This window comes from Astyanax mexicanus, chromosome 15, assembly GCF_023375975.1.
Source record: "Astyanax mexicanus isolate ESR-SI-001 chromosome 15, AstMex3_surface, whole genome shotgun sequence".
Classification (NCBI taxonomy): Eukaryota; Metazoa; Chordata; class Actinopteri; order Characiformes; family Acestrorhamphidae; genus Astyanax; species Astyanax mexicanus.
In genome coordinates this window covers 16,446,848-16,583,530 of record NC_064422.1, presented here as the reverse complement: position 1 = coordinate 16,583,530, position 136,683 = coordinate 16,446,848, and the positions used below count along the sequence as shown (strand labels likewise).

The 136,683-nt window shown below is 38.3% G+C and overlaps 11 protein-coding genes and 1 long non-coding RNA gene across 25 annotated transcripts; 9 read left to right on the top strand and 3 right to left on the bottom strand.

Moving 5' to 3' along the window:
* Positions 1-5,209: 5,209 nt before the first annotated feature.
* On the bottom strand, positions 5,210-13,062 carry LOC103032943 (acyl-CoA desaturase). The gene is made up of 7 exons (XM_007260931.3): positions 12,926-13,062; positions 9,230-9,434; positions 8,553-8,683; positions 8,079-8,284; positions 6,776-7,008; positions 6,414-6,631; positions 5,210-6,280 (listed from the first exon to the last, which is right to left on the bottom strand). Exons 2-6 carry the CDS (start codon positions 9,420-9,422, stop codon positions 6,417-6,419), a joined length of 978 nt encoding a protein of 325 aa, XP_007260993.3. The 5' UTR covers positions 9,423-9,434; positions 12,926-13,062; the 3' UTR covers positions 5,210-6,280; positions 6,414-6,416.
* Positions 13,063-22,504: 9,442 nt separating this feature from the next.
* Positions 22,505-27,389, top strand: LOC103046545 (uncharacterized). 2 transcript variants are annotated; one of them, XM_007243293.4, is made up of 4 exons: positions 22,505-22,548; positions 23,138-23,236; positions 23,372-23,458; positions 24,766-27,389. In XM_007243293.4, the coding sequence occupies exons 2-4, from the start codon at positions 23,167-23,169 to the stop codon at positions 26,133-26,135; spliced, it is 1,527 nt and encodes a 508-aa protein (XP_007243355.3). In that variant the 5' UTR covers positions 22,505-22,548; positions 23,138-23,166; the 3' UTR covers positions 26,136-27,389. The 2 variants fall into 2 exon arrangements, with proteins under 2 accessions (XP_007243355.3, XP_049321032.1); XM_049465075.1 differs by lacking the exon at positions 22,505-22,548 and adding an exon at positions 22,603-22,693.
* A 5,911-nt stretch (positions 27,390-33,300) lies between these two features.
* On the top strand, positions 33,301-49,453 carry LOC111188213 (uncharacterized). The gene is made up of 3 exons (XR_002649451.2): positions 33,301-33,842; positions 40,418-45,755; positions 48,113-49,453. It is a non-coding gene; the product is annotated as an uncharacterized LOC111188213 (long non-coding RNA).
* Positions 49,454-55,107: 5,654 nt separating this feature from the next.
* Positions 55,108-61,334, bottom strand: LOC103037798 (gastrula zinc finger protein XlCGF26.1). The gene is made up of 2 exons (XM_022666071.2): positions 61,028-61,334; positions 55,108-58,399 (listed from the first exon to the last, which is right to left on the bottom strand). The coding sequence occupies exons 1-2, from the start codon at positions 61,197-61,199 to the stop codon at positions 57,126-57,128; spliced, it is 1,446 nt and encodes a 481-aa protein (XP_022521792.2). The 5' UTR covers positions 61,200-61,334; the 3' UTR covers positions 55,108-57,125.
* Positions 61,335-64,216: 2,882 nt separating this feature from the next.
* LOC103037462 (zinc finger protein 239-like) lies at positions 64,217-71,420 on the bottom strand. Its single transcript, XM_049465080.1, has 2 exons — positions 71,291-71,420; positions 64,217-67,314 (listed from the first exon to the last, which is right to left on the bottom strand). The coding sequence occupies exon 2, from the start codon at positions 67,229-67,231 to the stop codon at positions 66,047-66,049; it is 1,185 nt and encodes a 394-aa protein (XP_049321037.1). The 5' UTR covers positions 67,232-67,314; positions 71,291-71,420; the 3' UTR covers positions 64,217-66,046.
* Positions 71,421-78,175: 6,755 nt separating this feature from the next.
* On the top strand, positions 78,176-81,658 carry LOC103031679 (zinc finger protein 239-like). The gene is made up of 2 exons (XM_049465081.1): positions 78,176-78,262; positions 78,861-81,658. Exon 2 carries the CDS (start codon positions 78,943-78,945, stop codon positions 79,894-79,896), a length of 954 nt encoding a protein of 317 aa, XP_049321038.1. The 5' UTR covers positions 78,176-78,262; positions 78,861-78,942; the 3' UTR covers positions 79,897-81,658.
* A 2,223-nt stretch (positions 81,659-83,881) lies between these two features.
* Positions 83,882-96,901, top strand: LOC125781323 (gastrula zinc finger protein XlCGF7.1-like). The gene is made up of 2 exons (XM_049465082.1): positions 83,882-83,896; positions 95,092-96,901. The coding sequence occupies exon 2, from the start codon at positions 95,134-95,136 to the stop codon at positions 96,040-96,042; it is 909 nt and encodes a 302-aa protein (XP_049321039.1). The 5' UTR covers positions 83,882-83,896; positions 95,092-95,133; the 3' UTR covers positions 96,043-96,901.
* Positions 89,001-114,426, top strand: LOC103036338 (zinc finger protein 658B). Its single transcript, XM_049465077.1, has 2 exons — positions 89,001-89,133; positions 110,870-114,426. Exon 2 carries the CDS (start codon positions 110,945-110,947, stop codon positions 112,496-112,498), a length of 1,554 nt encoding a protein of 517 aa, XP_049321034.1. The 5' UTR covers positions 89,001-89,133; positions 110,870-110,944; the 3' UTR covers positions 112,499-114,426.
* On the top strand, positions 89,045-106,351 carry LOC125780410 (zinc finger protein OZF-like). The gene is made up of 2 exons (XM_049465078.1): positions 89,045-89,133; positions 104,557-106,351. Exon 2 carries the CDS (start codon positions 104,624-104,626, stop codon positions 106,136-106,138), a length of 1,515 nt encoding a protein of 504 aa, XP_049321035.1. The 5' UTR covers positions 89,045-89,133; positions 104,557-104,623; the 3' UTR covers positions 106,139-106,351.
* On the top strand, positions 94,041-134,975 carry LOC103034975 (zinc finger protein 239). Of its 11 annotated transcripts, none has more exons than XM_022666076.2 (3): positions 115,482-115,680; positions 117,000-117,051; positions 117,155-118,243. In XM_022666076.2, the coding sequence occupies exon 3, from the start codon at positions 117,212-117,214 to the stop codon at positions 118,091-118,093; it is 882 nt and encodes a 293-aa protein (XP_022521797.2). In that variant the 5' UTR covers positions 115,482-115,680; positions 117,000-117,051; positions 117,155-117,211; the 3' UTR covers positions 118,094-118,243. The 11 variants fall into 11 exon arrangements, 8 of the variants coding, with proteins under 8 accessions (XP_049321043.1, XP_049321040.1, XP_049321041.1 ...); XM_022666073.2 differs by lacking the exon at positions 115,482-115,680 and adding an exon at positions 115,687-115,825; XM_049465086.1 differs by lacking the exons at positions 115,482-115,680; positions 117,000-117,051 and adding an exon at positions 94,041-94,243.
* On the top strand, positions 97,766-101,287 carry LOC103035809 (zinc finger protein 184). Of its 2 annotated transcripts, none has more exons than XM_022666068.2 (2): positions 97,766-98,182; positions 99,365-101,287. In XM_022666068.2, the coding sequence occupies exon 2, from the start codon at positions 99,433-99,435 to the stop codon at positions 100,762-100,764; it is 1,332 nt and encodes a 443-aa protein (XP_022521789.2). In that variant the 5' UTR covers positions 97,766-98,182; positions 99,365-99,432; the 3' UTR covers positions 100,765-101,287. The 2 variants fall into 2 exon arrangements, with proteins under 2 accessions (XP_022521789.2, XP_022521788.2); XM_022666067.2 differs by having other exon boundaries at positions 97,766-98,254.
* LOC103034432 (zinc finger protein OZF) lies at positions 119,955-124,475 on the top strand. 2 transcript variants are annotated; one of them, XM_007260935.4, is made up of 2 exons: positions 119,955-120,427; positions 121,480-124,475. In XM_007260935.4, exon 2 carries the CDS (start codon positions 121,570-121,572, stop codon positions 123,022-123,024), a length of 1,455 nt encoding a protein of 484 aa, XP_007260997.3. In that variant the 5' UTR covers positions 119,955-120,427; positions 121,480-121,569; the 3' UTR covers positions 123,025-124,475. The 2 variants fall into 2 exon arrangements, with proteins under 2 accessions (XP_007260997.3, XP_007260998.3); XM_007260936.4 differs by having other exon boundaries at positions 119,955-120,502.
* Positions 134,976-136,683: the final 1,708 nt, after the last annotated feature.

Here is a 136,683-nt window from a genome sequence, read left to right as displayed (position 1 = left end):
ACCATTCTTAGTAAAGTTTAAACCCATAGAACTGTATAGAACAAATTTGCAGTATTGCATAAAACAACTTGTCAGTAGAGTATAAAATAAATTGTCAGTGCTGTATAACACTGTGTATGATTGCATATGAATACTGCATGACGTAGGAAGTGCGAAAAGCTGAGATGTGTGTTCCTGATACTGGAAGATAAAGGGGATTTATATGTTTATTATATGTTTATAATCGTTGTTTATTACAGTTGTGATAAACTGTAGTGACCTGCTGAGGAGTGATGTCATTACTCTGAATGTGGGTTGTAGGTCACTGCAGGTTAAATCATGAACTTTTGTAACATAGATTAGTGATGCATTTGTGTGTGTGTGTGTGTGTGTGTGTGTGTGGCATGATATATCATGGGTGTGTGAAGGAGTGGAAAGTTGATTGGCTGTAGGCTGAATGGAAGATGATAGTTAGTTGAGGTTATCGATGACAGTATAGTATGTGTGTGTGTGTGTGTGTGTGTGTGTGCGTGTGTGTTCTCACGGCACAGATGGGTTAAAGGCGGAGCCCACATTCCATCTTTGCCCAACACAATTACAGTGAATATGCCTGTCGAACTTCGTCTTTTACAGATCACTCAGAACACACCCTCAGCTCAAGGCTGGAATACAGAAAATACCCCAAGATCAGATACTATTTTATATTAAAGTCAGTCAGTTACATTTATTAATCTGACTACTGCAGTTTTCTGATTATTCAAGTAGCCATGTAAACAGTGTAGCTAATATTTTAGCTCAGTAATGGAACCTTAAAACCAGAGTATTCTTGGGATTCTCAGCCTGTGCATGCATGAAAACAGGCCGCGGTTCCAGAAATAAGTGAGCAACATTTAATACAGCACCTGCAAGATTACATCCAAACCATAGACTGTATATAAATATGGACAGGACGTCCCCTTTCACTCTCATTACGGCGTTTGAAGCCAAATAGATGGCCGAAATGGAAGTTGCCATCTTGCGTGCGCCTGCACAGTAGAGGCAAAGTGGAGCCAAAACAGGGAACAGTAGCAGCAGAGGTGGGAGGCGTAGCCGTATAACTGCCTAAACCCCGCCAACATGTCTGAGACCCTCTCCACCCATATCGGGGACAGCCAGAGCGTCAATCACCACATCGCCACACGCCTTTAAATATCACAAAATAACTTCTATAAAACGCGTTAACTTTAAGAAAATACACTGGGGGTTATTAACATAGAAGGGGGCCTTGCAGAATGTACAGAACCCAACTGTGTAATGTTAGATTAAAACATTTGTGAATAGAAATAATAGAAATTAATAGAAATAGGCGGGGTTAAAAGTTATACTGGAGCCAGCCACCAGAGGGCTTAAGAGACTTAGTAGCTTCACTTTTCCTTCACTTGTCCATACTATGGTACTGTCTATGTTCCAAACCCAATGTTTCTCAAATTCAATATGTTAAAGGTGTCATTGCATATATTTTTCATTCATCTCTAGTATGAATAAATGCCATGTGAGCTGTTTTTTGTGAAAAAAATAGCTCTCAAGTGATCCGGTATAACGGTGCTTTAGTCCGGTGGAAGAGTGGACAGGATAAAAAAACATAGGATTTCAGCTCTTGCTCATAAATATTCATACATGCAAACATATTGCCTCTGATTGGTTAACTGCACTGCAACCCCGGGTTGATACGTGATATGACAACAGTTAGAAATGTTTTTAAATAAATATATTTTTAGACTAATAACAGTTTTTGCAATGTAATATGTTACTTTACAACATGTGTATTGCCCCGCTAAGTGCAGTTCAGCCACTGGCCTAGTCTTAGAGTCTCTGTAAAATGCGAAATCCACCAGAGATCCTATGTAAACCTAGTTACTTAGACACAAAGGTGGGTAGTCCAGGTTCAGAAAGTAAAAATCCACCCGGGGTTTTGTTGGCTGAGCAGCAGCAGAGCTGCCCAGGCAGTTGGAACAAAACCCTGGTGTGGATTTTTACTTTTAACTAGTGTAAACAAATTTGTTCTAAACATACACCTACTAATCTTAATTGTACTTCGCTGGTGGTGTTCCATAGACACATTCTAGCAATTTGTTCCTTAGCTCTAAATTACTGGGCAAAGCATATAACACTGATGTGTTATTTTCACAAATAATACAGGAACAAACTGCCATGTTGCTCCTAGCTCTGTTAGCTCCTATCTGGCGAGCCGGTGTTGCTGCCCGGCTTCAGCTCTGCCAAGGTGGGCGGAGCCATGAATACTAATTCATGAGTTGACGTAGACACGGGTGCTTTTCCTGATCGACTCATTTTTCTGAGGCTTTTTTTTTTACTAGATACTGCAGACAATGGAGGTTGAGGAACAGTTTCATGTGCAGCATGCATATATAACTCAGAGATACCTATTGTATTTCACAAAGATTTGCATGTCTGGACATCAGAAAGGTACCTGCATGAGTTGCTTGTGGTGGTGTGCTTTATGCCTTTCATATGCAGAAGTTGGAGAAATGGACATGCATTAACTTGCCCTTTAGTTTCCCTGACAAGTTGTAGTTTAGAACTTTACCATTGCAGCAGGCAAACTCAACCCCAAAAGAGGTGCTATAGTGCTATACACTGTATTTATGACTGCCTAACTGTGCAGAGAGAAATGCGACATCCTTAACTAAGAAGTGACTGGTGGAAACATGTCGTTTCTCACTCTGTCACAGTGGTAAGGAAACAGACGTCAGCTGTCAAAATGGTGTTGTGGTTTGTGGCTTTCATATGCAGAAGTTGGAGAAATGGACATGCATCAACTTGCCCTTCAATCAGTCGCCCTGTCAGGTTGCGATTTAGAACTTTACCACTGCAACAGGCAAATTCAGCACCAAAAGAGGTGCATGGAATGAGCTAGCATGCCTCACTTGGTAATCCGACTGACCGAGTGGACACCTGTCATCTTAATGTCATCAAGTGCACAGTCAAAGTCAAAGTCAAAGTCAAAGTGTTTTTTATTGTCATTTCAGCTATATACAGAGTACACAGTGAAACGAAACAACGTTCCTCCAAGGACCATGGTGCACATAAACACAGTGTAGACAGAACAATAGTGCAACAGTACAAAAGTGCAGACAGACAATACAACACCATACAGACAAAGAATAATAAATAACAAGACAGTGTGCAAATTTTGCAGTGTGCAAAAAGGACCAGGTGAGGTAGTAACAGCTGTTCCATTTGCAATAAAACTTTGGTTAGTCTGGTTTTACAAGTACACTAGTCCAAAGTCCGTACACTATATTGAACAGCGGTTCAATGACAAAGGGTGATTGCCTTTTTTTAAATACATTGCAGAGCATTCAAATCACCTCTAAATGTGATTTCACGGATTTCATTTGGTTTCTGGCTGCCCAGAGAACCAAAATCTATCCAGACACAATCTGGATATGCCAAAACTCATGCTTTCCATACTGCACTTCACCCGAGAACCACACTAAGACATGAGTACATGTCCCAGGCCTTTAATAAAAGTTTTTAGAGATTTAAGAGGTGGATCTTTAGTCAAGTGTTTGAAGACAGTGAGCAGATATGCCGTTTCATACACACAGGAGAAGTTTGTTTTACCACTTTGGTTCCAGGACAGAAACATGTCTGTCCTCTATGTGTCCTGAGGTATGGTGGGTCAAGCCAAGCCGTACTTGAAGTGTGATGGACTACAAAAAGGCTGGTCTTGGTCAGCTTCTGTAGATCAGGGTTACCTTGAGGGTTTTATTGGATGAGCTGAGCCCTCTGCTCGGTTGCCCTGGCAAACTCAATGGTGTGCAAGGTGTGATGCCAAGCCTTAAAGTGCCCTTATAAGTGACAAAAAATTAGTCAAGGTGCTCTATTGACTGCATTTCTTGTAGGAAAAACTAATTTTCTCTCTCTTCTTCTCTTCTTTTTATTTCATATTTTTTCCCATTTTCTCCCAATGTAACTAAATTTTCCGTGAAGTATTTTAGAAATACAATGAAAGTTGTCCCGCTGTTAAGCAGGTTTTTATAATGTGAGATTCAAAGTTTGAACCCTAGGTGTCAAAAACGGGCCAAAGTGTCTAAAAGCGGAGAGGGTGCACATTTCTAGCGCAGAAAAACGTGCAAAAGAGTCTAAAAGCGGAGAGGGTGCGCAGTTGTAGCGCAAAAAAACAGGCCAAAGAGTCTAAAAGCGTAGAGGGTGGGCAATTGTAGTGCAGCGAAACGGGCCAAAGAGTCTAAAAGCAGAGAGGGTGCGCAGTTGTAGGACAGAAAAATGGGCCAAAGAGTCTAAAAGCGGAGAGAGGGCTCAGTTGTAGTGACGAGTGTTCAGTTGTAGCGCAGAAAAAGGGCAAAAGATTCTAAAGGTTGCCGTAATTAAGGAGAATAATATTAAGAGATATCATGGAATGAAACATCAATTTGAAAAATCTTAGTTTACACAACACTGTCAAAGATAGATAAAGATAGTAAGTCAAGTAAAATGGTGTGTAAATGAACACATAAGCTTTCCCAGCCTAATCAGCAATAGCAACATTTGTTGTGATCTTTTCACAAATATCCTTAGTTCATGCAATTATACACTTCCACAAACATGTGGTCTGAATATCAGACCAAAAACAGGCTCTGCCCACTCACACCTGATTGTCCTCCTGTTGACTTGAAATTCACCTTCAAATGATCTGCTAATCCTAAAGGTCCATATACTGTGGCCACTCTAAGGTGCAATTTCTATGTATTTTTTCCCCATTAATAAATGATGGGTCATGCACCAAGACAATGACCCTAAGCAGTCCTGACCTTAATCTAAACAAATTGTTGTAGAAGGACCTGAAACGAGCAGTTAATGTGAATAAACCCACCAAGCACGCCAGAGTTGAAGCTATTCTGTATGGAGGAATGAGCTAAAATTCCTTCAAGCTGGTGTGTAGGACTGATCAACAGTTGCCAGAAACATTTAGTTGCAGTTATTGCTGCAAAGATACTGAAGCAAAGGTTAACACACTTGCCACTCACAAATATGTAATATTAGATTTTTTTCCTCAATAAATAAATGATCAAATATAGTATTTTTGTCTCAATCGTTTAACTGTGGTCTCTTGATCTACTTTTAGGACTTTTAGGTGTGAAAATCTGAAATTGTTTTAGGTCATATTTATGTAGGAATATCAGTATCAAATATTTTATCTGTTGTGAACAGAAAAGCAAAGAGAAACAGATCTGGGTTCAGAGTTTATTACAAAAAAAGATTCATCACATGCTGAATTGAACATAGTGAACAATAATACAAAATTATTAAATTAAAGTGTTGGATAGAAAACAAACTGTAATAAGAGGCAAATATTTATTACATGCTGAATTTAACATGTATCATCTCATAGTGAACAATAACACTAAGGTATTGAATTACAGTATTGAATAGAAAATTGTAAACAGAAGCTCACAAATGACTCTTCAGAGTCGCTTTAGACACAGAAACTGATCCACATCACTCTCACAGCCTCAAGCCCCCAATATTAACCACAATAACAACTCTAACCATAAGCTAGTTTTAATTCCGAAAACAACAGTTTTTACCATCTTCTCCCAAAAACATTTAAATATAATTAACAATCAATCAATCAATCAATAAATCAATCCTGTATCAAAACAAAGTGCTTAGGAAAGTTTTTTTTTCTGCAGAAATACAAACAGCACCTGGTTCTGATACAGAGTCTGTTTAATTGTGTGTGACTGTGTTCACACTGCATTCAATCCGATTCATTTCATAACTAATTTTCTTGAACGATAACACTGCTACAGTAAATTCCGAAGTGCTGAAATGTGTATCAGGCTTTAATTTAGAATGTAAACAATACAAGCAAAACAGGATTTAGACCGTGCTGAAAAGGTTCCTCTAGTGGAACCATTTTTAGTGCTAGCTAGAACCTCAACAAATGGAGAAAATGCATTTAAACATTCAAATGGATTGAGTTCTTTTTTTTTCCTGAAGATTTGTTGGTTAGTTCTTCTAAGTGCTTTGGGAACACAGTATGTTCCATCCTGAGAGAAGAACCGTGGCAGGCCAAAGGTTTTTATATAATCTTTATCATTATAAATATCATCATTATTATGAATCAGATCACAGATCCAGCAGAGTCCAGTGAGGTCGTGGGGCACGGGCTTGTCTGCTGGATTTGAACCCTTCTGGCTCCTGCGCTGAAGAACTTGGAGCTTCAGCCTCCAGAACAAAGGGGGCGCCAGAGACAGAGAACATCTCTGTCAACTTTACTGCTGCAGTTGAGAAAAACCTAAAAAACAACAAACAACACAATTAGACTAAATTGAAAATAAAAGGGGCTGCAAACTACGGCCTGGACCAAAGGACCAAATCCAGTGGTCCAGCATTAGCAATGTTAGTAACACTGATTGCTTTGTTTGTACCTTTTAGCCGCTCCTTTGGATGCCAGGCTTTTTGCTGCCGTCTCCGGTGCGCTGGGCCCGGGCCTGAACCACTGATCGGGCTGCCCGCTTGCAGTCGCTGGCCAGACCCAGGAAACACATGGTGTCTATGAAGCAGGAGGTGAAATTAAGCTTCCAGCCGAACTCACTGGTGGAGTAGTCATAGGGGAAGGTGTGGTGGTAGTTATGGAATCCCTCACCTGGAAATAAAAACAACACGTCTGAGAAACGCCTAGCATTACATTCCAGTACTTTACATCATATTCAAGGATCCAGCTTCAGAAAGTCAAAACCCATCTCAAGCTTTTTTTCCAACCGCCTGAGCAGCTTTACTGTTGACGTACCTATAGCACCCAAAGTCACGAATCTGTTCTCTCGGGGGTTGATGTTGGCATCGTAGGGTCGGTTTCCCCACATGTGTGCGGCACTGTTGACCAGCCAGGAGGCGTTCAGCACCACAGCGTATCTCAGCAAGGCGGGGACGAAGTACGAGACCCACAGAGACTCGCCCCAAAACAACCACGGCACCACCGTTGGGACTGCGAAGCACATCAGCAGCACAGACGACTTGTAGAACCTGAAAAGAAATTATGAGGAGACGTTAAGACTGTTCAGGCTGGTGGGACATCAACCAACTTCCTGACATCAGTAATGAAAATCTAGTAGCTGAATGCAATAAGATCCTCACATCAATGCTAAAACACAAGTAGAAGCTCTTCCCTGGAAAGAGCGTCCTGAACGTGGACAGTGTATGTGCCCATGACTTATCCACCAGCTATAAAAAAAGCTCAACACCCAACATCCAAAATTGGCCTACTAAAATGCTTATCATCTATTTACCAAATATTTAACCAAGCTTTCTTGGCAAAAGTGTTTAGCAACCCTGGTCCTGGAAGCATAACGCCCTACACATGATTTACCCCACCAACTACAGCTCTGAAAGGGATTGTTAATTGATTAATTTCATAGACTGTGTATAGCGGACAGAGCACCGTCCCTCAAAAGTGAAGCCACCACAGGTCCGGCGCCCCCTGCTGTTCGGTTGCAGAAAGCTGTGTAACTCCACCCATCCCCACCCCAGGTTTCAATAACAAAACAGACAACTTTCAATCACATTTTTTTCCAATATACTGTAATTCTACCTCCATTATTTAATTGCAACAGCTAGTGTAACCTCTGCTTATATTGTCAAATTTTTATATCCCCACAGAATACAGAAAAACAGCTCTATTTAAAAAGGTGTGGTTATTGTAAAAGGGCTGGGTTACACCTAGCCAGGGTGGGACCAATGACTGTATGGGTGGGACCATAGACTGTGTATAGCTCTGTGGAGGCAGCCCTCAGGGGCAGGATTATTTAATGAGTAGGCTGTCTCTCCACAGTATTTCTCCCTCCTCTGGTCTCTACTGCGCTCTACAGACTCGGGTGTCAAGATCGCCAACATGGCGGAAGATTTTGCCTTCATTTCACTAAATGAATGGGAATGGCGACTAGGCGTCCATCTTTTTTAAAGTCTCAAGTGCCTCCAGGACCAGGGTGCCTGTCCTGTCATTCTTTTGCATCAGACTTTAGATCAGTTCCTAAACTATAATGTGAAGTCCACTGCCAAAACTGATGTACAGACAATTTGCAGTTCGGTCAGCTTACCTTCTTTGAAACATGACCACCTTGTCGGCCTTCAGGTCACTGAGCTCCAACTTGCTTCCCTTCTCAATGACGTCTGGGTGTTTTCGGACCAGCAACCAGCCAACGTGAGAGAAGAAAAACCCTCGAGTGGCATTGTGAGGGTCGGCATCGGTCTCTGAGAATTTATGATGAACTCTGTGGTCCCGAGCCCACTCGTAGATGTCGTTCTGGAACAGAGAGAAAATCAGAGCAATGCTGATTAACTTAATAATAACAACAATTGTTCAGTAAACCACTGAAACCACTGCACTAATCACTAAATGATGGGGTACTTATCAGGAACATCTGCAGAGGTCTTATGGAATTCTGGCTTCATCAATTTGGCAGAGCTATTGGGACTATTGGGGCTCACCATTTTAGGCAGGAGGAACTATTGTAGCTGATACAAACTGGATGTTTCTGATCTTTCACTTTAGAAAAACAGGTTGCCTTTACCTGGAAGGCCATTGAGTTGCCCAAGGCAAGGAAGAGACGGAGGGGAAGGGTGGCTTTATAAGAACGATGACTCCACAATCTATGGACTCCAGCTGTTATGCCCAAAGCACTGAAGAGAAAACACGCCCATGCTGCAGAGAGATAGAGAGAGAGAGAGAGAGAGAGAGAGATTGCTGAATGCACAGAAACACACACCCTCAGGACACTGACCACAGGATGCTTTGACTGGAATATTCTTGGTCCAACAGTGACAATGGGATGTTTAAAACCTCCAGCAGCACTGCTGTGTCTGAACCACTCATTCCAAAAAAAAACATACACTACTGTAATTACAGAACTACATAGTGTGCTAAATGATCAGTGGAGCTAAACACATGGATAATGGGCATTGATGGACAAAAATGTGGTCAAAATAATATGCTTGATCTGTGTAATATATTCAATATATATAATATAAAGGTCCCACATAATGGAAATAAAAGAAAGGCTATATATTAATTATTATATACACCACCTGACAGAAAATAGTGGTTTTCTTTTAATGGCTAACTAAAGCAGTTTTAATAAGACAGCTAAACAGCTGCGATGTGAACATCTGGACCACATGTCTAAAAGCTATTTTTCTGCAGGGTTTTAAAATCAACAGATAAAAAATAAATAAAAGAAGCAGAACCTACTCCATAGCAGGGTGAGTGGGGAGGCGGAGGGGACGAGCAGAATTCCGTACAGAGCTCCGATATGCAGGAGGGCCATCAACACCACGTTCCTCCACACGATCCTCATTGGGGGCTTGGGTCCAGCCTTTTCTTTGTAGGAGTCATCAAACTCATCGTCCACCATGGTGTGCCCCAGGGAGGTTGTCTCAGTCATCCTACAGATGTTCTAATAACACAGAACACAGAGTCCTGCTGTGAAATGAGCACGTTCAGCTCGAGTTTGAGCAGTATTGGGTATGTTTTAGGTTGGACAGTTTAGCTGGTCTACAAGCACAACCAACTTGACCAATCTAGATAACAAGTGCAAACAAGCTGGTTGACTAGCCTGACCAAGTTGATTGACTTGAAAGACCCAGCTGTTTGACTAGAATTACCTGCATGACCAAGCTGGTTGACTAGCATGTCCAGCATGATCAAGCTGGCTGAGTAGAAAGACTAGGCTAATTAACTAGTTAACCAGCATGATCAAGCTTGTTGACCAGTAAGACCAAGCTGGTTGACCAAATTGAGCTGGTTGGCCAGTATGATGGAGCTGGTTGACTAGCATGACCAGTAAGACCAATCTGGTTCACCAAATTGAGCTGGTTGACAAGTATGACCAAGCTAGCTGAATAGCATAACGAGCAAGACCAAGCTGGTTATCAAAATTAAGCTGGTTGACAACAAGTATGATCAAGCTGGTTGACCAGTAGAACCAAGCTGGTTGACCAGTATGATGGAGCTGGTTAAAAAGTATGGCCAATCTGGTTGACTAGCATGACCAGTAAGACCAAGCTGGTTCACCAAATTGAGCTGGTTGACAAGTATGACCAAGCTAGCTGACTAGCGTAACGAGCAAGACCAAGCTGGTTATCAAAATTAAGCTGGTTGACAACAAGTATGATCAAGCTGGTTGACCAGTAGAACTAAGCTGGTTGACCAGTATGATGGAGCTGGTTAAAAAGTATGGCCAATCTGGTTGACCAACATATCCAGTAAGACCAAGCTGGTTAGCAAAATTGAGCTGATTAACTAGTATGGTGGAGGTGTTTGACCAGTTATACCAAGCTAATGAATTAAGTGAAGTGGTTAACCCATAAAACCAAGCTGATTGACCAGTATTATTGAGCTGGTTGAGCAGATAGACCAAGCTGGTTGACCAGTAAGACCAAGCTGGTTGACCAGTAAGACCAAGCTGGTTGGCTAGCATATCTAGCAAGACCAAGCTGGTTAACCAAATTGAGCTGGTTAATCAGTAGGGGAGAGCGGGGTAATGTGAGCCATTTTTTACATTTGCCCCTTGCTAGCTGAGCTACAAAGATATATAAGTAAAATGTAAAATTTTCCAATTAATTCAGGATGTTTCCTAGCTATTAAAGTTATCAGAATGTCTTCAAGACAAAGGGCAATGAAAATATGTTTGTTTTAAAAAAAGTGGTCTTGTGTCTCACTTTACCCCAACTCAGGGGTAAACTAAGACAGACCAGAGAAATTAAGGGGGTAAAGTGAACCAGTTGGGGGGATGCTGTTCCACTTATGTTTTCCACTTTTAAACTACCATTAACATTACATGTTGTAACAAATGCGTGTCTATTAAAGATGAGAGACAAGGGAAGAACCTTATTGAAATCAAAGCCAAAAATTACAGGTAAAGTTGGAGACTTTAAAACTTATGCAGCTAAAGAATTGATTCGGTCACCAGTCCATTACTACAGTGAGATTTTCGAAGAACTCCCTCACTGTTGTTTTATTGAAAGTTGTAGCCCTTCGCAGGGATGTTGCCTCAGGAGTTCATACAGAGAGATGTTGACGTGCTAAGAATCTGCCAAACCACTCTTTTCCTAAAAAGTACAGTATTCATTAGTATAGATTTTGCTTTTGGAAAGTTAACTTACAGAATCATATAGTCATGTAATCTCTTATCTATGTAATCACACTCTAGCCTACCTGCACAATGTTTCTAAGTCCAGTTGGCTGGGACGGTGTTTCACTTTACCCCACAGCATTTGTCTCACTTAACCCCACGGCTACAATTTTAGAAAAAACATAATCTCTAGTGTGGAAAATCTTACGAAGAAACCTTGTTTTACCTTGAATATATTGACAAGTATCTCACAATCATGATTACTTATCTTGGTATCTAAAATTACATAATCATCTGTGAAACCTTGTATTTTATATGCATTAACCAATACTTACACCACATTTGATCATTTTATTATTCACAGTATATCTTACACACATTTATTTAGAAGACTAACCATTAACCACCATATATTCCTCACGTACATAGTGAAACATTGTTTTGTACGAGCATGTGACTAACACAGGCCTTAGTCTGACAAACTAACCCACATGATACATAAGGGGGTTTACTAACATATAGACCTATTGTATGGCAGACGAATCACGCGCCACTGACACCTCACTGAAACTCATTGTGTGATTGCATGTTTTTCTCACTAACAGCTACAAATCATCAGATAGTGCATTCTGCATGACCTGACTTAATACAAAGGAGGCTTTTGGGCAAACAGTGCAGTCTTTCTCTCTCTGTGCGCGTAAAGTCCTTCACCTGTCAAATTAAGGAGGACATGCGCACAGGGAGTGCAACACTGTCTAATTACTGAACAATGCCGTACTGTCTGGCTGCACACACTCAAGGCCAACACTAGCGAATCTTGAGCACTAATACGTAACACCATGCATGCTGACATAAGATGATTTTAGCAACGCCTCATCGGCAGATATCACGTCATTTTTGGTATATACATGGAGTCAGATCATTAGGGGGGTCAGAGCATATGCTGCACGGTGAAGAACCGTACTTGTATGTTCTCCTGGATCCAGTACTTTGCAATAAATACTGTGCTTGCTTTCAACTTCACTCCATCTGTCTTGACTCTCTATTCAACGAACACGTAGGGGAGTTGTACCCCAGGCGAGAGGTGGGTGCGGACCCACCTTTCATTTTCATTTCTACAACACTAGCAAATCAGGCTAATCTTCAACTAGCATCAATCACATGGTTTGATATGTTGAAAGTTCATAAGCATGCATGATATTAGTTTTTCTACCTGAATCAATTTACTTTGATAAAATAGTTGATTAAGTTCAAAGCAAGAAAATTTACTTTTAAATGCATAAAACACCTTTAAAAAAAAAAAAAAAAAACTTAACAGCACCAGCAACAACTTCCTCTTCCTAGTAGTGGGAAATGGGAGGGACTTGACAACATAATGGTCACATGACCCCAATTGTGTTCAGTTGCCATGATACAAGGGGTGTCTCACATTACCCGATGTCTCACATTACCCCGCTCTCCCCTATAAGAGCTGGTTGACCAGTATGATGGAGTTGGGTAAACAGTATGCCAAGCTGGTTGACTAGCATAATAAGTAAGACCAAGCTGGTTAACCAAATTGAGCTGGTTGACCAGGAAGATGGAGCTGGTTGACCAGTATTACCAGCAAGACCAAGTTGGTTGACCAGTTAGACAAGCATGACCAAAATCAAATGAAAGAGGCTCCATAACTTACTGGTCAGAAACTGGTTAACTAGCTAGTTTACCAATACAGAGTATATAGTGTTTTTAGTTTTAGTTTAGAAACAGAAGCAGCAGCAGCAGCGGAGCTTCTAACTGAAGCAGAACCAAACTAAACTCAGAGAGTCACTTACCTGCAGCGTTTCTCTCAGCGACTGTAGAAACAGAACCGGTTAGAACTGTCTGTTAGAACTGGAAGAACTGCGCTACAACTCTTTCAGACTCGCTGGAGTTTCTGAAGCTTCTGTCTCGCGGAGATGCGGCTTTATCCCGCAGCTTCCTGCGCTCCGATTGGCCAACAGGATTGATGCCACCTCAGCAGCGCCTCTGATTGGCTGGCGCTCATGGGGTGTTCTCTCTGCCTCTTTTCTTGCTCAATTCCCGTCCAGCGTGTAGCGGAACTCAGAACCTTTGGATTGATGAAACCAAAATTTCACAAAATTGGGATATTATTCAGAGAGTGGGAGTAACCAGAAACAATAAAACACCATACATCCAGAGCTATGACGCGCAGCACATCTCTCAAACTCAGCTAATCAATCAGGATGATAAGAGAAATCCGGCTGATTAGACTGATAAGACTTAGTTCCTCTCTTCTTTATCCCTCCGGTTCAGTTTATTTCAGAATAAATAAAATAAAGTTCACAGCTGAAGACGAGCAGGCTATTACAGCTGTTAGATTTAATGAAATATGTAATATTATACTGCACAAATATTAACAACAGATTCTGCATAATGCAGTGGAGTTAAATTAAGATATTTGAGTTTAAAATGTAAAGGAGTTCAAGTAAAAAATAAATAAATAAATAATATGGTAATGCTTCAGTATACTGATACACAAATAACTTAGAAAGCAATAACATTTACTTATTTATTTGTCCAAAATCAGTGAAGATTATCTTTACAGATAAAATAAAAGTGGTTTGAGTTGAAGAGATACTAAATTTTCTGTTGTGTTCATTTCAGTTTAACTAGTTTCTTGTTCCAAAAAATACCACCTCATTTAGCTAAAAAAAGGTTCCTCATAGGTTTTTTTTAGTAAAGGCTGTTGGTCAAATAATGATGCTTTGCACCCGCTTCAAATGGCAAATCCTTGTATTTAAATTGAAATATGTTTAGAATTAAAAAGACCAATATGATCAGATAATTTTTCGAGTGAAGATGTAAGTCAATCTTAGATGATTGCTGTTGCATATTGTTGCTGTCTTCGTTTTTTGTCATTTTCAGTTTAGCCCACCACAATAATAAAAAAAAAAGCTGTCCCTTTTACCTTGTCCATTTTATTCGAAATTGCCTGAAACACACTATTTTTACTTTGACATACATTGAAAATTGGGATTTTATCTCTTTCCTGTAAAGTTGCTGTTGCTGGAGATTGCGTGTTTTTCATTGGACAGCGACAAAATGCTTTAAATGGATATTCAAATTATATTCTTCAAATAACCTTTGGTTCCTATGGCAAACCTATATTGAAATATGTTTAAAATCTAATTGACAAGGATGATCAGACGATGTTTCAAGTTAAGATGTAAATTAAGCTCTCAATGAAGGACCTTTATCATTTTAAAACCTGTTAAACTTTTAAAAAATCTACACTATTAAAAGGTTTTGTTCATGGGTTCTTTAGCAAAGGCTGCTGACGTGCGTGCAGTGAAAAAATACGCAGTGGGAAGTTTCTCCACATACAAACTAGTACTATATTTAACAAAAAGTTCAAGTAAATATTACTCACGATCCTTGGTGGATTTATTATTTAAACTTTCTACAGTAAAAGTTACTTTAAATAGGCTCACTAAAGTATATTTCAGTTACTGAATTTTAGTTGATTGTACTTCGACAATGAAGCACCATATTAACCCATGCATCTTCCCTATTGGTTCCTGGCATGTGTGTCTCCTCACCACTAACTCACCATCAGAGTGTAGTCCTGTCAAGAAGGGGTATTTAGATAAGACATAAAGAAAATAATACAAAATGATTAGTATATTTATTATTAGCCGCTAGGGGTTGGCGATATGTCCCTAAAATAATATCATGAAATTTCGTGGTATTTTCGCGATAACAATACTCTTGGCAATAAGACAAAACACTGAATTTAAAAAAATATATATTTTAAGAATTGTTACTACAACAAAATGAATATTTAATTGTAATATTGCAAACAATATGACATGGCACACCCCTAACATAGACATAAAAAAATGAAAGAATTTTATCAGATTTGTAACAGAAGTCAATGATCCAGAATGTCATAATACTAATAATGCACTACATATATTTCCATATATCCAAGATTAAAGTAAAATAAATGATACTGGACAGATATAATCTGTCTCTGGTATATATATATATATATATATATATATATATATATATATATATATAATGGGAAATGAGAACAATGTGAATTTTTCTTTTGCTAAAAACAGCAAAAAAGTTGTACTCTGATGTGATAATTAGTGGTGGGTGGTATGGCACAATATTTCAGGGTAAATTATCGTTTGTGATATTCAAAATGTTGGCAATATAAATGCGTAAGATACGATTTGGCGCACCCCTATTAGCCCATTAGATAATAAAATTAATACAGCTCAGATTTTCTACTTTGCAGTTATTAGCCAGACTTCACAGTAAACAAAATGTTAACTTGCTATTATTGCCTACAGGGAAAATACCACCCAAGGGAAAGCACACACTGATGGTGAGTAATGGTGGGGGACATGCCCATTATGCAAAGAAATGATGCCAGCAACCAATAAGGGAAGATGCATGATATGGTATGGTGTTAGATTTTACATTTAAGTAAATTAACTGTTAAGATACTCTAACTAAAATCTACTTCAGCAGTGAGCATGTTACAAATTAACTCTTATTTAAGAAATGCTAAATTAATCCAACAAGAATTGTGAGCAACATTTACTTGAATATATGATCTGTTAAAGCTGTTAAGCACCTCTTTAGATTAAAATTTAGGAAGCTTTGCATGTGGTAGATTTAACTTACTTCATTTTTAATACAAAAGGTGAAACAAGGTTTAGAAACATTTAATGGCCTTCCTGAAGCGTGTTTTATTGATGAAAACTAGATAACAGTGTGGATTTTACTCAACAGTCCACATGCAGTTGCTTACTCAATTATTTGATACATGTTACACAATCAACTTGTGTAATATTTGCTAAACCCATGAAACATTTTTTACATTTGGCTCTGAATCGAATGAAGAACCTGTAGTGCTGCAGAGAATACTTTCTAAATAGGAAAATCATTTAAATGTACAGTAAGAAAAATAAAGTATAAGTAAAAACTATTCAAAGGATTTCCTTCTATCAGAGATCATTTATAAGGATTTCAGATGTTTCTCTAATCTCTAATTAGTCTATATAGGAATAAACAATATTTTTAAAAAAGAGAAAACCATAAAGGAGGCTTTACATTTTAATTTACATACAAACATTTAAAGGATCAAGTGTTTTTGGGGTGAAAATATTTAAAAATATATATATTATTAATATAGTATCTACAGGGTATTACAAAATATTTTCTCTCATTAAATATACTCTTATAAAACAGATGTACAACAATAAAACCATTAAGCTAAAAAAGATTCTTAATGGGTTGTTTGTTAAAAGCTATGATTGTATATGGTTTTAATGGTTCTACATTTGTGCTATTTGGAATATATACAACAGGACAAATACCTGTAAAACAAGGTGCCAGATAATTACCAAACACTTACAGATATTATCTGGCATCCTTTCTGCAAACTATTACCTTTTTTAATGTATGCATTTCTTCCATATTTTCAGAATATGACAGTGATTTGTGCATAACAACAGTGATTTTGTAAAATCATACATTTTAATTGAAATGTGTCTAAAACTGAAGAGGATTATCAGTATTGTGTGTTTTAGGGGAAGATATAGTGAAGCCTGCACTGTAATAAAAATAAAAATGATAAGAATATTTTTATTTTATATATATTTTTTATTTTTTATTAGCTTTTATATGGCAAACATCCAACTGTAAAATTTAATTATTCTTGAATATCAAAAAGTACCAATATGTTTAGTAATTTTACAAAAAGTTACTGTTGTTACGCAGATATATAACTGTTAAAAACAGTTTATGACTGTAAGACAAAAAAATAAAATAAAAAAAGGTAAAATTTGGCAGCAGCATTTGACCAGACAATATCTGGAAACATTCAAAGTACACATGGTCAAATAACATTTGGTGCTATGAAGCACATATTCTTAAATGAAATTAAATGTTTAACATGTCTAAAACATACAGTCTAAATGAAAGCAGTTCATAAAAGCAGTTCATGGTTCTGTGTACTAAAGAACAATTTGTCTAACAACAGTAAAGATGAAAGTGGTTTTAGCTTCAGATTGGACGGAACCATAATCCATAAAATGACATAAATCAGGAGATAAGAGCTGGAATTTAGTGCAGTAGGAACTCCCACACATTTAATATGCTGATCTGATCGATAAGGATGATCAAAATCAGATGACTTGATTCTGAATTCTGAATTAATCTATTTATTTAGACTTATTTATACAGGATCTTTACAGGTTCTTTAGTGGGGAAATGTTGTGTATATGGTTTACAACCACTGGTGCTATGGAAAATCCATTTCAAAGGCAAAAAAATATATATATTTTTATAAAATATGTTTGTGATCTAAAAAATGATAAAAGAAAAAAGGCTTTTTTGGCTTATTATTTCAGTAGAACATTTTTGGTGCTACACAAAGACAATGTTAAATCATGACTATAAAGAAAAACCTGCAATATTATGTGATGAACCACTGAAGTATTTCGATGATTTTTGTTTTTTTCAATAAATATTTACATTATTCTGAATTTTTTAATTTTTATATTAAAATGAAAAGAACACATTGTTTATTAAAATGTGTTGTGTGCTTTTACAATAAATAAATAAATGGAAAACATGAATTATCTGTTTTTGCATCTGCGTTTTCAGCAAAACTATCCATATAATATATATTTTTTAATAAGAATAGGTTCCAATGTTTTCTTTAATTGTATTTGAAAAGACTTTTATTATGTTAAATTGCAACAAAGGACTTTTAGTATTTTTAATATATCTTTTAACAGTGTATAAACTAAGAACATGTAATGACCTTCATAAATCACAATTAATAAATCACAGTTCACAATTGCTCTACTGGTTTATTTAGATGAGTTCTATTCACATAAGGAAAATTAATCATATATATATATATATATATATATATATATATATATACATATATATATATACATAGAGAGAGAGAGAGAGAGAGAGAGGGAGAGAGAGATCATACAGGTGCGGTGAGAGTGACAATTTAATGTGATTTATATTATATAATGCAGAAAAATAAATAAAACACAACAACTGAAAGACATATATAAAATAAAATAAAGCATTAATACATTCCTAATATCTAACACTTTAAATAGGCTTTATAAGATTAGCTATAATTTTTAAGCTACCAAAAAATGTAAAGACAGCAGCAATTGATGCACAGAATTTTATTTCAAAATTCTACCGGCCTCTAAGATGTTAATTTGTCCTCGGTATATCTGTGCTACAAAAAAAATAGGATAGCCTTTATGAATCAAAAAAGATAAAATAATTAAACACAAAAAATGGACAAAAGCATATTTTTAAAAACATACTTACAAGATAAAGGTGTTTAAAGTAAAGTCACATTTCAAAAATAGAATGTACATTATAAAGCTCATTCATAGGAAAACCCGGATTATATATCCAGATTATAAATGTCTAGGATATTCTGATAGTTTGTTTCAGGTGTAAGCGGTGTAAAAACGAAATGCTTATCCACCGAGTTCAGTTTTGTCTGGACTTTGATTTCCACTTGCTGATCCAAGTCCATGGATCTAACATGACGACCTATTTTTAATTTTTTGAAGATTAATTTTATGCATGTATACAGTACCAGTTAAATGGTTGGACACACCTCTTCACATTTAATGAGTTTATCTACTTTTTATGATTTTTTACAATGCAAATTTAATATTGAAAACTATATTAAAACAATACAGGAACACATGCTGAATTATTTTTAAACAAAAAGAGTTAAACAAAGCAGAATATTAACGTTTTATACTTTAGGTTCTTCTAAGTATCTCATTTATCTTTGAGGACAGATCTGCACACTCTTGGTATTTTAATATCAGTCTCTTCAGGAGGGAGAGTCACCTGGAACAGTTTTCTCAGCATCTTGAAGGAGTTCCTAGAGGTGCTGAACAATAGTTTTTGCTTGTCCTTTACGCTGTGAAGCTCCAGCTCATCCCAAATCACCATCTCAGTTGATCAGGTTTACGTCAGGGGATTGTGGAGGAAAAACACTTTTGTACTGTTTACTAATGATTCTTTCTATTTTGGTTCCATGAAGAACTGCAGTACATTTATAAAGAGAATTAAGAATTGTGCTTCAGCAGACTCAGGCACTGTCACTATGATCCAAGGATCGCTGGTGTGAAACTTTGATCATGCTGCTTCTCCATCAGCAGCCAGAGTCTGAGAGAGTACAACAGGCCATGCTCTTTCTTGGTGTGTAGGTGGTGCTCTCCCTCATTAATATCTTTGTGAAGCTCTCCAGCACAGGTGTATGCTGTTGCATCAGAGATGGGGATCCTGCATTTTCCTCTGAGCATGCTGGCTACCCCATGATGCTCCTGGCTTTGGAAGCATTGCAAGTTCTAGGGCGGGTTCTAACTACCCTGGGTGGGGTAATTATTATTATCCCATTTTCCCTCGAATTACGGAGAAAATACAATAAAATAAAAAAAATGTTTTTTTTAAATGTGTACGTTTTTTTTTATTTAAATGGGATAAATGTGAGTGTAAAAAACCTTTATAAAATGTCCAGTTTCCTATGATTGGGAGATCGCTGGTTCGAATCGTGTTCATGTAGCTTGCCATCAGCTGCCGGAGCCCTGAGGGAGCACAATTGGCTTTGCTATCTCTGTGTGGGTAGATGGCGCTCTCTCTCCACATTACTCCAAAGAGTGATGTTGATCAGCACAAGGCTGTGTCTGTGAGCTGATGTATCGGAACCGAGTCGCTGAGCTTTCTCAGCAATGCTGCATCAGCAGAAAAGCAGAAAAGAGGCGGAGTCTGACTTCACATGTATCAGAGATTACATTTACCTGATTGGTTGTTTCCTGATCACTTATACTCTATACACTATTTTTGCATTCTAAAAAAACATTTACACACAGGGGTCTCGAAAGTTCTGCCTACTGACTTCATCCTACAGACAGCAGTTCTGGGCTAAGAGTGTCTCGTCACGCTGGTGTGGAATTCCTCACACTACTGTCCTCACACCATCTGCCCCAGCACGCCCAGTCTGACCAGTTCGGTTCCACCACATGCATTACAGTAAAACAGAACAGAACCAGACTGAAAAGTCCAGCATCTCTCCAAATATCAAATTATGTCCTGGACCTGAATTTGCCCCCAAAAAAATGATAAAAAAAAACATGGATTATGAAGAATACCCTGATAGATTTTGTTTTATGTATATTTATTTCATTCGTGGTGGAGGGATACATGCAGAACATTTAGAGAAAATGTTCCACCAAGAAAACTTTTTCCATCATCATCATCATCATCATCATCGTATATTTGCCATTTAGGTCCACCGGTTTGTGTATAGTAAATAAAATGGTTATATTTACATTTGTGTTTATTTGCGTGTCTCTCTTTTTTTTGTGAAATACTAATGAAAACCAAACTGTCTGGTTTCCAGCAGGCAGAGACAGTGTGGAACTGTGGCTCCATCTGGTGCTTAAACAGCAAAATTTCAGATCCTGTATCCATTACAGTGGACATTGTGTGTTTTCTTTTTTTTATGTTTTGTTGCACACAACATTAATTGAGACTTGTTGTCTATCACAATAGACCATCAGCCAGCTAATAAAAAAGGTTACAAGTAAATGAAACATTAGCTTAGCTCTGCCCACTGCAATGAAACAAAAAAAAAAACAGCAACTCTAACATTAGGGCATGGCAGCACTAGAGCCAGGTAAGAGTATATGTTTACTAATTTCATGTAATATGTTTGTGAGATAAAAAGGTCTATATAAAATATAAAATAAAATCTTACACCCCGCACAACAGTCTATCTTTATGCCTCGTGCCTGTGTCCTTTCAATAGCAAAGGCACTTATATAAAATATCTACACCAATGGGCATGGTGGTCTTGAAATAAGGTGTTTATGTATCTTGCTATCAGCTGCCGGAGCCCTGAGAGAGCACAATTGGCTTTGCTTTCTTTGAGTGGGTAGATGGTGCTCTCTCCCCACATCACTTCTAGGGTGATATCGCTAGGCACAAGGCTTCTGTGAGATGATGTATTGAAACTGAGTCGCTGCGCTTTTCTCCGAAGCCTCCAGAAGCGCTGGCTACTCAGCAATGATGCATTAGCAGCAGTTCGAAAAGTGTCTGACTTCACATGTATCAGAGGAGGCATGTGCTAGTCTTCACCCTCCTGGTGTTGGGGCATTGCTAGTAATATGGGAAGTCCTACTGAGGGGGTTTGGGTAATTGGCCTTGTAAATTAAGGGGGGAAAATGGGATAAATAATTTAAATATATTTACTAAAAAATTCTACATGCTTTCTACATGCTGTGTTTTCATTTGTGATGATGTCAGGGCCCTGAGCAGATCACCACCTGCTCAAAACACCTTGGAGCACAAAACATAGACATTGATAAGACTGACACCTGGTTATCTGGTTCCTTTAGAAATGGGAGCCTGCGAGCCACTCAGGTTTTTGAGGTCTAGGTAAAGACCAAGGGCCATCCTGGGGCAGGGGGGCTGGGGTACCTGTGTGGGGAAAAAGAAAAAAACAACATAAAAAGATCCTAACAATGAATAACATATACTTATACATACCGTATACTAGACATCCTTTTGAATACATTTACATTAATGGGCCAGGTGGTCTTGAAATGAGCTGTGTTCAGATAAATGTCTGGCATATTGCTATCTTGGCAACGTAAAACACAGGTGCACACTTGGTATACGCTCATGGACAAACAGCAGTGTACAAACCCAAAACACTGCCTTTGACAGCTATGCAACTTTATTTAGTGTAAACAAGCAGCTCAGTTTCCTCTACTGAGAAGCACCAAAGGTTAAAGCCCAGGTAGATGCGCCCCAGAAATAGCAATGCGTTAAATTCAGAGCACACCTAAGTCTTAAAGGGAATGGCAAGTGACACACTGATTGGTTTATTTCATGTTATGCCCCAAAAAACATCTATGATTAATTAAGAGAATTAATACAGGCCTTTTGCATGTTATGAGCAGCATACGGAGTACTTCCCATTGTCACGATTGCAAAGTCACACTGACACGCCCTAAATCCAGCTGCATTGTGCACAGTTAATGGCTCACCTATAGATCGCTAAAACGTTAAACACAGGATTTCAATGCAATGGGCCTTACAACAGCTTTTTATTTTAGTTAACTGGATTTAATGTTTAGATTAAATATATTAGAGTCCTTTTTTGTGTGCACTATTGTCCATCACTGGAATATAATTCAGGTCTGAAAGGGTTAATCTCACTTCTTGATTTCTACTTGTTTGCACAACACTGCTAAGTTTCATTTTCACTGAAATGAAGGTGGAGCAGGTGGTGAGGACACACCTACAGATCTTTTGTACTACTTCTACTACACACATCTCAACTGCACTCTCGCTTTCTGAATCTCAGGTAAGTTTCTGATTTTTAATGAATGTAAATGGAGAAAATAAAATCAGTAACTTTCATGGTTTATATTTATAATCTGAATCAGATCAAACCCCTTCTGATCGAACTGAGCTCATCATGATTACTACTAAAAGGACAGTCTACATCGGTATGTGATTCATTACTGTTGTTTGCTTGTGATTATTACAAAATAATCTTTCAAAAGTCAAAACATTTAAAATGGTCAGGTTAAAAAAAGTGTCCACAGCTTATTTATATTATTATTTTTATTTTATTTCATTAAACCAGAAAACTCAAAAAACGCTAAAATTGACATTATGTTACAACATAATTAAGATCAGGATTTACAGCAGCAACTATAGTGTAACACTTTTACTATGAGTACCACTGCAAACCTTTATTCTTTTTAGAGGGTTCTATTGTAAACGCAGTGGTTCTGCCCAAATACTAATTTAGATTTTAAATGGTTCTTTGTCTGATTGAAGCCTGATTCTTGCCATGATGTCACCTTTTGTAGGTGATTCTATATATCACCAAAATGTGATTATGTTTATGGTGTATCAAATAATTAATTTATATCTTAAATATGCAGAGAAGACCCGGGCCACACAGAGTCAGAGCATGGACCTGAGGCAGAAGCTGGGCCAAAAAAAGGATGGCCTGGCTAAACGAAAGAGATCACCAGAGACAGGTAAAGAGCTGAGAAGAAAAGAGTGAAAGTGAAACATGTTACTTACACATTTCATGCTAAATCCAGAAGTCCAGGGTGTGTTCTGTGTACTGATTCCTTCTAACACACTGCTGCATTTGTCTGACTTTTTACCAGCACATGATATGGATCTTAGGAAAAAGCTGGGGAAAAGAAGCCGGCTCTTTGAGGAAGAACCCACGAGACAACCTGCAACATCTAAAGGTACAAAATCTCCAGCAAAGTAATTATGAATTGTGTGGAATACAACCACTTTGCCACGTTCTACTTGGAACTGATTCTCCACAGTGAGATACTCAGAAAATGGGTGGAAAATAAATGAGGTGTAGAAAAAAAGGCGGGAAAGAGAACAAAGGAAATGCCACTCTTGGCAAATACAAACAAGAGGCCGTCTCAACAAGAAACCAAAAAACACAAAACAGGCTGAGCACAGCTCATATATCTTTCTCTTTCTTCACTTTGCTTCAAGTAAAATAAATTATATTACTCTATTTTTGCTTTCTGCTGAGATCTTTTCAGATCTCTTTGCTTCTTTTGTGAGCCTTTTGCTTTCTTTTAAGGTCTCCTTTTTTCTTTTCTTTCTTTCTTTCTTTCTTTCTTTCTTTCTTTCTTTCTTTCTTTTCTTTAATTATGCCTTCTGTTACTGGTCACCCCTCTACAAAGGTGCGACGGGAATGTGTGGTTTGATTGGGGTTTATATAGAGTGCTGCACAAGTGTGGCTGGTTGCCACTGATTATGGGAATTGGAGTTTCGGGACCCAACACTGAATTTTTCCCTCCGTTGCCCAGCACTCCTGCTGGTGGCCAGTGGTGCAGCACTGCTTATCACAAGTCCAGGCTCTCATGATTTCCTGGCCTGTTTGCCAAATCATCAATAAAACTCAGTTGTCCTTCAGTTGAGTCACATTTCATTTATCTGTCAGTGCCCTGGCTCTTGCAGCTTGGCAAGATTATCTTCATTAGGCATACAGTATCTTCTATCTTCTATTTATCCAAAAATACAGTACACAGAAATCGCTGCAGGACTCAAATCATTAGTAAATAATTTTTAAGAAAGAAAACTAAATAAAAGTAACTTTTTGGGGGGCGCCGAGTGGACCAGCGGTCTAAAGCGCTGCCACTATGAGCGGGAGGTCATGCAGCTTTGCCATCAAGCTGCCGGCGCTCAGAGGGAGCAAAATTGGCCCTGCTCCCTCCAGGTTGGTAGATGATGCTCTCTCCCCATGTACTGGAGCTGATGTACTGGAACCGAGCTGCTGCGCTTTCCTCTAAGCGCGCTGTGATGCTGCATCAGCAGCAGCTCGAAAAGAAGTGGTGGCTGACTTCACACGTATCTGAGGAAGCATGTGTTAATCTTCACCCTCCTGGTGTGTTGGGGCATTTCTAGTGATAGGGGGACTCATAATAAGTGGGTTGGGTGATTGGCTGTGCTAAATTGGGGAGAAAATGGGAAAAAATTGAAGTAAAATTATAAAAAATAAAAAAATAACTTTTTGTGGTCTTTTTCTCAGATCTTAAACCGTCCCCTTGGCTGAACATGATTATCACTGACCTACACCCTCCCACTTTTGTAGAAGAGAAGGGCTTCTTGAATCTTCTTAGATCTTTGGGTCTAGGCAGTGAAACTCCCCCGAATTCTGCAGACCTTCATTCAGAGCTTGTTCAGCTCTATGACCAAACAAAGGAGAGTGTGAAGAAAGCTTTACAAACTGCAGAAACGGTCTCTTTAGCATGCGACTTCTGGAACTCTGGGGCTGGGCAATACCTGATGACGGTGACCTCTCACTTCATCAGTGAACAATGGAAGCGGGAATCATTTGTTTTGGAGACCACGCTGATACCTGAGCATTGGACCTCTTATGATACCATCAACCAGTTAAAAAAAATTGCTCACACATGGGGTATTGAGAAGAAGGTGCAAGTGGTGGTAACCAATGCAAACAATCTGGAAATCGTTGCGAACGATGTTGGGTGGGAGCATTTGTCTTGTTTTGCCAAAACTCTCAACAGTGTGTTCAGGCAGGTCGCAAAAAGTGACAATGTTAAGAAGGTGTTAGAGAAATGTTCTAAAGTTGATATGTTGTTCTGCCACAACATGGAAGAAATGAAGAAACTCAGGGAGACTCAGATCGAGCTAGATTTGCCTCAACACAGTCTAACCTCAGCTAATGAGGTCTCATGGCTTTCGACACTGATCATGCTGGAGAGAATCTCAGAGCAGCAGGAAGCTTTAGACAAGTTTCTGCTTGACATGAACAAGTTCAAACTTCTGCTGAAGAAAGACGATAAACGTGTTATGCGGAGCCTGATAAAAGCCCTCCAGCCCTTCAGGGAAGTCACAGAAGGAATGATGAAAGATCAACACTGCTCGATTTCCAACATCATACCATGTGTAGAAGAACTGAAAATGAAGCTGAAGCAGCAAACTGAGAACAGAGTGGCCCAGTCACTGGTTAAACATCTGAGTTCTGATCAATTTAAACCCACAGCTCATATGACCATGAGCACAGCACTCGACCCAAGATATAAACACATTGTTCTGTCTGAAGCTGGAACCACTGAAGAATTCGAGACATGGCTCGTTTCTGAGTTAAATCTGAAATCTGAAGCCTTTTTGCTTTCACAGAAAAAAAAATTAGAAGAATACATAAAAGCAAAACCCCTTCCAAAAATGGGGAATCCACTGAGCTTCTGGAGATTCAATTACAAAAAACTGAACAGCGTTGCCCACAAGCACCTCAACATCGTTGCCACAGCCCTCCCTCTTGACCGCGCTTTTAACGTGCAGAAATCACAACTAATGTCCAGACGGCGAAGCTTCCTGCAGCCAGAAGTTTTAAACATGATGCTCTTCCTAAATGGGAACTGTTCTACGGAGTAGAACAAGCACATGGTCTTTCCATTTCACGTAAGATTTTAAACAAATCTATTTCTTCTTGAATTTAAAATGATTATTATTATAGAAAATACATAGCTTACTCTATAATCTACTGAGAAAGGACCATTTCTACAAAATATAGGAAAATAATAGATAAATCAAGGCACAGGAACCTGTCCAGAGACCCAAAAATTAAAAAAAATGTCCAATGTTTTAAAGAGGGTCAACTCATGCATCCGTTCCAGCCGTCGGCAAACCACAGTTCTCTACAGCATGTGAAGGAAAACAGACACAGCACTGCATAAAACAGGTGAAAAATGAGGAACACAAAGTCGTTAGAGCAGAGATATTTTCAACATGTTCGTTTTTTTATATAATTAATTTCTCCAAAGAATATTTTAATTTTTCTGACCAGTCGGCTCATTTAAGGAATTTCTGTTTGTTTACTATCATTTTTAAACTTTAAGGAACATTCATTTGAGTGTTTTTTTTTTTCATTTAATTAAAGAATATGACTTTATTAACTGTATTTAATTATGGATCTATGAGTTTAGTTGAATATGGGATGTGTTTAGAGAGTAACAGCCTGCATGAAAATGAAATAGTCATATCGAATTGCTGTAAAAATGTTTTGAGTTGAGCTGAAGAGCAAAGTCATAATATTACGAAATTAAAGTAGTAATTTTATGAGATTAAAGTCTTGGGCTGCCAGTTTAAAAAGCATGGAGGAAAAGCACTAAAGTATTGATGCACTAAAGTAAAGCAGCAGAAAACCTGCTCTACAGGAGGCATCTCGCGGCCAGGGTGCAGATGGCGAAGAGCAATGTAGACTTGGCTACCAGTAGCGATGCCACCATGGCAAAATCTGGACACTTTATTAGTCAACTGTGCCAATAGAGCAACAATAAGCAGCAGATTAGAAATGTAGATAACTGATCATAATCACAGCAGCCCTGTAAAAGATCATGAGCGAAAATGCTCATTTGTGTCTGTGCCTTATAAAGTGGCAGGACAAGCAGTTAACCTTCATTTCCCTCGTAATATTGTGACATTATTCTCGTAAAATTATGACAATATTCTCGTAATATTACGATTTTATTCAACTTTTGAGTCAACTTTTTTTTCCTAGAAGTGGAATTTGTTATGAAGTTGAAAATGTAACGGTTCATTCTGTGATGTTTTATTTAAATCTTAAGACTGACAATACCTCAATAAGTCTGAGATATTTTAATAAAACAGAAGCTTTCTGTGTGAAATAGGTATTTTGTTGTGTTATACAACATGTGTCCAAATATTTGTGCACACCACTTCTAATGTATGCTTTTACATACTTTGAATTGTTCCCATTACTGACACAAATATGCAAAATCTCTCTCTCTTACACACCCACGCGCACACACACACACAGCTTGTCTAGTACAGGTTGTCCTGCTCTGGTCTTGGTTTTCTTAGGCAAATTTGGTTTGGTCTCTGATAGATGCTGTACCTTGATTTCTGGAGTTCCCTTTGACGTTACAATGGATCAACTTAAGAAGAATCTGACTGGTGGTACTGTTATTGAAGCAATTAGACTAAAGGGGTTTAGGGATGGTGCTCAATTAGAGAGCATGTCAGTTATGATTCATTTTGATGGCACCTCTATGCCTGATAGAGTGTATTTGGGATGCATTAGTTTTCCCGTGAGAGTATATGTACCTCCACCAGTACGGTGTTATAATTGTCAGAGGTATGGCCATGTAGCTTCAGTTTGTAGGGCAAGGAAGAGATGTGGAGTCTGTGGGGGAGAACATGAGTATGGGCAATGTGGAGAGGGTGTAAAACCAAAGTGCTGCAATTGTGGAGGGGACCATAAGGCTGCCTATGGGGGTTGTGAGATAAGGAAAAAGGCAATGGAAATACAGACAGTGAGAGCAGTTCGAGGGTTAACCTATGCCGAGGCACTGAAAGAAGTGGAGAAGACTAGGCCTCCGGAACCTAGGCCTTCAAGGCCGGAAGGAGGAGGGAGTGCTGGTTGTGGGGTGGGTCCTACCACTCGGGTTCCTAATGTCATGTCACCGAACACTCTGCTTGTTGAGAAAACTAAGTTTATAATGTTTATAGCTGATGTGGTTAACTGCACAGCCCAGACAGGGAGTAGAACAGAGAAAATAAAGATCATTGTGAGGTCTGCAGAAAAGTTCTTGGACATAAAAGGCATTACATGGGAATCAATTAGTGGAGGCCTAGGTGGGAAAGTAGTTTCCTCCCAGGCAGGGGATGGTCAATTGTAGTTTTGTTATATTGCAGTGGAATGCTCGGAGTTTAATTGCCAATGGCCAAGATTTTAAAAAGTATGTGATTAGCAGATCTGGAGTGTGTAGTTGTGGAGATATGGGGTACATGTGGGAAGTTTAGGTTAGTTCATTTTTATAACCCATGTAACAAAATATTATTGGAAGAGTTGCATAGTATTGGTGGTCCTGACCAGTGCAAGGTTGTCTGGTGTGGGGATTTTAATGCACACAATTCACTATGGGGTAGTGCATTCACGGATAGCAATGGTATGGTTGTTGAAGAATATATGTTGGACAAGGATCTAGTCTGTATTAATGATGGTAGAGGCACAAGGCTAAGTATCTCAACTAATAAAATGACTGTATTGGACTTAACGTTAGCTTCACCTGCATTAGCAGGGATATGTTCATGGGAAGTGTGTCAATCTACATCCCTGGGAAGTGATCATTTTCCTAATGTCTGTGAATTTGGAGTAGGATTTAATAGGACGGAAGATGGTTTCCTGCAGAGGTGGAACTTTGGTAAAGCAAATTGGGATAAATTTTCTACACTCTGTGAATTGAGGATGGAGCAGTGGAAGATATCTGAGGATGTTGACTCGTGTAATAAGGTTTTATGTGACATTTGTGAATCAACTAAAGAGTCTGTTCCGGTTAAAAAGCCTTTTAAGAAGAAAGGAGCTGTCCCTTGGTGGACGGAGGAGTGCTCTGAGGCTGTGAAGGCTCGTAATAAAGCTCTCCGTAGAGTTAGGAACACTCTTCTGCCATGTGATTTGCTTAATTATAAAAGGGCTCAGGCTGTGGTGAGGAGAACAGTTAAACAGACCAAAAGAGATTACTGGAGATCATTTTGCAGCAGGATCGGGCCTGACATTCCGGTGGGTGACGTATGGCACATAATTAAAAAAAATGAAGGGAATAAGAAAAGGGAATATTATTCCGGTACTTCATGGTGGGGGAAAGGAGGCAGTATCAGACAGTGATAAGGCGGAGATGTTAGCTCAGGAGTTTGTTAAGATTCATAGCTCAGCGAACTTAAATGATGGGATGCTGGAGCGCAGAAATGAGGTTCGGAGGCGATATCCTGGGGCATTGCTCCGACGTGAGGGTTGTGATAGTGCTTTGGACATTGAATTAACTTTGTTGGAATTGAAATCTGCTATAGCTGCATCAGGTCAGTCTTCTCCCGGGAAAGATGATGTTTGTTATGGAATGTTTAAACACTTATCAGAATACTGTCTTAGTAAGGTGCTGGAATTTTTTAATATAGTTTGGTGTACGGGTAAACTTCCTTCAGCTTGGAAATTGGCAATGGTAGTGCCAATAGGGAAACCAGGAAAGGCTCTTTCTTGTGCAGCAGGGTATAGGCCTATCTCTCTGACATCCCATGTGAGTAAACTGATGGAGCGCATAGTGACCAATAGGCTGACTCACTATTTAGAAAGCCAACATTTTTTGTCCCCTTATCAAAGTGGATTTCGTAGGGGTAAGATGACTATGGATCCAGTACTATGTCTGGAGTCAGATGTGAGGAAAGCACAGTCTTACAAGGAAGCGGTAGTGGCTGTGTTTTTAGACATTGAAAAAGCGTATGATATGCTGTGGACAGAAGGTTTGTTAATCAAATTAGATAAGTTAGGTATTGGGGGAAGGATGTTTAATTGGATCATGGATTTTTTAAGAGCTAGGGTAATTCAGGTCAGGGTAGGTATTACATTGTCTAGAATATACGAGATAGAGAATGGAACACCTCAGGGTAGTGTATGTAGCCCTCTTCTTTTTAATATTATGATTAATGATATTTTTTCTAATGTCTGCATTGGTGTCTCTAAGTCTCTGTATGCAGATGATGGGGCTCTGTGGAAGAGAAGCAGAAATGTACCTTTTGCTGTTAAGAAAATGCAGGAGGCATTAGTGGTGGTGGAGAGCTGGGCTAATGACTGGGGTTTTAAATTGTCAGTCTCTAAGTCACAGGTTATCTGTTTTTCTAAACGATATAAAGCACCCTCTATTGGACTTAAGCTGTATGGCCAGGAGTTGGAACAAGTGAAGGTGATTAGATTCCTTGGCATGTGGATGGATTCTAAGCTGACGTGGAAATCACATATTGGTAAAATTGTGGATAAGTGCAAAAGTGGAATTAATGTGCTCAAATGTCTGGCTGTCAGTGACTGGGGGGCTGATCGCACCTCCTTACTGTGTCTTTATAGAGCCTTAATAAGATCGGTCTTTGATTACGGGTGTATGGCGTATAAGTCAGCAGCAGCTTCCATTCTTAAAGGTCTGGATGTTGTCCAGGCTCAGGCTTTACGATTGTGTAGTGGGGCAGTTAAGTCATCTCCTGTTGCATCATTACAGGTAGAGCTGGGAGAAAAGCCTTTAAATTTGAGACGGTTAGCTCTGTCAGCTGTCTATTGGGTCAACATTAAAGGGCATGAAAGAACTCATCCTGTGTCTCCTCTTATTTCTGACAATACTGACCACTCTCCCAATAATGTCCAGAGTTTTGGATGTCAGAGTGCTGGAGAAGCTGAGAAAATAGGGCTGCAAAGCTTGACCTTCTGTGAAACCGTCCCAAAGTCAGTAATTCCACCATGGATGTTTCCAGATCCGAATGTGGATCTTAGCCTTCATGATCAGCTAGCCTCAGAACAACAGTATATATCTAAATCTGCTATGGTTGAACGCTACATAACACAGTGCTATTATAGGGTTTTACAGATTTATACGGACAGTTCTAAACACCCCACTGTAGGCATTTCAGCAGCAGCCTATTACATCCCTGAGTTGAATGTGTCTATTGGGAAGAGATTGTCTGATAATGTGTCAGTGTTTACTGCAGAACTGGTGGCTATTCTGCTAGCACTGCAGTGGGCTGAGGATGTTTGTCCATTAAACATTGTTATCTGTTCCGATTCGTTAGCTGCTCTACAAAGCCTTCGAACTGGGCGGTCTTCTTGTAGGCCAGATTTAATTCTGGAAATCTTCCAGACACTGTTTAGACTCAGGATGCAGAGAGTCTGTGTGCGATTCTTGTGGGTTCCAGCCCATATTGGAGTAGAGGGGAATGAAACAGTCGATGTGCTGGCTAAACAGTGTTTGAGGCATCAGGACTGTGATTTTATCATACCCCTGAGTAAAGCAGAGGCAAAAATTATCATTAAGAGGCATGTTCGTGCCCTCTGGCAGAGTGAGTGGGAACAGGGGACAAAAGGCAGACATCTTTTTAACATTCAGCCTACAGCAGGTTCAAGTCCAGGTGGCAGATATTCACGGAGGTCTGAAGTAGTGATTACTCGACTTCGCATAGGTCACACATCACTGAACTCTACGTTACATCTCATTCACAAACACGACACAGGGCTTTATTGGTACTGCACACATAGGGAGACACCAGAACATATACTATTGCACTGTATAAAACATTCTCCACAAAGACAAATTTTACTTGATACATTAACATCAAAGGGACATAAAGATATTTCTTTAAAGGGTTTGCTATCTTATGGCTCTGGGATGGGTTTAGTACACAAGCAGGTGCTGCTGTTTTTAAAGAGTGTTGGGATGTTTAATTTAATTTAATATATTAATTATCATTATTTTTTTTTTATTTTGTTTGTTTGTTTGTTTTTGTTTTTTTTGCCCCTCCCCATAAATGTATAAATACTGCAGGTCATTATCCTAAAGTCTTGCTTCACACTCCAGCTCAGTAGGTGGCGGTAATGCACCTGTAGTTGGTCTGCCAACCGCCATAAAAAACAAAAGAAGAAGAAGAAGAAGAAGAAGAAGAAGATTATGGCTGCATAATTTATGGGACTGCCTGTAAAACATCCCTCATGAAACTCGAAAGAGTACAATCAAGGGCCCTGAGAATAGCCCTGGGTGCCATTAAGACAACCCCTATTAGTGCCCTGCAAGTGGAGGCAGAGGAAACTCCTATTCAGCTGCGTTTTACAAAATTAGCACTGACCTACTGGGTCAGACTACAGTGTAGCTCTTACAGCCCAGCCATGTCAGTGCTCAAAGATTGTTGGGAATATTATAAAGAAGGAAAGGGATTTGGATGGATCATTGAAGAGGCTGCTAGCGTGTTTGGTTTAAAAAGCCTTAAATTTAACCCTGCATTGGTAATGAGTAATGTACCCCCATGGATCCTTCCTGCCCCAGATGTTAACACAGAGCTTCTGAAAGTGAAGGAAGACCACCCTTGTGATAATGGATTTGCAATACATTGTAAAACTTATTTGAATTCTGTTTTTTTATGGGTACCTACAGATATTTACAGATGGCTCAAAAAACCCTCAAACTGGCCAGTGTAGCATTGGAATCTATATACCTGAATTCCAAAGGACGTACGGATACCGACTGAATAATTTCCTATCCATATATTCAGTAGAACTAACTGCTATAATTACTGCATTGAGATGGATTGAAGAAGTCAAACCTTTTAAATCAGTCGTATGCACAGATTCACTCTCAGTATTGCAAAGCTTTATCTCTGGAAATGCAGTAAGAGATGACTTGGTTATTGAAACGAGACAGCTTTTGGCTCAACTCCGTAATCTGGGGCTCATTGCCCAATTGTGCGGGGTGCCAGCTCATAAGGGCCTCAAGGGTAACGAAATTGCAGATAGAGCTGCCAAGGATGCATTAGGCCACCAATATGTACAAATCCATGTTCCATTAGGTAAAGGGGAAGCTAAATCTTATATTAAGACAGAAGTTCTGAAGATGTGGCAGGATGAATGGGAGTCAGACACGAAGGGCAGGAAATACTTTAATGTGCAACAGCAGGTGGGGGGGAAAGAGAATAACATCAGTGGGGCTTGGAAGAAGGGAGGAAGTTGCATACACAAGATTGAGACTTGGGCACACTGGCATAAATGCCTCGTTACATATGTTGGGCAAAACTGATGGGCTTTGCACTGAATGCCAAGTCAAAGAAGATATAGAGCACATTCTTTTTCACTGCAGGAAATACACTGATCACAGAGCATACTGGAGAGAACAGGGAGGAGATGATAATTTTCGAAACATCTTGAAGGAAGAGGGAATGCAGAGCATTAGAATTAAAGGCCTTATGAAGTACTTAAATGACACAGACCTGATGAGCAGAATATAGACTGTTTCACTTTTTTTTTTTTTTTTTTTTTTGCCACGCCATGATTTACCATGATCATATCACACACTCCTGTGCAGTAGGTGGCGATATACAAGCTATATTGTGAACCGCCATTACTTAAAAGAAGAAGAAGACCAGGGTTGAAAATATGATGATAAAGAATGAGTTAAGGAAGCGCATTATATCAGAGTTTCCTTACTTATTCTTCTACAGTTCTCCAGAAAGCTCACTGTTTTAGATTAAAGCCTGCAATGCAGAGTTGGATTTTTCAGTAGAGGACTGGAAAGCAGCCCGTATTAATGCGGTTCACACTCAGTAAGTACAGCCTCGGATTCACACTGTATAACTGCTTACTGCGAATTAACTCATAACCCATTATATTATGTTATTCTGAGTTATACAGGTTTACAAACACAGAGCAGACATATGCACTAGATTAGAGACTATAGCGGCACTGTTTCACTGTGTCTGGCAGTGTAGGGGGATTAAATTATCCTGGGATAAGATAAGAGCTAAAAAACAGAAGACTAAGACCCTTGTTTACATTAGGTAACGTTAGGTAATAACGTTATATCCAGAAGATCATAATTATAATCGGTCCTTGACAGTCACGTGTGTTCACTATGCGCTGTGCCATTAAAATGACATGTGTAAGGTAACTGTTAGTGTTAATGTGAGCACTGCAGCAGAAATACTAAATTAATTTATATAGATAATTTTTAGTAATAAAACTAGAGAAACAGACGTAGAGTGATAAAATAGCCCTCTGACTCTTTTTTGGATTAATTATCATCTGTTTACTCTTGGGGGTGTTCTGCCGAGTTGTGCCACCTTGACAAACCGTGCTACCTTAGTGTTACCTAAGTTATATTTAACTGTAAAAATACAAAAGAAGCACCATATTAGAGCCTGTTCCCAGTAGAAGCCAAAGTAGATGTAGGTTAGTATATTTAGATAGCATAAATCTCTGTATTATTTTTTAAATATAAATATAGGGCAATGTATGGTCATAAACTACTTTTAATTAGGGGTTCGAGCACGTAGTGCTAGAAACCCTATTGTAATTGTTCTGATTATTATTATAGTTCTTATTCTTTTTCTGCCATAGAAGTGATTGGGCAGAAGAAACCGTAAGGCCTACAGGGCTGAGACTTGGTCATATGGTAGTACTTCTCACCGCTACTCAAATTCAAAAGATGAGCCTGATCGGCCTCAAGGGGGCGCTATGGCGAAGGTCAACGCGTTTGGCCCCGTAACTCCTACGCCCTGATAGCTAGAGCAAAAATTCTTGCATTATATGATTCCTTGGTTAATGGCAAATCAAAAAGGTCAATAGAACCACTAAGCTCCGCCCACTTAGATTTTTTGCTATTTAGCATAATATGCAAAACCTACTTTTGAGAACTTGTCCTAAACTCATTGACCAATCCTGACATGTTTGGTGTCAAACAACTCAGGAGAGTCCCAACCTCAATAATTATTTAAAAAATCTTGAAATTTGCAAAAAATATGGCCGCCATATGCAAATTAATCTTACCGTGGCACACCCAAATTTACTCTAACAGCTGTAACTTTTGAATGCTTAAACCGACACTAATGCCACTTTACAATTTTGATGCCAACATGATTCTGAGTTAGCCCGTCAGTCTGTGTAGACATACGCCCCCAGGGGGCGGAGCCAAAGCTAAAAATCTGTTTCTCAGGAACCGTACAAGCTATGAAGCTCTCCTTTGGCATGTATCCTCTATGGCCTATGTCCTAATGTTTTACAGAAGGAAAATTTGATATGCAAATTTTTGCGATCGTTATTAGCCAATCAGATTCCAGCAAGCTTTTGACAGGCTAAACAATGACCAATCAGGACGATACTTATACCCTACATGTATCTCAGGGCCTTCTATCATCCCAAATATGGAGTTGATTGGCCTCAAGGGGGCGCTATAGCAGAAAATCAGTTATATCTAAAGGTACAAGTGGCCTAGGCTTGTTATTCTTTTTTAGTTGTATACATTGCTGTAGCCTTTACAACTTTGTAATTACATATGTTTACCAAAAATGCAAAGATTTTCATCAGTGGCCAAAAGAGTAAAAATTGCTCTTTTCGAACTTGTCTTTAAGTCCTTAATCAATCAAAACAAATTTGGTCTTGATGCAATCTTGAGACCCTGTAGGTAAATAATTATCAAAAGAATCTTGACATTTTAACTATTTGAGGCCCATAAACCTTGATCAAACATGTACGTGAAAGCCTTTTCAGAGTTATTTGGCCAAAACTCTGTCAAAGTTTAAAACATGCCAAAACTGTTGAAGCTACTAATTAACAATGACATTTGAAGTACATGTGCCAAGTATGAGCCAAATAAGTCTTCAGTAGGCTCTACAGTGAAAAAATAACTATTTTCAATTTATTCTATTTATCGCTATTTTCCAACCTAAATGGACAGAAGACTGGAACCTTTCACCCTATCAACACACAAATTTATACACATATATAGACTGATAATCTGATCTTGATTGCAAATTTTCCAAATCGGACATGTTTTGCCTCTACAACGGCTGGAAAACTACAGCGATTTTGTAGGCCTCAAGCCTGTATTATCGCTTTTTTCAAATCTAAATGGACAGAAGTCAGGAACCTTTGACCCTATTGACACAGAAATTGACATACATATATAGACTGATATTGTGATCCTGATTGCAAATTTTGAGCCAAATCAGATATTTTTTGCCTCTAATATGGCCAAAGAGCAACAGCCATTTTGTAGGCCATAAGCCTGTATTATCACTTTTTTCAAACCTAAATGGTCAGAAGTCAGGAACCTTTGACCCTATCAACACACAAATTTACATACATGTATATACAGACCACTTGATCATGAGTACCAATTTGGAGCCCAATCGGACTTTTCTTCTCTTTTTAATAAATAGAAACACACTGATAGGGAATGTTCTGTCTTTCTGATAGAGTGATAGATTTCCAGCAGGTTATATGTGGTCTCTTGCTGCGCTCTGGTGGTCATTTGGTGAAACAGCTACAGGTGAATTATTCTAAATTAAAGCTCTGCTGAACTTATTCAATCTTGCTTGTCTTGCTTAATTGAACATATTTATCCTTCTTGTTCATGCTGGTCAGCCGCCTGGGTCATTCTTGTTTATGCTCCACCCACTTAATTTTTTTTAAAATTTGCATAATATGCAAAACCTACTTTTGAGATCTTGTCCTTGGATCCTTGACCAATCATGACATGTTTGGTGTCAAACAGTTCAGCAGAGCTTACTCCTCAATAATTATTAAAAAAATCTTTACATTTATTTACAATATGGCCGCCATATGCAAATGAGTTCTACCATGGTGCAGTAAAATGTCTTTAACACTTATAACTTTTGAATGCTTAACCTGACACTAATACCACTTCAGTCCTTTGATCATTACATGATTCTCAGATACCCCGTCAGTTTAAGTAGACATACACCCCCAGGGGGCGGAGCCAATGCTCGATAGCTGTTTCTCTAGAACCATACAAGCTATCAAGCTCAGCCCTGGCAATTATCATCTATTGTCCATGCACTAATGGTACACCAAATGAAAATTTGATATGTACACTTTTTGGTCACTATTAGCCAATCACATTCCAGCAAGCTTTTAACAGGCGGAATGTTAATCAGGTCAAAACTTATATACTATATACGGGTTATTTATATGCCCTTTTTATGCCTTGTGTTTTTTCAATTTAAGAACTGAATTTGTTTCACCAAATGCGCACTAGAGTGCAGTAAGACACCACATAAAACCTGATGAACACTACAGCTCAATTTATCAATGCTTTTCAACTAGTTTACTCACACCACTCATCTAGCATTGCCATTATGGTCTTTATGGTCACGCTGGTCACCCAGCTTGGTTATGCTGGCCATCCAGCTTGGTCATGCTGGCCATTCACATTGGTCATTATGGTCCTGCTGGTCATTCAGCTTTGTCCTCATAGTAATGGTGGTCTTCCAGCTTGGTCATACTGGCCAACCACCTTTGCCATGCTGGTCATCCAGTTTGGTCATTATGGTCTTCCAGCTTGGTCAATATGGTCAACAAGTTTGTCATCCAGATTAGTCATGCTGGTAATCTAGCTTGGTCTTCACGGTCATGCTGGTCATCCTCATCCAGTTTGGCGATGCCGGTCAACCGGCAACATGTTTTAAGCCTAACTGGCCTCCAGGGGTCTCTTTGCCTGTGACGCTCGAACCCCGTAAATCGCCGCTTGCGGCTATATTTATTATTATTATTATTATTATTATTATTATTATTATTATTATTATTGTATTTATTATTATTAATTTTCATTTACACTTTTGTGCAGTGACCGTGAGTCCAGGTTGTTTAATGCACAGAAACTGCAAAAAAACAGATTTATAAAAAAAAACTAAAAATGATTGAAAAGTGTAGGCCAGGCTACTAGCGCCACTATATTGACACAGAGGGAAAGGCAATGGCCTAAAACTGTAACCATGAGACCACTTAAAATGATGAGTCTCTTTGATTTTACCAAATTGAAAACCTCTGGAATATTATCAAGAGAAAGATGGATGATCACAAGCCATCAAACCAAGCTGAACTGCTTGAATTTTTGCACCAGAAGTAAAGGCATAAAGTTATCCAAAAGCAGTGTGTAAGACTGTTGGAGGAGGAAACATGCCAATATGCATGAAAACTGTGATTAAAAGCAGGGTTATTCCACCAAATATTAATTTCTGAACTTTATGAATAAGAACTTGTTTTCTTTGCATTATTTGAGGTCTGAAAGCTCTGTATCTTTTTTGTTATTTTACCCATTTCTCATTTTCTGCAAATAAATGATGTAAATGACAATATTTTTATTTGGAATTTGGGAATTTGGGCTGAATGACCAAGCACCTAATTACACAGCCCCACATCATGATGGAACCACCACCAAATTTTACTGTGGTTAGCAAGTGTTTGCCTTGGAATGCTGTGTTCTTTTTCAGCCATGCATACCGCCCTCCAAATAACAAAATTTTAGTTTCATCAGTCCACAGTACCTTATTCCTGGCTTGTCCAAATGTGCTTAAGCATACCTCAAGTGACTGTTTGTGGCGTGTGCTCAGAAAAGGCTTCTTCTGCATTACTCTCCCATAAAGCCTCTCTTTGTGCAAAGTGCGCTAAATAGTTGAATGATGCACAGTGACTCCATCTGCAGCAAGATGATGTTGTAGGTCTTTGGAGGTGGTCTGGGGTTGACTATGACTGTTCTCACCTAGCTGACTCTTTACCCAGGTTTCTTGGACCAGCTCTTGTGTTGTCTTCCTTGGGATGCTGGATTGCATTTGTTGTAGTTGGGCCTGTGGGCACGGACATAGATCTCTCCTGGCCAAGCGTACAGTGAGTGCAGCATTGCACAAAGAGCACCACATGGCAGCTCCACCCCAGCCAGTAGAATCCCTGTTTCAGCTATTTCAATGTTTTTGCCACCATATCTCAGCCATGCACTGCACTGACCATTCAGCAGACCGGCATGTTCCAGCAGACTGTCCCATTGCACATAAAGTGCTTTGGATTTATGGGGTGAGATTAACATTGCGCAGATCTGCCATCCACCCGGTCCTGTGTGAGACAATACTCAGATCACACTAGGGCTACGTTCACATTACCAGGCTGAAGTGACTCAAATCTGATTTTTTGCGCAATTTGGCTTAGTTTATCACAGTGCCATATGTACCCCTGGATCTGCTTTCTGCCTGACGTCTTTAGATAAAGAGTAACATAAGTTACCAAAAGTTAAACTAAACAATCAGGTTTTCAATATAGATTTAAAGAATGCCTGAGTCTTTGACATTATTTGTAAGGTTATTACAGAATTATGGGGATTTATGGGAAAATAACACCAATCTTCCTCAGCAAGTCAGATATTGCATGACCAGAACTAGTTGTTTTATGAACAGAGATTATGATAATTATAATAGCAATTTTTAACAGCAGTTCAAATGTTAAAAATGGATTTGGTCCAAAAGCTTATTTTTGAGAATTCCGTCATTACAATGTACAGGGAAACAGCACATTAATTAATTAACAAATTAAGTCTCAACAAATTAATTAACATTAAGTCTCAACAAATAAACAGTTGTTTGCAACTTGAATAGTGTTGCTTTGTCTGCCTTTGTCACATGTTTGTCTTGTTCTGCATCTCTCTGTTCTGTCACTGTTTTTCCTGCCCTCTTATTTGTTTATTTTACCCTGTGTTCCTCTGTGTCTCTGTCTTAGTGTTTTCACCTGTGTTCATTTGTAGCTCTGCCCCTCATTACCTGTCCCCAGGTGTTTCCTGTTACATCCGTGTGTATATATATATATATATCTTTTCGGTCCTTATGTGTGTTTAATGTCTATTAGGTTGTAGATTTATTTTTCTATCTGAGTGTATTCTGTGTTTCTCCTGGTTACCCTGTCTGTTTATTTATCCAGTTTTGTGTTTACTTTGGTTTATTTCTGTTAATAATTATACTCGCATTTGTGTCTCCCGTGCTCCAACACTGACAGACGTTGAACACGCACATGAACCGACATGGAACATTGAAACAAAGGGAGAATATATACCGAAGTAACAGGAAACACAGGTAACGAGGGGGCGGAACTACAAATAACAACAAGTGAAAACACTAAGGTGGAGACAGGAAGAACACACAGGGCTATGTGCAGGGGAAAGGTAAATAAACAAACAGAAGGGCAGGAAAAACACAGAGACAGACAGGAGACACAGAACAGGACGAGAACATTACAGCCTTGAAGATATTTATTGGCTTTTGGTTCATTTTGTGCAGATGCCAACAGCATTGACATATTGTTAAACTCAATTAAACATGTTTTGTTTTGTCTTCTTCAGGAATGAGTGACATCCTGTTCCCAGCCATCTCCTGATCCAAGGTTGGCAGCACAGTTTAAATTTACCTCCATAGGCTTGTGGAGGTAAATTTGTGGAAACACCACTGAGAAGAATCTGACACAGTTCTGAAATCAGACGAGACGAGAATCAGAGAATATGGACTCCAACACTCAGCAGGAATCTTCTGATAGTCTCCACCCAGACACATCTTCCAATCTCCCAATGACTCTCGAATGTCTCCCAAAGACACGTCCACCAAGAAAGAGACCCTACCACTGCTCAGAGTGTGGGAAGAGTTTTGTTGAACGCTGCCATCTCCGCACACACCAACGTATTCATACCGGAGAGAGGCCGTTCCAGTGCTCCGAGTGCGGGAAGAGCTTTTCTCAGCGAGGCCATTTCCACACCCACCTGCGCATTCACACTGGAGAGAAGCCTTTTCAGTGTTTTGTGTGCGAGAAGAGATTTAATGAAGTCGGCACTCTCCAAGCACACCATCGTGTCCACACTGGGGAAAGGCCGTACCAGTGCTCCGAGTGTGGAAGGAGATTTACTATACTGGGCCATCTCCAGCGACATCATCGCATTCACACAGGAGAGAAACCACATCACTGCTCGGACTGTGGCCGGAGCTTCAGGCATTCAAACACTCTAAAGATGCACAAATGCATTAAGAAATGAAAACTTGTGACAGTATGTGAGCAAAACAAATGAAAAATGTATATTTGATATCCTGGGTTTTCTGGAAAAGAAAAATGTCCAACATGCTGCCTTTATATTTACCTTGAATGTCGTAGGTGGTAAGGACATCACACCTGAGTGGATGGGTCATTCCACTGAATCTGTGCCATTTCTGTCCCCAGGAAATTACATTTATAAATGTGCCCACAAAATATCTTTAAAATACATTTTATTATTAAGTATAGTGTCTTGTACATTGACTTAATTGCAAAAGTAATTAGTAATTAATAAATTACTAAAACTACTTAGAATACTAAAAATAGCACTTGTTACCTGTCCCCACTCTCTAACTATAAACATTACCATGAAATATATTAATTAAAATCTCTCAGAGATGTTTTTTTTTTGTTAAAATACACATTTTAGTTGTGTCCCTGGGTTATAACTCAGTCCAGTTACTGTAACACATTTCCCCATCTAGAACATTCTATAAGTCACATCTACAACAGAAAGTTACATCAGTAGGTTCATCTGAAGACCAGGCGAAGACCAAAATTAGGTTTCTCTTTTTTTTTTTTTTTGTATATTCGATTTCATGTTTTTGCTAATTCTGTGCTAAAACCCATTCTTGTTACTGTCATTCCTGTTACTCAAAACATAAAAAAGTAACAGGAATGAGTGATTTTTGGTCATAAAATATCTATTATTTGAACATGCAGTCAACCATTTCTTTAAAATAAAGACTTTCTTGAGAGAAAATCTAAGTAATTAGTGGACTTGCTTTTAAACATGCTTTTTCATGAGTTTTGAATTAAAAACCTTGTAACAAAATTAAACAAAAAAAAAATAATTCACACTCAGAATTTTAAGAATCAAAAAGAAAAAATGTATGTTACTGTAAATGTAAAATAGGAAATATATATTTTTAAATATACTTGGTTACTTTATTATTCTTTGCAGTTATTCGAAAATTATTTCTGTTTGAATTTTGCCAGTCTTTGCCTTTATGTTTGTGTTTTTTTTCTGTGGATGTTTTTGGATTTTGCTGTTAAAGGAATCTCCCGTTTGCTTCTGCTTTATTATTTTGCTTGCGATTTTTTGCACAGTTTTTACAGGTGGGCGGGGCTTAGAAGAAGGTGTTCCCCTTAAATCTTCCTTGGTCACCTGATTTTGGACTGACAGGTATCCTGAACATTTGTTTGAGACCTGCCACGCCCACCCCGCCAGCTTCAAGTGTTCCTCCAAACCTGGTAGAGCGAACTGGTTCCAGTGCACAGCAGCAGCAGATACTTTTCCAATTAAATTTCATACAAAAGTTATGTTTAATGTTATACTTCTTCTTAAGTATGTTTTTCACTTCATTACAAAGCTCACGTTAGTGAGGTGTGCTACAAAACGTTTTAAGTTATTTATGCCTTGTTTTGAATGTCAGGGCTCTTCGGATACTACCAAGAAGATGTGGAGTTACTTTGAGCCTGGAAAACAGTTTAGAAAGCGATTTATTGTGGCAAAACATGAACCCGATACTTTTTATCATGTTTCACTACACCAAAAGTCAATTTTACACCAGAGTTCTCCTTGCTAGCTAGTATGCTAGCTAGTTACCTAGTCAGTGAGCTAGTGATTTAGCTAGTTATTATGCCTTTAGGTAAAGCCAAGTAGGTACTGGTACCTTAAGTATAAACATTGAAGTGTATGAACTGTTAGCTATAGTAATAAAAAAAGGCTAATCAAATAATGCTAACTATTACCTACTTGACTTTACCTACAGGCATAATAAATAGCCCACTAACTCAATAACTCACTAGCTCACTGACTAGGTAACTAGCATTAATATTTAGCACACCTCGCTAACGTGAGCTTTTTAATGGAGTGAAACACTTACAGAAGAAATATAACATTAAACATAATGTTTGTTTGAAATTTAATTGAAAAAAGTATCTGCTGCAGTTGTGCACTGGAACCCATTGGCTCTGCCAGGTCTGGAGGAACACTTGAAGCTGGCGGGGTGGGCGTGGCAGGTCTCAGAGAGGGTTTCAGGTCCAAAATCAGCTGACCAATGGAGATTCAAGAGGAACGCCTTCTTCTAAGCCCCGCCCACCCGTGAAAACTGTGCCAAACTCAAGAGGTAAAAAAATAATAAAGTAAAAGCACCCCAGAGATTCCAGAAAAAGAAATAGATTTCAAATACCTGCAAAGAATAATAAAGTAACCAAGTATATTTAAAAATACATATTGGCTATATTTTGTTTTGCTTTTAAATTTGTCACATACACAAAAATTTTGATTGCGGATTATATTTCTTTGCGTAACACTTTAGACACAAAATTCACTCCATAAAAAAAACTTTTTAAAAATATTTAAGGAATATTTTATCTTTAGATCTGACATGTAATCTTTTACTCTATGAAGTACTCACACTAACAGATATTTAGAGCCTTTTCCATGCTGTTGTACATTAGATAAATCATCTATAAATAGCAAAACTAACTAACTGTATAAACAGCTGAGCTGCAGGTTTATGAATACAAAGCAGTTCATTTTTTCCTTTAGAAATGAAAGCTGAAGTAAATCATGGCATTATAATTGATTTGTAATAAAAATTGTGGTAATCTGGCTGAGATAAGAAAAAACTGCATGTTGCTTTAAGTAGCTATGTGAAATAGCTATTTAGAATATGTGTATATGTCTTTAATCATAGCAGTTTTTTTTATTTTTAGCTAAATCTGCATCTGCGTCATATTCTGAAATGAATAATTTAACAACTATATGTAAAGTATAATATTTTATTCTGCCTTTTGCTGTTTTTTATTTTTCATTCCAATCTGTGTTTATTAGCTGATAGGACTTTTTAAATTATATACGTTAATTCATTTTTACATTTTTATTTTAATGGAAATTCTACATTCAGAATTCTGTGTAGTCAAAGACTAGCCTAAATCAATGTCTGAAAATTGCCCCATAGGTTTCAGTCCTCAGATCTGGCCTGATTCTGGTCAAATTAAAGCTAATTGTGCTGCATATGAGCTTTGCTGATTATCAGTGAAATTACTGATACTCTTTGATTGTATAGACTTCTCTTGTGTGATTTGTTTCTGAACTTGAACAAGTCACTACACCTGATTCAGTACACACAAGTCACTACACCTGATTCACCACACACAATTCACTACACCTGATTCACCACGCACAATTCACTACACCTGATTCAGCACACACAATTCACTACACCTGATTCAGCACACACAATTCACTACACCTGATTCAGCACACACAATTCACTACACCTGATTCAGCATGAACAATTCAGCACACAAAATTTATTACACCTGATTCAGAGACCCTGATTCACCACCCTGAGCCTTTTTTTCCTAAACTATAGTGTTAAGCGTTAAGTGTTACTAGAGAGAGTTCAGTGTGATCTTGTTTTACCAAATAATCAATGTGCTTAGGTCATTACCCTTATCGTCGTCATTTTAGCGACTTAGTCCGAATCAGGAGTGCAGTGATAATATTGTGAGCAGAGAAGCTCAGCCGTCCCTGTCCCCAAAGCATTCTACCAGCTCCTGCTGGCAGATCTCCAGGCAGTGCTAGGCCAGCTGGGTCATATAACTCCTCCAAGGCCCAAGGAATTCCTCTGGGTCTCTTCTCAGTTGGTCGTACCCTTATTAGATACACGAACCGCCTCAGTTGACTCCCCTGAATGTGAAGGAGCAGAAGCTCCTTACTATAGCAGAAAGAGTGAGCCCGGCTAACCGACAAATAAAAAAATATTTAGGCTTGTATCGGTGATCTCATTTTTTTTTAAACACTAAGATGCTTTGGGTAACCCAGCCTTTGTAATTAGCAGCTTCAGGAAGACTTTTTGTGCAATTGCCAAAGTATGCATGAGATTAGTGTTGTATATCTGACCTAGAGTCTCTAGAGAGGCTAAAGGGCACCTTGATGAAGTTTGTAGACTCCAGGTCTGACTGAGTAGAAGTTCTGTGTCTTTCTTCCAGTATTATTATACTGATACAGAGTTGTACAGTACAATAAAACAATATTAGGCTAATTCAGTGGTGCAGTAAGAGATAAGGGACATTGAACAGTAGTGCAGAGACAACGGGGAAAAAAAAGTGCATAAACAATAAATATAAGTAAGCACATGTACAAATGTCTGAATGAAATCTGAATGAAATGTGTAAAGGTGAAGCTATGTTACTATTCTACTAAGGGTAGGCTGCAGTGAATATGTAGACCAGTAAGTATACTCTAATAAGTGTAGTAAAGTATATTATATAAAGGTAGACCAGGTTTGAGTTGTGACCAGTATCACACATGTTCTGTAAACATGTGCTAGCTTGCAGGGCAAGTAATGAGAAGTTTTAGCATGGCAGCTATGTGTTCGGGTACGCGGCCAACAAAAAACGCTCACGTATGAAGGGTCACTGCTTTAGCAGAGAATACAGAACATATAAGTGGGTGTGTAGTAGAGGTTCTATATTTTATTTCACTTCTTAAAATTGCAGTATTTTCCTCCTGCATCCAGTGTAAAGCTTCTGAAGGCCAGATGGGGGAGCCAATTCTATGACTGACAAACCACACTAGTGGAGAAGAAGACCAGCATTCCACAGTTCTGCTGAAGGAAAAGGGATCTGGAGCTGTTCTGCTGAAGGTAGACACTGTTGAGCACTTTACAATGCCTTTACTACACCTTTACTCATGGTAGAAGAGATGAGCAGCTTTTCAAAAGGATGCAAAACATGTGAGCAAGTACAGAACAGCAATATTAGCTCTTCAGCCTGTGATTTTTTGCTGCTGATCATGTTTGATGAGTTTTGTTTACAGTTTTGAAGGATATATTTAGAACAGCAGTTCTCAAACTGGGAGCCATTGCCACCTGGAAGGGGCCGCAATAAGGCACTAGGGGGCCAAAGGAAAATATGTTATACCTCTTTTACATATAATTTTCAGTTATATCCATTTAATAAATATCTGATGACATATCTTAAAACAAGGTGCCTTCAGTTTTTGTCCTTTCCCAGGGTAGGGTTTGTGGTTGGGGGCCACAGTGGCACTTAACATCCAGGAAAAGGAGCTTTCAAGTAAAAGAGTTTGAGAACTGCCGATTTAGAAGATCAGGTGAGGTTGGTGTGAAGTAGTAGTTGAAGGTAAAGGGCAGCTGGTTCATGCTGCCTTTAGATGCTTGTTTTAAAGGACTGACTAAAAGTTAGCATGAGTATGTTCAACATGGTCCTGTTTAGTTAAACTACAACTATTTTTTCTTAGATGTCTGTCAACTCTGAATAGTTTATCACTCATCCATCTCTAACACCTTTCATCCACATCATGAAAGTTCTCTTCATAACTCTAAAATCTAGTAAAAAGTATTTTCTGGACAGTAGTGAGCGTTACTTCAACAAAATTAGAATAAACCTTTCATCCACATCATGAAAGTTCTCTCAGAGGGAGATATGCCCTATTCTATTATATGCCCTAATTCCAGGTAGAGGGCTATGAAGACCCCAGCATTAAGCTGTGGAGCAGTGGAACTGTGTTTTCTGTCCAATACTTTTGAATGGGATGAGGTGGGGGGTGAGCTACCAACACCCTGACCTTAAAAACTCAAATCAAATCTTCATAACTCTAAAATCTAGTAAAAAGTATTTTCTGGACAGTAGAGAGCGTTACTTCAACAAAATTAGAATTAACCTTTCATCCACATCATGAAAGTTCTCTCAGAGGGTTCTGAATATAGAGCTGTTAAGGCCTGATAGTGGGTAAAGATAGATAGTTCTCTCTATTCTGAAGTTGTGCAGGAATTTAACATTTCATTATCCACAGTGTACCGGTAATAGGTTATAGAAGACATTATCCCCACAGTGGACAGTGCAGTGCAATGTAAACCCCTGTTTACATAAAATTGGATATTTCTAAACAATACTCAATTATTTTGAGTTAGTTGAACATTTGTGGGTACGTATATACATTCAAACTGAGATCTTTGAGTTGAACCAACTTATAATAACTGAGTTTAGTCTGTTGTCATTGGCAGCTTCTTTTCCATTGGCTTCTGTCACAATCTATTTGCAAACTGGGTGTGTCCAACAGTTTCTGACTAACACTCACCATCAGTGTGTAGTGATTCCCCCTGGGCCACCTTAGAAATAAACCAAGTTCCCCTTTAGTTGTGAAAACTTGATGTTCTAAGTTATGCTAACTCAAGTTTTCATTACCCATTACTTAACTTTTTTAAAGCAACCAGTTTCCTCAATGTTTTAAAGTAAATTTAACTTACAGTGTGGGTACTAATGATCATGATGGTCTGGCTAGAGTTGTGCCAGGGTTCTTGCACCATTTTAGAAGTCAAATTTAAATACCTTTTTAAGACTGCAATAAATATAATTTAAGACCCAACCTTATTTCTATTTATGGTAACGTTAGCTAACTCACCACTAAAGTTAGCATGTGCTTTCTTTTAAATGCTTTTTTTTAAACGCACAGTCTGAAAATATAATACAGCAAATTTACAGTAAATATAAGACAATTTAAGACCTTAATTACCTGGATTTTAATTGAACACATTTTAAGACTTTTAAGAACCTGCAGGAACCTGCCTTGTCAACCCTTCAGGCAATTAATAAATGTTCAGCCTAAGAGTGATTTGGCATTAAGAGTGCTTTTAAAAATTGTGAACAAGACCGAGTGTGTCTTGAAGAAGCACTAAGATTGGACCCTAATTTGGAGGTGATTAGGAAAATTGAATGTTTGGTTTGGGTGATGGTATGTTTATGCCATGTCACCATGCCCTAATTCCAGGTAGAGGGCTATGAAGACCCCAGCATCTCTAAAATCTAGTAAAAAGTATTTTCTGGACAGTAGAGAGCGTTACTTCAACAAAATTAGAATAAACTCTTTTTAATACACTTAATTTCAAAGGAAAAAAATAATGACAATGGTGTCCCAGATAAGTGGTCTAGACTGTTGTTATTTGTTTAGAAACTAAATGAACATTGTCTTCTCCTTCTTCAGGTCATCTTCTGGACCTGATCAGGATATGCCTCCAAGAGGAACACTTTACATCTGATCAGGAGAGATCAGATTTAAAAAAAAAACATGCCATCCAATGCTCAACAAACGACCCCCGGGGCTTTCTCCACTGGTTCATCCTGTAATCATGTACAAGAAAGTACAGGAAAGGACAGAGCTCACCACTGCTCAGAGTGCGGAAAGACGTACATTCAGCAAGGGCATCTCAAAGTTCACAAGCGTCTCCACACTGGAGAGAAACCGTACTACTGCTCAGAGTGCGGGAAGAGTTTTAATGAACTGGGTACCCTCAAAAAGCACTTCCGTATTCACACCGGCGAGAAACCATATAACTGCCCTGAGTGCGGGAAGTTTTTTGCTCAACAGGCTCACCTCCAGCGACACCAGTGGACTCACACTGGAGAGAGACCGTATCAGTGCTCTGAGTGTGGGAAGAGTTTTAATCAACAGAGTCATCTCCAACGACACCAGCGCATTCACACAGGAGAAAAGCCATACGAGTGCTCAGAGTGCGGCAAAAGTTTTAATGTACAGAGTACTCTCTATCTGCACCAGCGCATTCACACTGGAGAGAAACCGTATTACTGCTCCGACTGTGGGAGGAGCTTTAGGCATTTAAACACTTTAAAGAAACACAAATGTGCAAAGGATGAAGCCCCATTAGACATCATTGTTCAATAAAATTTGGATTATTTATTTACAATATATATATTTTTATTGCAAGTGCTGTAGACTGATTTTCTGAGCTAAGAATTATGATTTCCGTTTTAATTAATTATCAGGGGATGACTAAGCACTTTAGTAAGTCTGTTAAGAGTGTCTGGTAGGTGCTTTAAAAAAAAATGATGCGAACACTCAAGTAACTTTGTTTTTGTGACTATCCTGCTATCTCCTTTAATGCTATTTATATTTTAGAGAAAGGATCTGTTATTTAGAAGAAGAGTACCATAACAGTATTTACAGAGTTGAAAAGCAAATTAAATTTAAAAAATTGTGAAGAAAAGTATTGTCTTTGATTAAATTACATTCTGAGTTCAAAGAATGTTTTGATGTGTATTTTGGCAGGACAATCCATGGTGGATTCTTTCCTACAGGAACTGTGCAGGACATCTGACAGTATGTCTTACAGTACAGTGACTAAGAACTTTTTTATTCATGATTATGAGTCTTTACCAAAACATTTGTTCATTTTATTTATTTTATGGAACAAAAAAATAATATGCCTTTTGTTTTTCCTAGTATTTTATTAAACATTTGCTTTATACCATAATATTTTGTTTGTTTGTTTTTATTTATTTTTTAGAAGATCCTTCTCTGCATGTAAACCTTCAGCTGTTGGTATTTTAGTCTGAGCACTCTCTGCAGAAGTACAACTCTCTGTTGTACACGTCAGGGTATTTGCCATTAATATTAGTCCCTCTGGAACTGCAATATTTCTTTGGTCCCATTACTTGCCACGTGTCAAAATTGAACCAAGTTGAATTTTGACGGCGGCATAGGGTAGCATGCAGAAAACGCATGACATGAACTCATTTAACTCATGGGACCAAGGAAAAATTGTAGTCTAAACAACAAACAACAATTGGCTAGCGACTAGAATTAATAAATATACCACAGTTAGTTCGGAACCTGTAATGTGATTGGCTGAGAGGCGTTTTATGAGTGACATTATCAGCCGGTAATGCACTGTAACGAAGCTCTCCATGTATTACTCAGCCACATACAGGTAACCTAGCCAACCTATACCAAATATAATTATACACCACTGGGGGTGGTCATAGCCACAAGTCGAGGTCCCACAAATAAGCCCAGTGATTTGAACATAAGCATTATTAAACACATTATCAGCCACCAATATCAGGTTAAGAGTTGTTATTATTGAAATAAAAGCTTTAGTGTATTTATTTTTCAGTTAATACTGGGTATTTTAAGATGAATGTTGAATAGGGGACCCGCAGGTCTTGCCGCTGGGGTGTGCTGAAGTAAACAAAACTTTAATTCTTAAAAAAATAAAAAATCTTTTAAAGTCAAATGAGCACTGGATGTTAATCTACAAAGATTAACGTTAATGTTTATTTGGGTAAGTAAAGCTTTTACGTTTACTTACAGTAAGCTTAGATTTCCACAATTTTGACTGAAATGGCCGAAAGTATAGGCTACCACGCTAACCAAGCAACAATGCAGCGTTTACAGCGCAGCTTCAAGTAGAACGTCAATGGAACCATTTTAACATGCTGAATGTTTATAACCAAACAGATGGTATTTTCTCATCCTCTTTAACTCAAAATCTTTTAATAAACAGCAATAGTACACTCGAGGTTCGTACTATAATGTGTAGTATTGGCACTGCTGTGCTGCAGCAGTAGGCACGAGGCCACAGGCATAGTACTGTAGAGCAGCACAGCAGTGCCAATATTACAGGTTATAGCACTCCCTCTCATGTATTATTGCTTAATTATTCAATACCCTGAGCTGTACAACACTTCCCTAGACTCATATACAGATCATGGGATGAATACAAGAATCAGAGCTTTATTCTAACCTGAAGACAGAGACAGGTCCACAGATGCTGTACCACACCACACATCAAGGAGTATGGAGTATTATTTTTTCTCCTACTCCCACAGGGGGTCCCAGGGGCTAAGGAACCTTCCCAGCTGGCACACAACCGACCTTCAACGTTGAAATGAGGTTGAAATATGACCAAAGTAATGTATGTTGTTGAATCATATTGGTAGTTGTGGGTAACTTTCGTTATACTCAGCTTTCCTACAGTGATGTAAGCTTATTTTTAACACTTTGTTAACCATAGGATTTTCAAATTTTAGTGAGCTATCCCTGTTGGCACACAACCGACCTTTAACGTTGAAATGTGGTTAAAATATGACTAAAGTAACGTTGAAACAATGTTGAATCAACCTTTCGTGTTCAATGTTTGTGCTAACGTTGAAATTGTAACGTTGAATCAACATAGTCCGCAACCGTCGGCCTTTTGAATCAGCATTTTACATTTCATCACCATATAATTTCTAAAAACTGTTGGATGGAGGACTGTTTTACTTCTATTTGCAGTAACTGCTTTTTAATTTAACATCATGTTCATGTTCTAATAGTTTTACTGTTTTAGTGTTTTTGAGATCAGATGTTGAATCAGATTGGTAGTGGTGGGTAACATTCGTTATACTCAGCTTTACTACAGTGATGTAAGTTTATTGTTAACACTTTGTTAATCACAGGATTTTCTTGTAAAATTTTTTGTAAGCTATGTTTTATTAAAGGTTGAATGTATGACGTTGAAACAACGTTGCTATATCAACGTTGATTCACTTTTTTAAAAACAACGTAGATTTAACCATAACATTAACTTTGAAATGCCAGCTGGGATGGTTTATTAAAGGTTGAACACATGACGTTGAAACAACGTTGCTATATCAAGGTGTTGAAAAAAGTGTTGATGCCTGATTCTCCTGCAACAATCAGCACTGTTAATGAGGACAATCTACATTTTTTTCTGGCTGTGTTGTGACTTTGCAGATGCAGATTTGCCATGTTATTGGCTTTTGTGGGTTTTAGTTTGGCAGTAAGCTACCTGTAGCTAATATTTATTTCTGGGTTAGAAATATATATGCAGCTATTTCGCAGCGTATTGCTTTATGATAAAAAAAATGTACCTAATATAATTAGGACAATTATATTGTCAAATTAGATTATTTGTTTAAATTAGATAAAACAGATGATTTATTGGATTAGAGCAATAAAAACAGAGCTAGCTAATGAGTTATTCAGATTGAGCTGGAGTTTACCTAAGTAAACTTGGGCAATGAAATTATTATTTACTTTTGTATGTTGAGTCATTTTATTAAAATGTTTCCATAGGTTTGGGTAGGTTAGCCATAACCAGTTAACAAGAAACTAATGTGTATTTTCTAGGAATTTCATTTTTATTTAGAGCTGACATAAGTTTGTATATAGCGAGGTAAGTAAACTTAATAAAATATATTTCTAATAAAACTTTTTAATATGTAATTATGAAGTAACAGTTTAAGCTTTCAAATAAAAAAAATGCTAGCTAGTTGTTTTAAGATGTTTTTTTTTTTTTTAGAGATTTTAGTGATTGTTACGTAGCATTTGTTTCCATGGTTCCTTTAAAGTTACCAGAGGCTAATAAAAATATGCATATCAGTGTATACCTTGTGCATATTTGTGTTTTAGGCTGCTGCATGATTGTAATCGTTTTTTTTTTCCCACAGGGATTTGTATATTTAGCTCTTAATTGTAAACTAAAACACGTGTTTCAAATTGAACAGATAAGGGAGCGCGTTTCTCCGTGTCTTTTAGGTTAGATTATTAAAACATGGCAATTTGTATGAGCTGAGCTACTACTGATCTTCCTCAGCAGCGCTTCTTATTGGTCCAGGAACAATAAGCATCACTACAGATATAATAGCAATACGTTAGCAACCATCTATCAACAACTTAGCAACTACCTTGCAACTGCTTAGCGACCACCAAGAACCGCTTAGCAACCACCTAGCAACCTCTTAGCAACACCATAGCAACCACCACAAATACCATAGCAACACCTTACCAACCACCTAGCAATACCTTAGCAAGCAGCTTTTATTAATAAATCCCTTTTCCTTTACTTTCTATCTTTTCCTTTTGTCTGTATATAAAATGTCTGTGCATGTGGTTATTATTAAGAAATCTCTACATACCTTTACTTTCTGTCTGTCTGTGCATGTGGTTATTATTAATGAATCTCTACATACCTTTACTTTCTATCTGTCTGTCTGTGGGCAGCCATGTTGTTAATAGGATGCACCACAGCTTGGACTGGCCTTGAGTTCGTCTGCCTGTCTAGTCTGTGTATCCTGCTACCTGTGATTATATGAACAATAAAGGGAAGAACTGTGGTTAGGGCTGAACGATTCATTGTTTTTTACCCTGGTAATATATATATTCCTTTGTTTATATATGTATATATAAATACACACACATTTATATATGTTTTTTTTTCCTGTATATAATTTTTTCCCCTTGTTTCTTTTTGTGTGTGTGTGTGTGTGTGTGTGTATATATATATATATATATATTCACCAATAAGAAGCGCTGCATGTGCTGCTACTAAAGCTGTCGGAGGCGCAGTAAAGTTGGCAGACATGAGAAAAGTAATGAGATCCTCTGAGTAACCAGCTGAACATAGTACAAACTAAAAAAAGAGGTTTAATATAAGTTCTTTCTTGTACCCCTAAGGTATAATATTGGTCTTTAGAGGGCCAGATGTGTTTCCTATGCAGTACAAATGTTTTTCCTAACAGAAGGAATCACCGATTTGTACCATTTAATCAGCCAAAAGGTACATTCTGCATTACTGTACTAATAAATAATGAATGAATTTTTTTTATTTAAAAGCCAAACTATTTTGGTTCATCAAATTCAGTTGAGGATCATGTTTAAAATCTTTACTGGTACAAAAGAAATAAATACAAAAAAAGACTTCCACTGAAAGGTAATCTATTGTATCTCAATATAAGGTACAGCACTAGTGACAAGCTTTGAACTCTTTTAAAGCAGAACACTGTTGTAAAATAGACTTTTGGTGTAGTACAACATGATTAAAAGTACTTACCTGTGATGAATAGCACACCTCCGTTCTACCACAGTGTTCCGAGATCCATGAATTTTAAGTTTGTCCAAACACCCTGTAGACTGGGTGACACAGGGCATAATTTGCCCTGATAAATCACTTTTTTCACCATTATCCAGCTCAAATTAACTCCACACCTCTTTGCTAGAATCCGGAGAGCCCTGACATTTAAAACGAGGCATTAATAACTTAAAAAGTGAGCAAGAAGCTTATTAAAAACAACTGTTTACATCCTTTAACGGAAGCTTCAGCTCCAAGCACCCCCATATTTGTACTGATAATGTCATAGACATAGACTCTGCATAGCGTAGCAGCCAGTGTCAGAAGGCAGACTATGCAAAATCTATGTTTATATATGCCTATGACATTATCAATACAAATATGGCGTGCATGGAGATAAAGCTAGCGTAATGGGATGTAAACAGTGTTTTTTAATAAGCTTCAAGGAGGTGTGGAGCTACTTTGAGCTACTTTAACTGTGGGTAAAGTGATTTATCGGGGCAAATTTTGCCTCATGTCACCCATTCTGAAGGGTTTTGGACAAACTGTTAAAATTTCTGGAATTTCACGGAACGCTGTGGGAGAACTGTCTCCTTTAAGTACAAACCTGTACTTATTTTTCTTAGTGTGTAGCCTCCCTCAATCTGGTCACTTAAATTTAAATAAAAATATATTATAAACACATGATCAACACCCGAGACTTAATTGTCTTTGGGGATTTTATTCTGTGGGGTGGAACGCACTTATGCAGGTTTTATGTTTTATACACGGTGGGAGCTTTTTTATCATGGAAGGCACTGATTCTGCTTAATAAATGTACTTTTATATACTGCACATGCTTTTATGTGTATGTTACCTTTCATGATACCTTTCATTTAGTAACCAATGCTATTTGTATCTCTCTGTGCTGTAAAGTATTTTTATATGTGTTGACATATGCTACACCAGTAACAAACAGCACAGCTCACATTTTAAAATAATAGAATATCGTTGAAAAGCTACTTTATTTAAGTAATTCTGTTTAAAATGTGAAACGCATATTATAAGATAGATGTATTACACACAGAGTGATCTATTTTAAGTGTTTTTTTATTTTCTTGAATATGGCTTACAGCCAATAAAAACCCAAAGACCAGTATCTTAGAATATAATAAAAAAACAATTGGTACTTTTGGCAGTGTGCCAAGTCCTGCTGGAAAATGAAATCTGCATCTCCATAAAAGTTGTACATCTTTATAATATATAAGTTTTACATTTTGAACTAAGTTACTTAAAGTAACTTTTCAATGTTATTCCAATTTTGCACTAGTTAATTAATAGAGTTGCACTAGTTAATTGCCATTTGTGGCCAAGGAACAAAAATTACACTTTTAAAATGACAATTAATTCCGAATCCTAACACTAAAATTACACTTTGCCTCTCTTGTTAGTCACATAGTTCTTAAAAAAAAAAGGTTGCAAAGAATCAGACGACTTAGAATAAATCATTGTTTATTAATATAAATAACCTTCTTTAATAAATTAAAACCAAAATCTGGCTATCAACCTCCATAAGTTTGCAATTATGTTATTTGAGATGATATAGGACAGCAGAATTAATAAATTAAGATGATTTTTTTTTATAATAACCATAATTCTTAAATAGTAATACATTACAAATAATTATAGTGAGATCCCAGATTTATATGTCTGCTCATAAACCAAGAATGCCGCTGTGTGTGTTTGTGTATATATTTGTGTACATATATAAGTTAAAGCGAAGGCTATCACTAAATTAACTAAATATGAACCTTTATAAAGAAACAGTGCTCAAACACACCCATTAACATTGGTTATTAGTGCTAGGCAATAGCCCCTTAAATCAAAATTACAATTTTACTTTGATTAAGATTAGGAAAGTTTATTTAGTTATATTATTATTGTTGATTGTTTAACAAGACAATCATATAAACCAAACTTGTGTTAGCACAATTGGAATTTGTCCTTCGCTTTTAAACTTTAACCACAGTAACACTAGAGAGGACACTCAAAAGACACACACAGGGATTCAGTAATGGACCTTTCACAAAGAGCCAACACACATGGCCTTTCAAACATGGGTAACGAACCCATCACCTTGTTATTACTACCACTACAAACTATATGACTTAAGAAAAAAAATGTATAAGATAAGAAACTTTTTCTTTACAAGAAAATAAAGTAACCAACATGTGTGATTATTTGCACAACCCTACATATTAGGTGTGTATGAACAGGCAAACTGACTCTGTGTTGACCACTTGTCTTCCAAAAGAAAAATGGAGGGATCTGATCTAATAGTAGAAAAACACTCACTGCAGTCATTTAGTCACACTTGTCAAACAATCATAAAGGCTTGGAAATGACAAAAAAGAAAATCAAAACCTTTTTAGGGTGTTTTCACATCTGGAAAGTCCATACCTTGTATGTGTTTGTTACTTCATATAAATTTGGTTTGGTAAGTTTGAGTTTCACACTATAGTATAGTGATTGGACTTTGCTATAACCTGTCATCACATATGCTGTGAAGTCTCCCTAAACTTGACATTGATTGGTCAGATGAAGGGCACATGTCTAAAGTTAATATATTGTCAGTTCAGTGAGTTGCCTTTTTTCCCTTTGCGTCCATTGGATTCCTTTCATTTCTGTTTACAAATCTACAGTTACAGTAGACAAAGAATCACTGGCCTAATCTGTTGTACATCAGTTGGATTATGGCAAAACAGCATTTTTTTTCTTATTCTTCTATTGGATAGCCTTTCTCAACTTTCTGTAATTGGTATGAAAATCTGAACCATCTAAACAAAATGGTTTCACACACCAAACAAATCATGGTTCAGTTAATGCAACCTTGACCACCACTTTTGGTCGATCCAAGTCCTTCGGTCTGAACCATGGTTTGCGCCACCTTTAACACTTTCTGTTTTCGTTTGGACCAAAGTGAAAAGTCAGAAGGTCCAGAACACTCAAGGTATAGGGGGCAGAACCTCAATCATAAAGTAATTTATATACCCAAAAATGTTAGCCCTAAAAAAAGAAAGGATCTTTCAACATTAAATTGTATCAGTCTTATCTGCCTGTAGCAAATGTTAGTGTCTCTCATAAGTACTAAAATGCCTGAAGCTCTGCCCACAAAGCTGCAATATGTTTTTACTTCTGTCGAGTATGGATGCGCAAGTGTAGTTGGAGTATACTCTGATGACTGAAGCTCCTCCACACTCAGTGATAGTTTTCTTTCTTCAGTTTTTCTTCAGTGTGTGTTATTGGATGCCATCCAGTCGATAAATTCCTTTACCACAATTTAAGGTGTGGTAAGGTGTACTTGTTTTATTCATTTGTTTTTACATCAATTGTACAGTTATGTGACCATACAGTGTCTGAAGGCACAAAGCTCTGCCCACACTGTGAGCAGTAAAACAGTTTCTCTCTAGTGTGAATGCGCTGGTGTTTTAGAAGGTAACTCTGCAATGCAAAGCTCTTCCCACACTCTGAGCAGCAAAACGGTTTTTCTCCAGTGTGAATGCGCTGGTGTGCCTGGAGGGAAGCCTGTAAACTAAATGATTTCCCACATTCTGAGCACTGATATGGTTTCTCTCCTGTGTGAACGCGATGGTGTCTCTGGAGATCACACAGGTGAGTGAAACTTTTTCCACACTCCGAGCACTGAAATGGTTTCTCACCTGTGTGAACACGCATGTGTCTTTGAAGATTAAACTGGTCAACAAAACTCTTCCCACACTCTGAGCACTGATAAGGTTTCTCTCCTGTGTGAATACGCTGGTGTCGTCCGAGAGCCCCCAGCTGAGAGAAAGCTTTTCCACACTCTGAACAGCTATATGGTTTTTGTCTTGTGTGAATGCGCTGGTGTACATAGAGTTGACTCACTACAGCAAAACTCTTCCAACACTCTGAGCAGTGATACGGTTTCTCCCCTGTGTGAATGCGAAGGTGGAATTGAAGAGAACTCTTTTGAGAAAAACTCTTCCCACACTCTGGGCAGCAATGGGGTTTTTCTCCTGTGTGAATGAGCTGATGCACTTGGAGACTATTCGGTTTGTTAAAACTCTTCCCACATTCTGAGCATTGATATGGTTTCTCTCCAGTGTGAATGTGCAGGTGTAGTTGGAGTGAAATCTGGTGAGTAAAACTTATCCCACATTCTGAGCACTGATATGGTTTCTCTCCTGTGTGAATGCGTTGGTGTACTTGGAGATTATTCAGTTGAATAAAACACTTCCCACACTCTGAGCAGCGATACGGTTTCTCTCCAGTGTGAACGCGCTGATGTGCTTGGAGAGAACTTCGTTGAGTAAAACACCTCCCACATTCTGAGCACTGATACGGTTTCTCCCCAGTGTGAACACGCTGGTGTCGATGGAGATCACTCTGCTGAGTAAAACATTTTCCACATTCTGAGCAGCAATATGGTTTCTCTCCAGTATGAATGCGCAGATGTGCTTGTAGAGAACTTCGCTGAGTAAAATGGTTTCCGCATTCTGAGCACTGGTATGATTTTTCTCCTGTCTGACCACGCTGATGTTGTTGGAGATCTGTACATTGGAACTGTACATTCAGAGTAGAAGACTTGTATGAAGACATTTCTAGAAGAAAAGAAAAATACATTGATGAGGAAACATTTTTTTTTGGTGTACATTTTTTATGATATAAAAGTGGCCAAATGGAAAAGTTGGAAACATTTTACAAACAAAAAAAAATCCTATTGTTTTAAGTAAACTTAATCCAGTTAATGTCAGACTAAGCTAAGTTGGGTAACTACTGAGACAGACTACTGTTTTTTATGCTTGTTATGAAAAACTACATATTAAACTATGGTAAAATATTGATTATTGTAATTTCTAACCAGGGAAATACTCAAATGTGATTGTTTCTTTGATTGCTTGTGCTGCCATCATACTAGTGATTGTCAGCCCTCTGTTTGAATTGTGATTCTGAAGATTCTTTGTTTAAAAAAAAAAAAAAAAAAAAAAAAAAAAAGAGTCACATAGATCTAACACTACACCCCAACCTACTCAGCTGGAATCTCAACGTTGAATCAACAATGCTGTTATGGTTGAATCAACTTTGGATTTGGTTTTGATCTTGACAAGTGAATCAACATTGATATGGCAACGTTGTTTCTCATGTCATGCGCTCAACCTTTAATAAACCATAGCTCACATTCGGGATGCTCAAAATTGCATGGAAGAGAAAAAAACCTGTATTTTTATTCTCTAGCTCTCTGAATATACATATCTGAAAGGTAGAAACTGTACAACTACAAACAAAGAACAATTACTACAAGTAGCTAAAACTAGAAAATCCAATGGTTCACAGTAGGGGTGGGAATCGATTACTATCTCACGATTCGATTCGATTCCGATTTTGGGGGCCACGATTCGATTCAAAATCGATTTTTGATTCAAAACGATTTGAATTATAAATATTTCTGCTTCTGGCTTATGAATCGTATTGAAAAAAAACCCTCCATAATATACACTGGTCCTGGAGCAGGTAATGTGTTACAAAAACAATAAAATGTGCAGGAATGTGGGTCCTCAGTGACAGAGGAATCACTGGGATATCACAATGACGTTAATGAACAATAAATACATAAATAAATAACACTGCTTTATTACCAGGCTACTAGCGGTGGTGTGTAGGTGACGCTGCTGGGCTGATGTGGTGATAGCAGTGGAGCGCTAAAGTTCAGGAGCAGCTGCTGATTAACTAGTTAATTTAAGGTGGTTGTATTTCTTCAGAAAGGGGGCAGGAGGTGGAGAAATTAATTCATATTGTCCATTCCTTAATTCCTCTGTGATGAGGAGCTGAAATTAGCTCTGATTAGCTTATTGTTATTTTTCCGTTCCGCCTTAAATGCTGCAGCCCGCTGCCACCTGTAGCGTTATTTAAGGTGGAACTGGAAAGTTAGCTAGTTAGCTAGCTAACAGTTACTGAAACTAACTACTAGCGATCTTTTTTATGCTTGTTATGAAGCATTCTGCCATAAAACATTGAAACTACACGTTAATCTAAGGTAATATAGTGCTTGTTCTGCCATCTTACCGGTGATTCTCAAACACCTACGCTCTGTGTGTGTCTGGAAGATCTCCAAAGGGACAAGCGCTATCCCCAGGGTTGCCAGGTCCAACAAAAATACCCAGCCCAAAATCAGTCTAAAACCCGCCCCTCAGAATCGATTTTGGGACATTTTAAATCGATTCTGAATCGTAGTAAATGAGAATCAAGATTCTTATGTGAATCGATTTTTTGGCACACCTCTAGTTCACAGTGTGTTAACAATAAACTTACATCACTGTAGTAAAGCAGAGTATAATAAATATTACCCACCACTACCAACCTGATTGAACATTTGATCACAAAAACAAAACACTAAAACATATAGAACATGAACATATACCCAGATATGGTGACGAAGAATTGGTGCCAAATTAAAAAGCAGTTACTGCAAATAGAACTGAAACAACTTTTTCTATCCCTCCATCCAACCGTTTTTTTTTATTGTATGGTGATGAAATGTAAAATGTTCATTCAAAAGGCAGAAGGTTAAGGAGATTATGTTAAATAAACGTTAAATATCAACGTTTGCACAACCATTTAACATTAAAGGTTGTTTCAACAACATACATTATTTTAACCACACTTTAACGTTGAAGGTCGGTTGTGTGCCAGCTGGGTACCCCTCCAGCCTAACAAGAATCTCGACACCTCACACCTAGGTGTGCACATGAAAAACAGAAAGGTAAATTAGGGCTAAACGCTGAAATGGGATTGGGCCCAAGTACACAGATTTAATCCCTATCCGGGGAAACTGCCTCACAATGTTTCTCTATAACAAAATCGCAGAGAACAAAACCGCAAGACCACAAGAACGGATGACACCTAGTTAGATATGTGTTGATACTTATATTTTACTATATTAAATCGTAGTATTGTAGACTACAATGGTTAAATCGGTTTAATCTTTCATTTTAAGTGAACTAGTCACTATTACCCAAAGCTAACAAGCTTAGCTAACATAAAGCTAGCTACCTCAGCAGGGTAAACGAGCCCGAGGACAATAAACAAGCGCTGTTTATATATAACGTTATATATATCTAATGACACATGATTTCACAAAATATATTAACCATTTCTTGCCTCATTTGTTGTATAAAACAGATTATTTTATATATAATTAGTTAAAAACGTTACTGTAACCGTGGGCTCACCAGGGTCTGGTGTCCTCTCCTCAGCGCTGAGCTCACAGCGGCTGCTCGGGGTTTCCGCCGGGTCTGGGCGGACAGTTACCGGCTGGAGGATCGGTACAGGAACAGGAACACATCCGGGAACTGTGAGCGGTCTGCAGTAATGTACAGCAGCTCCGGCAGCGGGAGATGCCATCAGGCAAAAACAATAAGAACGCTGTTGGAGCAACGGCCACAGGAGCCTGAGCCGTGATTCAGAACGGAATTACCTTCTTCAGCGTGTCTGTGGAGCTACAGACACAGCTATAGCTTTAGCTCCCCCACCTGGGCAGCGGGACACGTCAGTAGTTCAGGGACGTCCTCTGATTGGTCCAGTGTTTAACCCTTTCAGACCCTTATTTTAGCATTGCCTACGGGGGGACTAAATGATTGCTAAGTGCATGTTGAGGTTAGTTAATGTGTGTGTGTGTGTGTGTGTGTGTATATACAGGTCCTTCTCAAAAAAATTGCGTATTGTGATAAAGTTCATTATTTTCTGTAATGTACTGATAAACATTAGACTTTCATATATTTTAGATTCATTACACACAACTGAAGTAGTTCAAGCCTTTTATTGTTTTAATATTGATGATTTTGGCAAAAAAAGTAAAGAAAAACAAAAATCCCAAAATCTCAAAAAATTAGCATATTTAATCCGACCAATAAAAGAAAAGTGTTTTTAATACAAAAAAAGTCAACCTTCAAATAATTAATGTTGAATGTTAAATAAATGTTCAGTTATGCATTGAATACTTGTCAGGAATCCTTTTGCAGAAATGACAATGGCTTCAATGCGGCGTGGCATGGAGGCAATCAGCCTGTGGCACTGCTGAGGTGTTATGGACTCCCAGGATGCTTCGATAGTGGCCTTAAGCTCATCCAGAGTGTTGGGTCTTGCGTCTCTTAACTTTCTCTTCACAATATCCCACAGATTCTCTATGGGGTTCAGGTCAGGAGAGTTGGCAGGCCAATTGAGCACAGTAATACCATGGTCAGTAAACCAGTAAACCTGTGAGCAGGTGCCAGGTCGTGCTGAAAAAATAAATCTTCATCTCCATAAAGCTTTTCAGCAGATGGAAGCATGAAGTGCTCCAAAATCTCCTGATAGCTAGCTGCATTGATCCTGCCCTTGATAAAACACAGTGGACCAACACCAGCAGCTGACATGGCACCCCAGACCATCACTGACTGTGGGTACTTGACACTGGACTTCAGGCATTTTGGCATTTTCTTCTCCCCAGTCTTCCTCCAGACTCTGGCACCTTGATTTCCGAATGACATGCAAAAATTTAGCAACAGTCCAGTGCTGCTTCTCTGTAGCCCAGGTCAGGCGCTTCTGCCGCTGTTTCTGGTTCAAAAGTGGCTTGACCTGGGAAATGAGGCACCTGTAGCCCATTTCCTGCACATGCAGGAACAAAATTCATATACATATAAAACAAAATTCTGTGATTAACTGTGATTCTCATTTAATTTCCTTCAGACGCAATTTTTTATAGTGAATATTTAAATGTAAATAAAAGAATGAATGTAAGAAATGTAAAATGCATTTATATGTATATTAGTGGTGTCAATTAAAATAATAGTATATACTTGTATGTTTGAGGGGAGATAAAATCAACGCAGGGTGCTGGAATAAAGAATGCATAAAAAATTGGATTGTAAATGTCTCAGCTTGGTTGTGAGGATTTCTGAATTTGAACTTAATTAGATGAGATAAAAAATCTCAGGGAAAGCTGGGGAGGGTGTGTGTGTGTGCGCGTTCGTGCGAGAGCAAGAGAGAGAGAGAGAGAGAGAAACAAAGCTCTCTGACCAGGTCTGAGCTGTTCAATCGTTCAGTCAGACAACATATCAGTGGGTTGGGCGGGGGCGGGGCTTAGTGCCTTAGTTAACTTGCATAAAAAAAAATAGTAAGGCGTTACTGATCCCAATTTATTCCTATTCCTATTAGGGCCGTCCACGTTAAAGCGTTAACGCATGCTGTTAATTTGGAATCAGTAACGCATTACTATTTTCATCGTATCAAGTAGAGTGAGAGACACATTTCTCTCTAATAAAGACACATTCCAGTTACAGAAAGAGACCATTAATCAGAGACTTATCAGCTAAACAACATTACCATCCCTACATGATTACAATCAACTACTATAAAACAATATATTTCTTGATTTTATTGCATATTTTGGAAATTAAATACTGGACTGGACTCTCCATCCTCACCAGTCATTCACAACACTGAAACAGCCTCACCCACACCTACAGCTTAGCTCCCCAGCAAAAAAATATGCTTAAAAATTATTCTGAAAATTACAATATCAATTTAACGTTAAATTCAACTTTTGTAAGATTGTATATAGTATATCAGTGTTTGCAAACGCAAGCAGGTTTAATGGCATTTATCAATCCCTGATAACCAAAAAATAATTATTTTTGGACTAGTATTAATCATAACAAATTTAGGTTAATTTCCATAAGCAGGCATCCCACCCCTGCAACATGCCATGGCTTCTGCAACAACCTCACGCCCACTGTTATTATTGCACCTGTATTCAGATTTGCCAGGTTTACGTTTTTTTCGCCAAATTGAGCTGTTAAATGTTCTTGACTGGGATATAAAACTGTTATAAAAGAGCTAATAAAACACTAATGTAAGTCGTACACTGATATTTGTTTTGCCATTTGCTTCAAACATGTGACAGACATATATTTTGGACTAGTTTAAGCTTCTGAAGGGCGGGTTTTAGACTGATTTTGTGCTGGATATTTTGTGGACCTGGCATCCCTGCCTGGAGCTTTCACTTTTTTCTTTGTTTGGTCTGAACCAAAGTAGCAGGTGTAATAGGGGCTGCAAACTACAAACCAGACCAAAGGACCAGAGTTTGGTCCGACAAAGGAGGTGTTCTCGGTCTGAATCTACTGAACTATGGTCCTGTTTACCTGTGGTGTGGAAACACTTTTCTAGATTATTCAGAATTTCGGTCCAATTACAGACAATTGATTAGTTTTTTAAAGGCGCATTAAGCAGCAGTATGAACATGTATGAACGCGCTTGACTGTAAATTATTATTTTTACTGTAACAGTAGTGTTTTCTCAACATTACAGACTCAACGTTACAGACTACATATTTCATGTTGAGCTTTAAACACTAGTGAAATGGATATTTATTTATAAACAGAAAAAAAAAAGGATTCTGAAGACAATCTTTCACACTTACTCTGCAAACACCTGGAAAGCAAGTCAAAGCAGAGCTCATAACTAACATTCTACAAACCAATGAACATAAAGTACAGAGAGACGCAGCACACATAGCTGATGATGACAGGATGTAGTAAAGTTCCTTGGTCTTTTCACAAGCGTGAAGTGTGAAACCAAAACTTTTCGGACCAAAGTACACAATGTAAAATAAGACACCAATCTTGGTCCAGACCTTCAGGTGTAAAAAAACAAAATAAGAATCATTAGTGCTAAACACAGTGTGGGAAACCCAATTAGTAGTTTAGTAGTTTTAGGTTTATTATATTTTATATTATATTTTTTTGCATAGTGCAACAGGTACAATAAAAGGGGCATTCCGTGTGTGTTGTGCCTACAGGCTCATTACTTAGACTAAAATTCCAAAAGCTGTATAGAAAAACAAACGTGACCACTTCTATCAAACGTTGAGAAAACATTTAAGCATTCAGCTTGTTGTTTAGAATATCATGGAAGACATCAACTTTGGGTTCACTAATGAACCATTGATGATTTGCACCATTTAGTTCATTAAAACATTTTTAATCTCAAAATTCTCTAAATGTGTATAATAGGATTAATAAGTCTAACACTCACTCACTCACTCTCACTGCTACAACTTAAAAATGCAAAATCTTGTCTTTTCCAAGGAATTATCCTAAGTATTACCTGTGTTAAATAACCAAGCAATGCATATCCTATCAGCTGCTTATACAGCTCTGGAAAAAAATTAAACCACTTAAAAATTATGAGTTTTATATTTTTTATTTTACCTAATTGAAAAGCTCTGGAATAGAATCATGAGGAAGATGGATAACAAGCCATCAAACCAATCTGAACTGCTTAAATGTTTGCACCAGGAGTGGCATAAAATTATTCAAAAGCAGTGTATAAGACTGGCGGAGAACATGCCAAGTTGCATGAAAACTGTGATTAAAAAACAGGGTTATTCCACCAAATATTGATTTCTGAACTCTTTAAACTTTATGAATATGAACTTGTTCCTTGCATCATTTGAGGTCTGAAAGCTCTGCATCTTTTTTGTTATTTCAGCCATTTCTCATTTTCTGCAAATAAATGCTCTAAATGACAAATGTTTTGGAATTTGGGAGAAAGGTTGTCTGTAGTTAATAGAATAAAACAACAATTTTACTCAAACATATACCTATAAATCAAAAGAATATAAATTCATTAATATTATTAATTAGAAACCGGTTTATTTATTGTTTTCTTTAAGAAAAACACTAATCATTTGAAGTTACAATGTATCTTGAGAGAAATTTTCCTTCCACTTCACAAACCACTTTAAATTAGGGCTGGGCGATATGGAAAAAAATCTTATCATGATATATTTTTCCATATCAGCCGATATCGATATATATCAAAATATAAATCAAATCACTTTCTGTTACACTTAAAGGTTTCTTTTTACTCATAAGTGACAGAATAAGGGAGTTATGGCCAAGCTCACTAGCAGGCTAGCTGCCTGATCGCGTGCTGCGGCTGTTCGCAGCGCTACTTAAACGGGAAATAGAAAATAAAGTTTATCGAATGCTATCGTCCGGCTTATCACAGTAATTAGAACACGTTTGCTGCCATTAAGACATATTACTCTCAATGTGGGCATAAAAAAATAATACAAACAATGTGATGCCTTTACAAATTCCTGCGTATTCAAAACACAACAGAAGCCCAGAAAATCTAATGTCTAATATCTAATGTTTTACAGACTTCATATTTGCTACAAGCTTTAAACACTGGTGAAATTGAGGAGCTCACAATATTACAGTTTCTACCTCCCCCGTAGCACATTTTACATAGTGTCTTTTGAAAGTACTGTAATGCCTGAAGTTGTTCCCACAAACCGAACAGCAATACGGTTTCTCTCCTGTATGAATGCGCTGGTGTACTTGTAAAGCACCTCTGTCTGTAAAACTCTTCTCACAGCCTGAGCAGTGATACGGTTTCTCTCCAGTGTGATGGCGCTGGTGTAGTTGAAGGCTACTACGTTGATTAAAACTCTTCCCACAGGCGGAACAGTGAAAGGGTTTTTCTCCAGTGTGAATGTACTTATGTCTTTGGAGGCCACCCATCTGAGTAAAGCCTTTCCCACACTCTGAACACTGATACCGTTTCTGCCCAGTAGTGCACTTGTGTGCCTTTAAAGTAACGGAATGGCTGAAGTTTCGTCCACACTCTGAGCAGTGGTACGGTTTCTCTCCAGTGTGAATGTGCTGGTGTTGTTGGAGATGAAATTGCTGAGTAAAATGTTTTCCACATTCTAAACACTGAAACGGTTTCTCTCCTGTGTGAATGCGCTGGTGTGCTTGAAAACCACTTTTGCCGCTAAAACCCTTTCCACACTCTGAGCAGTGATATATTTTCTCTCCAGTGTGACTGCACAGGTGTTTCAGCAGATCTCCTTTGTGCCTAAAATTCTTGCCACACTCTGAACAACAGAACGGCTTCTCCCCTGTGTGAATGCGCCGATGAGACTGGAGAGAACTCTGCTGATTAAAACTCTTCCCACATTCTGAACAATGATACGGTTTTTCTCCAGTGTGAATGCGTTGGTGTCTTTGAAGAAGATTCTGCAGGGCAAAGCTTTTCCCACACTCTGAACACTGATATGGTTTCTCTCCAGTGTGAATGCGCTGGTGTTGTTGAAGAGAAGTCTGTCTATTAAAGCTCTTTCCACAATCTGAGCAGAAATATGGTTTCTCTCCAGTGTGAATCCGCTGGTGAGCTTGGAGAGAACCTAACTGAGTAAAACAGCTCCCACATTCTAAGCACTGATATGGTTTCTCTCCGGAGTGAACACGCTGGTGTCGTTGAAGTTCACTCTGATGAAAAAATCCTTTTCCACACTCTGAGCACTGGTGTGACCTCTTCTTTCCTGTACTTTCTTGTATACGGCTGTGGCTAGACAGAGTATTGGGAGACATTGTCTGAGATGTCATGTTCTAACATTTCATCTCCTGATGTCAAAATATTCCTCTTGGAAAATTGGTGGTGGTCAATTTTAACTGTAGATAAGTGGACACTGAGAAGGAGAAAACAGATAAAACAATTTTATTAATTTCTCAAGTAAAAAATACTGATGAATTCAGTACAACATATCCTGGGGGTGGAGGGAGGGGTAACCTTTGTTTAGAGTATGTTAAAGCAGCATTATGACTGATGATCACCATGATATCTCCATTAAGTCCTAATTGGTAGTAATTAGTGTGATTGCAGTAATGCAATCACAGTACTGATCTTCTTAAGTCTTATTCTTCTTCTTCTTCTTCTTCTTATTATTATTCCACCTGTTTTTTGTCCGGTTAACTAGTGCCGCAGTTTTCGAAATATCGACTTCGTTCAAAAGAGAAAACGTGCGTCCTTATCGGGAATGGTGGGCTTGTATACAGCTTTCCGATCGGAATTACGTTTTTCGTAAAAACTTCGTAAGTACGCGTTTTTTCGCGCATTGAAAATGAATGGGCAGAACTTTGCACGCCCGTGGACGTCGCAATTTTTGAGATACGAAGATGAAACCAATTGAGGACCTGTAGAACTTATTGAGCTCTTTCCGAAAATATGCGTTACGAAAAGTTACGACGTACGGATTTCGTACGAATGTCGTACGAAGTGGCCCCATAGGAATGAATGGGGCCAATCGGAGGACGGCAGCTAGATCGAAGGACAGGTAGCTAGAACTCCAATACTGTGTGTAATGGAGCAGCTATGGGATAAAACAGCATTTGGTCAAAAGTTTGGACACCCCGGCCCCCCAGTACTGTGTGTAATGGAGCCATGGGTCAAAAGTTTGGACACCCCGGCCCCCCAGTACTGTGTGTAATGGAGCCACGGGTCAAAAGTTTGGACACCCCCGAACGGCCAGAGCAACCTAGCGTGCATAGCTGATTGATGTATTTGCACGTTGCGCAGCAACGTGCAAACACCATTTAATCAAATTTATGCATATACATCACCTAGCAACCACCTAGAAACACCATAGCAACCACCCCGGATACCATAGCAACACCTTAGCAACCACCTAGCAACTGCTTAGTTATGACCTACCAACCACTTAGCAACACCAAAGCAACCACCCTGGATACCATAGCAACACCTTAGCAACTGCCTAGCAACACCCTAGCAACCACCTAGCAACCACCTAGCAACACCTTAGCAACCACCCCGGATACCATAGCAACACCTTAGCAACCGCCTAGCAACACCCTAGCAACCACCTAGCAACCACCTACCAACACCTTAGCAACCACCCCGGATACCATAGCAACACCTTAGCAACCGCCTAGCAACACCCTAGCAACCACCTAGCAACCACCTAGCAACATCTTAGCAACCACCCCGGATACCATAGCAACACCTTAGCAACCGCCTAGCAACACCCTAGCAACCACCTAGCAACCACCTAGCAACATCTTAGCAACCACCCCGGATACCATAGCAACACCTTAGCAACCGCCTAGCAACACCCTAGCAACCACCTAGCAACCACCTAGCAACACCTTAGCAACCACCCCGGATACCATAGCAACACCTTAGCAACCGCCTAGCAACACCCTAGCAACCACCTAGCAACCACCTAGCAACACCTTAGCAACCACCCCGGATACCATAGCAACACCTTAGCAACCGCCTAGCAACACCCTAGCAACCACCTAGCAACACCTTAGCAACCACCCCGGATACCATAGCAACACCTTAGCAACCGCCTAGCAACACCCTAGCAACCACCTAGCAACCACCTAGGAACACCTTAGCAACCACCCCGGATACCATAGCAACACCTTAGCAACCGCCTAGCAACACCTTAGCAACCACCTAGCAACCACCTAGCAACACCTTAGCAACCACCCCGGATACCATAGCAACACCTTAGCAACCGCCTAGCAACACCTTAGCCACCACCTAGCAACCACCTAGCAACACCTTAGCAACCACCCCGGATACCATAGCAACACCTTAGCAACCGCCTAGCAACACCCTAGCAACCACCTAGCAACACCTTAGCAACCACCCCGGATACCATAGCAACACCTTAGCAACCACTTAGCAACACCTTGGCAACACCATAGCAGATACCAGCCAGCACTGCAATCACACTCGCAGTTTCTGTAGGAACTGCAATCTAGTTGTGACTATTGTTTGTATCCAGTCCCACCCACTTTGACGTTTCAGTGGTCCTGAATTTTCTGCACACAGGGTAGTCAGGAGCAGTTCTGCTCACACCCCTTGGGTGCCCTGTAGCCCTCATAAGAAACTATCTTAGGTATGTTACGTTACCTCTGCTTAGGTGCAGTTAAAGTGGCTTTTGCTTAAAACGGCCTGTTGGTAGTAGTTTCTGCCAAATGAGTCAGTGAACTGTCACACTGGGTGGCCTAGATTATCACCTTGGTGGAGAAGGGCCAGGAGGCATTAATTACAGCAGTAGTCTTACCGTGTCCTGCCAATCAAGGTACACCAGCAGATGACATGGCTCTCCAAACCATCACTGACCATCAGTAAATTTTACATTTCATTTGGAAATTATGGGACCAGAGTCTGGAGGAAGAGTGGAGAGGCACACAGTTCAAGCTGCTTGAGGTCTAGTGTGAAGTTTCCACAATCAGTGATGGTTTGGTTTGGAGAGACATGTCATCTGCTGGTGTTGGTCCACTGTGTTATATCAAGTCCAAAGTCAGTGCAGTGTTTTCCCAGAAAATCTTACTTTCACTTTGTTTTCCTCTGCTAACAACTTTTATTCAAATGCCGATTTAATTTCCCAGCAGGACTTGGCACACTGCCCACACTGCCAAAAGTACTAACTGGTTTTATATAATATTAATATTTTGGGGTTTTCATTGACTGTACGCCATAATCATCAACAGTAAAATAAATAAACACTTAAAATATATCACTCTGTATGTAATGCATCTATATATGAGTTTCACCTTCTGAACTACATGCACAGGTAAAGGAAATTCTTAGCATTCAGTGTTTGTGTTTATAATTATTTTAATATTTAATCAGTAGCTGATTAATTAATATCATTCTATTAAAATATTCTACTTTTACTTGAGTAACAGTTTGCTTTGGGTACCTCTGGATCCAAGTAGAAACAAAACTACAAACAAATTCCTGTTTATAATCAAGTCCAAGAATAAGCTGTGCCCTAAAGGTGCTTACACACTGCACGCGGTAGGTGCGGCGCGGTACGCTGACCCCCATAGGATTCAATAGTGTCTAGAGCGGTAGAGCGGTGCGTCGCTGCCGCGGAGCAGAGCGGAAAGCGGCGCGTTTCCCCGCCCATAACCACGCCTCCACCGCGCTACCGCTTACCGCGGGCAAAGTTCAACATGGTTCAACTTTGACCTCGCGGCAAGCGGTACCTCGGCAGAAAACGCATGACGTGAACTCACGCGACTAGAGAGAAACTGTAGTCCAAACAACAATAAACGTGCGCGAGAGACTAATAATAGCGATTAGTGAATCCCCTCAGCTGTACATCACTTCCCTACACTCATATAGAGATAACAGGAGGAAGAGAAGAATCAGAGCTTTGTTCTGAGGCTGAGAAACAGATACAGATCCACAGAGGCTGTAGAGACTCAAAACTACAAAACACCGCTCGCAGAGGTGATGGGTTTTAGAAAACTCCGCCTATTATCAGCAGGAGACGCTTGGCGTCAGCAGCAGCGCAACGCACCCGCAACTGACCAGCGTAGAGCAGAGCGGCAGCACAGCGGAATGCCGCGCGGCATACCGCGTTCAGTGTGTAAGCACCTTAACAGTGGTTTTAGATAAATATAAATTACTCCATATTTTAGTTCAATGAGTGACGTTTTTATTTATACTGTAAAGGGTAACAGGAGCTACATTTGATAACTCATATATTTACTGTTCATAATTGTATTTACTCGATAAAAAATGTAAAAGCATTATTAAGAAAATACTGTCATCTATTTATTTAGAATGAGGTAATGTTTTGTCATTAGGAGGCAGTTTAAAAGTGTAGAATTTGTCCTCACCTGCTTTACCTGCTGTTCCTCTTCCTTCAACAACACAATGGAAACAGTGGAAGGAGATCAGACCGGAATCAGCTTCCTCTCCGCAGCAGCTCCGGACAGCAGAAGCTGTTTTACCGCCCCCACCAGAAACCCGCACTAACTGCAGCTAGTGTTGCCAACTCCTCAGTAAAGGTGCTTACACACTGAACGCGGTATGCCGCGCGGCATTCCGCTGTGCTGCCGCTCTGCTCTACGCTGGTCAGTTGCGGGTGCGTTGCGCTGCTGCTGACGCCAAGCGTCTCCTGCTGATAATAGGCGGAGTTTTCTAAAACCCATCACCTCTGCGAGCGGTGTTTTGTAGTTTTGAGTCTCTACAGCCTCTGTGGATCTGTATCTGTTTCTCAGCCTCAGAACAAAGCTCTGATTCTTCTCTTCCTCCTGTTATCTCTATATGAGTGTAGGGAAGTGATGTACAGCTGAGGGGATTCACTAATCGCTATTATTAGTCTCTCGCGCACGTTTATTGTTGTTTGGACTACAGTTTCTCTCTAGTCGCGTGAGTTCACGTCATGCGTTTTCTGCCGAGGTACCGCTTGCCGCGAGGTCAAAGTTGAACCATGTTGAACTTTGCCCGCGGTAAGCGGTAGCGCGGTGGAGGCGTGGTTATGGGCGGGGAAACGCGCCGCTTTCCGCTCTGCTCCGCGGCAGCGACGCACCGCTCTACCGCTCTAGACACTATTGAATCCTATGGGGGTCAGCGTACCGCGCCGCACCTACCGCGTGCAGTGTGTAAGCACCTTAAGGAAAGTAGCTATTGGCTGTCCTAAAAGTCGCCAGAAGTCGCTAAATGACGCCATCACCCAATTTGCATATAACACGTTTTTGAAGCTGTAAAGGATTAAGGTTGTGGGAGAGAAAAAAGTAAAAACACTCTAAATATGTTAGAAATGTTACAAATGAACTCTAACAAATGAACAACTTCTGTTCCTTTTTAAATAGGCAGTCACCTTTTTACAATAACTTCATTAACCACATTTTCTTTCTTTTTTTTGTTTGTTTGATTTTTTTTGTTGTTGTTGTTTTCTTAAGTTTTCTTTATTTTTAAACCTATTATATACAAATTGTTCATTGGTTCAATAGATATTTAGCTTTTTACAAAGAGTCAGACACTGTGGAGGAGGTGAGTGACAGGCTGTGATGAATGTGGTGACTGACTGAGACTGTGAGTTAAATTCAGTGATTTCTTTTCGTGTCACACTGAAGACACAGTTATATTTATATCCTGCTTTGTAAATATGGGGCGTGGTCAGTCAGCGGTGGCTGTGGGCACGCGCGGTTCATTAACAGTGTGTTCGTGGAGCGGTAAAGGTCTGTTCTGACTGTGAGAGACTGCACTGAGAGCGTTGTGGGCAGGACCCCCTGCTCGCTGCGGACAGTGACTGAAGAGCAAGTGTGTTTTATCTCAGAGTCGCCAAAAGTCTCCAATAACACCACGAAAACTCGCTAGATTTGTTGCTAGTCGCTTTTTTTTTTTTTTTTTTTACAAAAAAAGGGTCTGAAAAGTCGCTAAATATAGCGACAACGTCGCTAAGTTGGCAACACTGACTGCAGCACTGACACGGTTATTTTAATACTCTGTATATTTCACATTAAAAAACACCACGTCCAACACCAAAAATATTCCTTTAACCCAGTAGTCCAGTTGTCTAAGGCGCTGCCATTTTGATTCCCAAGAATTCCAACACAGCCATCAGCAGGCGGTGGCTGGCTTCACATGTGTCAGAGAAGCCCTCCTAGTGTTGGGGGCATAACTCCTAATTAGACCTAATTAGTGTGTTACTTAATTAGCATTCCAAATTGGGGAGGAATTTGGAACATCTCGCTTCTGCTTGGCACTCAAAATTGGAATGAACCCTATATACCATAAAGTTTAGAGTTTTTTTGTGTAGGAAAAAATGACCTAAAACTTTTATCATTTTTTACTCAGTCAGAGTTTTCTGGTGAGGAAAGGTCAAAAATATATTTTTTTCCATAGCTTATTCATATACAATATGTGCAGTAAAGAGCACTTTTCTCTGAATGGTCACTACTAAAGAGGATGTTGGTTCAAACTAGGTGACAAAAAAAGGGAACGAATACGCTACATTAATAACTGTGTTAATGAAAAAAACGTAACTACAAACAAGAAACTAGACAATAATTACTTATATTTACGCAAAACGTACATTTTTATTGTGAGGTTTGTAACAAGAGCCCCCGCCTTCTGTAGACAAAAGCAAGTAACTTCCCACACCACAGGCTTTAGGAACTCTAGTACTGAAGTATCTATCCCCCCTCTCTTGTATTTTTTTGTGCTTCCCAGTAGTTGGACCAGTAATGTCTACAGCAGGAAAAACACTGCAAAGTGCTGTTGAGTGCAGATATTTACATTCATGCAAACAATCCAACAATGTGTGCATATGTACTTTAAATTACTCTAAACAAAAATAACTATATTAACTAAAAATGTGGAAATAACTTAACAGAATGAAAGTAATTAATACAACTGTAAAAAATAACAACAATAACCACTTGCTTATAGCTAATTCATATTTATTTTCTCTGGTTTAACTATTCATCTAAATGAATTAATATACAGCCATTAAGGCACATCAGTTACACAGTCACATAGACAACCAAGACAACAAAGTATTTTTTGTACAATATTACCAAAAATACATGTTATAACAAAAATACTGTTAAAAATCAAAGTTTCAAATAGTTTACATTATAAAAGTTTTTATGTGTGCTACACTGCACTTATGTCTTTTTAAAGTACTCAAATGCCTGAAACTCCGGCCACACTCTGAGCAATAATACGGTTTCTCTCCGGTGTGAATGCGCAGGTGCACTTGGAAATCGCCTCTGTCTCTAAAGCTCCGCCCACATTCCGAGCACTGATATGGTCTCTGTCCTGTGTGAATGCGCAAGTGGACCTGAAAATCTCCTCTGTCTCTGAAACCCTTTCCACACTCGGAGCAGAGAAACGGTTTCTCTCCGGTGTGAATGCGCTGGTGTATCTGGAGGTTACTCATCCGATTAAAGCTTTTCCCACACTCTGAGCAGTGGAAGGGTTTTTCTCCGGTGTGGATGCGCTGGTGTTGTTGGAGATGGGCCAGCTGAGTAAAGCTCTTCCCACACTCTGAGCAGTGGAAGGGTTTTTCTCCAGTGTGAATACGCTGGTGAACAAGGAGCTGACTATGTAGTGAAAACTGCTTGCCACAGTCCGAGCACTGATAAGGCCTCTCGCCAGTGTGAACACGTTGGTGTATTTGGAGATGGCTCTGTCTAGTGAAGCTCTTCCCGCACTCTGAGCAGTGGTGTTTTTTCTTCTGCTCTGTACCATCCTGCACATGGCTGTGAGTAGTGTTAATTGAGAAAGTATCAGAGGATGTCTGCTGAGCACTGGAGTTTTTTCTGGATGCCATAATTTTATGTAGCCTCCTGATTTTATTTGTGTTCCATATTCCACATGTTCACCTGTGTGGAAATAAATATTAACTGTGTTGAAAGGTGCAGAAGCAGGATAAGAATTAAAGTAATGTGTTTCATTTCTGGGGGAAAAAACATATGTATAAGTTTTATTTTATTTTATAAATAAATAAATATGTAACTAAATAGATTTGTTTCAACACCCTTTTTACAATGTGACACTCACATGAATGTATGTGCAATGTGCATCCACTTTTGTCATATCTTTTTGCTGTAGATACTCATGTTCTTACTTGTAAATAATATCCATATCACATGTTGCTGTAATCATGTACATATTTCAATTCTCAATGTAAATTTAACTCCAATTTAATATTTATATTTAGTTAGTTTATTATTTCTTGCTTTATTGTATTCTTTTCTCAAATCTGATGCTATACTGTTCACACTGTCTTGTTAATGTGACCTATATCTGACTTTGTGTGCACAGTTAGGCCCCAAAGCTGACATGCATTTTTTAAACTTTTTTCCCCCCTGTCTGATAATGAGCATTGCCTGTTCTGTGGCCATGTTTGGCCATTTCTTTACAAACACAGAGCAGTTACAATATGTGCCTAATCGTGTTTAAACAGAGAAATCAGTTCAAAATGGAAGTTATGTATTCAGTGGCCAAATGCTATCCCAGTCCTGCTCCAAAGACAGACTCCCTCAGGCCATTAGACTGTTCAACTCCTCTCAACACAGCAAACTAAAGACTCTGTGACACTTTTACACTCAGGTGTTGTGCCGAATTCAGCACCCCCGCTAGGAAAAGCACCCCTTTTCAGGAGCATATTAGTAAAGTTAATAAAGTAAAGTTAAAGCAATTATCGGCTTTTATTAGGAAGATGGTGCGTACGCGCTGCCGAGAAAGGGCTTTTCATGGCGGGGGTGCAGATTTAGGCACTACTATGGTGCCAAATTCAGCACCCCCACCAGGAAAAGCACCATCTCTCAGGAGAAGGCTGCAGGTGACGTTTTTTTTTTTTCATTATTTCTTAGGAGTCAGCATAGCTTAGAACAGGATCTTGGATATTTCTATTTTCTAGGTAAAGTTAAAGCCAAAAAGAAGGGTGCTTTTCCTGAGGGGGGTGCTGAATTCAGCACAACACCTGCAACTCTTTATTGTTTCTATTGTTTTCTATTCTGCACTATTATCTCTATAAATTTGCACTGCTAAATTATATTATGCATAAACTGCATGCTTGAACGTTCTGTATGGCTGACATCAGTTATTTTCACAATATGCACAGCAACTTGTGCACATTGTTGCTTTACTGCGTTTAACTGCACTACTGCATCCTATCTATCCATCCATCCATCCATACATACATACATCAGTAGTTAAGTTGGTCAAAAATTGTAACCAGCATAACTATCTTAAGATGGCCTTGCATTTTTTTTCTCAATATGGGTGATCAATGCTGTTTAAAGGGAATGAAAAGCTTTTAAGTCAGATCAGAATAGACCAATTCATCTGGACCAATGCTGAGTCTGTATAAATGCTCTCTAAATGAATTAGGAACATACATTTGGTCTGTTTTATTTTGGCTGGAGGAAGGCATCTGCAGACCCCACTACTGTAAGGAAAATCCCATCATCCATAAAAGTGGCACTCATGTCTTTACCAGAACAGTTTCACCCTAAACCTTATTTAACAGCCTGTTTCACGGCTACAAATAAAGCTTTATTTAGTCACCAGTGTGTCTGAGGACAAGTCCTGATCACAAGTGCTGGATACATCCTTACCTCCTCCACCTCCATGGCTTTCTCCCCTGCAGAGAGCAGCACGGCGGAACCGCAGGGACGTGGACTGCTGCTGCTGCAGATCAGACGGGAGAATCTGCTTCTGCGCTACACTGGGACTGAAGAACCGGTTACTATCAGCGCCCCCGCCTGGATTTCACACAGGAGCCGCACAGAAGATGATGGTATTTCATCCAAAACTCGCCTCCAGCATTACAGTTAAATTCAGCGAGGAAAAGTAAAGACCCAGCAAACACACAAACACCACACAACGAGTATTGAACTCTAAAGACCTAAAGACCATAAGAAGCCTAAAATTAAGTTACCTTATTTGTTTTTCTGTATATTTGTTCTTATTGTAACTATGACTGAGGAGGTCAATCTCAACACTCATTCATGTTGCCTCAATTAATTCTCAGATCTTATTGTTTATTGTTAAAATACACATTTTGGAAAAATCACTAGAATGTGCTCAGTGTCCTCAAGCTATAAGCACAAACCCCATTTAGCTATTTTTCATGTCTTTGCTAATTCTATGGCATTACTTTCATTCCTGTTACTAACATAAAAAGTAACAACAATGAGTGCCAGCAACAGAAGTGAGTTCCAGTAACAGGAATGAGTGCCAGTAACAGGAGTGAGTTCCAGTAACAGGAGTGAGTGCCAGTAACAGGAATGACTTTTTAAAGATAAAAATTAACATCTCAATAATATCATAATACACACACACACACACACACACACACACATATATATATATATATATATATATATATATATATATATATATATATATATATATATATATATATATATATATATATATATTACATTACATAAGAGACCACTTCAGTTTCTGAATCAGTTTCTCTGATTTTGCTATTTATAGGTATATGTTTGTGAAAAATTAACATTGTTGTTTTATTCTATAAAAAACTACGGACAACCTTTCTCACAAATTCCAAATAAACATATTGTCATTTAGAGCATTTATTTGCAGAAAATGTGAAATGGCTGAAATAGACGCAGAGCTTTCAGACCTCAAACAATGCAAAGAAAACAAGTTCATATTAATTTTTTTCTTATTCATTATTCACAGTTTTTTAAGAGTTTAGAAATCAATATTTGGTTGAATAACCCTGGTTTTAATCACAGTTATCATGCATCTTGGCATGTTTTCCTCCACCAGTCTTACACACTGCTTTTGGATAACTTTATGCCACTTCTTGCGCAAAATTTCAAGCAGTTTGCTATGATGATTGATGGATGTTTGGTTTAATGGATGTGATCATTTATCTTCCTTTTGATTATATTCCAAATTTCCAAAGAACTAATCAATTTTAAGTGGTCTCTTTTTTTCCAGAGCTGTATATTTAAAAACAAACTACAGGCAAAAGGTCTCCTAAACGAATTGGAAGTTTAAACTTTGTTGCTGTTTAAATGAGAAAATAGTATTTAAATTAGTATTTTATTTATCAGTTGCGATAAAGACATTATTTAGTAAGAATAGCAGTATTATTTGTAACGGATGGATTAATCAATAATGTAAAACATGTCGTAAAATACAGAGTATTATAATAACAGTGTCAGTGCTGCAGTTAGTGCAGGTTTCTGGTGGGGGCGGTAAAACAGCTTCTGCTCTCCGGAGCTGCTGCGGAGAGGAAGCTGATTCCGGTCTGATCTCCTTCCACTGTTTCCATTGTGTTTTTGGAGGGAGAAGAACAGCAGGTAAAACAGGTGAGGATAAATTTTACACTTTTTCCTCACTGTGTTTTACACTGTGCCTCCTGATGACAAAACAGTATTTCATTCTAAATGGTCACACAGTGTATTTGTTCTTTGTTGCGCATTAACCTTGTGTAATACATTCCATTAACAGTAAGGTTTTTAGTTGGATTTTTATATGTTGGTTTTCAAAAAGAGAGGAGACTGACGTTTTATGTGGCAGAGATGTTGTGACTGTTTTATTTAAACAGACTAGTCATGTGACCAATGGCAGTGTGAGGGTATATAAATATTAGATACATAATTAAACTTTATTAGCACTTATTAATAGCCTATAAGATCTTAGCTTCAAATTATTTCAATTCATTTTCTTGTGTATCAAGTATATATTTTTGGTTTGTTTGTTATTTTGGATCTTTTAAAATGCTTGGTTTGACTGATATGAAATGACTCTTAATGTATGATTTTTTTTTATTAGAATGGGTTATCATAAACCACAGAACTTTTTTTGAGTTTTAATAAATCTTACTTGTGAAAACTTTGTGATGTATTTCCTGTACTTCCTGATAAAATGTTTATCCTATCCACACTTTTTCTTTTTCTTCTCTAGATATAAATGATGTCTTGTTCCAGGCCTTTTCCTGCTCCTGTTGTCTGTTTTTCTACACATTTTGAGTTTACCTGAGTTCAGTATGTCTGAAAATGACTTAAATTGGAATACCCGTGTGTTGCAGTCAGGAGAGGTTAAAAGTGAAGAAATGGAGTTAAAGAGAACCCCCAGCACTGAACAAAAGTCCGCTGATACTTTCTGCACTGACACAGCCTACAGTCATGTGCAGGAAAGTACAGAAAAAGAAAGAACTTTCCACTGCTTAGATTGTGGGAAGAGCTATTTTCAGCGGAGTCACCTGAAACTACACCTGCGCATTCACACAGGAGAGAAACCTTATAAGTGCTCTGAGTGTGGGAAGAGTTTCCGTGACCGGAGTGATGTCAAAACACATCAGCGCATTCACACTGGTGAGAAACCCTATTACTGCTCAGAGTGTGGGAAGAAATTTGCTCAGCAGGGTCACCTGCAACAGCATCAGCGCATTCACACAGGGGAGAAGCCCTATCGCTGTTTGGAGTGCGGAAAAGGATTTAATGTACAGTGTAATCTTCAGCGACACCAGCGCACTCACACTGGAGAGAAACCTTATCGCTGCCCAGAGTGTGGGAAGGGCTTTAATCGACAGAGTCACCTCCAGCGACACCAACTCATTCACACTGGAGAAAAGCCGTACGAGTGCTCAGAGTGTGAGAAAAGTTACAGAGACAGAGACGCCCTTCAGACCCACCAGCGCACTCACACGGGTGAGAAACCGTATTACTGCTCTGAGTGCGGCCGAGGCTTCAATCAACAGTGTCATCTTCAGATACACCTTCGCATTCATACTGGAGAAAAGCCGTATCAGTGCTCAGAGTGTGGAAAGCGTTTTAGTGACAGAACTGTCCTTCAAAGGCATCAGTACATTCACACAGGCGAAAAACCCTATCACTGCTTAGAATGTGGGCGGAACTTTAGGCATTCCAGTACATTAAAGATGCACAAGTGCATTAAACAAGAGTTGAACTCTCATGATGTGAGTTCTCCACAGCAGTAGGTACTATTTATATTCCAATTTCTTAAAATGCAGCAACTTAAGAACTTCATCTCTTGTGCTTCTGCTGTATTCAATCAGCAATCATGCTAATCAGAAGATTCTATTTTTCACATGTAAATGCGTGATTATGGGCACATTACATTAAGTTACATGTTGGAGCAACATGAAAAATAATGAACATATGGTTTATTCTCATCTACTTTCTGGAGTACTCAATTTGCTTAGATATAATGATTAATATCATTGTGTTCTATATTAGATTAAATACTTACAGATTACACATTAAGTTAATGTGCACAAAGAACCTTTAGCAGCAGCAGCACTGTTAAAAATAAAAAAAATATATGCCCCATCTAGTACTGATCTGTTTTCTTATCTGCCATTTTAAGATCTCCTTAACTCAGGAACTTGGGTATCAAACTTACCTTCAAATTTGCCATTAGAAATTCTGATGTGAGAAGGGTGTACATGTGAAAATTTCAAATTGGAAACTCATACTCAACGCTGATAGCAAGCAAATGCAACATGTCTGTGTTATTGTTAAGTATAAAGACTATTTGTTCTGGAAATTCTTTTATCAGTAGCGCAAGGAGCAATGGCTTTATTTCTTTGGATTACACTGGTATGCCAAAAGCCATGGGATAGTAACCTTCCATGACATAGTTCCGGTACTCATGTGTGTGACACTGTGGATTGAGATCTGTTGAACACCTGCACAACTTCAAAAATGGCATGTCCCATTTATCTGCACCCAAAATCAGGTCTTTCTCTAATTTACATTATTCATGTTGCCTTGCTATGATCACACTTGTTTAACATGTTCAACTTCACTCGCAAGATAGCATCTCACCATTTATACATAATTTGCATTATTAGTTTAAATACTGCTTTCCCATGATGTTTGGCCTTACAGTGTATTTCATGTCATTTTCCCAAAAAGCAGGTGATTTACTTACTTTTGTATTCTATTAGAAATCTGCTCATTTAAAAGCTAATTTAACCCTCCTGTCGTGTTCGGGTCAAATTTGACCGATTTACAACTTAAAACACTCATAAATACTGTGTTTTACATCTGATTGCCTCAAGGCCTTATGAGATCCTCCACAACATGCACTTGAACACATAAAAGTAATGATCACCTCTTTCATTGAATTTTGTGGGTTTTATTCAACCTTGTTACACCTGTGGTGTTCCCGGTCAAAAGTGACCGCCATAGGAAATAAATGGGTATCCAGAATATATTCTTTCATCAGACAGAAAATATCCCCATATACACCACCCCAACTCACTCACACACTCACTCACTCACACACTCATCTCATGTGGATGAAATCAAGTTCAGCTTCCAACTCTTCACCAGAGTTCATTGAGGGAATTATACTGGAATTATGCCTGGAATATGCAGGTATACATGGGAAAACCCATGTGAGCTCTGTGCCCCTAGAGACAACAAAACAGGCCTGGGGTGCTGCAAATATGATGCCTATGTTTGCAAGGCCCACTCTGACCTGAGTGTAACATGCCACTCATGTGCATGAATTCACATGCACACACATACAAACACACCTTCATGTTGAGTTTTGTCTTTGGCTTTCAATTTATTATTTATTATGTTCATTTTGTAATACATTTTCAGTGCCTATTTGTACTTTCACTGCAGTTATCTTATGTATAATTCTATAAATTCTGGTTAAACACTGCTTTGAGACATTGTTCACAGCTAAAAAAATGTTGTATAAAAATTTGGTGGTCAAAAATGGTGTAGCACCTTGTGAAATAAAGTCTATATGAAAACTATTCTAGTTTGTTTAATCAATTAATAAATACCATATGTAGATATGTTTACGAAAGTATGTTAAAAGTTATTCCTTGTCAGTACACATTGGGGTTTGAAAGCTATACAAAAACAGACTCTTAAATTAATGTATAAACACTTATTTCTTTACTATTTGCAGAGGAAACAGTATTGATATATGTTGGGTTTCCCAAAAGGTTATTAGCCCTAAGATGGGCTAAGAAGATTTTTACATGGTCGAGCAAGCTTTACATTAGAGTTTAGATTGTCTGTCTGAGTCCGACCCGATTCCCAACCCGAACTCGGGCCTTTAATTGTCAGGGTGCAGCAAGGAATGGCGAGGAGAGCGGACGCAAGTGCGAGTATATTTATTGAACATATAACAAAAGACAAAAATAAACAAATAAAGCACTGGAACTAAACTGAAAACAAGAAACACGGGGAACATAACAGACTTAACAAGTACAAGGACCGACACGGGAAAAAGGTAAGACGGACTATAAATAGAGGAGCACACACGGGAAACAGGAAACACCTGGGACTGAGGGGCGGAGTTACAAATGAACACAGGTGAGAGCAAGAAACACTAAGGAACACGGGTCACGTGGGAGACACTCACAGGCACAAGCAGAAGACAGGCACAGAAAAGGTAAATAAACACAGAAACATAAGAACAGACAGGGACCACGTAACATTAATTCCCACCGCTTTTCTCGGGCCCTGTCGGGTCGTGCTCAAGAAAATGGTTTATGACGTAGACCTATGTTTTTTATGCTATTTTTAATTTTATATAAATGGCTATGGAGTGATAATCACAATGTGTATAGCTAAAAAATCACACTGATCGTAAATGAAGTTTCAGAAGTTAGAGTGTTATTCACGCAATGCGCCATGTGTTCTCTCACCTGCTCCTTAAATTAAAAGCTTGTTGCAAAATCTGTGCGCTGCACACCTTGTGTGTGTTTGGGCAGAACCGCCAGGCAAGATAACAAAAACTTTGGGGCAGAAATTAGTAATTACAGCCACCTACAGTTCTGAATTGAAGTTACGCGCTTCGTTTTATCGCTTTAATTATTAAAGAAATGTCAGGTTAAATTGGATTTAAGCTCATATTGACAGTTTATGGGACAGAGCGTGCACAGGCTCGGGTCTGGCAGAACTTTTTCAAGGATTTAAGGAGACATCATTAGGCTTGTTCAACTTAACGCGGCGCGCCTGCCTTATTTATTCAGTGCATGTTGGTTAGGTTTTTTGTCTGATTTGCGTCTGCAACTTTACCACGTGACCATGACATGTATATTTTAATCCAGCCAGTGCGAGGCGGCTGCAGCAGGCCTTACTGGCAGTTCTTGCAGTTGCTTTTTTTAAGATGCACTAGATTGATGACAGAGGCTACTCCCTATTGGCTAGAACCCCCTCTTCTCCTCACACATCAGTGACTTTTTGTTTTTATTCATTCTGAAATATAAACTTATGAAATAAATCACTTAAACTAAATAATGTACATTATAATGGTACTGTGGTAATCTGTGTGTCATTTGTCAGTTTATTACTGTAAAGCAATTTTCTCTGAAAATTCTTTGTAAAATTGTTGCTTTGTTGTTTTAAGAACTGCGAACAAGACAACTTGTTTTATTCACGTTACTGTTATCACTATTATCATTGTTGTTATAAAAGGGGAAAATGCAGACCTAAATTAATATATATATTTATATTAATAAATACTACCATTTGAATATTAGGCCAGGTAGGTTTGTAAAAAGAACATTGAATCTTTTTATATAATAATAAATAATAATATAATATTTTTACATAATAATAATAATTTCCTCTCATCAAAATAATACACAGTACTCAGTGTTTATAATGTATAGTTTATCCCAATAGTTAACTAGCTGTTATCAATAGATGTTATTCTAGCTTATATTCATGCAGTTTAATGCTATAGTATCAGATCAAATTTCTCCTTTTATTATTTTGGGAACAGACAGACCCTGCAGTCCAGATGGGGGCGCTGTTATTTAACAGCTCTCTAATATTCCGGAGAGCAAGAGGAATCCTGACCAGCGGTTCATAGCTTCCTCCAGATCCTCCAGATTCAGCTCCTCTTCCCCCGGTTCCCCGAGAGCTGCTCTCCCTGCCGAGCTGCTCTAAACCCGGCTCCGAGCTTCTACAGAGCCGCTGGAGGAGCAGGAGCTGCTGAAGGTAATATGGAGTAATGTAACATAAACAAACGTTAAGCTGTCTCTGAGTATATGTTTCTTGTTTTGTTTTGTGTTTTTACATTTTTGTTTACTTTTTGTTTTATTTGTATAACGTTAATGTATTATCTTCTTATTAAGTCATCGATATTTCCTTTTTTATTTTTCACATTTATTTTTGTAATTTCATTTACATCTTTGATTTGTTTTTCTTTTCTTCCTTTCTACTGGATATTGCATATTAATGTATAAAATGTTTATTACTGTTTTTAGTAGTAGTATTAGTAATAGGAATCATAATAGTAGGAGTAATAAAAGTGTTTGTAGAAAGTACTTTTAATGTGTAGTTATTTATGATGTGAATTTCCAATAGGAATACATGCTCTAGCATGTATAATAGTACAGCTAACACAAGCTGAGCAAATTATACCGTAAATATGCTATATACATATCTAACTATAATGTTATATTTGTGTTTTCTTACTCCAAATACAAGTTTAAATATGGATCATGATTATTAACATTAAAGACCCTGCAAAGATATAAATACTAAACAAATAAAAAAACTTTGTTCAGACACCATTTTGTTCTGAAATTCAGTGATTATGTACAAATATTTAATCATACTTTTTCTATTTTTCATGTGAAAAACATTTTTTTTATCTTTACAGAAGTGAATGACTTCCTGTTCCCAGTGTTCAGTACAAGCTCCCAGTGCTGATCATCACAGATGATGGAATCTAGAGGATGCTCCAGTGATCAGATATCCTCTGATGATCTCTGTGCTAACACATCTCGCTGTGATCCTCAGGAAGATGCAGAAAAGATAAGTCTATACATCTGCTCAGATTGTGGGAAGAGTTTCACGCAACAAAGTCAGATCAAGCGACACCAGCAAACTCACACAGCAGAGAAACCGCACCAGTGCTCAAACTGTGGGAAAAGTTTTGCTCGGCTGGGTCACCTCCAAGTGCATCAGCGCATTCACACCGGAGAGAAACCATATCAGTGCTCGGAGTGTGGGAAAAGCTTTACTCAGCAGAGCACTCTCAAAATACACCAACGAATTCACACAGGAGAGAAGCTGTATGAATGCTCAGAGTGTGGCAAGAGTTTTAGAGACAACAGTACCCTCCAAAGTCACCAGCGAATTCACACTGGAGAGAAACCATTCCAGTGCTCGGACTGTGGAAAAAAGTTTGCTCGGTTGTGCCATCTCCATATGCATGAGCGCATTCACACTGGAGAGAAACCATACCAGTGCTCAGAGTGTGGAAAAAGATTTGCTCACCTGGGTCATTTTCATATGCATCAGCGCATTCACACTGGAGAAAAACCATATCAGTGCTCACAATGTGGAAAGAGTTTTATTCAGCATAGGAATCTTCAGCGACACCAACTCATTCACACAGGAGAAAAACCATACAAGTGCTCAGAGTGTGGAAAGAGCTTTAGACACCAAAACACCCTCCAGTCTCACCAACGTACTCACACTGGAGAGAAGCCGTATTATTGTTCAGTGTGTGGAAAGACTTTTAATGAACAAAACGATTTAAAAATGCATCATCGTGTTCACACTGGAGAAAAACCCTATCAGTGCTCAGAGTGCGGTGAACGTTTTATTCGACAGAGTAACCTCCAACACCATCAGCTCATTCATACTGGAGAAAAACCATACAAGTGCTCTGAGTGTGGAAAGAGTTTTAGACATACAAAGACCCTACAAAGACATCAACGCATTCACTCTGGATAAAAATGTAAACGTATTAGTGCCAGAAATATTCCCTGAAAAAAATAGCAAATTCACACAGTGTATACAGCACTTCTGGCATTCAGACTAGACACATAAATTATTACAAAGTATAAAGAGTTGAACACAAAAGTGTACAAGTATGTGTTGCAATGGAAGTATCTTCTATGACTGTGATTCTCAAACCTGGTCCTGCCCCCCTTCTGCCCTGCACATACTGCCACCTGCCACCATTTAAGGTGGAACGGGTTAGTTAGCTAGCTAACTACTGAGACAAACTACTAGTGATTCTTATTCTTATGCTTGTTATGAAGAATTTGTCCATAAAACATAGAAACTACACATTAAACTATGGTAAAATAGTGCTAATTGTCACTTTTAACAAGAAAAATATTTACAGTTGTGGGTGTCTTTGGGCGCTTTGGGCCAGTGAATCTCATACCCCTCGGTTTGAAGTGTGCATCTGAAAAATCTCCGTATGAAGGGCTAACAAGCTCTATCCCTTCCCCCTACCCCTCCAGCCTAACAAGAATCGGGACACCCCTATCCCTAGGTGTGCATACGCAAAACAGAGGGGTAGGGGTAAGTGGTACAGCCAAGGGGTGAAATGTGATTGGGCCTATGAGTACACCACTACTTGTGGCACCTATACAAGCAGTCTTTATCCAGTCATTATGTTTTACAGATAAAGTGATACTGAAACTATTAGTACAATGCTGCTATCGATATTACCACATACAGTGCTCCTGTATTAGAAGCTGTTGCACTGATTCTATTGTACATTGTTCCCCAAAATACCAAGGGGGCCCTTCCAAATCCTCTCCCCTGGTCCTAGAAAACTGTCCTCCATATTATCCTCCAGTACAGGAGGAGCTGAAGAGAAGCAGGATCTGAAGGTACAGACCTGTGTTTAATATTGACATAGTTTATTACAGTGTCGTTCCAAACCCAGTGGATGGGTCAACTGTGTTCAGTCATCAGACCACTTTCATTGTAATTTTATACAAAGAAATTAATTAGTTTTGGTCATATTGCTTGTCAAAGTGTGCTATCATAGTATTGTGTTGCTGTTAATATGCATGCTGTAAATATGTTCTGCACTTTAGTTTTGTGGTAGATTTATTTGCTACATTACATTGTTTTTATTTTATATTATTTATTTCATCTTTGTATTATTATTGTTATTTTATTTTATTATTATTACTTAAAATCAAACTTTTGGAAAGTTACTGTTTACAAAGGTTTACACATTTTTGTGTGTGTCTGCTAAATGTTTAAAACTAAATGTTATACTTACATGAAATAAAACTAATATTTTCTTATAAAACTAATAATTCTCTTAAAAAAAAAAAGAAATCAGTGTTCAATCATATTGCCAAGAATATTCTTATAACCTGAAATATTGTGATACTTCTTTATGGCCATATATCTATATATATCCAAAGCTGCCTAAATGTTTAAATTACACACTTTTGTAACACTAAAGCCAATAAAAACAGTATAATAACATTTTTCCACACATCCACTCTGATGGAAACAGAGCTCCCAGTTGTCTTACTGTTATTATTGGCTTTAGTTATGCAATTATCCAACAAACTGATTAACCTAGGCTCTACCGTATGTCAGAAATGCATGCAGAAAAGTAAGGTTTGATTGTAATGACGGCTCCCCCAAACCTATCCAGAATTGGTCTTAGATGCAGACTTGTAAAAATAATTAAAAAATATATAGTTATACTAGGTCTCCAGTATGCAGTCAAGGAAAAGGTTAATGAGTAATATTTATATTCATAGCAACACTCCAGTAAAAAAAAGGACAATTACATTAACAGTGGATAGAATTTAGCTCTTTACAAAAGCTAACTGATGTACATTTTTATTTTTAACTTAAATGCAAAAAATGATGGAGAACATTGGTCCTTAATAGGAAGACTCTTTCAGAGCCAGTAAAAGAGCGTAGTCTGGGGAATCCTCAGAAGTTCTCAAGGCTTTTGACAGAGTAAGTCGCTAAAACAGTTCAGTGACATAAATAGGAAAAGAAAAGCACTTACAACTGTTCAGAATGTGGGAAGAGTTTTACTCAGCAAGATAATCTAAAAATCAAGCACTACCTACTGGGGCTACTGTGTGTGCCTTGCCCGCTCCACCACTGTGAAACGTGAAGTTCCACAGGGTTCAATTGTAGGGCCTATGAAACTGGTCAAAGAACTGAAATGAGCTTATATACAGGGTCTTCCAGTTTAAGCACTAAACAAACAAACCTGATGTTTTAAAAAAAATGGTGGTAAAAACTTTTTAACTTTTTTTCTTCATGAATTAACTTTTCTGAGGTAATCTCAAGTCAAGTCAAGATGCTTTTATTGCTCATTACATCCGAGTACAGGTACACAGTGTAATACAATTAAGTTTCTCCGGAATCGTGGTGCAACATGGGACAACAAACAATAGACAACATACAGTCATATGAAAAAGTTTTGGCACCCCTATTAATCTTAATAATTTTTAGTTCTAAATATTTGGGTGTTTGCAACAGCCATTTCAGTTTGATATATCTAATAACTGATGGACACAGTAATATTTCAGGATTGAAATGAGGTTTATTTTACTAACAGAAAATGTGCAATATGCATTAAACCAAAATTTGTATGGGCACCCTTATCATTTTATTGATTTGAATACTCCTAACTACTTTTTACTGACTTACTGAAGCACAAAATTGGTTTGGTAACCTCATTGAGCTTTGAACTTCATAGCCAGGTGTATCCAATCATGAGAAAAGGTATTTAAGGTGGCCAATTGCCAGTTGTTACGTCACCTGCTTCTGTCTCTGTACAGCCTACTAGTATCTCAAAATATTGAGATAGTATCTCAAAATATTAACTTAGTATCTCAAAATATTGACTTAGTATGTCAAAATATTGACTTAGTATCTTAAAATATTGAGATAGTATCTCAAAATATTGAGATAGTATCTCAAAATATTGAGGTAGTATCTCAAAATATTAACTTAGTATCTCAAAATATTGAGATAGTACCTCAAAATATTGACTTAGTATCTCAAAATATTGAGATAGTATCTTAAAATATTGAGATAGTATCTCAAAATATTGACTTAGTATCTCAAAATATTGAGATAGCAGTTTACTTAATAATAATAAAAAAAAAACTTTTGCTGGATTATTTTTATTTTTAGGTGGCAGGAATGGGCTTCCATAGGGTACAGTGCTGCAGTTTTAAAAAGCTCTGATTCTGCTCTTCAGTATTCACCAGTAGTCCAGTTGGGGGCACTGTTTTATAACTGTAGAAATCAAACCCCATCAAATCAGAGTAGAAGAAGCTTCTGATCAGCGGTTCACAGCTTCCTCCAGATCCTCCTGATCCAGCTCCTCTCCCCCCGGTTCCACGAGAACTGCTCTCCGTACCGAGCTGCTCTAAACCCGGCTCCGCGCTTCTACAGAGCCGCTGGAGGAAGAGGAGCAGGAGCTGCTGAAGGTACAGAGCTGTTTAGCTCTTTACCCTTTGTTTACACCATGTTTACTACACACATACACCCTTACACACACTGTAGTATATGAGATATGAGCTGCTGTAAGTCATTTTTTCTTTGTGTTCAGCAAATGCAGAATTTTCTTGCGGATTTGTTGGGGATGTGTAAAGAATGGTTATCTCATCCACAACTGCCCTAGTGTTTCAAAGGCACAGGGAAATGACCCGGGGTCTGCATGCATGTGATTGTGCAGTCCCTAGATTCTGTATATATTCACAGATTATTTATTCACAGATTGTTTATCCCTTTGCTTCTTTCTTTTTTATATTTTGCAGTAGACTGACCTTCCCCAGTCATCTCCCAGATGGTGAGCTACACTCAAAAGGATAAAAGCTGATCTTCTTTCAGTAGTGCTTCTTTTGGATCTTTCCTTCACCACAAACGCATTTCAGGAAACTACCAAGCCACCATTTTTGTGGCCCCCTAAGAAAAAATTGGTTGAATTACTGGACTGCCTCCTTCACTGTCACACAGTGTCCAAATGCTTAAACAGGAGACAACACAAAAGTTTGCCCAACAGATTCTCAGAAGGCCATCAGGCAGTGGGGCCAAGTAGGAAATTATGGTGCCAAGACCTTAGGCAGGAAGGTCTGATAAGTAGTGAATGTCCGATTCTCAGAAGATAAGCTGGGTAATTTCTTAGATGTCTAGTAGGAAAATTTTAGCATGAAGCCTGTGCTAGCTAGCTCCTAGCTCTCTAGTGGGAGTACTAAAAGCCCATGCTGCCATTTTGAAATTCACTGAACATAGGAACCAGTTCACATTGGGTACAAATGTTCCGCCATGTTTATTTCTGTATTTCACACTGGTAATTTCAATTGATTAATTACAATTGAAATACTTTTCCCAGTCTTCAAGAAAACCTCACATTGCTGATCAGAGTTCAAATGTGAGAAAATGGAATCTAGCATAAGCTATAATGCTAAGGTGTCTCCTGGTGCTCTCTGTGATAACACATTTCAGAGAGATCTGCAGGAACAAACTGGAAGGAAAAGTACATGCATCTGCTCAGAGTGTGGAAAGAGTTTTATTCGACAGAGCTGTCTCCAGAAACACCAACTTATTCACACAGGAGAAAAATCACATCAGTGCTCAGATTGTGAGAAAAGTTTTAGAGAAAAAGGTACCATCCAGTCTCACCAGAGCAGCCATACAGGAGAGAAACTGTATCACTGTTCACAGTGTGAGAAGAACTTTGCTCTGTGGTCTCATTCCCTACAACATCAGTGCATTCACACAGGAGATAAACCGTACTACTGCTCAGAATGTGGTAAGAGTTTTACTCTTTCAAGTTCTCTCGAAATACACCAACGAATTCACACAGGGGAAAAAAATTATAAGTGCTTAGAGTGTGGGAAATGTTTTAGAGACAAATGTACCCTTCAAAGTCATCAGCAGATTCGCACTGGAGAGAAATCTTTTCTGTGCTCAGAGTGTGGGGAAAGATTTGCTCGGCTGGGTCATCTCCAGCTGCATCAGCGCATTCACACTGGTGAAAAACTGTACCACTGCTCAGAGTGTGGGAATAGGTTTGTTCGGCTGGGTCATCTCCATACGCATCAGCGCATTCACACTGGAGAGAAACCGAATCAGTGCTCAGAATGTGGGAAAGGTTTTGCACGGCTGGGTGATCTCCATACGCATCAGCGCATTCACACTGGAGAGAAACCGAATCAGTGCTTAGAATGTGGAAAAAGATTTAATCGACAGAGCAATCTTCAACGACACCAACTCATCCACACAGGAGCCAAACCCTATGAGTGCTCAGAGTGTGGGAAGAGTTTTCGACATAAAGGTACCCTCCAGTCTCACCGACGTACTCACACTGGAGAGAAACCTTATTATTGCTCAGTGTGTGGGAAGAATTTTAATGAACTAAGTGATCTACAAATACACCATCGCGTTCACACTGGAGAAAAACCATATCAGTGCTCAGAGTGTGGGGAAAGTTTTATTCGACAGAGTAACCTCCAACAACACCAACTCATTCATACTGGAGAAAAACCGTATGAGTGTCCAGAGTGTGGGAGGAATTTTAGACATAAAAGGACACTAAAAAGACACCGCCGCATTCACTCTGGATAGAAACTGTATATTAGTGTTCAGATTGGGGGAGGAAAATGATTGCCCATAGAACTCTTCGAAAATATCATCCAATTCAAAGAGGAGATAAACCAGATTTCTGCTTGGACTCTGAGAAACACTTCAGGCATTCAGGAACACAGAAAACAAAGTTTAACACTTTAGATACTTGTCTTCTCTCAGTCAGACAGTACTTGTGGCAGCTGCATAGAACCAAGTCACAGCACCTTTTAGTTTTTCAGTTAAAGTGGTATGTTTTGGATCGTGAACAGTTAATTTTCACCTCTACACGTAGTTATTTCCATTGCTCTGAAATAAGTTAAAATCACTATTTAGCATTTTACATTAAAAGGTCAAAGGCCTAAAAGCTGCTAACATTTCTACATGGTGTTTTAGTAAAAATGTGGTGTGGGACTGCCACTAGAACCCATGACTCTATATAAAAAGGGTCTTCAGCATTAAGTTTCTGTTAGTTGTGTTGTTTTGCATTTCAACATGGTGTTTTAGTAAAAAGGTGGTGTGGGACTGTACACCAGAACCCATAACTCTATATAAAAAAAGTTCTTCAGCATTAAGTTTCTGTTAGTTTGTGTTGTTTTGAATTCCCTTAAGTTTTTTCAACCAGTGTGGCTTGGCTTGTTATTTCATACAGTAGTCAACAAAAAACACTGAGAAGGTCAAATTTGCCAGTGTGAATGAAATGGAATGACTTTCTTTTGTTTATTTATTTATTTTTTCATGAAATATGGAAACAATTATAACTTTGAAGTGCTGCTAACCAAACACTAGTCAATTACTGAAAGGGACATTCTAATGCTGCTAAATAAATAAACCTAGGGGGAATAATGAACGAAAAAGATTGCATCTTACCATCCCATTTTAAGTCCTTAAACATAAACTTAGTAGGTACCATGAATAAACCACACTTTGACTTCGAATGCACTGCTAAAGAGTTTGTTTTTTGTGTGAATAAACTAGGAAATACCCAAAGCTTCCAAGGCCCAGGTAGTGAATGAATACTTTAAATGAGTCCCCTTTTTTGCAATTTGACTTCAACCATATGCACTCTCTTGTTTATTTCAGGGAAATGTTTATCATTGATTATGTTGTTACTGGTGAATGTATGTGGGCAAAGAAATAAGTGCATCCTAAATATTTCAGGTATTATTCTAGTTTTTGATTACAGTTGATGGGATTTTCATTTCTTTGTATGCCAAGACAAAACTTGAACAGTTTAAATAAAAATGATAACCAGTAGAAACTCTTCTGACAGTTATGACAGTATAATGTCTTCTGAACATTATTGCAGTGTTATTACTGCACAAAAGGTAAGAGAATTATATATTTTCATATATAAAATTGGCCTTCAGCGGTGTTTCAGTTAGAGCACCGGGTTATTGATAAAAGAGTTTTGGTACCTGCAGCCACTGAGCTGCCACTGTTGAACCCTTGAGCAAACCCCTGAGCTTTCTCTGCTGTAGATTGCCTGACACTGTAGGCTATAGTTTGGTTGTAAATAAATGTATTTGATTGAGTAAAAGAAGAGAGAAATAGCCTAATATGGGCAATTTTGTATGTGGGTTCTTTTTGTTATTATGTGATTTTGAGCAGATGAGATTACCTCTTGTGCTAACCCGTCTTGATGTTGGTTTATATTAATATTCAATTCGATTTTCAATTCAATTTTATTTATAAAGCACTTTTCACAACAAAAGTTGTCACAAAGCAGCTTTACAGAGAAAATATTAGTGCAGCTCAAAAAATGGAATATCATTAAAAAGTTACTTTATTTTAGTAATTCAGTTAAAAATGTGAAACTCTGATATTATATAGATAGTTGTATTACACACAGAGTGGTCTGTTTTAAGCAGTTATTTCTTTGATTGTTGATGATTATGGTTTACAGCCAATGAAGACCCCAAAATCAGCGTCTCAGAAAATTAGAATATTACATAAGAACAATTGTAGGGTTCGTACGGGCATGAAAAGTCATGGAATTTGAAAATAGCAATTTCCAGGCCTGGATAAGTTTTGGAAAAATAAAAGTACCCAGAAAGTTTTGGAAAAGTCATGGAAATGTATCTACAAATCTGTGTGTTTCCGTTTATCGATGGAGAAAATCTGTTTTAAGCTAATATGTCAGCTCAGAGTTAATTCAGTAATTTAGCCCTTTACAATGGAGATGGACACATTTTATTATTAAAATTGGTTTCAGATTCATTTTAGGCCTACTATACTCAGTTTTGATTAGAGTTTTAGTTTTAGTTGGTTTTATTGTCCATGTCTGCACTGTTTTAAAAAGTATATGGTCATGAAAATTTGCCTTGAAGGCATGGAAAAGACATTATAAAAATAATGAAAAATTATTGGTTAGAAAGTGTATGAACCCTGAATTAGTATTTTTCGCAGTGTGGGCAGTGTGCCAAGTCCTGCTGGGAAATTAAATCCACATCTCCATACAAGTTGTCACCAGCAGAAGACATGGCTCTCCAAACCATCATTGACCATCATAAATGTAAATTTTACATTTCATTTGTAAATCAAGGGAGCAGAGTCTGGAGGAAGAGTGGAGAGACACACAGTCCAAACTGCTTGAGGTCTAGTGTGTAGTTTCCACAATCAGTGATGGTTTGGAGAGACATGTCATCTGCTGGTGTTGATCCACTGTGTTATATCAAGTCCAGGAATCAATGGCTCTGATTCTCCTCTTCAGTGTGTACCAGTAGTCCAGGTGGGGGCACTATTTTATAACCGTACAAATCAAACCCCATCAAATCAGAGTAGAAGAAGATTCAGTTCAGCGGTTCACAGCTTCCTCCAGTTCCTCCTGATCCAGCTCCTCTCCCCCCGGTTCCCCGAGAGCTGCTCTCCTTACCGGCTGGTCGGGTACCGGAGGATCCGGAGGAGCTGCTCTAAACCCGGCTCCGCGCTTCTACAGAGCTGCTGGAAGAAGAGGAGCAGGAGCTGCTGAAGGTACAGAGCTCGGGGCCCATTCAACAACAGAGCTTTTGAAATCCAGGCATATTAGTCACTTAATTTAGCCAAAAACTTTACTCCAGGCTCAGTACATTGCACTAAGATCCAGGTGTGATCAGCTTCCACCCAGTCAGGCCCAGACTCGAGATATTCTATAAAATATTCCATAAATCCAGACAGTCGAGTGCAGAAGCCACAGAATAATCAAATAGTGCTAACAAGCAAAGCACTATATTGTTAGGTCATGCCTTTTCTCATTAAAATTGTTTTAGAAGCAATAACTCAATCACTGTTCAATATAGAAAAAATTCTACATGTCATTATTAAAAGATGTCTATCCATGTACACAGATACACACTGCAGAGTCTATGTAACACTCGTTACAGACAGTTCACACATACTAATCTGCAATATATATCTATATATATATATATATAGCAGGATCATTCTCTACTAAACACCATTTGTGTTATTAAAGTGGATGAAATTCTCCTAAATAAGCAAATACCAGGACTTGTGTATTTATCTGTGTTAATATATCTATGTGTAATTTGATTAGCACAATGATTATTCTAATGATGATACAGTAACTTAAGTAAGTCAAAAGTATAGAGCGCCTATGTTTTAGTAAAAATAAACATAGTTGATATCTCGGATTGATAATGTTTTGCAAAGAAAACATTGTAAATCATCTCAATATGAATATTTTGTTTCACCCTTAGTATACACACCACACACACTATCACTTAACAATTGCTTTTTTTTATATAGTAATGAAATATGGGAACCAGCCCAAACAGGGTCATGCTTTTTTCTGTATTTCACTCTATTTTTTTTTCTTCTAGAAAAGCAAATATCCTGTTCCCAGTCATCAGGAGAACCTCGTCATGCTGAAATCAGGGATTAAATGTGAAAAAACGGAATCTAGCATAAGCTCCAGTACTCAAGTGTCCACTGAGGATCTCTGTGCTAACACGTCTCACAGTGATCCTCAGGAAGATACCGGAAAGGATAGTCTCTACATCTGCTCAGACTGTGGGAAAAGTTTCACTCAACAAAGTCGCATCAAGCGACACCAACGGACTCACACAGCAGACAAACCACACGAGTGCTCAGAATGTGGAAAGAGTTTTAGGGAGAAATGTACTCTACAAAGACATCAGCGCATTCATACTGGAGAGAAACCATACCAGTGTTCAGAGTGTGGGGAAACATTTGCCCGGCTGGGTCACCTCCAAACACATCAGCGCATTCACACTGGTGAAAAACCATACAACTGCTCAGAGTGTGGGAAAGGTTTTGCTCGGCTGGATCATCTCTATATGCACCAGCGTGTTCATACTGGAGAGAAACCATATCCGTGCTCAGAATGTGGGAAAAGTTTTGCTCGGCTGGGCGATCTCCATATGCATCAGCGTATTCACTCTGGAGAGAAACTGTATCGGTGCTTAGAATGTGGGAAAAGATTTAATCAGAAGATTAATCTTCAGCGACACCAACTCATTCACACGGGAGAAAAATCGTATGAGTGCTCAGATTGTGGAAAGTGTTTTAGACACAAAGGTACCCTTCAATCTCACCAACGCATTCACACTGGAGAGAGGCCTTTTCAGTGCTCAGAGTGTGGGAAGAGTTTTATGCGACAGAGTAATCTCCAACAGCACCAACGCATTCACACAGGAGAGAAGCCATACGAGTGCTCAGAGTGTGGGAAAAGATTTAGAGAAAAGGGTGCACTTCAGAAACACAACCTTACTCACACCAGACAGAAACCGTGTGACTGGTCAGTGTTTTAGTGATGTTAGTGAGGAGAGTTAAGGTTTTTCATCATTAACTCCTCCATAACTAATGGAGGAGTTAAAATTTGCAAATGTATGAAGTGGTGAGGTGCAGGACCTATGGACAAAAAGTATTTTTTTTTATGTGGAATGTGATAAATTAAGAAATTATAAGAAGTAGTTTGGTGTGTGTGTGTGTGTGATCACTGTGGACCTATACCTCAGTCTCTTATGCTTGACTCATTACAGTGTAAATAACCGTTTACTACATGGCCATTTACTCATTACAGCAGCCATGAGCACATTTACTAAGATTTTGATTATTTACTCCTGACCTTTGCATGAAAATAGCCTACACTAAACCACCCATTTGAAAAGAGTAACAGTGAATAATCTGGTTTTAATTATTATCATATTATATATCATATTATAATTATGCACTATCAATTTATAGTAGCCTGATATAATGTTCCAGTGAGTCATAGACTTGTCTATCACTCATTTCAGCGTCCATGACACGTTTAGTTGTATTACAATCATTTACACCATATACTCATTGTTCCTTCAGACAAAAAGTAAAATCATATATATTTTGAATATTCCTAGAGTTATTTAAGTGTTAATATCTGGTTAATCCAGCCCACGGGAGTGCCAGCTCCATTGGATGAAGATGTTATCACAACTTTTACAATGTGTTTAACAACTTGAAAACTCATCCTGCAACAACAGTATAACAAATATGATTGTACGATTCTAAATTATAGTATGAAATGCATCACAGGCAAGTCTTATTCTTGTATTTGTTAGTTTGTGTATGGAAATATGTAAACAACTGTAACTCTGCAGTGCTGTTAACTGAATAAACGCTGGTCAATTACTGAGTTAGAGATTGTAATAATGAGAATTGAATAAATCCTGCATGCTTTCTAAGTGCATAAAATCAGTTCTGTAGGTTGCAAAAGTTTTGCCTTGGGCAATATCTGGTACCTTACTCTGTTGTGTCTGATGTATGTGGGTGTTTTCTGCCTTCACCAAATGGACGGTAGCTTGTTTTCTGTATTTACTGCATAATTATGCAGTAATCAATGTCTCAGAATATTAGAATATTATAAAAGACCAATTGGTACTTTTGGTAGTGTGTCAAGTCCTGCTGGAAAATGAAATCTGCATCTCCACAAAAGTTGTCAGCAAAGGGAAGCATGAAGTGCTGTAAGATTTTCCAGGAAAACACTGCACTGACTTCAGACTTATTATACCACAATGGACCAACACCAGCAGATGACATGGCTCTCTAAACCAATCAATCCATCACTGAATGTGGAAACATCACACTAGACCTCAAGCAGCTTAGACTGTGTGTCTCTCCACTCTTCCTCCAGACTCTGCGCCTTTGATTTCCAAATGAAATGTAAAATTTACTGATGGTCAGTGATGGTTTGGAGAGTTATGTCATCTGCTGGTCTTGGTCCACTGTGTTTTATCAGGTCCAAAGTCAGTGTTTTCCTGTAAAATCTTACAGCACTTCATGCTTCCCTCTGCTGACAACTTTTATGAAGATGCAGATTTCATTTTCCAGCAGGACTTGGCACACTGCCAAAAGTACCAATTGGTCTTATATAAAATTCACATTTTCTGAGACACTAATTTTTGGGGGTTTCATTGTCTGCAAGCCATAACCATACATAATACAACAATAAAAGAAATAAATGCTTAAAATAGATCAATCTGTGTGTAATATATCTATATAATATATGAGTTTCACATTTTGAACTGAATCATTACTAAAATGAAATTACTTTTCAATTATATAAAAAAATTATATGCACTGGTATGCAACAACGGAATGTGTACATCAAAAAGACATAATTACTGCAAATACTGGTGTGCATTAGTAGAGCTTAATTAATCAGATACTTTGTTTTTCATTTGTGACATTTATACAGTAGTCCAGGTGGGGCGCTATTTTTTAACTGTAGACATGAAACCCCATCAAATCGGAGTAGAAGAAGATCCTGTTCAGCGGTTCACAGCTTCCTCCAGATCCTCCTGATTCAGCTCCTCTCCACCCGGTTCCCCGAGAGCTGCTCTCCGTACCGAGCTGCTCTAAACCCGGTTCCGCGCTTCTACCGAGCCGCTGGAGGAAGAGGAGCTGCTGAAGGTACAGAGCTGTTTACACTCTGTTTACACCGCCTTCACTACACCCTGCAGCAGCATCAGCACTTCTTCTAAAGTAGGTTAAAGTAAACTGTAAAACACAACCATTTTTCACTCATATCTGCAGTAATATGAGATATGAGCTGCTGTAGGTTATTATGTCATTTAAGTCATTTTCTCTCTGTGTTCAGCAAATGTAGCTAGAACGTTCTCAAAGTGTGTTTTAGCTTCTTGTTTGCCCCCTTTAGTTCCTTTGATTAGTATTGGGTTTACTATGACCCAAAAAATTACACAATATATAAAGGAATTAGACTTTACAGTCTTAAAAACAGAAAAACAGCTGAAGAATGTAAACAATAGACCTTAAAAGAACGCCTACGCCAACAACTTAAAAACAGCTTCCTTTACAAAACAAAACAGTATAGTTCCATAAACAATATAAATGGACCTAAAATACTGTATTGAAAAGAGATATTTCTCAAAAGCTCTATAGCACAAATAAAACAAGTTAAATATAATTTAACAATGTAAATCTTCAAGCCAAGTCATTGCAGTATTTAAATCAGACACAATTTCCTTCTTTTTCCAATAAACAAGTCGATTAAATTCAGTGTGCATTAAAATTGTCCTTCAAGCTACAGTATTAATATATTTAAACATGGGTATTGTTACTGCTTTGGAACCATTTTTCACCTTGTATCCAAAATGTCATGGAGTTTTTTTGGGGGGTTTTGTTTTTCACTTGAATCTGCACCCAGGACAGTTTAAAAATGATTAATATTTTTCTATACGATTTCAATCAATTGCATTGCATTTGTTTTTAAATTAACATTTACATTACATTACATTTCATTTGGCAGACGCTTTTGTCCAAAGCGACTTACAATAATGAAGTACAAAAGTAATAGGAATTAAGATAACCCATTTTTAGATAGGGCTTAAAGGAGGTCGAAGGGAAATAAAGGGATAGAGAAGTGAAGGAGGGGAGGAAGGAAATGGGGTTAGAAGTAGTTAGTGTGTTAGAGGTGTTAGGAGAGTAAGTGCTCTTTGAAGAGCTCTGTCTTCAGGAGTCTCTTAAAGATAGCGAGAGGTTCTCCTGATCTGATAGTGGCATGCCAACTTTTTCGAAATTGGGTTATGTTTCACATTGTGATAATTTTTTTTTCTCTTCCTTCTATCAATACAGATGATTTCCTCTTCACAATCTCCAGAAAAACCTCTGGTCTGCTGAAATTGTTGATTAAATGTGATAAAATGGAATCTCAGGTGGACAATTATCTAAAGGAACCTATCAAAAAGGAAAGCACTTTTAGCTGTTTGGAGTGTGGGAAAAGCTTCATTCAGAGACATTCACTCAAAATACACCAACGAGTTCACACTGGACAAAAACTGTTTCGCTGTTCAAAGTGTGGGAGAAGTTTTAATAAAAGACGTAACCTTCTTCGACACCAACTAATTCACACTGAAGAAAAAACGTATCAGTCTTTGGACTATGATAGTGATTTCACTCAGCAAAGTTCACTTGAAATACACCAACAGATTCACACAGGAAAGAAAGTGTTTCAATGTTCTTCGTGTGGGAGGACTTTTAATAAACGGTGTAACCTCCAACGACACCAAATAATTCATACTGGAGAGAAACCGCACGAGTGTTCAGATTGTGGAAAAAGATTTGCTCAGCTTGGTCATCTTCAAGTGCATCAGCGTATTCACTCTGGAGAGAAACCGTATCACTGCTCAGAATGTGGGGAAAGTTTTAATCGACATGGTCATCTGCATCGGCACAAACTCCTTCACACTGGAGAAAAACCGTATGAGTGCTCAGAGTGCGGGAGGAGTTTTAGACACAGAGGTAGCCTCCAAATACACCAACGCACTCACACAGGAGAGAAACCATATCACTGCTCAGAGTGTGGAAAAAGATTTGCTCAGCTGGGTTATCTCCAAAAACACCAGCGCATTCACACTGGAGAGAAACCGTATTACTGCTCAGAGTGTGGAAAGAACTTTAATGGAATAAGAAGTCTCCAAACCCATCAGCGCATTCACACTGGAGAGAAACCTTATTACTGCTCGGACTGTGGGAAAAGCTTTAACGGAATAAGTAATCTCCAAACCCACCAACGCATTCACACTGGAGAAAAACCATATTACTGTGCAGTGTGTGGGAAGAATTTTAATAAACAAAATGCTTTGAAAATACACCAGCGTGTTCACACTGGAGAGAGACCGTATAAATGCTCAGAGTGTGGTGACAGTTTTTTTCGACAGAGTAACCTACAACAACACCAACTCATTCATACTGGGGAGAAACCGTATGAGTGTTCAGAGTGTGGGAGGAGTTTTAGACATAAAAGCACCCTTCAAAGACATCAGAGCATTCACACTGAAGACAGACCCTATGAGTGCTCAGAATGTGGGAGAAAATTTAAAGACATTAGTACGTTTCGAAAACACCAGCGTATTCACACTGGAGAGAAACCATATTACTGTTCAAAGTGTGAACAGCACTTCAGATATTCAAGAACTTTAACGAAACACAAGTGCATTAAGAGAGAGTTGAACATTCAAGATATGAGTTTATGATTTTCAGAAAGTGTGTCATACAATGTAATCTGGTATGCTTTGAATCTTAAGCAGTTAATTTTCACCTTCTCATTGTCCTGTAATAATACTCTACTGTCTCAGATGTCTATGTAAACAAGGTCCAAAAACTTCTAGTTCAACCCAGTTTGTCACTGAGGTGGTGGGACACCCACCAGAACCCATGCTTCTAAATAAAAACAGGACTCTTTAAAAAACTAAAGTTCTCCAGCATTAAGTTTCCGTTCAGAATTCATATTTGTTTTCTGTGTCATTTTGGATCCCCTTAGCTTTCTAACCAAGGTGGCTTAGTTAGTTAGAGCCAAATTTAAACTGTTTCTTACAGAGGCCTATAATTATGGAGTTCATATTTGCAACTGTATGACTATGGTATGCCAATGTATGAAGGGGAAGACTTACTTTTGTTTGACTGTCGTTTTATTCATTTTTTGTATGCAAATATGGAAACAATTTTAGCTCTTCAGTGCAAAATAAATAAACCAAGGTGGAGTTGTAAAGTGCTTTATATGAAGAAGTTATTTTTGTCTTAATGAGAAGCTGGGAATATCCTAAAGCCACCAAGTCTTTGGGCATTGATTCCCTTGAGTAATAACTTGAACTCGTGTTGCATCTATTGTGAGGTATGTATGTGTATTTTGCCCCCAAAAAATTACTTTCCTTAAACCCCTTTCACACATGCAAAGTAACCCTTTACCTGGTGCACCAATAGAGCTTGATCCGTCAGAGTATTTTGTCTGTAAATGAACTTTAGAATTACTTTGCTACTTTGAGACCTGTGTTAAAATTGCAGTGCTGTGTAACTAAAACCTAGAAGGTGGTTGCGAGGGTTCTTTTTTTATTTGCATGCAAGACATACCACCCTTTATGGAAGCTGATTTTTATTTAGTCAAAGTGGGCAATGATTTTGATCTCTAATTAAAAAAAACTTCTGTTATGTCGACCTTACACCAATCGATTTTCAAGCGATTTCACTGTTGCAGACAAATTTCCAGTATCAGGATATAATAATGAGTGTCTAGATAGAGTCAAGTTGCAGTCGTGACGTCTCAATCATTCGGTTTGAGGTGGTTAGAAATAAAGGTTTAAGTCTTTTCTAGTCCCGGCGTTCAGATAAAATTGAGACATTGAGACTTGGCTCGCACAAGTAGTGACATGAACAATGTCAACAATGAATATGAGAGCTTTGGGAAGCCACTAGACAATCACGGGAACGTTTGTGGAACTGGACATGGATGAAACTCTGGGGAAAACCAAAGTTTTCCTGGAGTGTACAAATCTGGTGAAGTTGTGGAGTGAGCAAGAGTGTCTCTTTGACGTGTCTTGCCATTTATACCGTGACAGAGTGGAAACTATTATAATCTTTATAAAAAAAAATAAGTAAGATTTTCTTTAGTAATAATCTCATTAAGAATCAAGTTGCAGTCTTGCAAACAGTGACCCTACAAGATCTCCAAAGATCTGGAGAGAACACCTGACATAGTGTGCAGTGGGATTTGATTGTGCACTCCATGGTGTATTCTTGCAAGAGGACTGACAAAGTTATAGCCATTGAGGGGTAAAAGTATGTCTGTTTGCCTGTATGTATGGCTTCTTTTTGTTTCCATAGGTTTCTTTTGTCATGGGCAAAGGGCATCAGAGAGATGTATAGTTTACTGTCAAGTGAGTTGCAGTGTTTTTCCTACATTTATGTTTCTAGAGGCTATGAGGCATAGGTTATTTTACTAAAACTATGCAATTTACATGCTTATTTACAATATTTTGGACTATATTAGTATAAATACAACAATAATAATAATTAATTAGAAGAAATTGAATTGTGATTTTCTCTACCTCTCATTTAAACTAATCAGAACTTGTTTATAACATTTGTATACACAAATTAAATATAATATGCGTAAATATAAAATATATATAACTTTTATAACCTTGCTATCTTGCACAAAGTGAATAGCCAAACGCAAGTACATTTGAATACATGGTTTCTATATAATTTAATTATTTTCTACTTTATTATCATAGTTTAATGTTGGTTATCCTTGTATTTTGTCATGATCACATAATACTTGTTTAAACAGCTACTATCTCTTCCATGCTCTTTTTAGACTTGTCATCATCAGCAGAAGCAGACTCCCGACCAACCCGCTCAACAGAAGCTGTTCAATGTACCTCATCATATAAATATAGACTATAGATATAGACCACTTTTGTCCCCTAACAAAGATATGAGGTGTGGACAACGATATAGTATTTTGTGATTCCATGTTACGTTCTTTATGAATATGGTTGCTACAGCCGGTTATTATTGTAAGGTATGTTTCTGTATGGTGTTTTAAATTTGTGCTCCATGTACCCCCTTTTGACTTTGAGCACCTGCCCCTGTAAAGGTCTCTGCATGGCCCTGAGGAAAACCCACATCTGCATCCCATGTTAGGGATTTTACAATATATATATATATATATATATATATATATATATATATATATATATATATATATATATATATATATATATATAATATAACCACAATTGTTTAAAGTAATAAAGGCAATTTTGATACAGTTATTATATACAGTACTGCTTTATTAGAACCCATGGCTCTGATTCTGCTCTTCAGTATTCACCAGTAGTCCAGCTGGGGCGCTATTTTATAACTGTAGACACGAAACCTCAACAAATCAGAGTAGAAGAAGATTCTGATCAGCGGTTCACAGCTTCCTCCAGATCCTCCTGATCTAGCTCCTCTCCCACCGGTTCCCCGAGAGCTGCTCTCCGTACCGTGCTGCTCTAAACCCGGCTCCGCGCTTCTACAGAGCCGCTGGAGGAAGAGGAGCAGGAGCTGCTGAAGGTACAGAGCTGTTCAGCACTTCACCTTGCAGCAGCATCAGCACTTATTCTAATACAGGTTACAGTAAACTGTGTAAAACAACCATTTTTCACTCATATCTGCAGTAATATGAGATATGAGCTGCTGTAGGTTATTATGTCATTTAAGTCATTTTCTCTCTGTGTTCAGCAAATGTAGCTAGAACGTTTTAGCTTCTTGTTTGCCCCCTTTAGTTCTTTTGATTAGTATTGGGTTTACTATGACCCAAAAAATTACACAATATATAAAGGAATTAGACTTTATAAGCAGAAAAGCAGCTGAAGAATGTAAACAATAGACCTTAAAAAGAAATACGCCAATGACGCCAGCTTCCTTTACAAAACTAAATATTTTAAATAGTTCCATAAACACTATAAATGGACCTAAAATACTGTATTGAAAAGAGATATTTCTCAAACGCTCTATAGCACAAATAAAACAAGTTAAATACAATTTAACAATGTTAGTCTTGAAGCCAAGTCATTGCAGTATTTAAATCAGACACAATTTCCTTCTTTCTCCAATAAACAAGTCAATTAAATTCAGTGTGCATTAAAATTATCCTTCAAGCTACAGTATTAATATATTTAAACATGGGTATTGTTACTGCTTTGGAACCTTTTTTCACCTTGTATCCAAAATGTCATGGAGTTTTTTTTTTGTTTGTTTTTTTCACTTGAATCTGCACCCAGGACAGTTTAAAAAAGAATGAATATTTTTTGTGAAATACTTACCTTTTCAACATGTGTGTTCTATGTTCAAATTTAAATAATATAGAGCTCTAAACGATTTCAATTAATTGCATTGCATTTGTTTTTAAATAAAAATTTACCATAGCATGCCAACTTTTCGGAATTGGGTTGTGTTTCACATTGTGATTAATTGTTTTTCTCTTCCTTCTATCAAAACAGATGATTTCCTCTTCACAATCTCCAGAAAAACCTCACATTCCTGAAATTGTTGATTAAATGTGATAAAATGGAATCTCAGGTGTCCACCGATTCGGTGGACAATTATCTAAAGGAAGCTATCAAAAAGGAAAGCACTTTTAGCTGTTTGGAGTGTGGGAAAAGCTTCATTCAGAGACATTCACTCAAAATACACCAACGAGTTCACACTGGACAAAAACTGTTTCGCTGTTCAAAGTGTGGGAGAAGTTTTAATAAAAGAAGTAACCTTCTTCGACACCAACTAATTCACACTGAAGATAAACCATATCAGTCTTTGGACTATGATAGTGATTTCACTCAGCAAAGTTCACTTGAAATACACCAACAGATTCACACAGGAAAGAAAGTGTTTCAATGTTCTTCGTGTGGGAGGACTTTTAATAAACGGAGTAACCTCCTACGACACCAAATAATTCATACTGGAGAGAAACCACACGAGTGTTCAGATTGTGGAAAAAGATTTGCTCAGCTTGGTCATCTTCAAGTGCATCAGCGCATTCACTCTGGAGAGAAACCGTATCACTGCTCAGAATGTGGGGAAAGTTTTAATCGACATGGTCATCTCCATCGGCACAAACTCCTTCACACTGGAGAAAAACCGTATGAGTGCTCAGAGTGCGGGAGGAGTTTTAGACACAAAGGTAGCCTCCAAATACACCAACGCACTCACACAGGAGAGAAACCATATCACTGCTCAGAGTGTGGAAAAAGATTTGCTCAGCTGGGTTATCTCCAAAAACACCAGCGCATTCACACTGGAGAGAAACCGTATTACTGCTCAGAGTGTGGAAAGAACTTTAATGGAATTAGTAATCTCCAAACCCATCAGCGCATTCACACTGGAGAGAAACCGTATGAGTGTCCAGAGTGTGGGAAGAGTTTTATTGAACAGAGTCATCTACGCAGACACCAGCGCGTTCATACTGGGGAAAAACCATACGAGTGTTTAGAGTGTGGAACACTTTTTAAAGATAATAGCACCTTTCAGAAACACCAGCGCATTCACACTGGAGAGAAACCTTATTACTGCTCGGACTGTGGGAAAAGCTTTAACGGAATAAGTAATCTCCAAACCCACCAACGCATTCACACTGGAGAAAAACCATATTACTGTGCAGTGTGTGGGAAGAATTTTAATGAACAAAGTGCTTTGAAAATACACCAGCGTGTTCACACTGGAGAGAGGCCGTATAAATGCTCAGAGTGTGGTGACAGTTTTTTTCGACAGAGTAACCTACAACAACACCAACTCATTCATACTGGGGAGAAACCGTATGAGTGTTCAGAGTGTGGGAGGAGTTTTAGACATAAAAGGACCCTTCAAAGACATCAGAGCATTCACACTGAAGACAGACCCTATGAGTGCTCGGAATGTGGGAGAAAATTTAAAGACATTAGTACGTTTCGAAAACACCAGCGCATTCACACTGGAGAGAAACCATATTACTGCTCAAAGTGTGAACAGCATTTCAGATATTCAAGAACTTTAACGAAACACAAGTGCATTAAGAGAGAGTTGAACATTCAAGATATGAGTTTATGACTTTCAGAAAGTGTGTCATGCAATGTAATAATCTGGTATGCTTTGAATCTTGAGCAGTTAATTTTCACCTTCTCATTGGCCTGTAATAATACTCTACTGTCTCAAATGTCTATGTAAACAAGGTCCAAAAAAAGTGGTGAGACACCCACTAGAACCCATGCTTCTAAATAAAAATATTACTCTTTAAAAGTTTTAAAAGTTCTCCAGCATTAAGTTTCCGTGCAGAACTCTTGTTTTCTGTGTCATTTTGGATCCTCCTAGCTTTCCAACCAAGGTGGCTTAGTTAGTTTGAGCCAAACTTAAACTGTTTCATACAGACGCCTATAATTATGGAGGTCATATTTGCAACTGTATGACTATGGTATGCCAATGTATGAAGGGGAAGACTTACTTTTAAAGACTTAAGTTTTTTTCTTAATGAGAAGCTGGGAATATCCTAAAGCCACCAATGCTTTGGGCATTGATTCTCTTGAGTAATAACTTGAACTAATTTTGCATCTGTTTTGAGGTATGTATGTATATTCTGCCCTCAACAAATTACTTCCCTTAACCCCCTTTCACACATGCACAATAACCCTTTACCTGGTGCACCAATAGAGCTTGATTTGTCAGAGTATTTTGTCTGTAAAAGAACTTTAGAATTACCTGTGTAAAAATTACAGTGCTGTGTAACTAAAACCTAGAAGGTGGTTGCGAGGGTTCTTTTTTATTTGCATGCAAGACATACCATCCTTTATGGAAGCTGATTTTTATTTAGTCAAAGTGGGCAATGATTTTGATCTCTAATAAAAAAAAAACTTCTGTTATGTCGACCTTACACCAATCGATTTTCAAGCGATTTCACTGTTGCAGACACATCGAGATATAATAATGAGAGTCTAGCTAGAGTCAAGTTGCAGTCGTGTCATCTCAATCGTTCGGTGTAAGGTGGTTAGGAATAAAGGTTTAAGCCTTTTCTAGTCCCGGCAGTCAGATAAAATTAACCGTGTTTAACATTTTCATAAGTCTTGAGAGTTGGCTCATGCAAATTGTGAGGTGATCAATGTCAGCAACGAATATGAGAGCTATGGGAAGCCACTAGACAATCACGGGAACGTTTGTGGAACTGGACATGGAAGAAACTCCGGGGATGGCTCAGAAACCAAAGTTTTCCTGAAGTGTACAAAACTGGTGAAGTTGTGCAGTGAGCAAGAGTGTCTCTTTGATGTGTCTTGCCATTTATACCGTGACAGAGTGGAAACTATTATAATCTTTATTTAAAAAAAATAAGTACGATTTTTTTTTATTAATAATCTCATTAAAAATCAAGTTGCAGTCTTGCAAATAGTGACCCTACAAGATCTCCAGAGATCTTGAGAGCACACCTGACATAGTGTGCAGTGGTATTTGAGTGTGCACTCCACGGTGTATTCTTGCAAGATGACTGATGACGTTATAGCCATTGAGGGGTAAAAGTATGTCTGTTTGCCTGTATGTATGGCTTCTTTTTGTTTCTATATGATTCTTTTGTCATGGGCAAAGGGCATCAGAGAGATGTATTATTAACTGTCAAGTGAGTTGCAGTGTTTTTCCTACATGTATGTTTCTAGAGGCTATGAGGCATAGGTTATTTTACTAAAACTATGCATTTTACATGCTTATTTACATAATATATTAGTATAAATACAACAATAATAATAATTAATTAGAAGAAGTTGAATTTGTAATTTTCTCTACCTCTCATTTAAACTAATCAGAACTTGTTTGTAACATTTGTATACACAAATTGAATATAATATGCGTAAATATAAAATATATATAACGTTTATAACCTTGCTATCTTGCACAAAGTGGATAGTCAAACGCAAGTACATTTGAATACATGGTTTCCATATAATTTTGTTATTTTCTACTCTATTATCAGCCATGTTTAATGTTGGTTATCCTTGTATTTTGTCATGATCACATAATACTTGTTTAAACAGCTACTATCTCTCCCACTCTCAGATCAATAGAGCCCACCTCCAATTGTTTAAAGAAATAAAGACAATGTTGATACAGTTTTTATTATGTACAGTACTGCTTTATTGGAACCCATGGCTCTGATTCTGCTCAGTATTCACCAGTAGTCCAGCTGGGGCGCTATTTTATAACTGTAGACACGAAACCTCAACAAATCAGAGTAGAAGAAGATTCTGATCAGCGGTTCACAGCTTCCTCCACATCCAGCTCCTCTCCCCCCGGTTCCCCGAGAGCTGCTCTCCGTATCGAGCTGCTCTAAACCCGGCTCCGCGCTTCTACAGAGCCGCTGGAGGAAGAGGAGCAGGAGCTGCTGAAGGTACAGAGCTGTTCAGCACTTTACACTCGGTTTACACCGCCTTAACTACATACTTACACCCTTACTACACCCTTACACACAGAGTAGTTGGGGGGTTAAAATCAGAAATAGATTTTACTGCTACAGTAATATGAGGTATGAGTCATTTTCTGTCTTTGTTCAGCAAATATAGAGTTGTATCTGAGTGTGTATTACTTGTTTCCCCCCTTTAGTTATGGCTTACTTAATCATTATTTAAAAATAAAACATTATTTACATAACTTTCCTTCATTTCTAGTAAACTTAAATAGTATTTAAATTCGTTTTTAACAGCCTTAATGGCTTGTAAAATGTCATAAATACATTTCCCAAAGGTCTTAAAACACCACAGACAGAAAATTCACACAAAAACAAACATTTAGCACATTGTTTTTTTGAAGTTAACACATTTGATATTGACACTTTGTAAGATAATCAAACGTTTTAGCAAACACAAAAACATATGACACATGTTTAGGCTGTTTAAAAATTAACAATGTTAAGAGTATAATTTATCATATAGTCAATTTTTTTCCCAGAGCTGTATATTAAAAGACAGAAAACAGTTAATATTTGAACAGCCACAAATAAAATATAAAGCATTTTTGCTGGCTTTTTGAAAGAAAAAAAAAGGCAGTCTCAACACAATCTCAATTAAACTCAGTAATAAAACGAAACAATTATGCACTATTTATAATATTTATTAGTAAGAAGTTAACTGTATACAATAGTAAAAATCCCCTCACTTACCAATTGGGGACAACCCCTAAACTGTGGAAATTAGTCCAGTGAAGGTTTCGGCCATCTTCCGAAGCAATTATAATTAAAAGTCCCCTTTTATTTTGGCTTAGGCATAATAAATAGCTTTACGTCACATTTCATAAGTCTTTTATTATAAAGAATAGAATCAAATAATCTGATCCAATGAGTGTGTAGGCGTTTTTCCACAGGTGGCTATGCAAAATCATGTGGAGATGATTTAGGCAAATAAGCCAATTTAGCAAAAAGTGACATTATGCATATTAGCTTACAGATTTACCAGCAGACTAAAATAAACAGGTCCTGCTGTGTTATTTATGAAATCTCCCCAATAGGGGGCTATTTTGAGGTATGTTCATTAGTTACTATTAGCTAGATGCTACTGTAGGTTTGGGGGATAAATAATCGCAATTTTGCACTAAACCCTATTTGTAATTTGTCTCTGATATTAAGATTGGTGTTGTGCTTTTTGCCATTATGTTACTTTGAAAGTGGATTTAAGGTTAAAAAGCCTTATTAAATTCAAAGTGTAGGCTGCATCCTTGGTGGCCTATATTGTTGTATATATAGTTATATATAAAGTGAAGGACACTTTATATATAATCGAGAAATGCAATCGACATTCTGAGTGATTTGAAGGACACAACTGATGTATCCTTCACAGACCTTGTTGCCAACATATTACTGTGCATGTCCATCACTGGGAGAAAAACAAAAAAATGACCCCACAAAAATTGGTCAAACGTCACCTCAAAACTTCATTAAACTCTTCCAAATTTATTTCCAACAGGAAAAAAAAAAGAAAAGGATTCTTCATATGACAGTCCTACCGAGGGCCCGTCCTACCTCGACTGCATTCTACACCCTGGAAAGCAGCCTAGGCTCAATCTTTGTCTGGGCAACTGCCCCTTTGTATTCCTTTCTGACATTACCCTCTACTAGTTGACCAATTAGTGCAAATCATGCCCACATTGGATTTTAGGTTTGTGGCAAGCAGCAAACCTTTGTTACACCTTTGTAAAGGGATGACTAGCATGGTTAACTTCCTCTGTAAAAGAAAAGGAAATCAAGCTAAAGAATTAAAGTTAAAAAAGAAAGTGGTTGAAGTTGGCTCCAAGTGATATAAAGTTATACATTATAATAGTTATATGTAATCTGGTTTCTCTGGAGTTTAAGGCATGATGGTTAAGTTTTGATCAGTGTTATCTGTCCTTTTGTTTGAGACTTGCTGACTTGGCATCTCCTCTGTTTGCTTTTCCTGCTCTTTTCCTGTCATTATTTAACAGGGTGTTGGTCCGGCCATCGCACAGTGGAAGAGCGTTTGTTCAGCTCAGACTGGGTCATCAGTTTGAAGTCAAAATAAAAGTGAACTTTGTCGTTCTGACTGCAAAACTCAACAAGATTGCATTTTTCATTGTGCATATATAACACATAATGAAGTATACCTTAGAGAAAAAGACATATCTGTATCAACGTAAAGAAGCAAAAAATTTACTTTTGCTGTTGCTGATGCTGATCTTGCATCTAAAGTGGTATGAAAAAGTTTGGGCACGAACCAGTGCACATTGTGTATAAATGTGAGTCCATGCCTTTTTAAATTACACATTGTGATTTAAATATGTCATGTTCTTCCACAGAAACAAATGAAATCCTGTTCCAAGATTGAGGAAAACCTCTGAAGCCTGCTGACATCGGGGATTAAATGTGAGAAAATGGAATCCAGCATGAGCTCCAGTACTCAGGTGTCCCCTGGTGCTCTCTCTGCCAACACATCTTACAGTGATCTAAAGAAAGTTACAGGAGAGAAAATCACTTATAGCTGTTTGGTGTGTGGAAAGAGTTTTCCTCAACAATGTAAACTAAAAATTCACCAACAAATTCACACAGGAGTGAAACCATATGAATGCTCACAGTGCGGAAAGAGTTTTATAAGCAAACACGCTCTCAAAAGGCATCAGCACACTCACACAGGAGAAAAACCATATCAGTGCTCTGACTGTGGGAAAAGTTTTACTCAACAAAGTAGTCTGAAAGTCCACCAACGAATTCACACAGGAGAAAAACCATATCACTGCTTGGAGTGTGGGGAAAGTTTCTATCGACAGTGTCTATTCCAAACACACCAGCGCAGTCACACTGGGGAAAAACCATATCAGTGTTCTGAGTGCGGAAAGAGTTTTGGAGTGAAAAGTAATCTTCAAGCACACCAGCGCATTCATTCCGAAGAGAAAATGTACCCCTGTTTAGAGTGTGGAAAAGGTTTCAATTTGGCCAGTAGGCTTGAAGCACACCAGCGCGTGCACCGTGGGGAAAAAACGCATCAGTGCTCAGAGTGTGGAAAGAGTTTTACTGCACCCGGTGATCTCCGACTACACCAGCGCATTCACACTGGAGAGAAACCGTTTTCCTGTTCTGAGTGTGGCAAGAGCTTTATTCAAAGCAGTGCTCTTAAACGGCACCAGCGCGTTCACACTGGAGAAAAACCTTATCAGTGCTCAGAGTGTGGGAAAAGTTTCAGAGGCAGAAGTACCCTTCAAAGACATCTGCGCATTCACACTGGAGAGAAACCGTATCATTGCTTAGAGTGTGGCAAGAATTTTCATGACCAAAATGATCTTAAAACTCACCAGCGGATTCACACTGGGGAAAAACCATTTGCCTGTCCAGAGTGTGGGAAGAAATTTGCTCAGCGGGGTCACCTGCTACAACACCAGCGCATCCACACTGGTGAAAAACCGTATCAGTGTTCAGAGTGTGGTAAGAGCTTTATTGTACACAGTAGTCTTCAACTACACCAGCGTGTTCACACTGGAGAGAAACCGTTTCAGTGCTCAGAATGTGGGAAGAGTTTTAAACGACAGAGTCATCTCCAATTTCACAAACGTACTCACACAGAAGAAAAACCATATGAGTGCTTAGAGTGTGGGAAGAGTTATAAAGACCCCAGTATCCTTCAAAAGCACCTGCGCATTCACACTGGTGAAAAACCATATTACTGCTCAGTGTGTGGAAAGCGCTTTAATGAACGGAGTGAACTACAGATACACCATCGTGTTCACACCGGAGAGAGGCCATATGAGTGTTTAGAGTGTGAGAAAAAATTTAGAGACAATGGTACCCTCCGAAAACATCAGCGAATTCACACAGGAGAGAAACCGTATTATTGCTTAGAGTGTGGACAAAACTTCAGGTATTCTCGCAGTCTAAAAATACACAAGTGCGTTAGGAGAGATTTGAACACTCAAGGTATGGGTTTATCATTGTAAGAGATCTGATTTTCATTTAGTGTTTTTGCAATATAGTATGTAGTTACTTCAAGTAATCCTTTGTTTTACACAAATATATGTTTGTGTTATCATTATGTTTGATTACAGCAACAATCCGTTGAGCCATAGAATGATTTTCAGGGATTGGGCCTGAAGAATGATTTTATGATTTACCTGTAGGACGAGGTACAGAACTTGAATGAGGATGATCTGGAAGGTCACAATCCAGCATACAAAGGAAAAAACCTCCCCTAGCAAGGAACACTTGTACCAAATTAGTTATGTTTATACTACATCAGTCAGCTGTTTTTTGAACCTGCTGCCAAAAGCCTCAAGTTGGAGAGAAATCTCTGTTTAATTGGCTTTTGCTTGGGTGCTTTCCTGGTTGCTATGTGTGCAAACTGCTAATACAAGCAATCCTCGCAGAGAGATTGAAAAGGCATCGCAAAACCTGATAAATATGTGACGGGTTTAATATCTGATCCTGTCTGCGACTCTAAATCTGGTAGTATGAAAAGTTTTGGTGGATTAATGCACACCTGTCTATCAGCACACACAATTTATATCTCTCCATTCTAACGGACATCAGTTTTGGAAGAAATAAAAAATGTCTTATGCATCACATAAGTTGTTACATGTGGTTTTGTAACAGCATGTTTTTAGAGAGCAGACAGATTTGCTGCGAGTTACTCCATGTATTTGTAATCTTGTGTCTTTCATCAGTCATGTAGTGGGAATATTCTTCACAATTGTCAAATGTAAATGGTTTAAAGTGAGTGAAGCCAGAGGAGACATTTGTTTTACAAATTAGATCAGATTTATTCCCAAAGGGAAATTAGAATTGCAGTACACAATACACATAAACGTATTTAAAATAATTAAAAAATGTATGTATTTATTATATATTCATGCAAAAATATATGTTCCTAAGGTGCTAAAGGTACAGCAGGGGTGTTGTATACAGACCTACAGCTGTGGTAGGAAATTTATATGAATGCTTTAATGACTTGAAGGTCATGGACATTCAATCGTTTCTATGAACTGTTGTTTCTGAAACTAATCCACAAAGTGGATGGAATAATGAAGGGTGAGTAGAATGTTCTTTGGAACTGTGACACCATTGACATTTTTCAACAGGGGAATTTTCCAGAGGTGGTGTGGAATTGATAAAACAAGGTAACACTAAGCCTTAAGGATGGAATTACCAAAATCCTGACCTCAACTATCAGAAATCTTGGACTGGGCTTTAAAATCAGATCTGTGCTGAGGTCAGACATCCAACGAGGACTCTGCAGATGTTGGTTAAATGCTATCATCAGATTCATCTGGTCAAGGTGCGGCTTTCTAAGGATATAAACAGCCTGCCAGCCCTAAGGAGATGTTTAGCATGATAACTAGATGTGGGGCTAAAATACATCTGAAGCAATTCAATGTGCCTTTGCATCACTCCCAATGCTGCAAACGACAACCTCATCAAATCCAATGTTGAAAGTGCAGAGGTCCAAGAAGAGCACCAAGAGTTAGTTACTGACACACCTTAATACCACAGCAACCCATGCAGATATGCTTGTGACTTCCGGACACAAATCCTGAACTGATCTGATTAATTGCAAATAACAGTGTGGACAGTCATCTCAACGCATCTGATCTAAGAAACAAGTCTGATTTGACTGCAATCTGAACACTGAGTAAGAGACAGTTAACCAAATGTTAAGAGTGCTGTATGTAACATTTTTTTTGTTTGATTGTATTATATATATGTAATGTGACTTGTACTGCCTCAAAAATGTAAAATATGTTATAATATCATTATATTATCTATTATATTATCATGACAGTAATGTATGTCCAAGATGATTGCCTAAAAACTCACTGTCCCATCCTAACTGTTTATATTCTGCATTTAAATATATTATTGTCGGAATACATTTTCTGTTTAGCATTTACTTTTGGTCTTTCTTTTGGTTTTGGAGTCACTTTTATCTATCTTATGGACCTCTCAGATGTCTTGAGGCTGCAGCTTATAATTATTTTATTAGTTGACTAATCGGAGTTTTGCAATTTTTCATGAATTATTTCTGCCATGCCCTCCATCTCTGCTACCTGTGGGTATTGCTCATATTCCTAGCTTTCTCTGTTTCTTTCTTCAAAACGATAGAAACCGTTATATGTGGGATTAAACGCCCAGAAGACATTCAAGTGTGAAATGTTCTACTCTGTAGTGTCTGTAACGTTTGGTGACCAAGCTGAGTGTGAACCTAGTTAGCAGCCTTAAAAGAGAACGCTGGTGTAAAATGGACTTTTGTTGTAGTTAAACATGATTAAAAGTACTTACCTTTAATGAATAGCACACCTCTGTTCTTCCACAGCGTTCCGAGTTCCAGAAATTTCAACAGTTTGTCCAAACACCCTTCAGACTGGGTGACACGGGGCATAATTTGCCCAGATAAATCCTTTCCACCGTTATCCAGCTCAAAGTAGCTCCACACCTACTTGCTAGAATCTGGAGAGCCCTGACATTTGAAACAAGGCATTAATAACTTAAAAAGTGCACAAGAAGCTTATTAAAAACCACTGTTTACATCCCATAATGCTAGCTTCAGCTCCGGGCGCCGCCGTTACTGAACTGAAAATAACATAGCCATATATATATACATAGACTCTGCATAGCCTGCCTCCTGGCACCGGCTGATACGCTATGCTGAGTCTATGTATATACATGTTTATGTTATTTTCAGTACAACCACCTGACCACCCCTAAAGTCGTGTATTCTGAATTTGGCATTAGCTGTATTGAGGCTTAATAAAGATTACTGAGGGAATCTGAAAACCAGTGAGCGCTACACTAATGCACTACACTAGGTCTACACTAGGTATATTATGGATAATGGATATTGATCATATGAACAGTCAAAAGGGTTTCAGAGTACAGATGGGTACAGTGTGAAGCTACAGTAGTCCAGGTGGGGGAGCTGTTCTATAACTGTGGGTCTGCAGTTCTAGTTAATCATAGCAGAAGAAAATCTCGTGCTGATCAGCGGTTCACAGCTTCCTCCAGATCCTCCTGATCCAACTCTTCTCTCCCGGTTCCCCGAGAGCTGCTCTCCGTACCGAGCTGGCCGGGTACCGGAGGATCCGGAGGAGCTGCTGTAAACCCGGAAGAGGAGCAGGAGCTGCTGAAGGTACAGATCTGTTCAGCACATACAGGTTAAACAGCCCTGCTGGTAACTGGTTTCAGATGGTCTGAACTGGTCTTAGATGGAGAAGATGGATAAAAACCTTGTTCTGCAGGAGAGATCATACCTCACAGCGGTAAACCAGCATAGAGTATGTTTTCATTCTGATCATGATAAACCTCTACGATTTTAATTAATGACAATTTTGTTCTGTGTAGCATTTCATCAGTTTTCTCATCACAATTTTTAAACAACAAATATGTGCCAAATTATGCGAAAATAAAAAAGCAAAATCTTTCTAAAACAAAAATCACTCTAACACATATAAACTAGGGCTGCAATTATTCGTTTATTTAAATTTGTCGACTCCAAATGTTTATTGTCGACTGCCGTATTTTTCGCACTATAACGCAAACTTAAAATCCTTTAATTTTCCTAAAAACTTTAGTGCGCCTTATAATCCAGTTTGCCTTATGTATGAATTTTACATAAACCTTTGAGAGTCAGGTTGGCCCAAGTTGGGGCCCAAAATCACCAGGTAAAAAAAATAGCCTGCAAGATTTAACATTTTACTTCTCATGAGCGCAACTAACAATACGAAGTGTTTTTCGTTCTTCGTTCTTGAATTTACAGTTATGCGCATGTCCTGAGGCTGCTCTTTTTGCTGGATTGATTTTTTTAGGCGTGAATATAGATAGGGGTGGTTTTGACAGTTTGTGGGCGGGGTCAGGGTCATCTTTATCAGCAAATGCTATTAGCTGATATATTATTATTATATCTCTGATATAAGGTTTTGTGAGTGACCGCCTACTATGAACAGCCTACTTCAGAAATACGGAGGAGGGTGAGGAAGAAGGACAGCAGGAGAGTTAGCTAACCTAGCTATGCTAAAAGCCAAACTCTGGGTTTATCTAAATAATAATAGTAATAATCCAGGTTTACACATTTCTGTTGACCACTTTGCTCTTTTTTTAAGCTGGCTATAAAAAAATGAATTTCTATTTTTAATTTAAAGTTTCAAAAAGAACTCATTCGCGGGCATCCTCTAGCGTTTAAGAGTCATGAACTGATATAACCATGGGAACAAAGTGGTCAGACTGCATAAACGTCTCTGGCCATGTCTGCATGCGCTTTAGACATGTGGTTCTTTCGTTTTCTATATGATTCTATTGGCTATAGGTAGCTGCTGGTCTTAACTCCCAGTCGCCGACTGTATTAGATATTTAGAAATTTATTTATTAATAAATAACTGTTGGCGACTGAAAAACTTAAAATCGTGTAATGTAATCCTGGCATTAGCTGTGCTGATTTTTTTTTTGTTACAGTCACGTCAGTATGCTGAAATGCAATCAGACCAGTGGATACTTTTCTATTATTGTAAGCCATTAAAAAAAAAACATTAAAAAGCATGTTTGTTCTGGAACACAGACAGTCTGCTCTGATTTCTTCTTTTCTTCTCCTCTGATTTCTTCTTCTGCAGAAATGAACAGCCTGGTTCCAGTTTTCTGCTCCCAGTGTTTGTTTGTCTGCAGTTTAAATGGATCTCCAAAAAGACAACTGGAAACACCACAGAGAGCAATCAGTCACAGTGCTGAAAGCAGGAGAGATTAAATGTGAGAATATGGAATTCGGAGTGTGCTCCAGTACTCCACAGACATCCTCTGACATTCTCCAGACTGATGTTCAGAAAAATACAACAAAGAAGACATCTAAGAAGAAAACCCACAGCTGCTCTGAGTGTGAAAGGATCTTTAGTAACGAAGCAAACCTCCTAAAACACCAGAGAACTCATACTGATAAGAAACCGTATCAGTGTTCAGAATGTGGGAAGTGTTTTCATTTGTCAAATAGTTTACAAATACATCAACATGTTCACGCTGGAGAGAAACCATATCACTGCTCTGAGTGTGGGAAAAGTTTTAGTCAAAAGAGTCATCTTCGTATACACCATAGAATTCATACTGGAGAGAAACCATATGAGTGTTCAGAGTGCGGTAACAGTTTTCGAACACTGGGAACATTCTTAAAACACCAGCGCGTTCACACTGGAGAGAAACCGTATCAGTGCTCAGAGTGTGGGAAGAGCTTTATTCAACCAGGTCATCTCCGAATACATGAGAGAATTCACTCCGGAGAGAAACCATATAAGTGCTTAGAGTGTGAGAGGAGTTTTAGCAACAGCACAAACCTCTTAATACACCAGCGTGTTCACACTGGAGAGAAACCGTATCAGTGTTTGGAGTGTGGGAAGAGTTTTACTCAGAAGAACAATCTCCAAAGACATCAGCGAATTCACACTGGAGAGAAACCGTATTATTGCTCAGACTGTGGGTGGTGCTTCGGACATATGACTACTTTAAACCGTCACAAGTGTTTCACTCCTGCTGTTTGTGAAAGCAGTAGTGCACAATGTATGTAGATTTCTTAGGTAACAGATGAAAGGGTATTTTGGTTGCTCTTTGTTTCAGATTTAGTTAGCTGTGTTTGTTGTTTTGGTGTATAGTCACTCCTGAGACCACATTTCCTCCATTAAATGATTAAAAAAATAAAACTCCTACTGGTTCCTATACCTGTACAGTTTGCAGTGTTTGGTATGACAAAGGGTCTGGGGATTCCGTTATGACCTGGGGTCAGGCTGTAATAGAAAATGAGAGGGGTCTCTCTTTCCAGAGTTTAAAAACTGATGAACATTTTGCTGCCAATATTCAGTTAGAAGTAATTTAACTGGATTCACTGCTAAATCATTCGATTTCCTTGAATGAAAATTAAAGAGTAGAAGAGGTGGACCTTGACGTTATAGCGGGTGCTTTGTAAGATACACTATCTGCAAGGAAATATTGAGAATATGTTAATATGAATTATGTTTATTTAACTAATACATAGTAGCCCTATATTACTAAATAGTTATTGAGCAATTAATAAACACATTTCCACATTGTAGAGATCTTAAGTTTGACACGCATATCATGCTTCACAGTATATTTGATCTTGATATAGTTTATAACACAGTCATTCTGCATCAGTTTATTTACTAAAATATTTATGTTCCTTTGGTCCTTAAAACTGAAATAAAAGGCAGGAAATGACCATACAGCAGTGCGCGCTCATTAATAAGCAGCAAGTTATAAATAAATCTATCTGATGATAATTAAGCAGCCCTGTAGCAGATTAAGAGCGGAAAAGACTCCTTTCCCTCCGAGCTTCTTCTTTTAGTGCACGTAAAAATCGTTCGCTCGAATTAAAGAAATTGTAAGCAAGCATTGCAAATCACTTTTATTCACTCAAATAAATATTAAGTGCTGTATCCTTTGCTCAAAATTTTTTTTTTGTTTTATCCACGGCCCCTCCCGGGCTCCGTAGGGTTGTAATAGAGAAAGTGTTTTTATTCAAAAAGTAAGAAAGGAATAAAAATAAAATAAGAATGTATGATGATTAAAAACAAGTTAATTAAGGAATATCATAAATTCTGAATGATAGAGTTAATTTACTGCAACAATATAGAAAATTAAGACGGGTCACTTTTGACCTACGTTGTGCATCATAGATTAAAGTGGGTATTTTCCTCTCTATTAGAGATTCTCTGACTGGGGCTGCGCCCAGAAACTCCAAAATTACCTCCTTTTTCTATTTCTTATTTACACATTAACTCTCTTGGTTTTAAGTTAATCTACAGTTATTCAGTTACAAGTTTATCTACAGTTATTCAGGCTAACCGTTACCTTTTTGCCACCTGACACTGCTAGCGTGCAGGCGGGGTTAGCTTTGCATGCTAGTGGGGGTTAGCTTAGCGCCACCAGCCACATTTGGTCCTGCTAGCTTAAAATCCTGCTAGCATTTTAAATAATTTTAAACGGGTGAAAACATTACTGGAAAACTATTTAAAACAGTGTAAAATGTTAAAGTTTGGTAAACACATGCAGTGAGAGGAAATACAGGCTTTATCCGCCATGTTTTCACATCTGAGCGCTGGAACGCTGAGCTGGTGAAATGCATCATGGGATTGCCTTCGCTGGTAAAGATACATCTCACCCTGCCTTCAGAATTGGAGTAAAATAAAGATGCTGCTCATGAAGGATCATATGCTGCCTTCAGAATGGGACAGTCCTTTTCTTGGGAGTGCGCACATGCTGCGTAAAAATGCCGCCTAGTTGGGAAGCTGCCTTCAGAATGGAGAATTGCAGCAGCTGTGATTGGCTGACCAGTGTTGGGGAGCTGAAAACAAGTGTTGTGATTGGCTCAGTTTATCAGTAGTCAACATTCTACAAAAGGGAATCACCTTTCCCATTTCCCCAATTACTACTGCTCCTCCTCCTCCATTCCTCCACCTTTCTCCGGGGTAGGAAAGGAGGAGTAGCAAAAGTTTCTGGACGCAGCCGAGGTTTAGTGACTGTGGATGTTTCAGTGCTGACCCCTCACCTGAGGGACTGCAGGAGGTGGGGTTTATTCGGAGAACAGGTGAGATTTGGGACACGACCCATACCCGGTTTTTCCGATGTAAATCTCCTGTAGTCCAAGTGGGGCGCTGGTCTCGGTGTGGTTCTCCAACCCCAACAAACCAGGGGAGAGGAAGAGCCCGTTCTGATTCGTCAGGGTTTTCTCCAGAGCATCCAAAAATCCTAATATTTCTCCTGATCCAGCTCCTCTCCTCCCCCGGTTCCCCGAGAACTGCTCTCCGTACCAAGCTGTTCGGGTACCGGACTATCCGGAGGAGCTGCTCTAAACTCGGCTCCGCAATTCAACAGAGCTGCTGAAGGTACAGAGCTGTTCAGTTCAGCACTTCACCCTCTGTTTACACCCTTACTACACACAGGATACTACTATGAGCAGGGTTAGTATCGATATAACGTGTCTTTTGTCATAAGGCAACATTGTTGCATTGTATAACATTTTAGAAGAGTTATTCTAAATAAACATATTAGTAGACATCCCAAGTTGCAAAAAAAAATCCAGGTCAATCAGAACCCCCTCCATTTATTTTTTTCAAAGTTGAAATATATGATTGAAAATATACAAGTTATTATTATAGTATTTCTATTGATTTACATTTCTTATAACACACAATTAAGTACACAATTAAAGACAAATGAACAGACATATATTCCTAATCCCCTAAACCCTCCCAGTAACTATTCCAGCATGTTTACATTTTGCAAATGAGTAGTAATAAATACAATCATAAAGCATATCTGCTGAATTTAGGAAGTCTTGTAATATGTTATAAATGAATGCCAGCATTTATAGAACCTCCTAATTAACTCTCTGTTAGTAGAAGGCCAGTACTGGGTCGCTGCATTTGTTTTTTTCAAGCATGTTGGCCGCCTTGTGAAAAGATGTGGTGGCTGGCTTCACAAGTGTAAGTTTTGACCCTCCTAAATTTGGGGGCATTGCTAGTGGGAAGAATTTAAATAAAGACATATTAACTGATTACAATTGAGCAAACTAAAGAAACAAAATAATGTCTTCAGTGTTTGTGTTCCTGATGTTAATTAAACATTCAGTTGTAACATAGTTGAATCCTGTGCTTGACTGGGGCCGGCCATAAATCAGTATCTTCTAAAGCTACAGTACATTCATAGAACAGGTAAAAAAAAAAGCCAGAATTCGATGTCGTAGGCTGTTTACAATACAGTTAAAAATTAATGTGCTATTTAGATTTTTTTTCATGCTTTTTCTAGTCAGTAAAGGACTGCAAATATACCCCAGTGCAGAACTGAGAATTATGGAATTAGATTAGCAACTTTTGTCATAGAAAATGTTATAAAAAGATCATTTGTCTGTCATGTAATATATGTTTTTCTTTTACAGAAACAAACGTCCTTTTACCAGTCAATCTTCTTTGCTCACGTACACATTCTTCACACAAGGCTGAAGCGAAGAGAGATTAAGTGTTAGAATATGGAATCAACAAGTACTCTGCAAACTCTCACTCTTTCTGTCTGTGCCAACACATCTCAAAGCCAGATGCAAGAACCAGCAGAGCCAGAAAGTGCTTCCCAGTGTGGAGAAGATTTTAATCAACAGAGTGATCTCCAACAACACAAACTCCTTCATTCCGGAGATAAACTGTATGAGTGCTCAGAGTGTGGAAAGAGTTTTAGAGACCACAGTATTTTTCAAAAACATCAGAGCGTTCATACTGGAGAGAAACCCTTTCCTTGCTTAGAATGTGGTAAGAAATTTTCTGAGCTGACTCATCTTCAACAACACCAGAATATTCACATTGGAGAGAAGCTTTATCCTTGCTCTGAGTGTGGGAAACATTTCAGTACCAGCAGTGATCTGAGAACTCATCAGCACATTCACACTGGAGAGAAACCGTTTCACTGCTCGGAATGTGGAAAGAACTTAGCGTCGGTCAAGACTTTAAAAAATCATCAGCGTCTTCACACCGGAGAGAAACGGCACCAGTGTTCACACTGTGAGCAAAGGTTTTATCGACTGAGTAACCTCTTGCGACACCAACGCCTTCACACTGGAGAGAAACCGTACGAGTGCTCAGAGTGTGGGAAGAGTTTTAGAGACAAAGGTTGTCTACAAAAACATCAGAACATTCACACTACAGACAAACCGTATTACTGCTCGGAGTGTGGGAGAAATTTTAAGGAACAGTCTCAACTACAAAAACACCAGCTCATTCACACCAGAGAGAAACCCTACCACTGTTCAGACTGTGGGAAGAGTTTTTCTCAACGGGTACATCTCCAAAAACACCAGCGCATTCACACTGGGGAAAAGCCGCATCCCTGCTTAGAGTGCGGGAAGTGTTTTCGGAGCAAGAGTGACCTCATAGTACACCAGCGCACTCACACTGGAGAGAAGCCATACCAGTGCTCAGAGTGTGGACGGGGTTTTACTATACGCAGAAGTCTAATAATACATGAACGCATTCACACTGGGGAGAAACCGTACGAGTGCTCAGACTGCGGGAAGAGATTTAGTCAACATATGAATCTCTGCCAACACCAGATCATTCACACAGGAGAGAAGCGGCATCACTGCTTGCTGTGCGATAAGAAATTTCGAGACAATTTTGAACTCCAGTCGCACCAGCGCACTCACACTGGCGAAAAACCGTACAAGTGCTCTGAGTGCGGGAAGAGTTTTACTGTATGCAGAAGTCTGATAATACACCAGCGCATTCACACTGGAGAAAAACCGTTTCAGTGCTCAGAGTGTGGGCGGAGCTTTAGAGATAAAGGTACCCTCCGACAGCATCGCAAAACTCACACCGAAGAGAAACCGTATTACTGCTCAGTGTGTGGGAGAAACTTTAGGCATGAGAAGACTATACATAAACACAAGTGCATTAATAATGGGTTATACACTAATGATGTGGGGAGTGAAGCGTAGTGGCTAATGGGACTGCCATGCTCATTCTTGGTCATAGAGATTTGTCACCCTAAAGAATTCATATTCAACACAGATTATTACCACCCACACCACAGGAAAATTTAGACAGTTTCACTGACAACTGCAAAAGATTTCCTGATTTCAGGTTGATCTTAATCAATGATGATCTGGAACTACCTAAACTCTGCCGGATAGTGGATCTTCAGAATTTGGACTAAGCTCCACTGATTTAGGTGCTTTTCAAGGTTATGGGCCTTTAGTCAGTTTTATTCTTATCACCTGGGTGCAAGGCCATGAACAAAAAGAACCTTGAAAGAAGCTTCAGGCTGTAGATACTAGTTTTGTTTGTGATTTCTGCACAACCTAAGCAGAATCTCTTGAAAGACTTTTTCATCTACTAATGAAACTGTGTTTTAACATAAAGAAAATTTGTTTTAATGCAGGGAAACTGTTAAGGTGGAATGGAAAAGTGTTTTAAGGTGGTAAACAATAAAATAAATGCTTCATACACTACAGTAGACCTAGTGTGGAATAAGTTACTCAGATTAGTAGTTTTACAGTAAACTGCTGTATTACAATTTTTAAGGTAAGACTTATTTTCTATCTATTTATTAGATTACTTTGAAATTTACTGGTTTTCATTTACACCCCATAAGAAAAACTTGACCCCCCAATTATCATTGTATAATTCGCACCCTGGCTTTATAGGCAAGAATCCACATTAAGCCAGTGACGGGAATGTGACAGAGAGAGAAACTGAGAATAATAACTGGTCATTTATACATTCAACATTTACATTTTAATTTTCAATTTTTGATTCTGTATCTGTTGTTCATTGAAAACTTCATAGAGGAATAATATACTAATAATAATTAGTAAATTACCAGTTTGCAGTATTTGATATTCCACTTTGTCTTTTATTAGATATTAAAAAGTGGGGCTCAGCAAAGTGTTTTTTTTTTTTTTCATGAATTGTGGAATGCAGAATTCCCTCACTGGAAAACAGTCAAGCTTGAACTTGTAAATTTGTAGAATTCAACTGACATATTATTGGCTGCTACAAAACAAGTTTTGAGACTGTAATCTACAAAGAGGGCAGTACCAGTGCTGGCCATGCATGGTGCTCATACTTTTGATTCAGGCTAATTTCCATTTCTATTGTTTTTATACTGTAAAAAATGAAAATAAAATGTAATATTGCTTAAAGCGTAAAGAAATGTTTCATCTTTTTTTTTTTTTTTGCTCTGAAGGGACTGTAGGGTGCTGGAACCTTAGTGTATTCCCTTGTATTTTATTTATTTATTTATTTATTTTTTTTTTTCATATTTTTTATTCTAAAAAACAAACCGTGGAGCAAAATCCTTACGTCATCCAAACTCTAAATTTGGAAGGTAAGTGTAGGTTGAGATTTTGGTTTGTGTACATTTTTTTCTTCATTTTATAAATGGAAATAAAACAATTAAAATGGATGGTTATTGTTTTTTCTTTTCATCGTTCAAGAAACTGAGGATTTATCATTGCCAGTAATTACAGATACATCAAGGAAACGTGTTACATTTACTTTTCTTAATCAAAAAGCCCAACATGTAACATAAAATAATATATGTTCGTCAGAGAATGTTCGTCTTGTCATTTTTCTGAATACTGAAGTTTAAGGCCAGTGTCTTGGGCGACTCAACTAGGATTTAATTGTAGGGTGTATAGATTCACCCTAGACTAAATTTTCTTTTCAGTGGGAAATTTACATTCTAAATGTTGTGTTGTTAAAGACTAGGCTTAATCCTTGTCTCCCAAACAGCCCCAATATACTAGTGCATCTATAAAAAAAATTATATCAATATAAAGTTATTTTATGTCAGTAATTAAGTACAAAATGTGAAACTCACATAGTATATGGATGTATTACACATAGATTGGTCTATTTTAAGTGTTTATTTCTTTTATTGTGGATGATTATGGGTTACAGGTGAAGAAAACCCCAAAAATCTGCATCTCCATAAAAGTTGTCAGCAGAGGAAAGAATGAGGGGACTTTGGACTTGATATAAGACAGTGAACCAACACCAGCAGATGACATGACTCTCCAAACCATCACTGATTGTGGAAACTTCACACTAGACCTCAAGCAGCTTGAACTGTGTGTCTCTCCACTCTTCCTCTAGACTCTGCTCCCTTGATTTCCAAATGAAACGCAAAATTTATTGATGATCAGTGATGGTTTGGTGAGTCATGGCATCTGCTGGTGTTGGTCCACTGTGTTTTATCAAGTCTAAAGTCACTTCATGCTTTCCTCTCCTGACAATGTTTATGGAGATGCCGATTTCATCTTCCAGCAGGACTTGGCACACTGTTCACACTACCAAAAGTACCCATTTGTCTTATGTAATATTCTAATTTTCTGAGACACTGATTTTTGGGTTTTCATTGGCTGTAAGCCATAAATATCAACAATAAAATAAATAAAGGCTTAGAATAGATCATTGTGTGTAATACATATATATATAATACATAAGTTTCACATTAGGAACTGAATTATTGAAATAAAGTAACTTTTTAATGATAATTAATAATGATAATTTTTTGAGATGTACTAGTACAGTAATTTTAAGATTTAAACAGCAGGGCCAAATCCTCCAAGATCTGCAGTCCTGATAGGGGGCGCTGTTCTATAACTATACAACCGATCGTAGAAGTAGAAGAAGATCCTGTTCTGATCAGCGGTTCACAGCTTCCTCCAGATCCTCCTGATCAACCTCCTCTCCCTGGTTCCCTGAGAGCTGCTCTCCGTACCGAGCTGTTTGGGTACCGGATGATCCGGAGGAGCTCTTGTAAACCCGGCTCCGAGCTTCTACAGAGCTGTTAGAGGAAGAGGAGCAGGAGCTGCTGAAAGTAGGTGTTCCTGATGTTCTCTGTTGTTGAATACCTGTCTGGGGTTCTGTGCTGATAAACAAAGACCTTCCTTTCCGGCATTTCAACATTTATTCAACGTTTGAAGGTGTTTAAAGGGGAATTAACATTGATTTAAATTTTAAATCTTATTTATCAGAATTTAATACTGAAACTGTTCGTTTCATTCCTCTTTTTACACAGTTTTAAAGCAGTGCAGTTATTTGATGCTTCTACAGTCTGTATAGATTAGAACCATAAAACACTCATAAAAAGAACATCCCCTGGTAACATTGTACATCTAATATATTTTTATGAATTTCTAAAAATTCCCTTTGGGTTACAAAAAGTATCTATCTATGTCGATATCTATCTATCCATTTTTATGTTGCTAATGGAAAAAGCAACATTTAAACAATCGTTATTTAACCTTGCCTAATAGACACTGGATAATGTTGAAATTCTGACACTGATTCAGTGTAGACCTGGAAAATATATCGATTATTTTTTGTATCTTCATAAATGTTCTTATTTTAAGAAAATATAGGAATATCAAGGATGGTGCAGTACTGGACAAACACCAACCCAACTGTACATTTTATAACAGTGTAAAACTTCTGTTTAATTGCATGATTTGCAGCACTGTAAGGCGCTCTTAAACTCCTTTAATTTTCCTCAAAATCATCAGTGTATCTTCTATATCTGGGGCGCCTTATGTATAAATTTTACCAGTTTACCAGGTTGTAAGGAACAGTAAAGCCACTCTGCTGAAGTACAGAGTTATACAGGAGTTTCAGTGAAGTTTCTCCAGCTCCGATTCTGGAACATTATTAGCATTAGCTGCTAAGTGCTAGCTTTTTTCGGTATGTACACTGGACAGGGGACAGGGACAGTCTGTCACAGCTTCTGTATTCAGTCATTGATTTCTTTATCTGAATCTGACGCATTTTAAGCGACAATAGTAAGGAACAAGGATGTCACTTTGTTGGTAATCTCCACAGATTTTCTCTTGAAAACTGTTTATCAGGGTGAGGTAAAGCACTTCCTCTTACTTACAGTAAGCTTAGATTTCCAATATTTTCAACAGCAGTTAGCAGCAGTGCTTGGCAGCAGAGCTAGCCCCAGTTAGCAGCAATGCTAGTAAATGCCCCCCGACAGAGCTACACTGTGAAACCCTGAGTGTTCCAGTAAGCCATTGGCACTATCAGCTAGCAGTTCCTCCCACGTAGCTTGTTTTAACATGCAGGGTACAGTCAAATATACTCGCCTCTGAACAGCAAAAGAGCTAGCGTTGCGGTTAGTGGCTAATGCTAATGCTGCTTATTGCTGGAGAAACTTCACTGAAAGTCCTTTATAACACTGGACTTCAGTGGAGTGGCTTTACTGCTCCTTACAACCTGACTGCTGAAATTCATAAAGAAGGCTCACTGGATTATAAGGTGCACCAGTGATTTTATTTTGACTGGTGATTTTGTTGAGATTTAACCAGTTTTCAAATCTTTTTTTTTTTTTTTTTTTTACAGAAATGATTGACGACTTATCCTCAGAAATCTCCTGCTCCTAAAGTTCATTAGCAGTACCAACTTCCACATCCGGAAACACGTCCTAGAGGAGAGTCTTAATCTCCTGAAATTATAAGACAAAATGGAGTCCAAAAGTAGCTCCAGTACCCCACAAGAGTCTCCTGACATCCCCAGTGCTGAAGCATCCAGCAGTAGAACAAAGACAAAAACAGGAGTTAAAACTAATCCTGTCTGCTCGGAGTGCGGGAAGAGTTTTACTCGACAGAGTAACCTCAAGATACACAAGCGAATTCATACGGGAGAGAAACCGTACAAGTGCGGGGACTGTGGGAAGAGCTTCCGTGACGGAGGTGATCTCAGATCACACCAGCGCATTCACACTGGATATAAACCGTATTACTGTCCTGAATGCGGGAAGAGTTTCAAGCAACACAATCATCTACAACGGCACCAGAGAATTCACTCCGGAGAGAAGCCGTACGAGTGCTCAGATTGTGGACGGAGTTTCAGAAACAGGGGGACCCTCGTAACACACCAGCGCATTCACACTGGAGAGAAACCTTATAAGTGCTTATTTTGTGAGAGGAGATTCAATCAACAGAGCAATCTCCAATCCCACCAGCGCACCCATACTGGAGAGAAACCGTACGAGTGCCCAGAGTGTGGGGAAAGATTTACTTGCAAAAACACCCAACAAAAACACCTGCAGATTCATACTGGAGAGAAACCACATTACTGCGCAGACTGTGGGTGGAGCTTCAGACATCTGAGTAGTTTAAACTCTCACAAGTGTATTAAGATCACTCGTGGTGTTGGTGAAAATGGTGAAGAGTGTTTTTATTTTTAGATATTTGTAAGACATATTGTAAGTCCATATTATTTGTGGGATTATACAGGTGTCAAATTGTACACCTCTTCTTATGCTTAACATCATACATTCACATTCATGTAATATTACAGATCATTATTTTAATTAATTAATTAACTAAAACTCCCTCCATCACTGCAATGCTTTCTATTCTATGATTGCAAATGCAAGCTACCTCTGATATATAGGATCTCCGCCTCTTTTTTAACAACACATCACCATACCTGTCAAGTTTTAGATTTAAAAATAAGGGATATTTTCCTCTGTCCGCTTAAAGCCGTCCCACCAGCCCAACGAAGGTTCAGTGCCCCTTACATTTTAAGACAGGTTTACAAAATTTTTTTAAATAACCACATGTGAACCACTTACACACTACAATTAGATTATCAGAATCTGAAATGTTGTGGACATTCCTACATATGTCATTCTTTTAATACAGCCAAATTAAAAAAACTTTTCTAGATATTAAAAAAGTTAAGATTTCATGTCTTTTTTTGCCATAAATGCACTCTTTTATATTATATATTTTTTTATTTATTTAATAGATTTAAAATTAAACAAAGGGTGCACAAATTCTGCAAAATGACTGTTGGTGACCTAAAAATAGTATCATGAGCTTTTACTAAAAGGACATGGACCACATATATTCCATCAGTAAAAATTAGTCCTAAGGGGCCTACACAATTAATAATTTTTAATTAATACTTCTTTCTTTTGATCACTCAACCCCTGATCAGTTCAGTTCATTTCGGTCCTCTCCACATTTTCTAGTTAAACTGAGTCACAAGCTGTATTTTTTTATTTTAAAAGGTTTAATCTGTGTGTTTTATTTCGGAGACGAGTATTTTTAAACAGCTATCAGAAAAATCTCATCACAGTTTACATGATTAGCCTACCATTACCTTTCATTTAGAAAAATCGCTGAATATCCAGATATGTTTTAACATCAGCAGCTCCGACTAGCTGCCTGAACTCACAGCGACGGGGGGCTTCCCCACACTGACCCTCTATTGCAAGCTGATTGGCTGTTTCTCCTGAAAGGCGGGACTTTCTCCTTGAACCGGCTCCATGATTGGTTAAGAGACACAGCGGGGTCAGTGCCCTGTCTCCTCAATAATATATATATTTTAATCTTAATATAATACGGGAAATTTACGGGAAAATACTAATACGGGAGGACGGCGGGAAAGAGGAGTAAAATACGGTAGTTTCCCGGACAAAACGGGAGACTTGACAGGTATGCACATCACAACACAACCAGTGCACGTGGAGGAATACAGTGCTGATACATCAGCCACCATCACAATGGGAATGATGAGGGGACAGACTGCCACCTACCTACCCAGAGAGAGCATGGCATATTGAGCTGTGGCTGCAGTGAAAAAGCTATTCCACATGAAACACAATTGCCCTCAGGACATTTTTTTAACAGTTTTTAGCTGATGGGATATGGCTGACCCATCATCTTGGCTGCCAACACCAATGAAAGCAGTGATTGGTAGAGAGAATATTTGTTTATTAAAAAAAAACTAATTTTATTAAAAATATATATAATTAAGGATGATTAAATGGAAAGAGTATAGAAAAATATGTCTGGATTTGATGATAAATCAAGAATTAATTTGGAAACTTTAACAAATGATGTAAAAAAAAACTTTTAAAATCATTGTTGTACTGTAAAATACTAAATATATCTTCAGTTGGAAGTCTATTTTCTGTACTCAAATTCTTTTTCATTATTTTCATTTCTGACATGCTGTATGGAGGTGTGAGGGAAAGTGATGGCCATTATTAGACTTCACTGAGAATTAACCCAGTTAAACCAGTTGTATGGGATAATGGTTCAGTGTTGACTACTGGCTCCACACTGCCATCCAGTATGTCCAGGTTAATTTGCTACAGTCACTTTATCCTGATTGTCATGTTTCCATTGCAGCCAATTCACACAAATAAACTTTAACAACAACACAAATGTTTTATCTTTTATTTTTGAATATTTAAATAGTAGTAATAATAACACGTAATATAAATATATTATCTTTAGGAAGCAAAAAGGGTTGCATGTAGAATTGCCCTGAACATTCAAAACTTTGAAATGATCTTTGGTTCAATGGCAGAATTTTAACACTAAACGATGCCCAATGGGCAATCTTAAGTAAAGGTTGTTTTAACCTGCAGCAACTGCTTTAACATGCTGACTCTACCTTATGAATACACTGAGAAAATTCCAAATGTGCAAATCTGTCCTCAAAGCTGAAAGCAGCAAAATAAAATTCAATAAAATACTTACAGCATTTCTCACACTAGAAGGCACTCTTTAAATATTTTAACTTACCAAAAATCATCAGTGCACCCTATGTATGTGTTTTACCAGTCAGGTTGTGAGGAGTGGTAAAGCCACTCTGCTGAAGTACAGCGTTATACATGAGTTTCAGTTTCCACCGCTATCAGCACTAAGTGCACATCTACAGACAGAGAAATGAATGTCAATGGATTGTGATGAATGTCCACCAAATGGGTTCCATTTGCTGGCTTTAACGCTTCCAAATTATCCAGCTTTATTTTTTTTACTTTTTTACTAGAGGGTTCTAATCAGAAATTATAACAAATCTCATGTGATATTAAAAAGGCATGTTTAAAGCAAGTCCACTAATTACCTTAGATTATCTCTCAAGAAATACATTTTAAAGAAATAGTTGACTGCATGTTTAAATAATTGATATTTATGACAAAATAAAATTCACTCCTTGCCACTAGCACTCATTCCCATTACTGGAACTCACTCCTGTTACTGGCACTCATTCCTGTTACTTTTTACTTTTTTGAGCAACAGGAATTAAAGTAACAGGAATGAGTTTTTATCATAGAATTAGCAAAAACATGAAAAATAGCTCAATTGCCGCTATGCTAATAGCATGAGGGCACTGAGCACATTCTAGTGATATCACATGAGAATTAATTTAGGTGACAGGACAGTGTTGAGATTGAGCTCTTCAGTCATATTTACAATAAGATCAAACATACAGAAAATCTAATGAGGGAACTTAATTGTGGTCTTCCCATGATCTTCAGAATAACCAACTGATCTCACTTCCTGTTGTAGATGTGACGTGTAGAACGTTCCAGATGGGATATTGCTTTATGGGAACAGGACGGAGTAATAAAATGTGTATTTTAACTGAAATATTATGGATTTATTATGAAAAAAAAATTAAATCATAGATGGGATTTGGAGTCACACAACAATGCAAAGAAATTCATATCTGAAGGATATTAATGATTATTTTTCAGTGTTCTAAGTAGTTTTTATTAATGTTTTTAATTATATATACATTGCTTTTGCAATTGCAAGACACTAGGCTTAATAATGAAATGTATTTTAAAGTTATTTTGTGTGCACATTCATACATGTAATTTCCTGGGCAAAGAAATGGCACCCATTCACTTCTCACACTTTTGTTTAGTTCAGCCAACAGAATTAACCCAGTGGTTTTCAGTGCCGCTGTTTTATCAGGTGTAACTCTCCTACAGTCCAGGGGGAGGCGCAGTTCTCTGTGTGGTTCTCAAACAGCAGTAAAACATAAGAGAAGAAGAGCCCGTTCTGATCCGTCACGGTTTTCTCCAGATCATATAAATTATTCCTGATATTTCTCCAGATCCAGCTCCTCTCCCCCCGGTTCCCCGAGAGCTGCTCTCCGTACCGAGCTGCTCTAAACCCGGCTCCGCGCTTCTACAGAGCCGCTGGAGGAAGAGGAGCAGGAGCTGCTGAAGGTACAGAGCTGTTCACACTCTGTTTACACTACCTTACACACATCACATGTTCGGGGAAATTCTACATTATACACCTTTTGCTTCCTAAAGATGATATATTTATATAATTTCTGAATTATTATTATTACTATTTTTAAATCTCTACTATCTCTTCCTACACTGCAAGAGAAAAGTCAAAGCTATAAGAACAGAATATAAATTAGATTTACTTATTTAATGTATTCCCAGATAGCAAAAAAACATTGAATCAGTGTTGATTTTTCCATCATTAATGCATTGAAACAGAATTGATTTATTTATGCATATCAATTTTACGTTGATTTAACATTGATTCTGCCGGTACTGTGGGCTTGCATTAGAAAAAGGGACGTTTAAAAAAATTAATTCTTAGTATTGATATTATTAATTATGAAGAACACCTTTCTCCTAAAAGCCCCAACCTTAAAACCTTTAAATTAAAATTTATTTAAAAAAAAAAAAGTCAAATGAGCGCTAGATTTCTCTCTAAAAAATGTTTATTTGGGTGAGTAAAGCGCTTCTGTTTGTTTATAGTAAGCTTAGACTTCCAAAATTTTGTCTAAGGGTGAGTTTTCAGTGAAGTTTCTCCTGCACTAAGGCTGGGTGCAGCAGTATTAGCATTAGCCGCTAATAATTTGCCACTAGCGCTAGCCGCAGTTAGAGCTAGTAAACACTACCGGATAGCGTTAGACTGAAGAACCCTGAGTGTTTCAGTTACCCGGGGCGCTATCAGCTAGCAGTTCTACCCATGTAACTTGTTTTATCACAGTAAACACGCAGACTACAGTCGATATTCGCAAAAGAGCTACTGGCTAATGCTAATACTACTGCACTCAGCATGGAGAAGCGCTGGAGAAGCTTCACTGCAACCCCTGTATAATGCTGTACTTCAGTGAAGTGGCCTTACTGCTCCAGCTCCTTAATTTCTGACTGGTAGAATTCATACATAAGGAGCACCACATTATAAGGCACACTGTCAATTTCTGGGAAAATTAAATTATTTTAAGGGCGCCCTATAGTCAAAATAGAAAAATATGGTAACACGATGCTCTTGTTGCTTTCTTGGACTCACTTTCATAGCACAGATTAAGAAACGCTTAATAGTTTTGAATTTATAATTGTTCTGTGATTTATTGCTTTTTGTTTGTTGTGAACTTGAGAAACTTTATGTTCAACCTCCCAATTTGGTATAATTTTGTAATACTTTTTTTCTGTACCTCCACCAGTGACAGTGACGCCCTCTTCCATGTCTACACCATCTCCTAGAGTCTGTCACACTTTAAATGTATCTCTAAAAGCATTTCAGAAAGCACCACAAAGAGGAATATCACACCCTGTTTCAACAGTATGGATTTCAGTGATCTGGAATTCAGTGGTTTGGAACTCTCCACTGTTGAGCAGGCATCCCCAGGTGCTTCTTGCTCCAACGTATCTCACCGTCGTTTGCCGAAAAGTACCATAAAGAAGAGATCTCACCACTGCTTAGAGTGCGGGAAGAGTTTTACCCAACGATGTCACCTGAGACTACACCAGCACATTCATACTGGGGAGAAGCCCTACCAGTGTCCAGACTGTGGGAAGAGCTTTAATCACCCAAGTAGTTTCCAGATTCACCAGCGGACTCATACTGGTGAGAAACCGTTCAACTGCTCAGACTGCGGGAAGAGTTTTAATCAACAAAGTCATCTTCAGGTCCACCAGCGCGTTCACACTGGAGAGAAACCATATCAGTGCTCCGAATGCGGGACCTGTTTTAGTCGCCAGAATAGCCTCCAACGTCACCAGCTTATTCACAAAGGAGAAAAACCCTATGACTGTTTAGAGTGTGGGCGGAGCTTTAGGAACAAAGGTACACTCCAGTCTCACCAGCGCACTCACACAGGTGAGAAACCCTATCAGTGCTCAGACTGTGGGCGGAGCTTCAATCAGAAGAGCAATCTTCAAACCCACCAGCGCACCCACAGTGGAGAGAAGCCATACGAGTGTCCGGAGTGTGGGATCGGTTTTGGTGACAAATGTACCCTCATAAGACACCAGCAAATTCATACTGGAGAGAAACCGTATTTCTGCTCAGAGTGTGGGTGGAGCTTCAGACATTTGAGTACTTTAAAATCACATAAATGTATTAAGATCACTCGTGGTGTTTCTGAAAGCAGTGGAGCAGAGTGTTATTATTTTTAGGAATTAAATGCAATGTCCTTCTAGAGATTTAGAACATTCTGCAGTGGCGGTTTCTTCATTAGGGTGATCAGGCACCGCACCACCACAGGGAGAGAAGGAGGAAAAAAGTTTCTAGCACATTAAATCAGTGTTAAACTAGCGTGTGATTGTTCTAGTCAGCCATTCCTGCCTCTGAATGTCATACACCAATCAGTGTTAACTTTCTTTTTTCAGAGTTTCAGGCTCTGCAAGGCAATCTCAATGGGTTCTGGGATGGCTTGCCCTAGCATGCTTGCGTCACTATCAACCTGGGGTTTTTCCACTGCTGAGGGTTTAGAGACAGTTAATTATGAGACTGTTGCTGCTGTTAGAAGTCCAGTTCTGATCTCACAGTTAGCCTGTTAGCATAAACTGGCTTCCTGACCTCTGTCCCTACAGTGGCACAGCAGCGCAAACATGTCGTCTACCAGCCCAATTCTAAATGCACTAGCCATGCTTTCTGTGGACAGGGAACTAGTCAGAGGGGGATTAATCACTTTACTGATTAAAAAAACGTCAGATGAGACAGTGAGTGGTGTAGTTTCTTATTTGTACTTGCACTTATTGTATCTCCCCAACTGTTTAATTGTACATCTTTTGTTTGTTGCACATCACACCAATCTATATTTTGTGTCTGCTGCCCCTAAAATTAAACACTGTCTGATGAAGACTGAATTTAATAGTTAATGTGAACGCATTTTAGGACTCTTTATTTGTATAATAATAATAATAATAATAATAATAATAATAATAATAATAATAATAATAATTTTTATTATTATTATTATTATTATTATTATTATTATTATTATTATTTGGTTAAGTCTTACTTCATTTTCAAAGGTATTTGTGAAGGTAAGCTGAAAGATTACGTTATTTATGAGAACAGTTGATTGTTCGGTCATTGTAGAACCAAAATAATTTTGCCACCAACTCATGGATATATCTATATATAGTGCTGTGAAAAAGTGTTTTCCCCCTTCATGACTTTTTTTTTCCTTTTGCCTTTTCAGATCATCAAAATAATTTAAATATTATCCAAAGACATCACAAGTAAACAGACAATGCAGTTTGTAAATGAAGGTTTGCATTATTAAGTGAGAAAAAAAAATCCAAACCTACATGGCCCTGTGTGAAAAAGTATCTGCCCCCTAAAACTAATAATTTGTGGTTCCACCCTTAGCAGCAGAAACTGCAATCAAGCTTTTGCAGTAACTTGCAATGAGTCTTCACAGCACTGTGAAGGAATTCTGGTCCACTATTCTTTACAGAATTGTTGTAATTCTGCCACATTGAGGGGTTTTCCAGCATCAACCACCTTTCTAAGGTCAAGCCAAAGAATATCTGTACACTTCAGATCAGGACTTTGACTAGGCCACTCCAAAGTCTTCACTTGTTTTTATTCAGTTATTCAAAAGTGGATTTGCTGGTGTGTTTTGGATCATTGTCCTGCTGCAGAACCCAAGTTTGTTTTAGCTTAATGTCATGTTAAGATGGCCGGATATTATCCCTCAGGAATTGTGGTAGACAGTGGAATTCATGGTTCAATTTATCACACCAAGTGTTTCAGGTCCTGAAGCAGCAAAACAGCTACAGATCATCACACTTCCACCACAATGTTTTACTGTAGGTATGGTGTGCTTTTTCCCCAAGTCTTGGTGATCATGTTTTCTGGCAAAATGTTCTTTTTGCTCAGCAGTGGTTTTGGTTTGGCTTTCTGCCATGCAGTTAATTTGTGCCCAGTCTCTTTCTTGTGGTGGAGTCATGAACTGATGAACTAGATGTTCTCTACTGCAGTGCTGTTAGCCAATTAGAGGCGATATGTTTGCATGCATGAATATTCATGAGCAAGAGCCCAAGTCTTTCTTCAGAGACCTCTAATTTAGTGATCAAAAGAAGGGCTAAATAGAAACTTTTTTCTCACAAAAAATGGCTCACATGGCATTTATTTATACTAGACATTTTAAAATGATTTTTAAAATGATGGAATGAGACCTTTAGTATCAGTAGTAATGTTAGGATTAGTAGTAGTATTATTTGTAGAAAGAGCAGTGGCGTGTCCAGAGGGGTAAGTATCTATTTTTCAGAGAATATTTGTTGTTTTGGGTGAGCTTTAGCACACTTGACTCTAATGTAGGGCCTTATGAAATCTGTTTTAAGTTCCTTTTTTTTGGCACATTTCAGATTTTGGGGCTTTTAAAAGTGCTGTCAGGCAATAAGTCAGATGTTGTAAATACTGCATATCTGCAATACTGCATAAAATATATACACAACCCAAGACCATTTTTTATAGTGGCTGCTATTCTTTCTCCTCTTAATCTCTCGGGTCTCTGAACGCTAAGTTCTTTCTTTTTTATACTCTCAACAAAAGAAAAGAAAAAAAAAGTTTTGTGTA

Coding starts and splice junctions, on each gene's coding strand:
- LOC103032943 (XM_007260931.3), bottom strand. CDS start 9,422: ATGACTGAGACAACCTCCCTGGGGCACACCATGGTGGACGATGAGTTT. Junction 8,285..8,552: donor GCAACTCAATGGCCTTCCAG/GTAAAGGCAACC, acceptor TCTCTGTTCCAG/AACGACATCTACGAGTGGGC. Junction 7,009..8,078: donor GTGGTCATGTTTCAAAGAAG/GTAAGCTGACCG, acceptor ATTTCTTTTCAG/GTTCTACAAGTCGTCTGTGC.
- LOC103046545 (XM_049465075.1), top strand. CDS start 22,663: ATGATTACTACTAAAAGGACAGTCTACATCG. Junction 22,694..23,137: donor TAAAAGGACAGTCTACATCG/GTATGTGATTCA, acceptor TTAAATATGCAG/AGAAGACCCGGGCCACACAG. Junction 23,237..23,371: donor AAAGAGATCACCAGAGACAG/GTAAAGAGCTGA, acceptor ACTTTTTACCAG/CACATGATATGGATCTTAGG.
- LOC103037798 (XM_022666071.2), bottom strand. CDS start 61,199: ATGGCATCTCCCGCTGCCGGAGCTGCTGTACATTACTGCAGACCGCTC. Junction 58,400..61,027: donor GGAGAGGACACCAGACCCTG/GTGAGCCCACGG, acceptor CTTTTCTTCTAG/AAATGTCTTCATACAAGTCT.
- LOC103037462 (XM_049465080.1), bottom strand. CDS start 67,231: ATGACATCTCAGACAATGTCTCCCAATACTCTGTCTAGCCACAGCCGT.
- LOC103031679 (XM_049465081.1), top strand. CDS start 78,943: ATGTCTGAAAATGACTTAAATTGGAATACCCGTGTGTTGCAGTCAGGA.
- LOC125781323 (XM_049465082.1), top strand. CDS start 95,134: ATGCTGAAATCAGGGATTAAATGTGAAAAAACGGAATCTAGCATAAGC.
- LOC103035809 (XM_022666068.2), top strand. CDS start 99,433: ATGGAATCTCAGGTGGACAATTATCTAAAGGAACCTATCAAAAAGGAA.
- LOC125780410 (XM_049465078.1), top strand. CDS start 104,624: ATGGAATCTCAGGTGTCCACCGATTCGGTGGACAATTATCTAAAGGAA.
- LOC103036338 (XM_049465077.1), top strand. CDS start 110,945: ATGGAATCCAGCATGAGCTCCAGTACTCAGGTGTCCCCTGGTGCTCTC.
- LOC103034975 (XM_049465086.1), top strand. CDS start 117,212: ATGGATCTCCAAAAAGACAACTGGAAACACCACAGAGAGCAATCAGTC.
- LOC103034432 (XM_007260935.4), top strand. CDS start 121,570: ATGGAATCAACAAGTACTCTGCAAACTCTCACTCTTTCTGTCTGTGCC.